Source organism: Ixodes scapularis, unplaced genomic scaffold (assembly GCF_016920785.2).
Source record: "Ixodes scapularis isolate PalLabHiFi unplaced genomic scaffold, ASM1692078v2 PGA_scaffold7__128_contigs__length_106722199, whole genome shotgun sequence".
NCBI classification, from domain to species: Eukaryota; Metazoa; Arthropoda; class Arachnida; order Ixodida; family Ixodidae; genus Ixodes; species Ixodes scapularis.
The window spans coordinates 54,077,170-54,211,025 of record NW_024609882.1 but is presented as its reverse complement, the minus strand read 5'-3'; the positions used below and the strand labels follow the sequence as shown (position 1 = coordinate 54,211,025).

The 133,856-nt window shown below is 47.2% G+C and overlaps 2 pseudogenes; both read right to left on the bottom strand.

Moving 5' to 3' along the window:
• Window positions 1-23,904: 23,904 nt before the first annotated feature.
• On the bottom strand, window positions 23,905-114,296 carry LOC115311775 (annotated as a pseudogene).
• Window positions 114,297-114,557: 261 nt separating this feature from the next.
• On the bottom strand, window positions 114,558-115,493 carry LOC120846652 (annotated as a pseudogene).
• Between the last annotated feature and the right edge of the window lie 18,363 nt (window positions 115,494-133,856).

Genomic DNA, 133,856 nt, shown 5'->3' with positions numbered 1-133,856 from the left:
GCTCTTGCCGAGGAGGAGCAGCTGAAGTGGTTCAAGCAGCTTGGCGCAGTGTGAGAGAAACGCCTGTAGAAGTTTAGGAGGCCGATGAATTGGCGAAGCTTGGTGGAGGATGTTGATCACGGGAAGTGTTGGATAGCGCTGACTTTGGCAGGTAGAGGTCGAATTCCTGAGCTATCAAGGCGGTGTGCCAGAAAGTTCAATTCGGGTACCCCGACCTCACACTTCGTGGCGTCGACGATGATGCCATGCTTGGCGAGCCGTTCAAAGAGGAGACAAAGGTGTGGGCTGGTGCTCTTCTGGAGATGGGCTTACAACTAGCAGATCGTCGACGTAGCAGAAGACAAAAAGCAAACCCCTTGTAACAGCGTCAATAAATCGCTGAAACGATTGTGCCGCATACTGAGTGAGGTCAAAAGGCATGCGCGAAAATTGAAGCAGGCCGAAAGGTGTTGTGGCGGCTGTCTTGGGGATGTCTTCTTTAGTCTCCGGAATTAGATGATAGGATTTAGTCAAATCATTCTTCGAGAAGATGGTAGCGCCTCGAAGGTTGACGTTGAAGTCTTGTATGTTCGAAAGCGGATACCGGTCTGGAACGGTGTTTCGGTTCAGAGCGCGGTAATCTCCGCATGGTCGCCAGTCCCCGGTCTTCTTGGAGACCATACGCAGCGGAGAGACCCAGCTACTGCAGGATGGTCCTACTATCCTGAATTTGAGCGTGTGGTCGAATTCCGCTCGAGCAATTTGGAGCTTTTCCGGTGCTAATCGTGGAGGCAGAAAACTGGTGGGCCTGTAGTTGGAATGAGATGTGCGACATCATGTGGAACAGGTCTCGCCCAGACTGGCGGTCGCATGATAGTAGGAAACTCACTCAGTGGTAATTGGAAGGTGCGTTGCACCTGAGTACAAATGGAGGCGAACACCGGAGTTTCGGTTGTGGCGATCCCTTTTTATCAAAAGCTTCATTATCGAGTCGAGTCGGCGTTTCCTCTTGACGTCGACGAGCAGCAAAGGGTGTTTAAAGAAATCGACGCCAAAGATCGCCCGACCGACGTCGGCCACCAGGAACACTCGTCGAAGGCCAAGGTTCAGCGAGAGAGAGCGTTCCGCGTACACGGGGATGGGTGAGCCGTTCAGAACCTGAAGAAAGCAGATGGGCCTACGTGAACGGTCCGCACGTGATGCAGGAATGGCGCTGACCTCGGCGCCCGCGTCCACGAGTAGGTGATTCCCAGTGGTTCTGTTGGTGACGTAGAAATGGCTGCCTTTTGTAGGACCTGGACCGCTCGACGCCTCTAGTGGTCCGTTTTCTGGCCTCGCTCAAGGACGCTCGCAGCGATGTGCGCCTAGACAGAAACGGCGGTGGTAGTAGCAGAGACGTGGTAAGCTGTATCTTTTAGAGCGGCGGATGTCTGTTCGGCGAGATGTCGAGCGCCGACGACGATATCGAGAACGATCGGGATCTTGACGTCTTATAGTGTAGAGAACTGCTTGTTCGAGACGTTGGCAGAGCTCGTGGACGTAGCCTTGGGATGTCTGCGGGATCCGGATGCCTTGCGCAGTGCTGGATGCGTCACCTGCCGACTGTGTTGTTGTGTCGGCAGCTATGATGACAGACGGGGCACAGACCTCCATGATCACGTGGGCCAACCCCGCGAGTCCCGCAAGATCGAGCGGTGCTGCTGCCGTAAGGACCATCAGAACGCTTGTAGGCAGCCGCTGAAGGAACAGCTCTCGGAGTAGAGTGGCGTCAATATCTCTGGCGCCTTTTCCGAGAAGTTGAATCATTCGACGCAATAACTGCAATGGGCGTCGTTCAACGAGTTCCTCGGCGGAGAGCAGCTGTTGGCAGCGGGAACTTTCATATGCTTCGATTCCTTGAAGCAGGGCTGACTTCAGCTGATCGTAGGGTGCTTAGGTAGATGGGCTGGACAGCACGTCGCAGACAGCGTCGGCCGCGGTGGGAGAGAGGGCCGAGACAACGTGAGATATTTGAATCCTTGGGTTTCGATTACAGCGAAAGGAAATTGAGACTCTGCCTGCATGAACCAGACCCGAGGGTTACTGTCCGTGTACAGCGGAAGCCGAACCGCAATAGCCTCTTGTGGAACTTGGGTCAAGTGCGGAGGTTGCCAATGATGCATGCTCGGGCACTTCTTCGGGTCACCACTTATGGGGAAGAAAGAACCAAGGCATCCGACCTGTTCAAATTCTCAAGCGTTCTCTGTCTCGAGGCGTGCGTAATGCGCGCACCCCGAGAAACTCGTCTTTTATTTATTTTGATTGTTCATTATGTTTAGATTCTGTGTCACCACAGGAGCGTTTTCATCATCATTCTTGATCCCAAGTACACATGGTTTTATCTTTTGATGTTCGCTTACAGTTTAGGTATGGGGATCTAGTCGGTACGCATCTGGTGTATACTTCGGCTTGAACAAAATACACGAACACACAAAGGAAAGAATGGGACACTCGTTCCGCTGTCTATCAATTAAGGTTTACTACTTTCTCTTCATCCCTGTTTACTGTGACCACTAATAGTGTTCACTTTTTTGTTGGCTGCTTAAAAATGGTTACCCCTCTTACTGGATTTATATGTGCGATGTTTGCCAAGTAGTGAGTTTACTTAAACATTAGCAAGCACATCAGAAAAAAAAAAGAAACTGTGCCAGTGCGTAGTTTTATTTCTCCTACATCATTTTAACAGCAATCCATCCAGCACAGTATGTTTTAAAATTCTGAGCTGCCATCGTCGAGGAACATCACAGAACACTTGGGTGGTGTGATTTTCCTCCAAGGCATTCCGCCTTGTCCCACTGCCTGCCGCGCAGTTAAATGAATGTGACTTAGGACTCTTATCCCACGCACCCTACTCGCTGGATTTGCACTATTGGACTTTAATCTATTCCCTGTGCTTAAACGAGACCTTTAAAGACAGCCACTCCAGCAAGGAAACCGTGATGGACGCTCCACGTGAGTGGTGTGAGGACCAAGAGAAATAGCTTTTTTCTTTGTGGGTGGGCACTACTAGGAGAAGTGCAGAACACCCAAATGAGGCTTTGCAGAGAAATTCTAACGGGCCACTTGCTTGAGACAGTCCCATCGCAAGTAGGCTGACTACTTTTTAAGCTTCCCTTGCAGACCGGTTGTGTACCATAATTTAACAACTTTCTAGAGTACTGTCCAACAGTTTTTCGTTACGCTTTATTTACATTTTTTGTTGGGTGAATTCGCACGCCTTATGTTGCACTGATAGTGCTCCTGAGGAAAACTCGCTTTTGTGCGTGCCTGAAATAAATGAATGGATTTGTAAAATTGTGTGCAAAAATGACGGCCAAACATATACCAAGGAGTTTTGTTGTCGGATCTGCTGCACAATAGTCGACCATGCTTATCATCTGATAATGTCTTGCCTCGGTTTCAGAAAAAGTAGGCATTCTATATTGCGACTGCACATGGCCCAGGGAAGATAGTGCGGCAAGAAGTGCCAGTACTCTCTAGTGGAAATTTGGGTTGATGAAACCTCGCAACTGGTTAGCATCACGATGTTTTGAAAAGAGAACAAACTGAGACGAGAGTACCTATTTGTATAGCTTTTGGAAAATAAAACCCCAATGGCAATGGTTAAAACTGTGCCCAACACGCAGTGCATCGTTTTGCAGGTGCATTTTGAAACCATGTTGCTGAAACAAAGTTCATACTAGCTGAGATTGGTCTCCCCTGGTCTCTAGGCTACCTATACACCACTGCCTGGTGCCAGTTGGGCCAGCTTTTCGTAGTCACAAAGATAGAGGGAGGTCAGGTAGGCAAAGCCAGCCTTCGCACTGTCTAGCACAGGCTCAAAGTCACTCGGGTGAACCTATCGGCGGCTTGTAGACACGTGCATACAATCCTTTGTAGATATCCTGAGGTAAGCAACGCTAGGACAAATCTGACACCTGCTGTCTGCATCATGCATGCAGTTAACGTAGTGGGCATGGAAGGATACCACATATTGCAGGGGCTAAGGTAAGCACAGCAAGGACAACCCATGGCATTAGCCAATTGATATACACGCGTGCCCATTCGTCGCTGCAGGTGAGGACGATGACAGCAAAAGGCCAGTCGGCTTGTGAAATATCTTCTTACTGCCCGCTTCCTTCGCTAAATTTGTAAAATAATCACTACAATTGGCATCCCCTTCTTCGTGCTCTGCTGTGGGTGGTACGAGTGCGTGCACGCTGCCCGCGGACATGGTTTAGCCCCTCAAATGCTCGCTCATTAAAAGCACTGGTCTAAGCAGCTGTGTTTACGCTTTAGTACCGTCTGCAGTATAGCACAAGAAAGCTGACAGAGACCATAGATATCTTTCGCTGAAGGCGTGACAATGCACTTCTCTATCCCGACTAGCTGGGTGGAGCGCGATTGATTATGGCAGAGGCGTGACAGTTCATATGCAAAGCACAATTCACACTTGTACTTGCGGTCCAGATCACCGCTTGCGCTTCGTTGGAGTCTCACATACGTACCTTAGTGGCGCTATTCCTGTTAAGGCCAGCAACGGGCGAAACATATACGCCCGTGAATAATGCTGCCCAGCGGCGAGTTGGACTTCCCGGTAGGGCTGACTACACAACACTGCAGCGGCGTCGTGCGAATGAGTGAATCAGCACTTGCATTGGGTGTTTTAGCGAAAGACAAACGAGCTGGGTTTATTTCCAGGCTGTAAACAACTCGGGAACGCTGGCTGCTGTCACGGGCCCTTAGGCCTAAACACACGCTTCCGTCCTGGCGTAGGTTAGCGCTACGACGGCATAAAACATGACGCGGCCGGAGCGTAGCTGCCCAGTCAGCATTGAGACCTGTGCGCGTATGTTATCTTCTTTCACATAAACGAAATCTTCCAACATCTAGCTCTGCACCGCTGCACTTTTTCGACTGGGCCGTCGAGTATTCCAAAATGGCAAGCCTCTGCTCAATGGCGATAGTGGGGGGGGGGGGGGGGGAGGGGGGCTGCACGCAGCTTAGAAGAGCCCATAGAGCAGAGTGTACCACGTGACTGCGTCAGCCACTCGCAGTATTCTTCCCTCCTCCCTTTTCTCCTCTCCCTCTTTTTCCCCTCTCCGCGTTGGACGTCCAGGGAAACCAAACACGCCCACTGGCGTCTCCTCCTCGTGGCATTACATGGCGTCTCAAGACGCACGCGCGCCCCAGCCTTTGCAGTGCTTTCTTTCTCCCATTTTCAACTGGTGAGACGATGATCTGGTAAGCTGTCCCAGAGTTTCTATCCCCACCGGAAACATGTATAACTTGCTCCTAAGCCTAACAATTTGACATATCCCGGCGCACACTAACAAATAAACTACTTTTTTTATGAGAAAGTGAGACTACTTTTTACGCTCATTCCTAGCATGTCTAAGAGGAACAGAAAAAAAGGGCAGCCACTTCCACATTTTGGAAACAATTACTTAATTCACAAAAATCGGTACCTGCTGTTATTCGCTTCCAAAACAAAGGCCATATTGAAGTAGATGTTTTGAGCCTTGTATTATGTCGTGGAAGGAAAGAACACTGAGAGAAAGCTGTATACAACATTCATAGATGGTGCCATGAAAAAAGTTGGACGTTGTTGCCCCACCAGTCTGACAAAACTCTCTCGGGCCCATTCTCACAGATAGCAGTGTATGTGCCGCTGTCCAGATGTTAGATGTCAAGAAATTAGGAATGTGTTACGGTATATTCGATTGTTATATTTTGAAATATAACTTTAGTAATTACTTTTTACGTCGGAGGAAGCAACTCTGTAATATATTTGTAATTTTACATTTTAGTAGCATAAGAAATATTTCATTTGAACATTTATAGCCTGTACTAGAGGCAAAAGGTGTATTTTTGTGTACTGTAAACGACTTATTTTTCGCGGGCTCAATATATAACATTTTAGGTAAAATCTGAAGTTTTGAAATTACTCGGGTGTTCTAATTTTTGCGACACAATGGGATCTTAATATAAATTACAATGTGTTTACATTTTACCAGTATTGTTCGCGGGCCTATTGTTATAGGCGATTTGCGAAATTCCGAAAATGAGACCCTCGCAAAAAATAAGTCGTTTACAGTATATGCGTAATTCGTGCCTTTTTGGGTGACAAAAGTGTTTTTACTTAAATTCTGGTGACTGGCAAGTGTCCGAAAATCATAAATGTTTGTAATTCTAGATCTTTGAGCTTATTTTGGAATAAAAACTGCATTACGAAGCGTGTGTGAACCACTGGTAAGATATATATTGCACATTCCTTTTACGATATGTTGAAATAGAATTGTATGCAGCTTTCGCAATCATAATACGTTGTTCAAAAATCTGGATAGCGGAATTAGTATAGCAAAAGTGGTACAGAAGCATATCGTAACATATCGTATTACGGGAGAAGTCGTAACGGGTTGGGATGTCGTAAGCATGGTGGATCCATTATGCTTACCTCACCCAACCCGTTATGAAAGGTATCATAATACGATATGTTACGATATGATTGTACGCCGCTGTTTCAATCATAAATACGTCACTCCGATTTTAAAACACGGTACCGGCAAATTTGTCTGCGCGAAATCTGCCCGAACGCAGTCTTACGTAAGTTACTCTTCAAAAGTAATTGGTTACTGTTACAGATAGCCTGTCAGAAATGTATTTAAGTTACATTTACAGTTAATTAAAAATGAAAGTTCCGCGTTACTGTCGCAGTTACTTCGTTATACTAACCTAATTACTTTCAAGATACTTCCATTTTATATTTTAACTATGAAGAATTTGGTGGCATCACAAAATGACTGCAATTCCTGTATATTTGAACTTTCAGAAAACTCTGATTTAACTTTCGAGTTATATAAATGAGCTGCTGTCCCATTCTTTTTAATCAAAGGGTTTTCCTGATTCAATACAAGATGGACTAAATAATAAATTATTTAGTTACTCAACGCAGCAGCAAAAGCTTGCCAAATTTATCATCACCTTCCTTTCCCCTTTTGATGGATATCACATCCCTTGCTAAAGAGGCACTAAGCGGGTGCTCTGAACGGCAGCTGCCGCATTCAAGCGTAAAAAATATTTCCTAATTGTGGGAAAGCAGTTGTGGCTGGAGAGTACTACTGTCAGATTTCTGCCTTCCATCGTTCAGTGTCCATGCCCAGCGGTAGTCTCCAAAAAGAAAAATCGAAACCCACCCCAAGGTGCTTGCGAAGTGTGGAGGAAAAGGATCTCCTGGCTGCGTAAACTTTTACAGTGTTTAAACGACCAGTGAAGTTATCGTCCCCATATTCGGCAACTTCAAAAAGCAGTTCATAGCCGTCCCACGGTAACACCTGCAGTTTTTCACTCATGACAACCTCTTGTTTGATGACGCTTAATTACCATCGAACTATTTTCCTTCTTTCTTTCGATATTTTCTATCCCTTCCTCTTTATCTTAAGACACCCCATTTCCATTTTTCTCAGCTAAAAGGAGAGGGGGATACTGACGAATAGACGGTTAATTACAATAGTATAGAGGAGAGCTGGAGTCTAAACCATTTGGAACTGAATAAAGTGGAAAATACCCGTTGTTTAACACAAGTTGACGAAAGGAGTGAACAAAGACAACGCAAAGTCTTCCAGGAATGCGTTCTCCTTTATTTTTTATTTCTTCTATGCAACGCAGAGCCAAAGATTAACCCCTAAATCACGAGCTCACTGCTCCTGGAAAAGGGCAAGTCGACCTGTTGACACATCGCCTGTGGCCCCGGTCGGCCAGTGCCTCCTCGCGGTGACTCACTATTCCAAAGAAAGCTATCCCGGCGACTGCTGCAAAACCTAGGACAGGCGCTCTCGTTCGGAATTAAACAATTCACCAATGTGTCTACACGTCGTGTGTTTCCGGGAGGTGGCTCTGTTGCTTGGCCGAACAGGTGCGGGAGTTCGGTGAGGGCGGAAGGGTGAAGACGGGGCAAGAGAGCCACGCAAAAAAAAAAAAAAAGTTGAAATAAAGCAAATGCTAAATACGCTTTTCCCGCGAGATGAAAAACGAAAAACAAAAGAAAAAAACGCCTCCCCTCTGCTCTGGCACCATACTCCGACGAAAAGCTTTTGAGTTCTTATTTTATATTGTCGCGTCTAAAGTGGGGCCCAACCTCCGCACATGATCAAACCCGCTCTAGTGCTCACAAATAGGGTAATGTTCTCGCGAAAATTTTATGTATCTCTGCAAATAGTTTTAGTCATCTAAAAATAATTATATAAGTTGTCGCTAAAGTTACTTTAAAAAGAAAGTATCGAGTTAGAGTTAAACGTTATCCGCAAAATGTTACGGTTACAGTATCGCGATACTACTCAAGACTGTCCGAACGAGACGCGCCCACGGTACTGTGAGTGCCCACGAGAAATCGATAACAATTTTCGTAGTCCACCGTCTCCTACGCCGGCTTCACGCCGAGGAGCTCGCTCGCCTCCACCGCGACGTCCTGCGTCGACTCTTCGTAGGTCTTCTCAGGAAAGCCTGTCTGCCCTGCATCACAAGGAAAACTAAGTGCGGCAATACCGGGAGGGGGTATTGCCGAGAATGAACGACGCAAAGACCATCAAAAAATGTTGGAAGGCCCCCTCTCAAGAAACGAGGGGCTTCGGAATTACGCTAACGTGCACGTGTACACTAACCTGAACATGGTCATTGATGGACAAGTCGTGACGGCGCTCAACGACGCCGGAGCAGACTATTCCGTTCTGAGTGGGAAGCTCTCACGCCGCCTTCGAAAAGCGATGCGACGAAGGATGGTGCACAAATTCGTATAGGCGAAAGACACCTATCCACGCTAATAGGTAGGTGCACAGCTCGCGTCACAATTCACGATGAGACGTGCCAAGTAATAATTTTTGCCATCGATGATAGTGGGATGAACGTTATTCTCGTGGTGAACTTTCTGTCTGAATACGACGCCGTCATTGAGCTGCGAGCAAACTAGTTTGACAATATTTGACAGTACTATTAGCCCTCACAGCGGGCACCATAATAGGGGTGAGCAACAAAAGTGAACATAAAATAGCCACGCAGAACATGGTGTAGAACATAACATTACCAGCGTACTCTACGGTTATATTATCAAAAACAATTAAAACACACTCACAAAAAAAAAAAATACACAAAGCACTGTGAGCAACAGATTTAGATACATAAATGTTACAATAACTTTTGCAGACCTCTCATAAAATCAAAAACGGTGTTGGCTGCAACAGTGCTTTCTGGCAGCGCATTCCACTCCTTTATCGTTCGGGGGAAATATAAATTTTAATACAAATTTTGGCGTAACGATATTTTTCAAGTGTTCGAGTGTGTTGATTTCGCGTAATTCTAGAGGTATGGTATCTTATCAATCTATCTTTGTCTAGCAGAAGTGTCCCGTTCAAAATCATGTAAAGCATTTTCAAACGTTTATTCTTCCGTCTCTCTTCTAGTAGATTGATTCCTGCCCTGGAATACAGTTCCGTGGGTGAATCTAGACTCCTATACTTCGAGAAAATAGAGCGCAACGCCAATCTCTGAATCTTCTCTAATTTTATTACTAACTTCTTTGTGTACGGGTCCAACACTTCACTGGCATATTCTATACTCGGTCTTATCATCATTTTAAAAGCTAACAGTTTAGTTTCCTGAGTGTCCATTTTAACGACCTTCTTAAGTTTACCTGTAGCTTTCTTAATTATATTAATAATGTGATTGTCCCATCGAAGATCGCTGGGTATTGTTACGTCAAAGTATTTGAATTCGTTTACTCTAGACAAAGGCTTTCCGTTTAAGTGGTAGTTATGCACCGCAGGAGTTTTCTTATGTGTCATTAACATAAAGACGGTCTTTTCCAGGTTTAAATACTTCTGCCAGGCTTTCACACCACTTGCTAATTTTTTCGTTAATAACTTTTCAACTCGATGGAATCGAGTTGAACGGTTGATGCAAGGAAACACCTATTAACGCAGGATGATCCCTAATCGACGTCAACCGCTCTCCGGGTCGTCGCCGTCCAAGTGAATTCGCCGCCGCGATCATGTGCTTTCACAGTTGAGATGGCCCCGCAGTTTAGTGCAAGTGGCAATTTGGTTCAGCGTTGTTTTAAGTCGTTTAAGTTTGCATCCGGACCATGCACTTTTAAAGATGGGTGTAATGCGGCGTCCATATTCTAAAAAAAAGCTCGTCTGCGTTGTTCTTGGAGATTCGAGTTTACTCTCATTCCTAGTGTAGAAGATAAGGATGTCAACATGACCTTGCAGAGTCAGTTTCGATCGAGCTCACTCTTGATCATTCTAGATGGAATCTTCCAGAATCCGAGTGCAGTAAATAAGGAGCCTAGAGTGGCCTTGAAGACTCGTTTTCATGACGACGAGGCACACCCTCTCTCTCGCAGTCTCGCTCCAGGCAGCTGTACCGCGGACGACACGACGTTCGCTACTGCTGTCTCGACGCTCATTCTTTATTTGGTTTGTGGCACAAGTTCTCCCCTTAAGCCTTTATTTTCAGTTTACATTCGTCGAGCCTCTTTCCATTCGCAACAATATCTTCCGACGGTTTAGAAAGCGTTGAGAGATCAGGGCATCCTGCAAATAGAACAAAAATGGTGTATAATATAAGTAGGCTACCGTGTTTTCTTTAAAATCTGGTGAACCCGGGAAATTAATCCCAATGCTGATTTCATAAAAATCGAAGAAAATATACAAAAAGCCCGAATCGGAGTAGCCTTTGATAACAAAAGCGCAAGCTTCACAGGTGGAGAACCTTATGTTATTGGGTTTCAAACGGGTCTTATATCTGCTGCAACATGCGCCCCGATAAACACCGAGTTTTTCTTTTTTTTTCCAGACACTGAAATTGACACTAACGAACACCGAATCTGTGCGGAAACAAAAACCTAGGGAAAAAAAATTAGACCCGAATTTAAAGAGTATTTAATCCCGAAAACACGTAACGATCCTCGTAAGCCGGTTGCAGAAGAATTCAGTCAATATTTTCTTACCTCTGAAGATTGTTAGGCTTCTAGGAACGTAGCACTTCGCTTTAACCGGATATAAAGTTTTTCACCCAGTTAATGGAATAGAGTATATAGCGAATGTCCGTCGTTATGACTCCGCGCGAGCAAACCTGTGAAATAGCGAAATATAAAATTAAGCGCGTGTCACACTGAGATTAACACCACATGTCAGAGGACGGATCGACATGTTAGAGGACGCCTCGAGCAAATTCCTACTCAAAATGGCCGGCCTCACTGTTTTACAACGCTCACATCTAACATTTGCGTGATCACGAATCTGTGTAGTTTAATGTCACGAAGAAATGACCGAATTACAGAACTAACAAAAAAGTGTTTCGTTACAAAAAAAAATGTTTGTGGCTATGATTGTTACGAATAGTTGTCCCGGCGTACTGATTCAAGCTTGACAGATACACTGCACAGACCATAATTCTTGCAGTTTGAAGTTTTCGTTCCATTTATTCGTATATATGGTGGCAGGCATGGGCGAAATGTCTTACTTGCAATAGACCTGACAGGTGTTTGTTTGAGAAGTGATCAGCATGACAAACATATTACGCTCACGTTGCGCTCATAAGGCACTTTGCGTACTCTAAATAATAATGAAACTTACTACGAGTTTTCTAATGATCCTATTCGCTGCTACGTCTATAGTACCATCTAATGCCCATTCATTACATTAATATAGACAGTGACTGCGCATTCCTGTACCCAAGCAGCACTCAGTATTGCCCCAATATTAATGTCGGATCGGAGAAATCGGGCCAACATCATTCTGATACTGCCGATATTGGCTCTGGATCGTAAAGATCGGGCCAGTATTACCATGATGTGGCCGATGTCGGCAGAACATCACTTGGGTCCGCCAACGCCACTCTAATATACAGTATCCAGCGCCATTTTCCGGTAATTTGTCGGGCCTGAACCGGCTATATCAGCCGGTATTAGGAGGTTTTAACCGGTTCTAAGACGATACCGAACCGTGGTCATCCGTGCCGGTCAATCGCTGCGGCCGCCGCTGTTGCCACGGGCCGCGACGAGGGCGCGCCGGGCAATCAGCGGCTGGAACTGGGTTTTTCCGTACAAACAAACAAAAAAAAAGAAACTCTTTTTGTAGTAAATTTTATTGGAGATTAGTACAAAACGGGAGGCGCGTGATGTTTTCTCAAATCTTTAGTTTACAAGTTTTGCGAAACTATTAATATTGTTTTTATACAATCATGTCTGAGCGGTGATTTCAAATAGCGCGTCCCGACCTAGGCGCATCCTAACTTCGGCTGTAATTCGCAGCGCGTCCGCTTGGGAGTCGGGAGTGGCACCCTTGAAGTAGAGTGCTTACATGTCTGTCTGTCTGAGGGTGAAGACATCCGTTGTTGCCCTGAATGTGCCAGCGCGTGACGCTTTCGCGCACTCGGTGCGTGACTTGGGCTTTAAAATGGCGTCTATGCATTAGCCAAAGCTACGCTCTCGAGCTGAGTGACACTCGATTGCGCGCGCTTCAAAATGCATAAAATAAAACGATGGGGCGGAAAAATGGTTGAGATGTCACCACTCAAGCAAAAGCGCGCGTGTGTATGAAGGCACTCTACATTGAAGCCCCTTCCACCGTATTTGTTTCGGAATCAAAATTGCCGATTAAAACCAAAATAGAAGTCACGTTCACTTCCTCGAGTGGCCGGCGCCGGAGAAATTGGGGAGTTGCGATCGCTATTAGCTTGGATCTCGAGTACGGATCGGTGCCACTTTATCAGAGCAGGCTCTATGGCAGTTTCCCAACTGATCGGCTAATTCTATAGTAACCTTGGCTTGGGCCAAGTCCACTGACAACGCAGCGGCCGCGGCCATGTTTACCGATATTCGCCCATCTCTGCCCAAAACTCAAATGATATCGCCGATGTTGGCCCAGTTTTTGAACGATCGGTAAGCGATATTGGCCCAACACTAGGCGGTGGTGAAAATCAGGAAACTGGGCCACTATTATGAGCAATATTCCCCCTACGCTGGCCCAGTGCCGGCGTTCTGCCAGGGTAATGGCCACTCCTTTTGAAAAAGACCGGTTCCAATTAAACACTAACGTCTATTTTAATTGTAATTTCCATCTCAACTTCTCGGAAAGCCACGCATCCTTTCTGTTTTTATATTTTTCAATGTAATGGAGATGCAATAAAAAAAGCAGATGATTTCTTTTTTTTTTTTAATTATATGAAGTATCAAAATATGATGATACAACGAATACGCCTTTCTTTTGCAATATACTTCCTTGTTTTTGTGAGAAAAGGTGCGTCTGAGAGGGCGAGGAACATCTTTGACGGACACGTAACTTGTAAATAAAACTTTGAAACTCGATATTATCGCGCTCACAGCCGGCGAAGCAGACAGCAGGCTCGTGGCCTAAAAATTATCGCGCTTGCCTTCCATGCAAAACAAAAAACAAAAAAAAACAACGTTCGATTCCTGGCCGTGGGTACAGGGTACACATGTTTGGTGACTCTGGAATGTGATGTTCTAGTAAATTCGAGAGCCGAGTTTGTGATTCGACGGCAGAATGTTCTACGCGCCTAACCTTCGACGCCTATTTTTCCAGAAGCCCGCGCGTGTATACAAAAGGGGCTCCTCGTGGGAAGCCGCAGTCAGTCTCGACCCAGTGTTCGATTGTGCTGTTACGCCAACTTCGACACATGCAACACTGGGTTGATATCGGCTGTGTGCTTTTGTTTTAGGTCCAACCAAGTTTGTGCCATTTTTAAGTCTCCTCAGTTATTCTTTGTTTTGTCACCTCGCCATTCGTGACATTTCGGTGGCGACGCGGTGGAACGCATGTCCCTGCAGCGTACCCCTCCGAGGGGCCGCAGTGCAAGTCCGACACCAACACAGAGAAGGCACTACCAAGACCCGATTATGTCGCCGCAACCAAAGGTTACCCCTATAACTTGGACTCTTGCCACTCAAGACCAAGCAGTCAACGAGGTCGACGAAGGACAACCAGGCGTTGCAGGCCCCGGCCGCAGCCGTCATCGTATACCTGCCCGTATCACCCGGACTTCGACGCCCTTCCACGGGGAGATCCATGAGGCAATTGATGATTGGTTGAAACGCTACGAGCGGATGACACGCATAACGGATGGACACCAGAGCAGTGCCTTCTGAACGTTTAATTCAATTTGGAGGCAACATCACGGATTTGGTTTGAAAACCACGAAGCATTAATGACCTCCTGGGAAGAACTGAAGGCTGAGCTCCGAGGTGCCTTCCCCAACCAACAGAGAAGAGAACGCGCCGAAGAGCTTCTTCAATCAAGCATCGAAGGCCCTAACGAGAGCGTCGTTAGCTCTGTGGAAGCTGTCATGGGACTCAGCAACAGCGCCGATTCCCAAAACTCCCAAGCAAAGAAGCTGAGAATCCTGATGCCTTGTGCGAGCCCCGCCTATTACAGCCAAAGGATTCGTAACGGAAGCCACAAACATCGAGCGTGCCCTGCAATCACGGGCCTCCCACCACCAGCGACTTCCCCGGCGTCACTGCCCTCTCGCCTCCCAGCTGCAACAGCCGGGATCTCCACGAGATCATTCGCTACGTCGTACCGGAAGAACTATGAAACCTCCTGCCTACTGACAACCTGCCGGCTGCGCTGTCGATTGTCGAATTGCCCACAAGGAAGTCCAGTGGGCATTCCCACCGAAGGCTCTTGCCAGCGTAGCAGCACCCGAGGAGCCCACTCTGACCTACGACACAGTAGCTCGGACGTCAATAACAATATTTAGGTTAGGCGCCGTTGCCGGGGCGTCGTTGCAATATGTGACGTCGGGAGAGTGAAAGCGCTCCGGCGTTCTTGGAGGCTCTTTACTTCAGTCGTCTTTGGCAACGCCACGTAGATGCTGTCCCGAGCTTAGTTTACGCGGCAACGTAGTGGAGGCTGGGTCTCTTGGCGGGTTTGTGGCGCTGGTGACGCTAAACGTGTGGGCGATGGTGACAGGGATTCATGGTGGAGAGTCTGAGCTGAGGATGGCGAACGTCGAAGGTACTCCTCAGTGTCTCGAGGGCACTCGCCATACCTTGGGTGCTGGTCCTTCGGGTGGAACCCACGCAGCCCCAGTTGTGGGTAGGGGCATCGACGGTAAATTCAATCGGCCACACAATAGTGACAGCAGATGGGTCGACTATCCGCTGTCCTCCACACGTCGGTTTTCCTTGGGACCGGTTGTTCTCGGCGATGGCACTGTTGTCGTTCGTCGCGGCGTGGGCGGTACGCCTGCGTTGGTGAGTCCTGTCGTGGGGTCACTAGGTAATTTTGAGCAGTTGGCGGTGGTCGCCGGGCCACTCCGGCGCAGCTTAGCATCAGTAGTTTCGAAACAGCGCCGACGAGAACCTCTGGCTGTAGCGCTTGCTGAACTTCCCTGGCAATGTCGGTGGTTGGGGGCAAAGCTGGGCTTGCGGCGTAAAGTAGAAGCTTCTTGATGTATTCCCGCACGACGTCCCAAATGATCTCACGGATGTCCGCGGTGTTTCAGCTGGAAAACGAAAGGGCGGTGACGCCTGGAAGTCGCTGGTATTGTCTGGCGCGTGCTAGCAGGGCACGTTCTATATGTGTCGCCTCCGTGAGAAATACTTGGACGGTCATCGGTGGGTTGCGTGCGACTTCACCAAAGATGTCGTCCTTCACGCCACTTATCGGAATACGCAGCTTCTTTTCTTTAGTGGCCTCAGGGTCGGCGCGGGAGCTCAGGCGAAGGATGTCTTCCAAAAAGCTGGTGACACTCTCATTGGGGCCCTGGGCCCTTGAGTGCAGCAGGTCTTCGGCCCTTTCTCTTCTGTGTTGACTGGCGAATGTACGCGGCAGCTCGTTCTTGCAAATGTCCCAAGAGGTCAACGAAGCTTCGTGGTTTTGGAACCAGCGCCTTGCGGTTCCTTCAAGTGAGAAATAGAGGTTTTGCAGGCGCTGATCGTTACTCCACCCGTTGTGCCTAGCAACGCGTTCATACTGGTTGATCCAGTCTTCGATATCATCGTAGATCTCGCCGAGGAAGGGAGTAGGTGTCCGCGGAGTGACGGGCGGGACGACGACGGGAAGGGTTGTCATTGTCGGGATTTTCTTTGGCTTCTGCGGCAAGGGTGCGAATTCCGGGAGTTGGCTTTCGGTATGGCGGCTTGCTCGGTCGTCAGCGTCTTCTGCGAAGGGTAGCCTTCCGGGGCTGAGCACCTCACTTGGCCGGGATGTCTATGGAGGGGTACGCTTCACGTGCATAGAATGGGACACCCCGCACCTTCACCAAAATATCACGAATGGCCATTGATGAGGCAATGAAAACTGAAGCAAACTATATGTTTAATGGGGCTAAGTTGCGTCCAAAACAAAATAGACAAAGGATAACGTCACAGGTGTCGATGGCGGCGAGACAGCAGGATCGAACGGGGCAGCGTGGCTGACTGCGTCTCGCCACGCAAAGCCCCTTATGTAGACGCGTTGGCTTCTGGAACAATCGGCGTAGAAAGTTCGGCGCGTAGAACATTAGGACGTAGATCAAGCAACAGGGTTCTCGAAGTTACCAGAACGTTAAACTCAAATAATAAATAAAAAAAAGGAAACTCCCAGGAATCGAAGCCTGGGCTTCCACACGAAAGGCAAGCGCGGTAATCACTCGGCGACGGACGGGCTCGCTCGTCGACGCGCGTGGGAATATCTCAAAAGACACGGTCAGAAAATTTTCCAAAGCAGTCATTCAAAGTGTAATATTCGAGACAATTTTCTTATAAAACACACGTAACGTAACAAACAACTAATTTTATTCAGAATAACTTATCTGCAGCGTACATTGTTTTTCAAAACTAATGGACATCTTCTTCCCAAGTTTTAAACTAGCGTACACAAAATCTTCACGTAAAAAAAAAAATAGCGTTTTCGCCATGCGTCAATCGGAAGCGTGGTCTCAGATCGGCGCAGGGGCCGTGGCGCCGACACTAAATTTTGTGCACGCAAATCTTTTGGGTACGTTATTATAAATCACCTAATAATATTACTTAGCTGACTTAGTACAAGCATGAACACACCGGCGGTGAGTGGAAATACGAGTGTCCACCTATTCGGGATACACAATTTTATGTGTGAAAAGTTTTGTTTGGGTTAACTTTTTGTATTTATTTACACTATAAATAAATAAATTACATATAAAATATTAATTGAAATATGCCGTAAAGGCGCCCCTTGCTGCTTTTTTAAAGTACCATCAACGACTTATTTTTCGGAGGCTCAATACTTCGCAATCAGGTCAAAGCTGAAGTTTTGGAACAATTCGCGGGTTCTAATTTTCTACACGCGGTGGCATGTCAATATAAATTCCAATATGTTTACATTTTACCATAATTGTTCATGGGACCTACTTTTCACTAATCGTAGGCGATTTGCGGAATTTGCGAAAATTGGGTCCTCGCGAAAATTAAGTCGTTTAGTGCAGATTTTTCAAAATCTTCACATATTGAAATTATTACCTGGAAAAAGTTGCTTAATGTGCAACGAAAATAGATTGAACCACGTACAAGAACGCAGCGGAGGGAGAGAGACGGGGGAACGGGGCAGTTTGTACAACACTTCCTAGAGTAGGTAGGCCTCAGCTCTCTTTCTGAATTGCTGAAATGGTTCATCGGGAGCACGGAAGAGAATGCAACGCGCGGTGGTTTAACATCATAGCAACGAGTTATTAATTATGCAAGCCTGTTAGTTTCTTTAACTGCCAACTGTGGGCAACATTTGTGTTAAGAAGTTGATGTTCTAAAACTCGTCAAATTTTTTTGCATGAAATATTTTATTCGAAATTGAACAACAAGGTACATTTATATCAAACTCTCGATCTGGAACGAGTTTACTTTGAGGCACGTAATTGTGAATGATGTATTTATCCTCAGAAGCTAGATTATTTATCAAGAATACTCGGCAAACATTATATGATAAAAAGATTTGTTAAAAACGGCATTGCACATCACATTACCACACTGTTGATGTAGTAAACACATGTAAAACGAATGCTTTTGAGCAAAAGACTGAACGGAGTATTGAAAAACATAAGTAGTGCTATGGTGTTCCTTTTGGTGCAGAGTTGTTATTTGTCGAAGGAGTTTATACGGGTTTTCAATTTATTCTATAGGAGACGTTGCCCTTTCTTGCAGCTAAAATTACCTGAAATCTTGTCATATATCTTCGAAGTCAAGGTTTGGAGAAAGACATATGACAACCATTTCAAGGTTGTCATATATCTTCCAATAAAAGTTTTTGAGCGTACACTGCAAAATCGGCAGGGTATATCTTTAGAGTCCTTCCTACAACTGCAACAGAGTATGAAGATTTCTGATTAGCCAGCAATGTAGTCATTAAAACTGGGCTGTAGATATTTTAATGTTTCAGATGTATTATTTTTGCTAGCTATACGCAAGTCGCATCACATCAATTTATTCTGTCTGGTAGCAATCCGTTTCACGAAGAGTCTAAACATTTCTCCTGGTACAAAACATAGTCCGGTGGCAACTTTTTTCATGTCAATCTGGGCAGCAATTCAACCTCAAACATCAATGCTCTTTTTGCATACAAGCAGTTCAGAAAGTTTCTTGTGAAGAGCTACTGTCATCGGGACTAAAAATTGAGTTAAAGTTTTTGTATATCTCACTTATTAATTCTGCGAATAAAACCCTGTGTATCCCTGCAGAACATTCCTTAAACATCACGTGCACGGCTGTGATGATATGGGCTGAACAAACGACGAGGAAGACAACGCAGATGAACGCTGTCAACACATGAATAACCAAAGATGAAGAAGACTGCAAGACCGTATCAGGGAATGAGAATAAGAAAAAAGAAGAGGAGGACAACACGAGGAGAGTGAACGTCACACACGCTCGAGGCGCTCGAAAAAGGCGGTTGGGCATCGGACCCCCGGCTCAACACCAGCGGTCCCGGCAGTCTAGGAAGATTCCGGACGGGCGCCAACAGGCCCGTGGGGACTTTGAACCTGCCCACCGTGGACCGCCGCCGTTAGCCAAGCTGCAGCCAGCAACTCTACGCCTGGTTCGACCCAGCCTGCCAGGCTCCCGAACCAATTTTACGACAACGAGGCGTCTTCTCGGCAATAACATCGTGTGAGCCGTAAGCGAAGTCGGCGGACTGAACTTTGTACATATTTTGATGACTCTCGTAACTTGTTTTCCTACTCTATCTGACTTTTATTTTTGATTTCTTACTCTGTAAATAACATCTTTCTTCTTACAACCACCGCTCCGGAATTCTGAGTTCCTTCCTTAACCATTCCCATCACAACGGCAAGTTGATTTCATAATGCAGCCCGAACATAAGAGTTGAAAGACAGCACAAACGTTTTGACTGAAATATAATACATATCCCGAAACCTGCACAATCCGGTGTCCATCTTCACAAACGTCGAGAAATCATTGTTGATGATTTGATCCACCCTAAGAACTACGTTGTACTATGTTCTCACAAAAAACGTTCACAGTAAAACCACTTATTTTATGGTACAGGTTGAGTTGTGTATCAATTTCAACAGGCGTCGAACTCATAAAAACTTCTAGCCGATTAGTATTTCGCCTGTAAGATCTATATTGGGATGGGCAAGAGTTGGTAGTTAATTACTTGACTGTCAGAGTTCCAGGCTTTCTTGTCCTTGATTTCCGTTCGCGTAAACACTCGTGTCCCTTAATTTCGGCAGAAATGTTTCTGGTAGATGTTAGTGTCGTAACACAGTACGTATTCAAGGATAAGCTCGGTTGTGTGACCGTCCTCGCATGTGTCGAAGTCAGATGTGTCGTCACTGGCAAGGAGTACCGCAGTGATATCTGCGACGACGTGCCTTTGGTTCGGCATCCGCAAGAGCTCTGACGGTTTCGAGAGTTCTGTCACACTGAGGCAGCTGTTTGCGACCGTAACAACCGCAAACAGGGTGGGTTGTACAAGCCGTCTGTTGAAAATTAAGGTTTAACCGATCTTTCCTAGCGCGCTTGCATGGGAGCGGGAAGGAGAAAAGAGGAAGTTGAAGTAAATCGTTCACCAGAGCTGGGTCGTCCTGTTCCTTTCCCCTACGAGCGCCCTGAAGGCGCAACATTTTGGTGCCGAAACCCGGGAGTTGAACAAAGTTGGACGCCGCATTGGTGAATATGGATCGACTAAAGAAGAAACGAGCGGTTCGACGCAGCCGGAACACCAAGCTCGTAAATGAGATACGAGCTGCGCTAGAGTCGGACCCTATGAACTCCAAGAGACCTGAAAGTTTGCGTGACAGACTGCTTGCTAGCAACGAAGACCTTCGGAAGGTCAATGAGGAGATAGAGCCCCTCATCGACGACAACGACTTGGAGGAGGACTACAACACCGTGGCTGACTTCGAGGACGAGGTCGCAAGGATTATCAGTGAGGTTCGAGCCCAGACGACACCGCAACCGCCACGCTCCGGAGGAAACAAAGGCAACAGCTCCTACTTGACTGGAATCAAGCTCCCGAAACTACAACTGCTGCAGTTCCAAGGTGAGCTTACAGAATGGCAACCATTTTGGGAGCAATTCGACGTCGCGGTACACCGCAACACAAGTCTTTCTGAGCCGGAGAAGTTCCAGTACTTGTGCTCACTTCTCGTTGGACCAGCAGCCAGCATGATTTCTGTACTACAAGCCACTGCGGCATGTTACCAAGATGCGGTAGAGATGCTGACTGAGCGGTTCGGTGATAAACAACGAATCGAACGCGAATATCTGGGAAGACTGCGTAGGCTACCAGCTGTGAAGTCTGAGCGTGACGTACAGGGATTACGGAAGGTCTACGATCACGTGCAAACAAACATCCGTGGCTTGCGTTCCCTGGGTATTTCGAGAGGGATACATACGCAACTATGCTGGTTGATATACTTCTGAACAGCTTGCCATCACACATCGTAGTGGAATACTACCGCATCAAGAGCTATATGCCACAACTGGCTCCTCGTACTCTCCCCGAACAGACTGCAGCCACTTCCAGTAGTGCGACGCGTTGTGAGACTATGGTTGATACATCGAGGAATACGGGAGAAGAGCTGGCTAAGCTGCTACAATTTCTACGGGTGGAAAAAAAGCTGTTAGGGCAATCGCGAATGTAGATTTTGATCATCCTACAGCCGATCTATTCAAGAAGTTTGACATTATTAGTATATATTCTCTCTATGACTACAGACTTTCCACTACTCTAAAAGTGGAAGAAATTAGAAATACTAGCTTTCTAGTGAGCCTTGGGCGCCTTTCCCAATATGTTCATCCTTATCCCACTCGTTCTGCGAGCTGTTGGGAGGTGGTCACTCCCAGAACGAACTACGGAACACAAATGCTCAGATACACTATTCCGAAATTATTAAATTTATTTCCCGAAAAAAACTTCGATTGGGAGAAATTATCTGTCAAGGATATTCGGACCCTTCTGTTTGATGTCGATCGTGTGCATAAATCCTTTTCTCCTGTTTTTTATTAGTTATGTCGCGATTGTATCACGTTTCTTTTTTCTTTCTTCAAAAGCTAGAAAGTGACAAAAGTTAACAATCCTGTGAATCAGCCTTAACAAAGTGTGTGATGACGAAGGTCTTTTCTGCTATTCTTTCTATAGCTTGTGCTCTGTATGTATTTTATACTGTGAGTATCACGCTGCTCTGCTGCTTGTAGGCGGTTGGGGACCTCGTCAAGCTGTTTTCTACAGCTTTTTGTCCCTGGTCGCCACCATAAAAATCTTATGGTGAAATAAACGATTATTATTATTATTATTATTATTATCCTCACGTGACGAGCGTCCATCGGCGAATCTTTCACCATGGGCTTCCAGACCTCGACAGGCTATCTCAATTCCTTCAACAATGGTGCTGCAAAACTCAAGTCATCTAGAGGACGCTTGTTTCTTCTGTAGAAAGGAGGATCATGCTGCCAGCACATGTTCTTCCGGGAGCTCCTTAGATGAGAAGAAAAGGCGCCTTGCACAGGACAGCCGATGTTTCCGATGCACGAAAAGAGGCCATCGCTCTAAAGATTGTCGCACCAAGGCTCGATGTACCACGTCCAGCGGGAGACATGCCGTCTGTATGTGCAACCCAGAGTGGCAGTCAAACTCAGCTCATCGGGGAGCTACGGCCAAGAGCGGAGAGGCCACCGACGTCTTAACGGCAGGTTCCACATCTTCACCTGGCGGCAACGGCGTTCTCCTGCAGACTTTCAGAGGCTGGATTGTGACTGACAAGAAACCTGCATACACCCGCGGCATCGTCGATGGTGGAAGCCAGAAAACATTCATCCGAGATGTGGCCACAAAGTTTCAACTGGACACTATAGGGCACCTCGACTTGAAATTTAACACTTTCGCAAGCACAGAAACAAACATTCCCAGCCAACACTTAAAGGTCGTGCGTCTCCATCTGCGAAGCCAGTACGCTACGGCGAGCCATATATTGGAGGCCGTGGTTGTCCCGTTCATATGTCAGGAGCTTGCAGAAACACCGGTCGACCACTCGTTCATACCAACCATCTCAGGCGAGCTCGCGGACGAGTTGATGTTCCCCTCAGTGAAATCAGAAGCTGGTATAAGCCTTCTGATAGGGGCTGACCAGATGTGGCGACTTCTCACGGGAGAGATTCGACGTGCTGAAATGGCCACCGAGCTGGTGACCATTTCAACTGTGCTAGGATGGACCTTCCAAGGGCCTACCAGCGCAGCGCAGGTGCTATCATGTTCTATGAATGCGGTTGTGTGCGCTCTCAGCGTTAGGGCTAGTCACGAAGATGATTCCATCGCTTTGCAAAAGTTTTGGGAACTAGACAGCCTTGGCATCGTGGACGAGCCAACGACGACAATGCAGGACCATAAAAACGTAATCGAACACTTCAACGAAAACGTCACGATGAAAGGAGGGCGCTATCAAGTCGCTCTCCCCTGGAAGGACCCCTCACCAGTCCTGGAAAACAACTATGATGTAGCCCACAAAAGACTACACAGCCTGATCAGACGACTGAAGTGGGATGGCACCGTTACAGAGTACGACGAGGCAATTAGACGCTATATGGTGGATGGGCATGCAGAAAGAGTGGAAGAGGACAGCCAGAACAGGGGACCCGTCTACTACATGCCTCATCGAGCAGTGGTTCGAGCGGACTCAGCGACAACGAAGCTTCGAGTCGTCTTCGACGCCTCAGCTCACGGACCAAACACTAGATCCCTGAACGACCACCTTGAGACGGGCTCGAAGATGAACACGAAACTCCTGCCAGTGCTGCTCCGGTTCCGAATGCAAAAAGTGGCGGTCACTGCCGACATACAGAAGGCCTTCCTGCAGATAGCCATCGCAAAAGCAGACAGGGATGCCCTTCGCTTCCTGTGGTTTTCCAGCGCACCTCGACCGCACGAGCCACTGCCTGTCATAGAGGAATGGCGAATGCCAAGGGTACCCTTTGGGACTACTGCGAGTCCATTTCTACTTGCAGCGACCCTACGCCATCACCTGGAATCTGCGAGAGACCAGAGGAAACCCATCACAGATACTCTACTTCGCTCGTTCTACGTTGATGACATGCTGACAGGAGCGACAAACGCGGAAGAAGCCGCGAATCTCGCAAGCGGTGCGAAAAGGCTCCTCCAAGAGGCTGGAATGGAGCTTCGCAAATGGAGCACAAATTGTCCTTACCTCCAGCAAACCTTTGATCAGCAAGAAGGCGGTAATGAGAGAGCGTGCAAAGACACGCCTATTCACTCACACGCAATAACTAAGGTTCTAGGTCTGGTCTGGGACAGAACGGCTGATTCTTTTACTTTCTCAGGTGTGCACTTGCTCAGTATACTCAACTCTAACCGAAATACGAAGCGCTCCGTGCTGCAAGCTTCTGCTCAAATTTTAGATCCTCTTGGATTCCTTGCCCCCTACGTCATCCGGGTGAAGATGCTGTTCCAGCGAATGTGGCAGCGAGGAGTAGGATGGGACGATGAGCTGCCAGATGACCTACGTGAAGAATGGACGGCGTGGTCCACCGAATTGAGAGATCTGGGGTTAGTCACAACACCGAGATGTCTCCTGCGAATGTTTGGGAAACTGAATTCTTTGCAACTACATATATTCACCGACGCCAGTCCTAGCGCATACGGGGCCTGTGCATACTTGCGCGTCGTGAACAGCACAGGAGATGTTATCGTGACTTTAATTATTGCGAAAGCCAGAGTTGCTCCTCTCAAGACGCTGTCCCTGCCGCGTCTCGAATTGATGGGAGCACTATTGGGAGCTCGACTTGATGTATTCTTGCGAACAAACGTATTTCACACTGGCATCGAAGTATGGCACTGGACGGGCTCCATGATAACGCTGGGTTGGATCAGGGGATCTTCGACAGATTGGAAACCATTCGTATGCAACCGCGTAACGGAAATCCAAACCAAGAGTCATCCCTCCAGCTGGCACCACTGTCCTGGTAGCATGAATCCGGCTGACTTGATGACTAGAAGAAAGACCGTGAGGCAGCTCAGTGTTCACGATGAATGGTGGTTCGGACCAGATTGGCTTAGGCGTGACCTGGAACACTGGCCTCCTGCGGCGTCTCCAGCCAATGGTCTGCCAAGCGAGATCGAAGCAGAAAGACGACATAAAGTGAATGTCTTGCTCAACGATGCAAGTGTACCTAACCCGCTTCTGACTTTGGAGAACTTTGGAAGCTACACGGGGATGCTGCGGGTCACGGCTTGGGTCCTGCGCTTCGTCCAAAATTGTCGACTACCGACAGAGTCAACGGAGCTCTCATTGTCGGCAGCGGAAATTCGAGACGCAGAGCACTTGTGGATCAAACATGCTCAGCATGAATGCTTTGATGCTGAGGTTCGTGCCCTCTCCCGAAGTGAAGAAATCTCGGCGAGATCAAAGATAAAGGATCTACAACCTTTCATTGACGAGACTTGCGTTATGCGGATCCGGGGTCGATTACAGCACGCCTTACTTCCAGAGGGTGCTAGGCATCCCATTATTCTACCGAGAGATCATCACCTGAGTGAGCTAGTAGCCGCCTCAGCCCATCAGCGCACCTTGCATGGAGGCGTTCAGGCGACGATGATGGAGTTATGTGAGAGGTTTTGGCTGCTCAGCGCCCGGAGAACGGTAAAGGCGGTGATCAGCCAGTGTCGAGTATGCCGACGCTTTTCTGCGCAGCCAGCCAGTGCACCAGTCGCACCGCTATCGCTGGACGGAGTCCACGAGGGTCACCCATTCCAAGTCGTAGGAGTCGATTTTGCGGGACCTTTGTTCGTCAAGACCGACGGTGACGACGTAAAGGCGTACATTGCCCTTTTCACTTGCGCAACCACTCGAGCTGTACACCTAGAGCTCGTCTCTTCCGTAGCCACGACACCCCGGCTTCTGGCCCTTCGACGCTTTGTGGCTCGTAGAGGAATACCGAGCACGATTTACAGTGATAATGCTCTTACGTTCAAAAGGGCTGCGAAAGACTTGAGGGCTGTGTGGGAAATGATGCGCAACCCAGTGTTGCAGGATTACTGCAGCTCTCAGCGAATCACGTGGAAGTTCATCGTGGAGAGAGCGGCATGGGGGGGGGGGGGGCTGGTAGGAGCGACTGGTGCGTTCGGTAAAGGTCTGCCTCCGAAAGGTTCTTGGACGGCAGAGCCTATCGCTCGAGGAGCTGACGAATATCTTGGTTGACGTTGAGGCTAAAGTAAGCTCGCGGCCCTTGATATACCTCCACGTAGATCCTGGCGAGCCGGGAGCCTTGACGCCAGCACATTTGCTCATCGGGAGAAGTCTGACCACTCTACCCGAGGTGGAACCGCCCCAGGCGTCATCTAAGGATACCCTTTCCCGCCGCTGGAAATATCGGCAGCGCCTCATGGACCAATTCTGGAAACGTTGGAAGCAAGAATATCTCCAAGAGCTTCGCTCAGCACATCTCGCCCGACCCGCTGACAACTGTACACCGAAAGTTGGGGACGCAGTTTTGCTGCACGATGACAACACCCCGCGTCACCTGTGGAGAACCGTCCGCGTCATCGAGGTCTTTCACGGTAGAGATGGCCACGTGCGATCCTGCGCATTCAGGTTACCCTCGCGTACATGCACATGAAGGCCCGTGCAGCTGCTCTACCCATTGGAGACCTGGTGATCAAATGAGCGGCTTGCTCATTTGGGGGGGGGGGGGGGGGGGGCAGTGTGTTGCGCCTTCAGGGCGCAACACACTCCCCCCCTCAAGGCGCAATGTTGCGCCTTGAGGGCGCTCGTAGGGGAAAGGAACAGGACGACCCAGCTCTGGTGAACGATTTACTTCAACTTCCTCTTTTCTCCTTCCCGCTCCCATGCCCGCGCGCTAGGAAAGATCGGTTAAACCTTAATTTTCAACACAATCCTTTGTCAAGTGCCATCACAAGATCATAGTGATTTTCCGGGACGAAAACTGATAATGCTTTCTCTGTTTTCAACGCGGCTCTGCATTTGTGGCACTTCAGCTTCTTCAGCGTGAGATGGACCGCAAATCCTACCACGTAGACCAAGTCAGGCAGGACATCTTTTACCTTCGTGAGCGCTTCTTCAGACACTACTACGTTGCGACGGGGCCGTGGAGAATCTGTGCGTTTGTAAAGATCTTCACATTGCTGGTTTCGTCACTGCCTCTTTTGGAAGCTGTAGCAATCTTCGGCATTGTGACTTGGAGGCGCAGTTTGTGTTCCGCTTCAAATGCCTGCCAAGTCGAGACCTGATATTGGGCACCAGCCAGTTTTCTGTATTTTGCAAAACCTGCTTCTAATCTGTCAGTCTGCATCTTCTCTAGGACGACGTAGGACAGCTCTTGTTTATCAAACCAGAATGTGGTAACCTCAAAGAGTGCCCGAGTTGTTTGATGGAGAGCACCATGGGTGTCACTTGTGAGCTTGCCGTCATCAAGACCCTTTCTTCTCCAGGCGTCCAGCGTCTGAGAACTTGTGCATGAACTCCACCTTCAGATTGTTCCCTAGTAGAACACTGGTTCTTAAAATGCGTCCCTTTTTGCGATTCGTTTTTATTTAGCCTTTAACATTTACAATCTTCCACCATTTGAGTGTAATTTCGACGAAAGTTGCTGTTTGCTCACTGTGTGGAAGGTCCAAATGGAATCCCACGAAACTAAGTGCATGAGGCAGGGACTCATGGAAGATCTATAGAGTAAGTCTCACATCCTATCGTTCGAGGCTCGATGGAATAAAAGCATTCCTTTAAACACTGTGGCCGTAGCGCAGGACCTGTTCGCAATTCAAGTTGCAACCCTCCCCGATGGTTTCAAAAGAAGCCTGCAGCATGAGCTCCCCTGTCGGCTTCTCAAACTCAAGAATGTAAAAGCAAAGGCGGTCATTCGTTTGCTTGAGCCGATTGTTTCAAATGCACTTGACGATGTGTGCACAGTGACTGACAAAGAACAGCGCCCGTCAGGGTCAAGGGGGGTGTGGATAGCAAACTTGAGGTTTCCCTAGGGGAGGGGAGGTCATAAAATAGGACATTACTTTTTTGTTGATGAAGCCATTGTCACCGACGACAGACATATCCCGGTAGCCAATCTTCTCCACCTGACTTATCACGTGTCTTAGGAACGTGCGTAGAAATTTAGAGTCCACTATATGCACGTAAACAATGTGGGCTACTTCCATAAACTTGCACGTGGGGTATTGAACCATGAATACCAGCGCGCTGTTGGCCGGATTGTAGAATTGAACGCCGCACCGGTGATACTTCCGCATTAAGGATCAGAAAAGTAATTGTGGGATGATATGCATCGAACAAGGTTAAACCCTTTCTTGATAACCAGCGATCGCTTTGGCACGCGCGGTATGTAAGTTGCCAATGACATAGCAGGCGCTTACGGCGTGCACTCTACAAGCCACCTCAAATAACACAATAAACACATTCTTAATTCCTCACGCAGCCTGGTTTAGTGTCAATCATTACATTCGCGACGAAGGAAAAGAAGCAGCGGAGTGCGGTGCGGCCGTGGGACTTTGTCGATTCGTGATTGAATCCGCGAGTTTGATTTTGAAAATGGTTCTTTTTGGGAAAATGTGGAACGCGTGGAATTATGTTGTGCAGCAAACAGACTGATAACCAACGCCGACAAGAGGACCCCATTGCTGAGTGCCTGTGGCCAAGAGATCTGTTCGTTGATATCAATGCTCGTCAAACTGCTTCTGCCTGCGAATGTGGATTAGCGGACCACCGTCGACGCCGCTAAGAACCACGTCAGACCACGTCAAACGCAGGCCATAACTGTGCGCAAGGTACGTCTTTTCCAAGCGAGAGCAACATCACAGAGAAACACTTGCGAGCTGCATTACGGAAGTTCCTAAATTGGCAAAAAATTATGGGTTCGCCGAAAACCATTTTTCACATATCATTATGCTGCACGACAAATAGCTTCTTGGAATGGCTCAAGTTGTAGTTCTCCAACGTCTACTTACAGAAAAATATTGACCGTTGAGGCTGCATATGAATTGGCAGTGACGAAAGAAACCACAGGAAAACAACGGAATTAAAGGAATAAAAAGAGGAGCGAAGAAGAAAGTAAAATAAACGTGACCACTCGATTCGGTTCGCCAAGGAAGAACAGAAGCCGGTTGAAAAAGGCAGATGACACGTGTTGCTGTCATCGCTGCCGGGGTTATCGTGACCCAGATTGGTGGAAGTTCTGGAACGCGATTAGCTTCGCTTGCTCAAGAAGGGGACACATAGCAAGATTGTGCAAGGCAAAGGGCAACATACAATCCATTCATCAAGTAGAACACTGTTCAACCGTTGAAGCGTTCTCTATGCATGACTATAATAAAGACGGTGCAAATACTTGGCGAAAACATGACAATGAAAGCTGACCCTGCTGCTGCACACTCGATCATTTGCGAAAAGAAATTCAAGAATTTGAAGGCGCATCAAAAAGTAGTTTTCGAAGCTCCGGACACGCAGCTAGTCACGAGGACCAGATAAGGCATCAAGGTATTAGGGAAAGCCATGTTGCCGGTCGGGGCAGAAGGGACGACTTTAATTTTACCATTGCTGGTAGTCGCGAACAAGGCAAGCAGAGTGATGGGCCCAGATTGATTTGCGGCACTGGAAATTCAAGTGATGGGCCTGCACGGAAGCGCCAACACCCAATAGATCAGTGTTCCCAGATTCCCAAACGTCTTCGGAGAGTTTTTTCAAGGAGCTTCAAAACCACCAAGTGGCATCGACCTGAAGGAAAGTGCACATCAAAGGTTTCTGAAATGGCGAAGCGTACCTTCTGCTTTCGAGGGTTACGCGTGTGCCGATCTGGGCACGCTGCAAGACCAAAGGTTCCTTGAACCCACAGAGTTGGCCGGGTTGGCCACTCCTATAGTCGGGGTGCGAAAGAAGAACGGAACCTAACGGGTTTTCGGGGATTATAGAAGTACAGTCAAGCAAGCTGTGAGGAAAAACGTTTATTCGTTGCCGACTTCAACCGAACTTTTCACTGGGCGGGTAAATGGTCGCGTGTTTGCCAAACTGGATTCCACACGAGCTTATGAACAGCTACTGCATGATGATGCGGCAGCTGAGCTAGCCACGATCAACGCAGTAAAGGGGCTCTACACGTTTTGGCGGTTGCCCTTCGGATAGTCCTGTTGCTTTAGGACTGTTCCAGAGAACCATGGACAGGGTGCTGGCTGGCGTCTCGCCGGTGGCAGTCTATTTACATGACTTCTTGATCGCTAGCGAGACGGCAGAAGACACACGACAAATTTCTCACTGAAGTCCTGACGCGGCTTCCGAAGGCAGCACTGCGTGAAAACACCCCTAATTGCGTGTTTTACTCCGACAGTTTGGGTCATCCGATCAACAGCCACGGCATCTACCACAGCCAGGCAAACGTATATTCTATACCCCAGGCGTCCGCGCCTACAAACACGAAAGAGTGGCAAGCATTGCTAGGTATAATAAATTTCTCTATTAGATTTTTAAACGAACGATCGGAGGTGGCGGTAGTTTTCCACAAGTTGCAAGATAACGGGTCAAGATGGGACTGGGCTCTAATGCATCATATGGCGTATAATCAAATTAAGTAGTTGTTGACTTCAGATTCTTTGTTGACTTGTTATCACATCAAGATAACCAGGGTCGAGAGCTACCTATTGCTTACGCCTCATGGACACTAAACAAAACAGAAATAAACTAGGCTCAAATTGATCGAGACGCGTTTTTTATAGTGTTTGGCGTTCGAAATTTTCATCAGTAGCTGTTTGGAAGACACATTTTCTTTAGTAACGCACCACAAACCGCTGCTGGGCAGTTTCCAACCCCAGAAATAAAGTTATATTGTGATCTCACTGCGAATGCTACGATGGACGCTAAATTTGTAAGCATACATGTACGTCCTGCAATACCGACCCACACGGGACCATGGGAATGCAGACTTTTTCAGCAGGCTGCCCCTGCAGGTAACCCCGGAAGAGACCGAGGAGCCTGGAGACGTGCTACTTCTAGAAGCAGTCCAGTTTCACCGGTGACCGCAGCGACGGTGGCGAAAGAGACCTTGGAAGACCCTCACCTGTCCTAAGTCATAAAGTGGGCACAAAAGGGTTGGCCACAAGACGTGCCAGCGGAGTTAAGGATCCACGAGGTGAGAAGCGGTGAACTTTCGATTCCGAGAGGTTGTTTGTTGTAGGCAATTAGAGTCATCCTGTCCGTGTCATTGATGAAGGAGGTGTTGCTTCTACTTCATGGAAACCACCCGAGAATAACGGCCATGAAGGCGGTCACACGACCATATATCTGGTGGTCAAAATTTGACGCGGACATTGAAGTGTTTGTAACGCACTGTAAAAAATGCCAACAGAATAGAGTGAGTGAACCCCAGTGCCTACACATTTTTGGATCAATCTCAATAGGTCTTGGAGCCGAATTCACATTGACTTCGCCAAGCCAGTAAGGGGAGTGTGTTTTCTAGTGGCCGTAGATGGATTTTCCAACTGGGCGTACGTTGAAGTAGGGCCGCCCATAAGCTCCTTTGTCGTTGCCGAAAAGTTGCGCAGACTGTTCGTGTCGTACGCAGCACCTGATCTCTTCGAATCAGATAATGGAACGGCTTTTGTAAGCCAAAAACCACACGAATGTTTAGAACTTAACGACATTCATAGTAAGTGTACCTCTCCCTGAGATCCAGCAGGTAACGGTAGGGTCGAACGCGTGGTTCATGAACTCAAGATGACACTTGTAAAACAGGAGGAGGGAACCGTGGCTTGCGAAGTGTCCGAGTTCTTGTTTAAAGAACATTTGACACCTCATGCTGTTGCATCGAAGAACCTGATGGAGCTGATGATCTGGCCCTAGCTACGCTCTCCACTAGACAGCCTTCAACCTAAAACTCACGTGGATGCCAGCTGTGCGTTCGGTGAACCAAAAAGAACGTTTGTGCGTGCGGATGTGTGAAATTTCTGCGCGGAGGTTAAGTGGTTAGGTGCCGGAGTCCCGCAACGCGTGGGACATGGGATGTACAAAGTGCAGTTCAAATGGTGTGACACATCGATAGTCGCGCAGACCACGTGCGCAAGGTATAGGTGACTACATCCCATGACACGAAGTCAGGGATGAGCAACTTCTTCAAGCTGCCAGCTACTACTAAACCAAGCTATCAAGAACAGTCTCCGTCAGGGCAGTCTCGACCAGCTGAGGCTCCACCAGAAGTCGCATCGCAGCCAAGTTCGCCACAGTTGCACTGTTCGAGCCGAGGAAGAAGACCTGTGCAGCGGTACGTCATTGACAACAGCTAAGGGCGACGAGATGTAATGATAGGCGTCTGACAAGATTAATCCCTTTCCTGATCACCGGCGATCGCTGTGTCACGCGCTTTATGTAAGCCGCCAATTACACAGTAGGCGGTCACGGCGTGCACGCTCTATAAGCTGCCGCGAATAACCCAATAGACTCATTTTTGAATTTGCACGCGGCCTATTTTAGGGTCAATCATTACAGTTTGATATGAACCTCCTCTACTGTCAGATTTACCAAGAGTTGCTTATCGCTAAGCTCAAAGATCTTTTTTTTTCATGTAGTTGAGGATTGTTGCCTTTTCTTGCTCTGCATGGGGGTTCATTTCGTTGATAGAACAGACTGACCTGATAGTCATCGGGAGTGGAAGGAAAACGTTTCCCTGCTGTGGACATATTTTTAAGAATGAGGAGATAAGGCGAAAAAAATATGCAACAGAAGATTATGAAGTCCACCGAGTAGCAACTCCGGTCTTCTTTCCGTGAGTGTAGCTCCAGCTGCTCCCAGACGAACTGGACAGCATACACTTTGTGCTCCTCTGGCAGCGGAAACAACAATCTGAGCAGCTCGTGAATGGTCTCAAAAATGTCCTCGCCTTTGTTTTAGTTAGTATTTTTGTTGCTTATGGCGCAATCTCATTTTTCAATGCCATTCAGGAGATCCATCACCGCCCTCTTGCTCTCCAGATCTGATGGAATGCATAAGTTTGATACTAGTCTTGTCGTTTTCACCACGTGAAAAGTATGGCTGGCGTCGGCATTTTCAATGGTGAAGTTTTTGATCCGTGGTACTGGGTTTTCAACAGTGCGCCCCAAAATAAGCCAACCATTCCTTTCAATAGCTCTCCAGACCGCATACTGCTTGCTTCTTATGTGGCCGGCAGGATACTTGGGATACTTGGGGTCGGCAGGATACTTATCTTGTCCTTCGTCACTGCAAACGGTTCAATGGGGTAGGCCATTAGGCTTCTACCGCTCATAAGTGGAGGCGCATCCTTCGAGCCTCTGGGGCTTCTCTTACGTGTAAGTGATCTGTAGAGAGGTAGACGGGGCACTTGGGAAACCTGCTTGGCAGCGCCTCAGGGGCGTAGGCCGAGATGCTTCAATAGAATCGTGACCTGGGACCCTGTAGCATCATCCGCGTAGGACGCCTCTCGGAGGATGTCACTCTCCGTCATGACGCTCCCCCACCTGGAACACAAATTTGCCTTCGCATTAGTGACAGAAATTTGTTAGTATTTTATATTTCGTTCCCGCTTTTCTGACAAAGTACAGATGTCCCGAGAATATATTCGCGCAGAAAGACGCGTGTCCAAATGTGTTCACATGTGTTCACAGCATATACAGAACTGGGGAAAATGTGCGGTTGCCCAGTCGTAGTAATGGAATTAAATGTTTAACAGGGAGCCATTTAAACGGCCACCTGGCACTCCACTCAACGTCTAATCACTCCGCGAGAGGATTTACACCTGCTCCGTATGAAATGGCTGTCAAAGTACCGATCGCATCTTGAGTTCTCGACATAAGCTGTTGAACGTTAGCCAAATGCAACTAACGGGTTTTGAGCATATTGAGCTGTTCCTTTAATGACGCCCGACATGATTCCAACCTATGAAAGTCATTCGAATATGCTCAGGCGACATGGAAAGTGACTGAAACTGTAGAAGAGGCAAGCCGAATCGATACAAGGAGGAGTTATTACCTTGCTGTCTTCAGAGAGAAGATTTTCCCGGGGGATGGCTCTTGTCCACGAATGCCGGAGGTCACCGTCTTGAGGAAACGTAAACACATAGATTTCTACGGTGTTTTTGTAGTTACCTCAAGCATTCCGTAGTGCAACATTTGTTGGGCTTGCCGATCCGCCGAACAAACAACTGCGAGCGTACGGTTTAAAAATGCCAGACAGACGGGGCAGAAAGAAACAGTGCGAACAGCTCCGACGGCTGCTCCCTAATTGAACAGCCACGCATGTGCAGCTGCCGGTTAGTGGCGCTCCGCGCCCCACCACCGCCACATTCGCAACGCAACCGCTGGGCTAACCAACGTGCCGACGGGTCGTTGGTATAGTCGACATCCACAGACGCCTGCCGCCCATGCCATGGCCCCAACCATCCGTCATCTTTGTATTCCGACTCGCAAACGCTATAGTATCCCTAGCCTATAAGGCGTTGGCTAGTTTCCCTCACCCTCTCCCCGAAATTCCGCTTATGCTGCAGCGTACTCTCCCTCCTCTGCATAATATTATTGGCTAGCTTCTGCAACACCCATAGAACGAAACCCGAGACAAAGTAAATTTGCCACAGAGAAGTTGTTTTACTCTCGCAGACGATCTATTTTACACAATCAACTTATAAGGCCCTCGTATGTATTGGTCTTCTAGCCGTCACTAATTCACTCAGTGAAAGGACCTTATGAGGTGCATGACAATTTGTCATCACATGTTTGTGGAGGAAGTAGACATTTTCTAGTATTTCTTCAGAGATTACAAAGCGTCAGTTTATGATAAATGTTTAACAAATTCTAATTTGGAAACTTTAGTTTGAACTCGTGTGTTCTGCTTTCGTCTCAAAGTACATAGAAATTGTTTAAATAAATTACAAATTAATTCAGGATAGAAACTTGGGCGTGTTGGTAAAGCACGATTGTTTAAAACGTAGAGCGAAACAGACGAAACGGAAGAAAGGAAACAAACAATCGCTGAACTTCAGTTCTAAGTTCCGCGATTGCTTGTCTCTTTCTTCCTTCCCGTCTGTTTCGCTCTACGTTTTAAATACAAATAAATACTTAAATAATATATTTCAAGTAGCGAACAAACTTTATAAACCTCTTGAAGTAGTTCTTTAAGTACAATATACTTACATTACATCCCAATACTGAAATAACAGTGAGAGCGCAGGTGAGCTGCATTCGAGGCGTTGTCTTCCTATCACTTTGCATTTCTCTTCCACGTTTTGATGCTTCATAGTTTTCTCGCCCCAGTCTCGGGTAATTTAAAGAAATGGCAATTCCCAATTCTGTTCGGTTCTCATTTACTCATGTCTCAATATAAGTTTTGTTTCTTTAAATAAATCTATTCCAGCGTCGAAGTTACCAAATTTGTAATCATCTTGTGCATTTCAGACGTCATAGTGTGCTCAAATATCAGGGAGTTGATCAACGCCGTGGATTTACATGTACATCTGCTTTAATATTTATTCCACCAAGTACCACAGTTTCATGGATATAAGCAGAATTGGCGGTGTGATTAAGCCCGACAAATAAAGCTATTTGAGTGTGGCGAGCAACTATAATTTTAACATTTTTTTCTTATGTAAAAACTTATTTGGAAAGCTTCTATTGTATTAAATTCCATAAAACATTTTGGCTTACCTCAAGTTCTTTTAAAAACGTGTCAACGTTTATGTTGTACTTCTTTTCCACGTCCTGTTTAAGAATCAAGTGCGGAAAAAAAGATGTCAAAGCCTCACCGCCGGCAAAAAAAGAAATCGCTATCAATTTTAAATGTTTCAGGGGTGCCCGTACCAGAATTCTCCTATAATGTGAATGGAGGACTAAATAACTTCGTGTAATGAACCAAGAAAGTTCAGCAGATGATGGTGCTGAAAACATTATTTTGCAAGAAGGTCCTCGATGAATCACTGGACACCAGGCGAATATATAAAAGAGTAAGATCAGCTCAGCAATACGTGACTTATTCTTGTTAAGTTTGAAGGTTCCCCAGTTCTCCCAATCTCACAGTCTTCTTCAGCACCAATTAGCGGTACCAGTTTGACGGTTAAATTGGTAAACTGTGCTGTTTTTAGCTTTTTCCAGCGTGAGACATTGGCGTTCTGTGGGCAGCTAGACTTCAGCGGTTTTAAGTAATATCGGCGTGTATTAGAGCGCAGGTCTTTGGCGCCCGCTTCTGTGTTTCGCTGCGTCGGCGTCGGCGTAACCTCGCTAAATTTAGCAGGGAAATCGATATCACGAGACCTCAACAACAATTCAAGTCCCCGCTAGATTTAGCGGAAAGGTTCAGTTTTTCCGCTAAATCTACTGGAGAAATTGAATTTGTTGATAGATGAGGTGACACCAAGTCATGTGACGTCATTTTCTCTGCTAAATTTAGCGGGAAAACTGAATTAGTGTTGAGGTCACGTAGCTTCAAATATTTAGCTAAATTTAGTGGGGAAACCGTAGGAGGAGGGTAGGGTAAGGAGGAGGACGACGGGAGGATATGAAGGAGGAGAATGGAAGGGTGCAGCGGAGGAGAAGGAAAGGAGGAGAAGAGGGAGGGGAAGAGAAGGGGAGGATGAAAGGCGGAGGGGAAAGAAGGAGGTGGGGAGAGGAGGAGTTTAAGAGGGAGGAGAGGGGGAGAAGGTACGAAGGGAGGAAAGAGGCATACCCTCTCCTCCCTACCCTTCTCTCCTCCCACTAAAGATAGAGAGAGAGAATAAACGTTTATTGGCGGTCCTTGCTAGTTCAGGACGTCATCTATAAACTCCCGGTATTTTGCTATATGCTTTACAAGCAAACTCTAGAGTTTGCTTGTAGAGCTCAAGAGCTCAATTAGAGCTCAAGAAGCGCGCTCTAATTTTGCGTCACAGATTTGCAAACGTATTTCATTTTTTCGCTATATAATATTCTAATTTTTTGTGGTTAGTACATTAAATAGCTTAACAATTCGTGCAAAATCAGTAATAAGATTGTCGCTCTTGCTTAGTTTAAAAAAAATGGTTGTCAGTAAGGGTATCGTTCCCTACGCCTTGGAGATATTACACTAGCATATGGTAAAACATATTTTAAACTAATTTTTATGTCAGTGTTTCAAATAAGCTGAATAAAAATATAAGAATTCGTAAATAAGAGGAGCTTTATAATCCTCGATTTCGAAACTGGTTACTGAACGTCAGGTAAGTTTATAATGAAATAAAATATTTCGCAAAGCATGTGAGTTTGGTTTTTGAAACATCGAACTACCACGAAACGTTGCACAAGATATTGAAAGGATGATAATGAACCTCCGAAAATACGGCAAAGTATTTAGGAACAGCGAGATCATGCAGTGCAAATAGCTAACTGCACAAAAGCGGTCTGTGTAAGAAAAAATGGATCGTTTAAATTTTTTTATATAGTACTATGCTTTTAGATTAATTAAAGAATCAAATTGTGAAACGCCATTCTTGCTTCTCGCCGGCATTAAGCGATTGTGCCAATCAATATCAAATTGCAAGTGCATCGTGATACTTCCTTGCCCTACAAAATGTATCTCTTGACTGATGTTATAAGGTGATCCTGAGACTCACCGGATAGAGTGTTGTCACGGCAACCAAATGTGTTTGCAGGCAATCAAATACTTTTGCTCGATACAACTGCGGGTTCTTGATATGAAAATGTCGTCAAGACGAAAGTGAAGAGAAGGTTGTCAAGAAACATTTCTAGCTTTTTGTATATTTGGCAAAACGTTCCCAAGTAGCCTTAAAAATGGCACTTAAGCCATTCAAAGGGGGACAACGTAAACGCTGCGTCATCTAACGGGTTCTTCAACATTAATAAATAAAAAAACAGCTTGGTCGTACTCTGCAGTATGTAGAATACATTTGCTTGGTAGAGTTCATCGCGCTCGTACATGTGAAGGGTGCATTGTGCTATGACTTTGGCTGATGTTAACTTCGGCCTAGTAGTTTTCTGAGAAACAGGGTAAGAATTAGCGAAGAGTTTGGAAGGGCACAATATAAGAGGTCCATAAAACAAGGCCTATACCTTGATTTAAACGACACATGTCAGACACTATGCTTAAAGGGAGTCATGATTGAAGGGTCACCCGCGGCGATGAACCTACTGCCTGCAGGATGTTTGTCCTTGGTAGCCTCTCCACGACGGGGTTCTATATCTTTCACGGTGCACCTATACTCCATTCACCCCTAAGCGGAAAGTACGCTGTTGGTTACCGGCTCTCAGTACCAACTGACTTCCTTAATAGGATACTGTGTCTTGGATTAATGAATAATGGTTCCACTTTGTGACAAAGACTATCACCCGCTTTGAGAACAAGTGAGTCCTGCCGCTTAGGCTTAGAAACTCTAATGGAGTACATCATGTGTATCGTTTCAATGTCTTAGACATTTGTTCAACCTCAAGGCTCAGACTTATATAAAACCGATATAAGTTCTTCTAGTTAAAGCAAGTAGACTGCCGAGCTGGTTAAGGATAGACATGGAAACACAAGAGCGAAGGGACAAAAAGGACGGGCAGACAAGAAATTCTGAAGACAGCTGAATATATTTTTTTTTAAACCACATCCTTCAGTATGCCTACAGCCACACAAGGTGAAACACGCTGTCTGAGGTCACACGATAGTGGCGGATAAGACAAAAGGTGGTCGCCATAATTGCGGAGCGGACGTATTTTCGACTGTAGTGGACTTGCGAAGCTAAGCACTTTTTTCATCGTATTTTTTATGTTTAAAGCATAAATGGTGTAGAAGCGGTATATTTAAATAGGGGAAGGGCTAAGGATTTCGGTTAGCTCAGATGGTTGTGTGGGCCATGGGAAGGTAGAGTAAGGTGAATATTTGTGTAGTGTTTTAGCAGACTCCTTTGTGATAGACGTGCGGAATTTTCAGTTGCTAGGCAAAGTGTAGAAGAGACAGGAAGGTCAAGGGGAACTTGAACTCTGTAGAATGCGGAGTGCAAGTGGCTGTGCTATTTAGAAGAAACTTATTTGGAGAGCTTAGCTGACGCAGAGAAAAATAGCTTATTTTTTCAACTCTGTGAGAAGATCGAGGAACGCCTTAGAAGATTGTAAGAGTGGAAGGCTAGATTTGAAGAGATATAGAGGGTTCTTAAAGAAGAGCCGCAGAAGCGGGTACTTCCCGAGATACAGGTCGGCGAGTTGGGGGATAGACGGGAAGCTGAAGCAATGTGGCTGGAGCTTACTAAGGACTGTAAAGGCAAGCTACAGCAAACTGGATACTGAGCTTAACAAGGAACAGAAGAAAATGAATGAGCATAAAAAGCAGCTGGAGAGGCTCAAGCAGGGGGGTGCGTAGATGGCAGGGCTAGAAGAGAGGAAAAGGGAGTTTGAGAATGGAGTGGAGCGTCTCTTCCGTGTACTTAAGGAATAGAAGGGAAAACCAAGGGAGGACAAACAAAGATGGACTAATATCAGGGTATTCTGAAGGTAGAGGTTGAGAAGAGTGTCGACCTAGAATCATTTTGAGATGACATGACGAGGGAGTCAACAGCGATGGCAGTGCCAGGGGTTTAAAGGGCTAGAAAGCAAGGAGCGAGAACTTCCAACTCGAAGGAGATCTCTTGGACCTATAGTGAGACAGCGAAAAGCAGAAGTAAACAGCTGAATTATAAGAGCCTAACCTGGTAGCGGTGGTAGATGGAAGGTGTAGCAGCGTAGTGACTAGGAGAGGAGGGTCAGCCATCGGCAGTTAGGAGTGTCCTGGTAATGGGAGTATCTAACACGGCAATGATTCTAGAAGTAGTACTAGGCAAGGTGAAAGAGGACTAAAGGTTTTGAGTAAAGGCCCAGCCAGGGAAGTACATGGTAGATGCCATTGAAAAGCGAAGGAAGTATTGTGGGGTGACATAAAGGGGGGAAAACCGACTGTTGATCCACGCAGAACTCAACGACGTCGTTCCAGAGCCTGGAAAAACAGATAGAGGCAGGACTCGGTAAACTAAGAGCGGTCAGTGAGAGGGTGCATGCGATAATATGCACTGGTTTATACGGCTCATTCCTTCCGTTTTACTCACTGTGGAATCTACTACAGTTTAGACACAGGTAGGAGAGTGAGAAAGGGCCTGGGTCGGCATGTTAGAGATTTTTTGGGGGGCCGACAGATCTCAGGGGAGACCTGTGCAGATTTAGCTGTACCATATGCACCAGTACCGTAGTTTAGGGAGCTCTGGGGTGTGAGTACCGCTCGAGCAGCAGGGAGAACAGTGGGAAGCCCCGTAGATTTCAGGAAAAAACGGCTCAATATAGGCGTGATAAACATGCAGATAGGTAGCAACAAAAATGAAGTGGGAGTGGAGTGCATGGTGAACAATTAGTGGGTGAAAATTTCATAGTAGCAGAAATTCACCTTAGAAATGAAGAGAAATCCCCGTACATACAAGTCTACTCCTGAGTGTGATGCAAGCGATTGTGGGGGGAGGGGGGGGGGGGCGTGAACGGAAAGGCGGAGGTCTAGACATGTTAGTTAAAGGAACAAGACTGAGAGAGAAAGGAGGAAAGCTTCAGATAATGCTTATTGCTGAAAGCTACTGTAACCGGTCATTGCTTACTTGAAAACAGAAAATTACTCAAGAAATACAGAACGGTTTACACGAAAATCGAAGGACATAAAAAAATTGGTCTGAATCTGAAAATAATTATTATATGATACATGGGTGGCCACTTCGAAGAACTTGACGGATTCGGAGATAAAACCAAAAATGTTGCAAGAAAATTTCTGTGAAGCCCTGGACCTAGTGCTAGTTAATGCAGAAGCAAAATGTGATGGCAAAATAAAATGGGAACGTAACTACTCACATTTAACAATAAACTACTACAGGGAGAAGGGGAGAGGAATAGTGGGGAATAGGCACGAAAATATATTAGGCGGATAATCGAAGTGGCTTTCTCTCAGGTTGAGCACTAGAGGACAGTAGATAGCACTGCCAGCAGCAGTGTAAATGAGGAGCAGAATTGTTTAACAATGGAGACAACAACAAGATAATATGATAAGCAGAATGTAAGGTTCCAGCGGGTAAAGCGACAGGCCCTTGCGACAGGCCCTTGCAACTTACCCATAGAACTCATTAAGAGATTAGGAAAAAAAAAACAAATTGACATTACGCATGCGAATAATCAAATAATTATGGGAACAGAGGTACCAAATGATAAGAAAGTAAGTGAAACGAGACAAATATATAAATTCAAAGGAAAAAAGACAACATTAAGTTATATCGCACAATAACGGTGACTTCAGCTTCATACAGACTAGCTATACAAATAGTGAAGAGAAGTATGGAGGCATGGGCAGAGTATATGCAAATTCTGGGTGAGCTTAAAACGGATTCTGAAGAGACAAAAACTGGAGGATAATTTATTTGTCACCAGACAATGTATATATATATATAACAATATTCAACCAACCTCCATTATGGTTAGCTTATTTAGAAATCAAAGGAGAGTACGATAATGTGAGCCAGGAAAACCTCTAAAGTCAGCTAAAGAGTACAACTTCTATCCTTATTGGTTTAGGTTTCTTCAGCAGGGCTACACAAACTATAATGTAGTTATGACATGCCAAGCCGAAGCTGCACAATCCACAGCAATAAAAAGGGCGCACTGGCAGGGTTGTGTTCTTTCAATTCTACTCCTCATGGTATCTAAGTGAAATAAAAAAAGGCAGTAAAGCAGAGCAACTTAGGTTTTGATATTATATAGAAGGAGGAACACATGTAGCACAAGTAATACCAGGACTGATGTATGCGGACGCCAATGTAGTTATGACAGATGACCCAGGAAACGTTACAACAAAAAGTAGCTGGAGTATGTGTAGAGAAAGGGGACACCTTGGGAATAAGTGTTAGTAGTGACAAGTCTGGGGTAATGGCGGTTAAGAACAAAAAGAGGGAACTGAGGACAAAACACATTGTAATAGGCCATGTAGAAAAATGGAATTATTTGGGTGTCTGGCTGACTGAGAGAATGAAATATTAGAGGAACATGAGCAGAATTTAATTCGAAAAGAAAATATAAATTCATCCATTATGAACCTGAAGGCACTATGAACTACAATAGATCTGAAGTGGTTGCAGACATATGAAAAGGAGTGATTGTTCCAGGACTGTTTTTTGGCATTGCAGTATTGAGCATGGAACCAGAGGTTCAATCAGGATAAAAATTTGACAAGGAAGCGTAGGCAGATTGGAACTGGGAGCACATATAGGCACACCAAATGAGGGTGTACAGGGGGACATGGTTTCGTCATCCTTTGAGAGCGAAGAGGCCATTAGTATATTGAAATTTGAGGAAGTGTTGTCCGAAATTGCTAATATGCGGTGGGCACAAAATATATTCAAGTATTGATACATGTAAACTTTAAACACGAAATGGAGGAATTGAACTCGAAAGCTTACATTTAAATACGTACACACAAGTGATGTTGTTGAGCAAACTACTTCGGTGGAATTGAGAGTGAAAGAGCAAGACAGAAAAATGTGGGTGGTAAAAATGGAGGAAAAATCAAATCTAACAATGTACAGGTAACAAAAACAGATGATAAAGCAAAATGTGTTTGACAATTCACTTTTGAAGTTTTTTACCGTTTGAGCCGAGAACGGGAGTTTCGATTTCGAAGGCTAATATGGCTAAATTTCAGGAGACTGGCACATTATGGGCTGCGTACCTTAATGAAAACGACACACTAGAGCACTTGCTTTTGAAGTGCACGGGGCCTCGCTCCGCCCACTCTGAAGGGGTAACAGATTTAACCGGGGCCCAGGGTTCCGCTGGCGACGATAGAAGGACATAAAAGAAAAGAACTACAGACACACAGAAGCCATTAGAACTGTGGAGTAAATTATCAAGGGAAAACTGAATGAGGCCTAACTAACTAGCACAGCAGACGACAGACGGGAAGAGAAAAATTGGGACTCCCTGCCATGTGGCAAAGTCTCTCCCCAGACACCAGTAGGTCCGATGCTGGGGTAACGCTGACAATGTTTGACCCGAGACAAATTGGAAAAAAGGCGAAGGTGGTGTTTCTTTTCTTTCTTTTTTTGCCCGATTTCCCAAAGGACATTTCAATTCCCGGAAGGATATCGCACTAAGTGTAATGATAGTTGGGAAGAAAATTTGCATAAAAGGGCGGGAAGAATCATAGGTTTGTGATTTGAGACTTACTCCAGGTGGCTTAAGCTTCCGTATATCCATTAACATGGATCCAACCATCCATGTGGACAAAAGAACGAAAGATCCCGGCGACCGACAAGAAGTCACAAGTTATAAGGACACAAGCAAACCCTGAAAGCCCCAACGCTCTCTCTATTGGCGAACAGTAACACAAAGCATCCAGGATAAGTACTTCCACCACACAATTTCCTCCCGGCCGACGGCCGACCTGAAGAAAATATTCCAAAGAAAAATAAAGAAGATACGGTAATAAAACAACAAAAACCTAAGTGTTAAAAAGATTTCTAATAATGTATGTAACAGCAACGTACATATTGCTAAAACATCCATTATTCCTGGAAATTATCAGTGACTTTTTTACGAGACATTTAAGACGTCTTTTTCCTTGCACATAACCTGAGTGTCTTGCCTCACAACACAATCAGTACACTTGGAGACGTGTTTAAACAACTCGGAAGCCTCGTTCCTATTTGGAACACCTATCTTGTACTCACACAGGGGGTCTTCAATGCCCCTAACAGTCTGGCCAGCATTTCGAAAACTGCAATCTACGGAGAGGTTGATAACCCTAAGACATATTTCCCACAGGGTGGGGGTTATCCGGGAACCTATGCAGACCTTACTTTTCTGAAAAAGCAACTTCCCTCAAAAGTTCGTCGCAGCGGACGTTAAATAAAGCCCCACAAGATTAAAAAACAAACCAAAAACAAACTATCCTTTCCCCCTCCCCCCCCCCCCCCCTACCGGGCAAGGGGTCCTTCGAAAGAAAAAAAAAAAGGAGGCGATCGCCTTGTCTACTCTTCAGTTAAACGCATAGACCGGAAGCATGTCGAACTTACCAGATTTGTCGGTTTCTGACGCAACCAAATCCGCACGATCCAGCTCATCCCTCATCTTTCGTACACAACCAAAAGCTCGACTCTACTACTTAAGAACTGTCTACCACCTTGCTCAGTCTCTTCACCAACTGCTATACAAACGCATAACGCTCAGCAGTAGAATAAACTTGTGCACAACTTCGTGAATATAAGATACAAAATCCACTCGCTGTGCAAAAAAACAAACGCATATAAGCGTCTTCTAAAGGGGTAGTTGACAATTCCCAAGAATTGTGGCTGTCCTTATTAAAACGTTCCTTAAAGGAATGTTTTAATAAGGACCTTATCGAACTTTATTAAAACGTTCCTTAAAGAGTAACTGCAAAAAAAAAAAAGTTTTTTTTAAACAGCTTAATTGAAACAAGCATGTCAAAAAACTATGTTTTCGCGAGGAAAAAATTTATTTTTTACAGCAATTTTTATTCCGTGAGACTGATTTTAGTTTGCTGCTATTTCGCCCGTTTTAAATCGCGCGCCACGAAGTTGAGATTCCGAGACGTTGAATCCTAATCGGCAGCTATACTTCTCATTGGCTAAGAGTTTGATTGACAGCTTAGATCTTCGTTGTTAAACCTTTGTTATATGTTGCAAATTCCTTTTGAGCGGCATATTTTTTTTTTTTTGTTTAAAGAATAACCGATGTGATGAGAGTTATAATTCTTTACAAAAAATTTACAAGACGGGCACTTCAGTTTGGATTCATACCATAACAAGCGAAAGCTTCGCCATTTTTTCATGGCCGCCGAAGTCTCCGCTACCGCCTGTCTCGCGTACGTCGACTAATCGTTTCGCCGAAGTGATCAGTGTTTCATGCTGACCCAGGTGCTTGAGTGAGACATCTTGAAGTGAAGTAGTGTGTGTTTAGCAGCTGTCGCAGGTGTTAGTGATTGGAAGCGATGAGGGGTTTTGGCTTTCATATCGCGGTTCTTTCGTTTTCCTCTTTGCTTGCTTAACGTGTTTTTTTTTTCTTTTTTGCGCTTGCAAATGCTGACTTTTTGGAGATGTCAGATGAGGAATCCCGACTGCGAGCCTTCAGCAGCCATGTCGCCCCGAAAGGAATGCCATTTGGCTGGAGGTAATTGAGCTTTCGCGTTGCGACAAACGTGTGTCCAGTTACGTTCTTGTCACATCGCTCCGGAGGCCGTCGAGATTCGCACCGGGTTCATCAAACATCCGCGACCAGACCCTGCTGTTACGTAAAAAACCCGGCACAGCCAGGTGATTACGTAATAGCTGTCCGCAGAAGCCCTTGGACGTTTGAATTCTGCGTCAGCCGACAGATATTTTTTTCTCGGCTTTCGAACCATCTTACGTAAATTGTTGGAATGAATATGTAATAGTAAATCTTGGCTTGTGATCGCGGCTTTGTAGATTATCGTATTTGTTTTGTTGTAGAGACGCTAACAACGGGCATAACACAGTCGATTGCATATTCCGCATACCTTACAAAAGCACTTCCCAAGTCACCTTTGAAAAAGCACGAAACACGGATTCCGCACCGTCCCTACTTCCCAGACTTTTACCTGCTTGAGAGCAGTGTGTACCTGCTAGTAGCTGTGTCTACTAAAACTTGAAACTAGGGGCAGTGCCAGAGAGAAAGGAGACTGTCGTATCCGCGTAGTGAGGAGACACTACAGCCCGAATACTCGTTGGTATATCTTACAGGACATCAGAGTCTGGCTTGCGCCATCAGTCGCTCGCAGTTCTATGAGTTCGCGTGCTCAAAGATCACGCGACCCTCGCAGGCAAAACGATCTTCTTCTGTTCATGCGCGAGCGGCGCCGCGCTAGACATCACACTCCTTCCCCCTCAGATGCCGTCGCCGTATCTTTGAGGAGGCCGTTTTTGACGTTGAGGCCTAGACAAACCCGTTGTTATAACCGCGTCTGGAACAGGAAGGATGTCCGATTGAGCGTTTGGGGTATCTTGCTCTTCGGTTGGTGCAGGTCCCTCAATGGTCGGCATGGTCCACTGTGCTGGCACAGCTTGTAGGCCATTATTAATATTTCGTGTTGCAGAGGATCCCGTGAGCAATTTTTCCGAAGAGTCTGTTATGGGCTCGGGAGCAGTGGGGTGGGCTCGGGAGCAGTGGGCTCGGGAGCAGTGGGCTCGGGAGCAGTGACGACGACATGGCTCTTATGCCGCGTTTCTGGATTTCGCAGGAAATCCTGGCGTTTTTCCTGCTCTGGTTTTTACCCCTGGCTTCTGCTTCGACCGGGATCTCGGTTCCGCTGATGTCATCGTCTGAGATCAGCAGCCACGTGTGCCTCTTCAGCAGCATCACCTTGGATCGGCCGTCTCGGATACTCCCAACCTTCAGCACAACGGCGTCAGCAAGAGCGACATCAGTTCCCGTCCCCTACTTAAACAGCATGCCACGCGAACACTACTCCAGTGGGCTCGGGTGCAGTGACGACGACATGGCTCTCATGCCGCTTTTCTGCATTTCGCAGGTGTGTAAACAATTTTCACTCTACGCTAAAAAATGCGACAATCGTTGCCTTCTTTTGCTCCCGAGCCCAGGAGAGCTGAGTAATATTGCTTGTGATTATTTTTCGATGGTGTTATTGTTGTTGCGCTCCGGCGACGTCGAGACGAATCCGGGCCCTCTTACTCGTTCAGAGGCTGCTCTTGAGGTTGAATCTCTACCTGATAAGCCCTCCGAGCAGATGTCTGTTATTTTTAACCTTCTGAAAGACCTTCAGGCCCGCTCTATTCATTCGGCAAAAAGTCAGGCTGAATCGGTCGCCGACGTAAAGTCAATAAAGGCTGGTCAGAAAAACATAGAAACTAAAATCGGTCACATCCAGCAAAGCTTGGATACCTTAGAAGAAAAAACAAAAAAACTTGATAGTTTAGATCAAGATTTGACCGGTGTGTTGGGTTCCGTGAAAGTCTTGACCACCCAGCATCACTCTTTACAGTCGCGGCTAGACGAACTGGAGGACAGGTCACGGCCCGACAACCTTATATTTCACGGAATTCCCGATTCTCGTGAATCATGGCAACAATCGGAGGAACAATTGCGGAAATTTCTTGCGGGAACTGTTGACACCCTTTCGGGCGGTGCAATTGAGCGTGCTCATCGTTTAGGGTTCTACTCGGCAAATAAATGTCGCCCCCTCGTAGTTAAATTTTCAAGCTACAAAATAAAAGACAGCATACTTTCCGCACGCTCCAACTTGAAAGAAAAGAACATCAATGTTAGCGAGGATTTCTCTCCTGCTACGCGTTACGTTCGGAAAAAAACTAATTAAGTTTGCTAAAAATCAGCCAGAAGCACCACCGTTTCAGCTTCGCTATAACAAACTTGTCATAAATGGGAGGCAGTACACGTATGATACTGCAACTGAAAGCGTGATACGACTTGCGTCAGATCATACCCCTGATAACCAACAGCCCAGTCTGCCGACAGATGGTCTGAGATAAGAAAACGCGAGGGGCAGTGGACGAATTTTATCTAATGTTTCGGTACTTTTTTCTAACATTCAAAGCGTTATTAACAAGCGTGATTCCTTAACTTCTGCAGTAAATAGCTGTAGTGCTGACGTAATAGTGCTAACTGAAACCTGGCTGCACTCTCAGTTCCGTGATCATGAAATTTTCCAAGACGCACATCGTTTTTCTGTTTATCGCTGTGACCGCATAACCCGTCAGGGAGGCGGTGTTCTTTTGGCGATATCTAAAGAATTTCCATATCAGTGTATATATGTCCCGAGTGACTTAGAGATTGTGTGGGCTATCATGGAAGTGGGCCACCAAAGAATTGTCATTGGTGTTTGCAGTCGCCCCCCCCCCCCCCCCCCCCCACTATTTCGTCTAGTTTTGTAAACGATCTACACGATGTAACCAACCTTGTCAGAACTCGCTATCCCACGTTACCTTTATTTTTGTTTGGTGATTTCAATATTCCAAATATAACATGGGATGGCGGGACACCCAGTATGGCCCCCTCTTCCACCTTAGCTAATGAATTTTTAGAAATGTGCTCTGTCTTTTTATTCACACAACTCGTGAAACAACCTACCAGAACAACCTCATATGTCGCAAACGTCCTAGATCTCATACTAACACTTCAGCCCGATCTTGTATCTGACATCAGTTATTTACCCGGCCTCAGCGATCATTCCCTGCTATCACTACACATAAACCTGTCGCGACCTAAAACCATTAAAAAAGTGAAAACTATTCGAAACTACAGGAATGCGAACTTTGAAGCCATTAATTCTGAATTATCCATGTTTCTTGATATTTTTTTGAAGGATTTTGATAAACGTAGCGTACAAAATAACTGGGATATGTTTGTAACCAAGGTTAATGCTCTAACGAATAAGTACATCCCTACTCGCACTATTATCTCTAAGAGTAACGCACCGTGGTTTAACGTTCGCATTAAACGTCTATCTAACAAAAAAAAAAAAAAAAACGACTGTTCAGGTCAGCTAAACTTTCTTAAAACGATGCGCGCTGGGCCGCATATCAGCTTGCTTCCGAGGAATACGTAACAGCGATAAGAGAAACTAAAGCAGAGTATCTTCAAAATACTTTGCCAGTCATGCTAACAACTGACACAAAAAAGTTTTGGCGCGTTATTAACCCAAAAGATAATAACGATATCACCCTCGTCAACAGTGATGGTAATGTCATTCCCTCTAATCAATGTGCCATCGTTCTTAATGATATATTTTCACGCAATTTTTCCGTAACTACAGACGTCCCATTGCCTAATATAAACTCATGTGATTACCTTGCAATGTTTCTTTTTATTAGTGATCCCAGTGGTGTTGAAAACGTAATTAGATAACTCAAACAATCTTCTGCCCCTGGTTGCGATTTAATTGACCCAAAATTTTTAAAAAGTACCAGTGTTTATTCTTCTATCATTTTATCGAAAGTTTTCCAACAGTCCCTTGACGATGGTTATCTCCCTGCTGAGTGGAAGGTGGGAGAGGTTGTTCCACTCCACAAATCAGGTAACAAGAATTCTCCCCTTAATTATCGACCCATCTCGCTCACATGCATCCCGTGTAAAATTTTTGAGCACATTCTGTTTTCTAACCTCGCTAACTTTCTTGAATCGAACTCATTTTTCACACCTTCGCAACACGGCTTCCGTAAAACTTATTCGTGCGAAACTCAATTGGTATCTTTCACTCATAAACTAAACGCCATTCTTGACCGATCACCACTTGCTGACTGCATATTTTTAGACTTTTCAAAAGCATTTGATAAGGTGTGTCATAAGCTTTTACTTCTTAAATTAAGTCAGCTTAATCTCTATTCCAAACTTCTTATATGGCTCGAATACTTCCTCATTAACCGTTCTCAGTTCGTTTCAGCTAACAGCCTCACATCTCCCCCAAGTGGCGTCCACTCCGGCGTGCCCCAAGGCTCTGTGCTTGGCCTTCTCCTTTTTCTTATCTACATTAATGACCTCTCTTCTTGTGTTTTTTCCCATATTCATTTGTTTGCAGATGACTGTGTAATTTTCCGGGAAATTTTATGTGATAACGATATAACCACTCTTCAATCTGATCTTAAAGCCATCTCTGTATGGTGCAAAACATGGTGCATGAAACTAAATATTAACAAATGTAAGCTTATGCGTGTCTCTAGAAAAAATATTAACTCGCCCGTCTACTCTCTTAATAATGTGCCTTTAGACGCCGTATCTTCTTATAAATACCTTGGTGTGCACATTTCATCGAACCTAAATTGGAGCGTTCACACCTTGTACGTCATTAATAACGCTAACCGCATGTTGGGTTATCTTCGACGTAACTTTGCTAAAGCACCTTCATCCCTAAAACTACTACTCTACAAGGTCCTCATTCGCTCTAAACTCGAATATTCCGTTTCAGTTTGGGATCCAAGCCACGAAAACTTGATATACTCACTTGAAATGGTTCAAAATAATTCTGTTCGTTTCATATTGTGTAACTATAATAGAACTGCAAGCATCAGTACAATGAAATCTAACCTTGATCTGCCATCCCTAACATCCCGCCGCAAAATCCCTCATCTTTGTCTCTTTCACAAACTGTTTCTTCATCCCTCCTTGCGCGCCGAACATATTTTACCCCCCCCCCCCCCCCCCCCCCAATACATCTCATCTAGATTAGATCATGTTCATAAAGTCGGGATTCCATCGTGTAGAACTAATGCTTTTTTCAGTAATTCTTTCCTCGCACATCAGTGGAGTGGAATGGCCTTCCCGCCCCGACAGCAACAATCAAAGATCCCCAGCAGTTCAAGAACGCCATAGCTAACATTGTATAAATAAGAGTCAATTTACTGCACTAATAACCACTGCATTTTTTAGCTTTATACTTATACATTGTACCCACTGCTCTCTCTACTGCCTTTGGCCCTGAGGGTATCTGAAATAAATAAATAAATAAATAGTGTTCCTTATGTGGTCTTCATGTCGCCGTACCGTACCTTGTTCTGTTTTGATGATCCATGAACGAGATCCCAGTCTTTTTAATACGGTTCCTCGGATCCACGATGGCTTTCCAGCAAAGTTTTTGATATACACTTCTCGGTTAGCCGAAATATTTCTTGGGGACGTAGTTGACTCCAACGTCTCCTCATCCCTCCCTCTGGCTTGCGGATGTAGTAGAGTGATTGCGGTTGACAACTCACGACCAAACATTAGCATAGCCGGAGTCTTTCCTGTCGTGAGACTAATCGTTGTATGCTGTTTCAGTAGAAATCGGGAAAGTCGGCACGATAAACTTCCTGTCTTGTCCTTAGACAACGCCTGTTTGGTTTCATACACCATCCTTTCCGCTTGACCATTGGTCGCCGGATGATACGGAGCACTTGTGACATGACGAATTCCGTTATCTTTAAAGAACTGTTCGGTCTCGTCTGACACTAATGACGTACCATTATCGCTAACAACCTTGCGTGGTACACCGAACGTTCCGAACAAGTTACGAAGTTCCTGAATCAGTGAGCTGGAGTTGATACTTTTCATTTGACGAACTTCCAGCCATTTACTGAAGGCGTCAACTGCTATCAGCAACATTTTACCTTCAATGGGACCAGCGAAGTCGATGTGCAGTGTATCCCATGGTCTCGATGGTCGTTGCCATTCCGGGGATGGTGCATTAGGTGGTGCTCGTTGGTGCTCTTGGCAAATGCTGCACGCCCTTGCCTTGGCTTTGATGTCTTTATCCACTTCAGGCCACCAAACGTAACCTCGGGCAGCTGCCTTCATTGTCACTATGCCTCGGTGTCCAGCGTGAAGCAAGTCGAGTACTTGAGCTCTTGCTGTACTAGGAATCACCACTCTTATACCTCGGGTCAAGCAACCGTTGAGCGTCGAAAGTTCGTTGGCGATACTTTTGTAGGCCCTGCACTCGTCCTTGTTTCACTCTCCTAGTCTGCCGTGCTGTATGGCCTGGTAGACGAGTGTTAGAACTTTGTCTTGTTCAGTGAGCGCTGCAATGCGTTCTGGACAGAGTTGTGGAATTGGCGAGTAGGCTAACATTAGCAGGTCGCCAGGTGGGCAGGGTTCGTCGACACGAGCAGGTAGAGGCAGCCTGCTCAGAGCGTCTGCGTTTTGGTGTGCCCGTCCCCGTCGGTATCTCAACTCGTAGTCATACGCACTTAGCTTGATGCACAATCGTGTCATACGCGGGGATAAGACTTGTGGTATCGGTTTTGTGTCTCCAAGTATGCCCAAAATGGGTCGGTGGTCCGTGTAGATGGTTACTTGTCGTGCAGCGATGTATTCGTGGTAGTGACTTACTGCATAGACGATAGCCAACCCTTCCTTATCAAGCTGAGAATAGTTTTTCTCCGCAGCCCCTAGTGTTCGTGACGCAAAAGCCACTGGAGCCTCACGTCCCAGAGCGTCTTTCTGCGCAAGTACTGCTCCCACGCCGTAAGGAGACGCGTCGCAGGAAAGGAGCAGGGGTTTGTTTTCATCATAGTGCGCAAGGACCGTGCATTTTTTACTAGTTCTTTGAGTTTTTGGAATGCTTGCCGGTGAATGTCTTTCCACAACCAAGGAACATTCTTCTCAAGGAGCTTGTACAGGACTGATGCGACTGCGGCTCTGTTCTCGAGGAAGCGGTCATAAAATGCGAGCAACCACAGAAAGGCTTGCAGCTCAGTTTTTCCTGTTGGCTCTGGAGCATCCATAATTGCTTGCACCTTGTCCGCAGTCGTGTGTACCCCTGAAGCTTCAATCCTGTGTCCTAAGAATGTAGCTTCGGTGACTGCGAACTTGCATTTTTCTTTTTTTAACTTCAGACCGGTGCTGTCTAGCTTCAATAGCACTTGTTCCAGGCGTTCAGCGTGTTGTTCCTTGGTCACTCCACTGATGAGAATATCATCAAGGTATACGCTTATTCCGTCGATGCCAGTGAGGGTCGTTTCCATCATCCGCTGAAAAATAGCGGGCGTTGCTGAGATCCCGAACGGAAGTCGCGCCACCCTGTACAGTCCTTTCATCGTGTTGATTGTCAGTACTGCTGCCGTCTCGTCCGTTACCTTTAGCTGCTGGTATGCTTGGCACAAGTCCAGCGTTGAGAAAACAGTTCCTCCTCTGTGGTTCGACAGCACTTCTCCTGTTGTGGGTAGCGGATAGCTGGTTTGTTTTGATGCGGCGTTTACCGTGCTCCGGTAGTCGCCACAAAGTCGGATGGCTCCGCTCTTTTTTCGGACGAGTACCAGCGGCGTAGCTCATGCAGAGTGTTGGACTGGCTCAATTATTCCCTGACTCTGCAGCTGTTGGAGCTCGTCTGCTACCGCTGACCGGAGCGCAAAAGGAACCGGCCGAGCTTTGCAAAATTTCGGTGAAGCTCCTTCCTCTAGCTCCAATTGTACTGGAGGTCCCGTGTATCCAGAGATGTCGTCCTTGAACACATTAGGATGTCGTCGAAGGACTTCCTCCACCTCTGGTGGTGTTTTCTCATGCTGCACCTGGTTGATTCCTTTCACTCGGATGTGAAGCGCGTCGAACCAATCCCTTCCCAAAAGGCTGCAGCCAGATCCTTTCATCACCAAAAGTGGCAGGAGGTAACCTTTTGACTTGCAGCGTACCCTTGCTTGAAGTGAGCCAAGAAGTTTTAGGCCTTCACCGCTCCAAGTGTAGAGTTCCAAGTCGTCTTTCGTGAGCTTGGGTGGATTTTTGGGCCAAGTTGAGCGAAATGTTTCTTCGCTGATCAACGAACATGCAGCGCCAGAGTCGACTTCGAACTGAAGTGGCTTACCCTGAATCTGAAGGGAAACATGGAACTTCGGAACGCCCCCTGGCGTGTGTAACTTGTTCAATTCGTAAAAGGAACATCTAGATGAGCACGTTGGCTGGCTCACCACTTCAGCCGCTACAACATTGTGGTTAGTTTTCTTGTCAGCTGGTTTGCCTTGCTGCTTTTTCTTCGCAATGCATGCTTTTTCGATGTGTCCAAGCTTTTTGCAGTAGCGACACTCTGTATTTTTGAATCGGCATCCCTGTGGGTCATGCTGACCTGTGCATCGGTAGCACTGTCGATTGCTGCGTGAAGCAGCGTCTTTAATTTCTGCCCCTGTCTTGTTGATCTGGAGGTCTTCCTTTTTCTTGATGCTTTGCTGTTGTTTCGAGGCACTCTCTGCTCGGATGGCGATATCAAAGGCGCTCGAGAACGTTAAATCTTTTTTTGCGAACAGGCGCTGCTGCAGAAGCTCGTTGCGGATGCCGCAGACAAACCTGTCACGCAACATCACGTCCAACGGCAGTTTGTTGTCCCGTTGTGGCGTTGCTGGTTGTCCAGCCGTAGCCGCTGCACCGGATGCCTGTTGCGAAGTTGGTTGCTGCGATGCCGATTGTGGCGCCGTCGTTGATGTAACACGCGTAGTTGCGGAAGCCAGGATGCCGAAATTACAGTCACCCGCCAGATGTTTGAGCGCCGCAACGTAGCTGTTGATCGACTTGTCCGGTAGTTGGTCTCGCCGTTGAAACTTGTACCGGCTATAGAGCTCTGACGGTCGAGGATCAAACTGAGCGCTGAGGATTGTTATGAGTTCGTCAAACTCAACGTCCCCGGGTCCTCTGGGTGCCACCAACGCTCGTACGATCTCGTAAGCTTCGGGACCGCAGAGCGTAAGTAGGAGTGCTCGCTTCTTGTCCATGGCGCTGATGCCATTCGCAACGAAGTAGAAACCGAGACGTTCAATCCACAAGGCCCATGACTTGCCTGAAAAGGCTTCCATTTTGCCTTGAGTAGACATGGCTCGTGGTCGGAGGTTCTAGGCGTCGTAGGCTCTTGAATTCTCGTCGCCAGTGTCGTATCCGCGTAGTAAGAGACACTACAGCCCGAATACTCGTTGGTAAATTTTACAGGACATCAGAGTCTGGCTTGCGCCATCAGTCGCTCGCAGTTCTATGAGTTCGCGTGCTCAAAGATCACAAGACCCTCACAGGCAAAAACGATCTTCTTCTGTTCATGCGCGAGTGGCGCCGCGCTAGACACCACAGAGACAAATTTCGGAAAGCTTGCTCGCCCTCCCCGATTTCTGAACTTTCAAGTGATTGTACCGTAATAAATCCACAACGTCTCTTTCCAAGATAACAAAAAAAAGCACTATGTTCACTACGTAAAAAATGTTCTCAGTTCATGCATCATTGGGCATGTAGGAAATCCTGCCCAAAATTTATCTACACCCCACGATGAGCGCAACACGTCGCTGTGCAAACTAGTGAGCTCTTGTCGGTCGCCGCAGTCTTTTGTTGTTCGTCCTTTGGGTCGTATCTGCTACGGTTGTGTGACCTCAGGCAGCGTTGTCTACTTATATGGTTGAGGGTCTATTAAAGGATGTGGTCTAAAACGTAAATCGTTAGCTCCGTTCGGAGTTTCGTGTCTGTCAATTTTTTTTCGTCCCTTCGCTCCAGGGTTGCCATGTCTAGGTCTTTATGTCGAGACATCTAGTTGATGCATTTATAAACACATACGTTGAGTAAAAAAAATTTGAAAAAAACGAAATTTCAAGATATCACCAACAGCAGCAACAGCTTGTTCAAATGCAACTGCCGTTTCGACGTAATCAAAGAATTACACTAGAAATTTGACCTTCTCTTGAAGGTTGTGACTGGGGCATCTGCCACGACACTGCCGGATATCGGACACGCTTTGTGCAATATATGATTGCGATAGATTCATAAAAGCCTGGATTTTAGATGATAATGCACTTAATGCAAAGGTGCAAGCGAGCTGGACAAGAATGAAAATAATAATCTCTGTACAAGGGGATGAATGCGACATGGGACAAACACAGATCTCCAAACACCGCTACGCGACTGGAGCGCGACCGAATATTTTCTTCTGCTCCTGGATTGGACCAGGGACCTTTCGATGTACAGTGTAGCGCTTTAACTAGGGAGCTAACCAGGAGTTACACGTCAGTAAAGCCAACGGGTTTTATAAACTGCCACAAGTCTAACAAAAGCAAGGATGAATGGACTACATTTTTAAGCTTATTTTGATAATCAAATTAATGCAAAGGTGCAAGAGAGCTGGACTAGAATGACGATCATAATCCCTGGAGAAGTCGAACAAGGGGACAAAGGACAAACGAATATCTCCAAACACAACTGGGCGACTGGTGCGCGACGGAAAAAGTCCGCGTGGTTCTAGTTCGATAAAAGGAGCAGGAGGATTTTTTTGTTCGTGTAGCAGGCGCCTACCTATGTTTAGAGAAAATATATCTTCTAGATTTCAGGTTTTCAGAATCAGTTACGATTAGATTCGCAGGCCTTCGGCCTTTCCAGCACAGCACAGCTCTCTTTATTTGAAACAAAGTATTGTTATTGTTATTATCAAGGCAGCAAACAGTTATGTTGTGTTTTTCGGCAGGATCTTTCATAAAAGTTATATTTAGCATCCTTTGAGATTGCAGTCAGAGATCGTCGAAAAAAACAAAACGAGATTCATAACAATGTATAAACATAAGACACAAAAATTGGAAGGAATCCTCGTCCAACCAGGACGTCTTTGCTAGTGGTGTGGAGAAAAAAAAACGTGTTCCTCAAGAGTCCCATTTTCAGCAATCGGACTGCATAGACATCGACAACAATGGACGTTTTAAGAAGCGATAAAGAGCAAGCAAGCGAACCACGCAAAGACTTCATCCACTTCATGAAAGTGCGGCATCAGTAATACAGGCTGCACCTAACCCTACGTTCTTATTTTTTCAGCTGAGAAAGCTGGCGAGGAAATAGGGATTCGAAGTACTTAAAGGGCAACTCCACTGCATTTTTACAATTTTTATGTTATTATCTATTTAGTCGAAGTCGACGACCCTGAATCACGAGATATAATTTGCTTTTCGGGAGTGTGTATAGTTTTGTAGATATCGCGAATCCAAGTATCGTTGCGCGTCGTCGGCATGACCTAGTTTTGGTCCGGCGCTCCCGAGCCGTCGCACCCACTATGTCGGCTCAGCCGCACGTGGAGTTTCAAAACAGAAGGTAAGCTCCACATTTTCTTTTTTACCGCTTCACTTTGTTAATATTCACCAAATGTAGTAAGTTTTAGTGTACATTTATAAATTTGCCAGCCAAAGAGCGAATCCGACTGCTGTAAATATGACGCGGTCAGTGCCGGCGCAGCGTGACTGTATTTGTTTCTTGCTCGCGGACCGAGAGAAAAAGGAATAATGGGAGATATAGGGACATATTTATCCATAAGCGGTCTAAGTTGCTAAGCTAAGGTGCCTTTATGTGCACGCTAGTTAGATCAGCCGCGACCTGCTGCGTCTGGCCGATCGTGCTGAAGCAGCCGGCGGACGGTACGCGAACAGCGACGGCACCGTATCGTTCTTCAAAGACGCGTATTTCGTGGAGAAACATGCAACAGTCAGCAGCCGCAGATACCGTGTGTAGGTGTCTGACGTAAAGTGCTGGGAGCAGAGCTTCGCGTTGGAGCTCGGAGTCGACGGTCTTCCGAAGTCTATCCGGCGAACGGCACCGACCCACACCTTGTGCCTCTTCCGGTCTCTTGGGAACTTGTGGAACCGCAGCTGCGGGTTGCGCACCGGGTTGTTGGTGCAACGCACAGCACTACATGTCGTGCTCGACATTGCCCAACGCGAGTCCGGCGAGTCTCTCCGGCTCCACGACGACGCGTGTGAGCGAGCAGCACCACTTCGCTCTCTTCCTCGCTGTCGCGGAAGCAATGCTGGAGTTAAATGAACTGCCTGGACGCTGATAAAAATAGGAGAACACAGAATAATGTGGTAGACACCTCTTGCCGTCAGCAGAACCGCAGAATGCCACGGGAAACGAAGCGTCCGCGGCGTCCGTACGAGAGCGTAGGACTAGACCTACGTCATTGCCCAGTGTTGCTTCACTAGCTCACCCGTTGCCAGCGTTGCTCACCCGCTTTCGGGCCGCTAACCGAGCCGGGTCAACATTTTTAATATTGGTTTTAATCGGTAACGCGGCGTCGGTTTGACGTGATATTTTGGGTATGGCCATATTTTGCCCCCCTAAAGCGATATCAGTCATTTCGATAGGGTCGACTTTTTGAGTGGAGTTGCCCTTTAAAGACAGGCCTTTTCAGCTCAGATTTGATTCTGGTGGTAGCTACTGACTGGTCATTGAAGAAAACGTAGAAACTCTGTCCACTTAATGGTGCAATGACACCCTTACATTTTTGTTTAATTCTCTGCCAGGCTTTTTAATAATGTGTCAATATTTTGCTACAATGTCACGTATATTTTTCATAAAGTAAAAAAGTGAAACTGCTCGAAAAAGAAATCGAAACTTGACCGGGGAAGAAGGAACTTAGAAGAGGAGATAGTTTCCGGAAGTCATGTGGCTACACCAAACCAAGGCACCCGATATACTTCTGTTTCCTTCGTTTCTCCGGCCGTGCGAAACTGGCGAACAACGCGCACGTCGCACGTCGCCCAAAATGACGTTATGCTCACCGTAGACAACGGCACTTCGAGCCCAACGATAAGTGTTCATAGAGCGATTAGATTTGCAGCGACTAGATCGGCATAGAGCTGAGGGTACCGTTATTGTGTGATATAACTTAATGTTGTCTTTGTTTCCTCTGCCTTTATACCGGACATTGAGGTACCGGATGATTCGGGGCGGGAGTTTCGGTACACGGTTGTTTCAATACACGGTCGTTTCGGTGGATGATCGTTTCGGTGCACGGTCATTTCGGTGTGCGGTCGCTTTGGTACGTGGTCATTTTGGTAAGTGGCCATTTCAGTAGGTGATTTCAGTTGAGGGCACCGCTGACCTTGACCCGCCCTGCTGACCTATATATCTCCCGGTGTACCACGCGTCCGGTTGTGGGAGTCATCTGGCACAAAAGCACACAAAAGCAGTTCTGCTTTCGTGCTTTTGTATGTGTTTACACTTGCATGTTCTGCTGAGACTTTCGCAGTAAAGAGTAAACCTTTTTCTGTTTTTCGGTTAATTTTTACTCCGTACTTGGGACGTTTTGTCTAGCCTCTGGTTATATAGAAGGGTTATATTTCCGGCCTGCCATTGCCTGTCTTCGCGAATTGGGGCAAGATTTTCGGTGATGGGTTTCTTTTAACCGAGCAAACGAGGAGGACTCAAGCTTTTAATTCCATGGGTTCGAATACGACAAGCAAAAAGAGAACGGGGACAAGGTATGTGCGGCCTTATATTGCCGCCCGCAGAGCCGAGAAAGCAACGCTTGGTCACGGTCTTCTAGAAGATTCCCGCTCATTCTCGCACCAGACGTAACTTTCCCTCTGCTTTGTTATTCTCAAAAGTGCCAGTTCATCTTCGCCCCGAGCGCGCGACGCTCGAGCCTTCTTTGCCGAACTTTCAAGATAGTGACGCACGATAGATAAGCAGCTACCCGCGACCTTGTCGAGTCACTCTCGCTAGCGCTCTGTATTGCCGCCGAACCGCCGCCCGCTTTTCTGCTGCCTCGACACTCTTTCGTTACTTATTTTTGGTTGCCAAAAGTTCGCCCATTAAACCTTGATTTTCAGTTCACTGTTCGGCTTTTCGTCACCTTCATTCGCTACAATATTTCATAAGAAATATAGGCTCTACAACTTGCATTTAATTGCCACCCAATTAAGCAGTATATCGGTATCTATAAGTAAAGGTTGGTACTCAAACACGAACTTTTCTATGTGGGCTTACACTTCCAAGTACCCCTTATTGGACAAAGTCGTCTCATGTAGCTTGCACAATGCAAACATCTAACTTTATTAAGACGCACGCAAAATGCAATGCAAAATTAGATGCTAACGAAATTTTTCATTTAAATGAAATTTTACGATCTTCCTGGATATGGCTCCTAAAAGCGGATACTGATGCATTGTGTGACGATCTTGCAGTGTAGTCGAAAGATCGAATGTAAGGCCCGAGAACACACCATTCACGGTACGTGGTCGAAATCGTGAACGACCTTACACGCGGGCCATCTCTGCTCGAACAAGCGGATAAATTTGCTTCCGCCGCAATCAAGGAAAGGTCTCGCCAGGTGAAAGAAAGTAACCAGTGCATCGTTGGCAATTCGGTGAAAGCAACATCTGCGGTGGTACGGTGCGACCTGCCTTCCCAAGCTACCATAAAAAGCAGCCTAATGTGAGTTGGAGCTGGTAATTATCCCCGATAATCAACTCATTATTCTTAGTTCTACATAAAGGTGAACGTTTTACACGATTCAAGTTTTCATGCATGTGTAGAGGACGTTTCCTCTACATCGCGTTTTAATTACATTACACACAGAACGTTTTATAACTGAAGAGCGAAATTATCCTAAGTCGGCGCGGTCGTGGGCTCGTGTCGGTGTAATAGCCTTCTTCTTTCCCGCTGCCTGGCCACTACACATGTCTGTGGAGTAAACTTGACGGATATAATAGGAAGCCAGACTGCTCATTTCCTGAATAAATATGCCACTCTTCTAGCCATGAAATATACCTCTCTCAATTCAACAGTAGTGGCAATACCTTATTACTCTACTGTTATTGATTTTATTTTCTAGGAGTCTTCGGGCCCACGAGACCCGGTCTCACCCGTTGCCCTCCCATTTGCAGGACGTCGTGATTCTAGCCGAATACACCGTGAACAAGGATGAAGCACCGTTCTTTCTTCAAGATTCCGATGCGACTTACGCAGAGCGCCTCATTGTGTTCTGTAGCCCAGACCTGCTGGCACTGCTAGGCTCTTCCGGCAGTGGTTTGCAGATGGAACTTTCAAAGTGGCACCTCCTCTCTTCTATCAGCTATTTGCAGTCCACTGCAAGGTTAACGGCGCGGTCATTCCTCCAGGAAGTGTGCCGCGGCTGATCGATCCACCGTCCTTTGGACTTCGAACAAGCAACTATTAACAGATTTAGGAGGGTGTTTCCATCTTGTCAAGCTCTTGGCTGCTTCTTCCATCTGTGCCAATGCGTGTACAGGAAGTTGCAGAGCGAGGGTCTTCAAGAGTCGCATCGGGTTGACGGCGCGTTTCACCTGATGTCATGCATGATCTCCGCAATTGCTCTCGTACCCGAAGGGGACGTTTTTGATGCCTTCGAGGAGTAATCCAGGGTGCCAGGGTTTCCTCCGGAGTTCCCTCCGGTCCAGGACTGCTTCGAGGGCAATTTCCTGGGCGACTGACCGCACGAGACCAAAGGGATCCAAGGTTTCCAGCCTCTATTTGGAACCAGCATGCTGCCGTGCTCCGTGATGATGCCAAAACACTGAACTCTCTGGAAGCGTTGCAGTGTGGGTTTCAGACCCACATTCAATGTCACCAGAGAAGCCTGTGGAAGTTCCTGGGCATCTCGCAGAAAGAAGACTCCCTGAACCTGCGCCTCCTCGGCCGTGTCATCATGGGAGTTGTAGAGAAATAGGCGAAAAAAAAAGGACTCCAATTCTTGGCTTCGAATGCTCGCGACGCGCTATGCAAGAGCGGGCATCATCGGCTATCTGAAAGGTGTAGCTTATAACGTTTCGTTTTAGCATACTGTACCATTTTAGAGATGTTTGTGTCATCAAAACTGTGTGCCTCCGTTGGCTTTTATTTATTTCTCAGCGTCATTGATAATGTTCTTTAATCTCGGATAAAACGTAAACACGGCTACTACTTTCTAAAATATTTAGAGTCTCTGCTTGTAACATATGTGTATGACTGACGATAGAACTTACAAATACTCGAGTTCTCACATTTGCAGGCAACTTGCCTGTTTCCTTCCAACACAGCATCCAGTGTCTATATCCGAAATTGCGTAAACAATTTTCGATATTATATATTTGTAAAAATGGATAAATTCTTTAGAGTGTGATCTTAAATGTGAGTGGATGAACTATTTCAAGCAGCACTCTTTAAATTAGAAAAAAAAGAGCCTTCGGACGCTCTGACAACCAAAATTCTCCATTGCACTGTTCGCCGAAAGTTTCGGTACCGAAACGTCCGGTACCTAAACAACCACGTACCAAAATGTCCGGGACCGAAGCGACCGTGTCCCAAACCGTCCGGTACCGAAACATCCTAGACCCCGAATAACCACATCCTCACGACGTCAAAACCCTACAGAAATATTTCTGGATCATTGCTTTCTATAGATATGTCATTGTGCAATGTGGCGAGATAACGAAACCTTAAACCAACTGCTTCGCAAAACACACACGGAAAAAAAAAAAGAGAAAGAAGTGGTGCTGAGGACAAGAGCAAGAAACCGCATTCACATGACTTTCGAGCGCTGTGACCAAAAACGCGTGTCAATATCTGCCCGACTTCAACTGCAGGCTTCTGTTGGCCAGGTGAGAGAACAGTCACCTGATGCCTACGGTATTGCGTGAACTTACAAACTCAGACTTTAAAAAAGCGACGAATTGTTGGCATAGGTCAAATGTGCAACCGTCTATCTTTCGGTGTTCGTGGAGAATAACATAGAGGACGAAAACAGGACGGCACGCTCCATTTCCACGAGTCTATCTTTCTTTCTTGTTTTTTTCCTTTGCCGAGTTTTTTAATTTATACTTTTTCATTTGATGGCGTGTATAACAGGACTCTCGGTACAAATATATTGCGGCACAGATGTATATATACATACATTCATACATGCATACATACATACATACATGTATAGACCGACAAGCTGTTTACAAAAAACCCCGTGTTTGCGCATAGCAGTTGTGGGCACTGCGCGTGCGCAGAAACCAAAACCGCGTGAGGCGTCTGCGCATGGGCAGTGCCGTACACGGCGCCACCGTAGCTGCGTGACGTCAGGGCCCCGTTTCGGTGTATGGATGCATACATACATATATTCATACATAAGGGAGATTGTTATGCCGCTGTTAAAATATTCAATCTTGATGCGAGATCGGGCTTGCCGGGGTATGCGGCCTGTAGCGACAAGAAGTCTCTAAATATAACAGAACTAGGAACAGTGATCCGGCCAGAAAGCTCACATGATCTCCTCCATGCCATCGGAGGACAGGTGTTCCGTCTCCCAAAACATGACGTTCGCAAAATGTATTGATATTTCGCATAGCTTTTGGAGACCTGATCACAAAATGATATAGCACTTATCCATACTTCGAACACAGATTTCTGAAAGATTGATAGTACGTCATAGTATTTAAAGCGCTCGACATTTCGGGACACGCACATTCATATTGAACCATGGTTAAAAGCGCTAAAAAAAGACATACACAAGATAGAAGAAAAACACGGGCGCTGTTTGTCATCAATGTTTTTTTTTTGTCTTCTATCTTGTGTACGTCTTTTTTAGCACTTTTAATCATGGTTCAATACAGTCAACACCAACTAGCCCAACAACAAGTTCTTTTACAGCACATTCATATGTCCCGAAGAACCATTTTAGAAAACCACGTTAGGTATAAGTAAATGAGAGCATCGGCATGCTGTTAGCATGAAGTATATAGAAAAGAAATTACTTACATTAGCGAAATCAGACAGCATGGCATAGCAGAGCCGGTATACTGCGCAAATTCGGTCAGCCTCCTGTTTGAATTTTTTTTTTTTTATGAGGAAGGATGGAAGGAGGAGAAAGACGTGGTCAAGTGTTTCTTTATATCCTTTCTGTAGCATCGAGTCAATAGCTATTTTATTTTTTCAACTAACGATACTGTTGAAGTTACGCGAAATGTTGAGCCATACTTCGTCTCATCATACGTCCAGATGCAGCCGTCATTACCGGCTAATGGGAACAGTTTTGCAGCTTCAAATACGTAAGTCAGAGGGACTTTTTTAGTTATGACTGCTTCATTGATAATAAAACACGTAAAATCATGATGAACAGCATGATGATGCAGTTTTTATTCTGCCTGATCGGTCCTATCAGCTCATAGCGTCGGCCGCGGTCTGGGCTTATTGTGAAACAAAGTATAGAACATCCAGTGCCCTGATTGATGCAGACTATTTTCAAGTACTGTTCACTCCTCCCACGTCGCCATGTATGCTGAAGTTTTGATTCCTAAGGTAAAATATGAAACGTTTACACTCGAACGGCATCCGTCTTTCTGCATGCAGTGTTGCAAGCTCACGAACGCTAGTTGCGCATGCGTTTGCCTTGTAGAAGTGCGCATCGCGAATCAATCACAGCGGTTTCATTTGGAACTTCTACGAAAATGGTGCGCAGTAGTTTTTGTTTTCGGAATAACCGGTCTTTCTGACGCTCACGTCGTTTGATCATGAAGTCGAACAGGTTATTATTCAGGCTGTGTGGAAGTCCGGTTCAGCCATGCATGAGCAATATAGGTTTGGTTACCGGACCCAGCAAGCCTGAGCCTTTTCCCAGACAACACACACTATCCAAAGCATACACGCCGAATATAGGAATGCCCTTCTCGGAAAACTGTCATTCCTAGCATGTTCTTGGGACGTCCAGGTATAATCGGGTTCATGTACCCGCAGCATTACTTATTGAGTTTGCACGTAGAATATTAATTTTCAATTAGTTTTCGTAATCCACAAATCCAGAATCGGAACCTAAATATTTGTCTTATATAAAATATTACCGTTCTATATTGGTTTTTATATGGTTTATAACTTCCGCAATGCGTCACCATACCGTCCAAGAGATGGCACAGGTAGTCTTGGTTTACAGAGACCAGGAGAATGAGTCAAGTGCGCTCGAGGACGGAACTAAAAAAGTGTATTACATCCGCATTCAATACGATTGCAGACGACATGCGGGTGGGTGCCTTCGGAGGTTATGTAGCGAAGGCTGCAGAAGTGCCTCGAAGTTGGGGGAGATGTCAACTGAAGAACGTAGCCAACCATTTTGTACACATGACTAGCGCTCTTCACAACCGCGAGAATTGCAGGATCTTTTTGAGAGGCTCTCCTGAGGGACAATAATTGTTTTTTTTTAATCTTGTGTGCGTTTTGCTACATCCCTTGTATCAAAATTTCGGCCCAAGAAGTGTCCAAAGAGGCGCATTTGACAATCTTCTCACAAACCATGCCACGAACATTTCGGCAGCGGTCTCGATAGGCGTAATTGAACAGCGAGGGAAGGCAGGTCACTGCTAGAGGAACTACGTCACAAGAAAATCGCAATCGTTATGTATCTGCGTTTTTTTTTATCTCGGTTACTTCAAGATTTGCTACCTTTGTCTGCATTTATGTTTAGGCCAAAACACCTTGAAAAAGAGTATGTTCATTTTAATAGACCACAGTGGTCGGGGGCAGCCTCAATCTTTTTTAAAGCTAGGAGGAACAAGGAGGTAGCGCTATCGAGCAATAGTCGTGGCAATCACGCCCCGCCACTCGACTAAGTCGTCTGTGTTGACAAACTCCGTTGACCCTGGCTAGCTTTTTGTCCCTATTTGTTTCAAAAAGGTTGCTACCCCTTGGAATTTTTAAGAGCTGAATCCCACCTGTGCAATACACCTTTGAAGAAAAGCGTAAAGGGCATGTTCAGGCTCCAATTTGCAAGGCCCAGTTTAGATCGGGCCTCGGCAGTTCACCTTTCCTATATAAAGAGTGGCTCAAATGTCGAGGCTCGATCTGAAGTGAGCCATAAAGATATGCGCCTTCAAGTAGCGGTCTAAAATTTTCGTCAAAAGTGCATTGCACGGAGAGGCTTCTCCTTGTAAAATTAACCCGCGAACCTCCCTTCCTGTAAAAGATGGGGCCAAAACACTTGCAATGGTCGACAGCAGAAGGCGATGCAAACGACCGAGTTGAGTGGCGGGGCTCGTCTGGCAACATATATGGCACTATTCGTGTAGCCGACCAGAAAAGAAAATCCTTGGGCAGCAACTGCGGCGTTGTCATGCAACCGACGTCTAGTTTATTGCTTTCACTTTAAATTTTGCCATATATGTCCGCATTTATTTCTAAACCAAAGGTAGTTTGCCAAAAAATATGGTTAATTTAAATAAGCCACGGTGGTCGCGCGCAGTCTACATATTTATGAAGATCAAGGAGAAACAAGGAGGCAGCGCCATCTAATATTACGTGCGCCCAACGCCGCCGACATTCGACACGAACGTCTGTGTTGCCGCCCGCCGTCGGCCCTGACAAGCGTTTTAGCCCTATTATTTTACCCGAATAGAGTTGCGCTCTGTAATGTTAGGAGGTAAAACACACGTGTGAATTAAACTTTTTACAAAAAGTTTATATCCCTTTGTGCATGCGCCGAGTTTTACGCCCCATTTTTGTTCAGGTCCCGGTTCGCTTGAGTAATAATTAAACGAAAAAAACAATGGTGCGAGAAGCTCTCACAGGTATTTTTTTCCTGCCTATTATCTAACCACAAGCACAAATACGCTTAAACATTAAACAATCCAATATTTAACTGGTTATATTATTCTTTTTTTTTTGTTAGCGTTTATAGCCCCCAGTCGGTAGCAAAGACGTGCGTTTAGCATGGCGTTACGTGCATAAAAAATGTAATTGTTGGAAGCCGTGGTGCGGAAAAAATGAGTGGGTAGTTATGTTTAGTGATCACATCTTCTGATCTCAAACACCCCTCCTTGGGAATTATGTAATCATAGAGACGCTCGAAAAAAAAACAAAAAAAAAAAACAGTGCTGGGATGCCGCGACAGCCGCATCGATGGCTCTGAGAGGAAGTGCCGGCCTACAGATCCTCAGTTGCCGGGTTCGAATTCCGGTCAAGGTGCCCGCCACCTGAAGGAGGCTTATAAAAAGAGGGGCGCCATACAACAGAGACTTCGGCTGCAAGGCGATGGAACTGCAGGCGGCCGAAACTAATGCCCAGTATTTTGCTAGAATGTACCCAATACCCTCTGTTGGTTTGGTAAATTAACTTCCCAGTTTTACATTCACGCGAGATATCAACTAGCCAGCAAGCACCGCGTTGACAAACTGCCCGCCTCGAATGGCTCAGTTGAATACGAGAAAACCTACGAAGGAAGTCAGGAGGCATTGAAACAAAACACAAGAACGAAGAAACTGGCTAGGTGTAGATTTTGAAAAGCGCGGAAAAGATCCACACCATAAACAACGTCCAGAGATCCGAGCAAATGGGTGCCCTGGAATTTAGCGCCTTTGTACTGGTCTCATCGTGACTTTACGCTGAATCTACAGCTATCACAGTCGAACGGACAAGCGCTGACTCTTCGCGGATTTTGTTTACAACGGTAGCCATTTATGGACCATTATGCCAACCGATAGGTGGTGTGTGATGCTCGTAGTAGTGTGTGATCCTCGTAACGATCGACATGATAACATAGTGGGCTTTCCGGGCAACTGTAGTAGAGAGATTAGCGCGTTCCCATGGGGGGGGGGGGGGGGGAGTGCTGCATGTCTGTCGTCATTGCGCTGAAATGCGACGCAAGCAACGGGTGGTGGCGTGAGCTTCACGTGACCGGGAGAATTATTACTATGGGCCTGGCGGCTAGCGATCGGAAATTTTATATCAATTTGGAAGGTGAACACCGAAAAAGCTCGCCAGGGTTAACGTGACAGGGAAAATTCTGAGTTCTCCACTGGACCAAATTTTCACAGAACAAGATGTAAAGTTGGGCGAATGGGTTGTAGATCTTATTGAATGGTTTAAACACCACAAAAAGACGAAGGACCACTAAAATAACACACAGATACAGTACTGACTTACAACTGCATTTTTACTTCTGCGCCATTCAGCAATTAAACTTGAAACCAGATAAGCATACAGGCAATCGACCCGATGACACGTCATCTTCCCATCAAGTCGATACGCGGCTACACGTATTCGCCCGCCTTTCTGATACATATTATCTCATCACTAACCATGGCAAGTGAGGGAACACTTATGCAGATGCCCGCGTCTTGGTTGGCAATAGAGAAAGGTTCGTCAATCTCCCGAGCATGCTTAGTTCTATGTCGGACAAAACTCTTCATTTCATTAAACATTGAAGAGAATAGACATCTGTCACAGTGGACCGCTAAGTTACCAGACGGGGTGGAGCGTAATGACAGAGAACCCTTACGCTCATGGAATCCTTCATTAAAGTGTTTAGAAGGCCTGCTAGTACTGAGGCAAGACAAAAACCATCACTAAGACCCGTTCTTGGCGTATATGCACAAGGTATCCCACGGTGTCAAGAAGGCTTCAAGTAGGTACAACCTGCCAGTTGTGTTTTCGGCTCCAGCTAAGTTGGGGCGGCTGTGTGCAGCCGTGGATCGAGGTGGTCTCGCGGGTACACAATGTCAAGTTAAGCACCGCAACCCGTTTGTCGCCTGCGCGTGTGGGGTGGTGTACCTTATTCCGTTGTCCTGTGGAAAAGTGTACATTGAGCACAACGGTAACGTGTGTTAATGACGGGCCGAGGGAACATTCTCTGTCCTTACGCTCCTCCCTGTCTGGTAACTTAACGGTCCTCTGTGACAGATGTGCATGCTCTTCAATGTTTAATAAAATTAAGATTTTAGCCCGACATAAAACTAAGCATGCTCGGGAGATTGATGAAGTTTTGTTCTATTGCCAACCATGACGCGGGCCTGTGCATGAATGTTCCGTCACTTGCCCTGGTTAGTGATGAAATAAATTGTATCGAAAATTCGGGTAAATACGTGTAGCCTCGTGTCGGCTTGATGGGAAGATGACGTGTTATCGGGTCGAGTGCTTGTATGTTTATTTGGTTTTAAGTTTACTTGCTGAATGGCGCAGAAGTAAAAATTCGGTTCTAAGTCAGCACTTTGACTGTGTACTTTATTTTACTGGTCCTTCGTCTTTTTGCGCTGTTTTAACCCATTTAATAGTTACACAGAACCTCATTCTCGAAATTTCGCGAGTTGAAAACTATCGCAAAATGTGTTGACGCGAATATTTCAGCCCAATCTAACGAATACACAGCACATGGCCCTTAATCTCGATATACTGTAACGAAGGAACAGCCAAGAAAACAAAGACTAACTGGGGGAAACTGGAACGTTTAATGGGGCGATCTTGTGCCCCCCAAAAAAATTAGGAAACAAGGGCGTCGCGGACGTCGAGGCCAGCGTAACAGCAGAGTCGAACACTGGGGCAAGTCTGGCTGCAGACCGCCAAGCGGAGCCCTTTCTACACGCGCTGGCTTTTGGAACAATCGATTTGGAAGGTTCGGCGACTAGAACATTCGAACCCCAAATAAGCAACAGAGTTCTTGAATTCACCTGAACATTAAACTGCAAGAATAAATAAAAGGACGCGTAACTCCCGGGAATCGAACCCTGGTTTTTCGCGTGTGAGGCAAGCACGATAACAGTTAGGCCACGGCCGCACTGCCTCCTGCACGCGCGGCATTAATCCCCCTTTAAAAAGCCCATCGCCCGATGCCATACAAAACTAAACAAAGCATAAAAGAAGAACTGCAAACTAAGCAGTCATTTGAAACACGAAGTCCACAGTCCAATCGAGCGTAGTATGGCTTCGAGCGCACGAAATGGACTACTTCAGGTAGTGGTGGACGGCGTGATGATGTTCTCGTTCCGTCGGGCATCACCTCGTAGTTCAGCTCCCCGATGTGACGATGTACCTTCTATGGTACAAAGCACCGTTTCAGCAGTTTCTCACAGAGGCCGCGGCGACGGATGGGCGTCCACACCCACATCCTGTCTCCGGACTGGAAGTGGATGTTCCTGCGACGAAGGTTGTAGCGGCCCGCATTGACGCGTTGCTGGTCTTGAATCAGGAGTCGGGCGAGCTGGCCGACTTCTTCGGCCCCTTGAGGAACAACCTGGGCGTCGTCGCTCTCATTTTCAGCTCGCTCATGGGGCAGCATCGCGTCTAGCATGGCTGTTACCTCCCGACCATATACCAGCTGGAAACGTGTGAATTCATTGGTTTCTTGAACCGCCCTATTGTAGGAAAACGTGACGTAGGGCAACACCTCGTCCCATGTCTTGTGCTCTAAGTCGAAGTACATAGAGATCATGTCGGCGATTGTCTTGTTGAGTCGCCCCGTCAGCCCGTTGGTCTGCGGGTGGTAAGCAGTGGTACGACGATGGCTGGTGTGACTGAGCCGGAGGATTGCTTGGGTGAGCTGTGCCATGAACGATGATCCGCGATTTGTAATCAGAAATTCGGGAGCGCAATGCCGGAGTACGATGGACTCGATGAAAAACTTGGCGACTTCAACAGCTGTCCCTGAAGGAAGAGCTTCCGTTTCTGCGCACGGCGTGAGATAATCAGTGGCAACAATTATCGAACGGTTTCCTGGGGTAGACGCCGGAAAAGGACCAAGTTGATCCATTCCGATCTGCTGAAATGGTGCACTTGGCGGAGGAATCGGCTGCGGGAGACCTGCCGGCTTTGTCGGCGGTTTCTTGCGTCGCTTGCACTCCTGGCATGATCGAGTGTAGAGGTGGACGGCTTCGGGGAGCTTGGGCCAGTAATACTTTTCACGAATACGGGCCAGCGTCTGGCTGTAACCAAGGTGTCCAGACGTCTGGTCGTCGTGACATGCTTGAAAGATCTCCTCTCGAAGGCCAGTCGGGATTACCAGCAGCCACGGCGAGTAGTCCCCGAAGTTCTCTTTGTAAAGTACACCCTGTCGAATGGCAAAAGTCGGCAGGGCTCGTGAGAAAACATGTGGTACGGTACTTCCCTATCCTTCCAGGTTCTCGATTAAGGCACGAACCTCCGGATCGTCTCGTTGACGTCGTGCCATGTCGTCGGTGTTCACAGCTCCTAGGAAGCACTCGTCGTCATCGTCGTCGCTGCTGCCGGAAGTTGTTTCGTCATGGGCCCTGGAGAGGCAGTCAGCGTCGCTGTGCTTGCGTCCTGACTTGTAAACCACTGTCATGGTGAACTCTTATAGTCGGAGGCTCCATCGAGCGAGGCGTCCTGCCGGGTGCTTGAGGTTCGCAAGCCAGCAGAGCGAGTGATGGTTCGTGACTACGTGGAAGGAGCTCCCATCCAGGTACGGGCGGAACTTCCTGATGGCCCAGAAGACCGCAAGACATTCTTTTTCAGTCGTGGAGTAATTTATCTGCGATTCGAAGAGCGTCCAACTTGCGTAGGCGATAACTCGCTCGGTGCCTACTTGCACTTGAACTAGTACCGCTCCAAGTCCTGCATTACTAGCGTCCATGTGAATTTTGGTTTCCGTATCCTGATCAAAGTGTCCAAGAAGAGGAAGAGTCTGGAGTTTTTGCTTCAACTCGTCGAATACCTCTTGCTGCTCGTCGGCCCATTCGAACTTCTCGGCGTCCTTCGTGAGGTTTGTGAGCGGTGCGTAAATCCTTGCGAAATCCCGAACAAAGCGTCGATAGTAGGTACAAAGTTCAAGGAATCTTTGCACAGGTTTCTTGTCTGTCGGTGTTGGAAATGCCGCGACGGCGCGAATTTTTTCGGGGTCTGGGCGGACGCCTTCGTTACTAACCACGTGGCCTAGGATCTTCAGTTCGTCATAGGCGAACCGGCACTTTGACGGCTTGAGGGTGAGTCCGGTGGTCTTCATGGCTTAAAGAGCAGAGCGTAGTCGTCGCAAGTGCTCCTCGAAGTCAGTTGAAAATACTACGACGTCGTAAAGGTAGATGAGACAGCTCTTCCACTCCAGCCCTGCCAGTACTGTGTCCATGGCACGCTGGAAAGTTGCTGGTGCCGTGCATAGTCCAAAGGGCATCTCCTTGAACTCGTACAGTCAATCCGGCGTGACGAAGGCTATCTTTTCTAGGTCCCGTTCGTCGACTTCGATCTGCCAGTAGCCGCTTTTCAGGTCCATCAATGAGAAACATTACAAGTGGCACAGCCGGTCTAGAGTGTTGTCGATGCGGGGGACTGGGTAGACGTCTTTCTTCGCCACCACATTCCGCTGCCGGTAGTTCACGCGGAACCTAAGCGTTCCGTCTTTCTTAGCCATCACGACTGGAGTGGCCCACGTACTGCTTCCGTGGCCCGCGTCGTGTTCAATAACGATAGGGTGCTTCGCTACAGCAGTTTGGCGCACCTTCGACGACGACGCAAAGCAGTCGCGGTATTCGGCGAGGAGGATAATCAGCTGCTGTCATTTCGGGTCCGGAAGCTTAGGGTCCATGTCAAGCTGCGCTGGCGACGTACTGTCTTGGCTGTACCTTTCGCAAGGTGTTGCGTTTCAGTTCGGAAGTTCGTCACGAGGACCACGGTCCGCCCATTCTGAGGATCAGCTATGCCTCCTGCGACGCCTATTTCTCTCCCGAAGGGCAGTTGGAGGCTTCCCTCGAGAACTTCGCCGCAGAAAGCTTCATCGATCCCGGCGAGTACGAAAGCACTCGACCGCGGTGGTAAGTTTACGTGGTTTGCGAGGACTCGGACCGTGGATAGCGTCGCTCTTCGTTCCTCCGGTAGCGGAGCAGGTTTTCGTAGTGTCAGCCGGTTTGTTCCGAGGTCGATGACGGCGCCATACTCGCAGAGAAACTCAATTCCGAGGATAACGTCCCTCGCACAGTCTTGCAGAACAACGAACTTGAGAGGGCACGTCTCACCGTGGATTTCGACTCGAGCAGTGCACCTTCCGACAGGCGTAATAAGGTGTCCTTCAGCAGCTCGTAGCTGCGGCCCCTCCCAGGGCGTCGTCACCTTTCCAAGGTGGCGAGAGAGCCTCCTACTCAAGTCTGAGTAGTCTGCTTCGGTGTCCACGAGCGCCTATGCGTCGTGGCCGTCAATTTTAATGTTTAGGTTGTTGAACACCACTGCAGGGGCGTCGTTGTAATGCGTGGCTTCGGGAAAGTGGGAGCGCTCTGGCATTCTTGGAGGCACTTTACTTTGGTTGTCTTCGGCAACCCCACCTCCAGGCGTTGCCGCACTTAGTTTTCCCGGCGACGCAGGGGGGGGGGGGGGCAAGCTCTGTTGGCGGGGGTCCTGGAGTTGGGGACGCTGAATGTCGTGGCGATGGTGAGCGATATTCACGGCGGAGAGACGGTGCTGAAGAGGGCCAGCGTCGGAGGTAGTCGTCGATATTGCGAGGGCGTTCGCCGTACCTCGCGCGTGGGTCGTTCGGGTGGAAATCATGCAGCCCAAGTCAACGGTAGGGGCAGCCGCGGTAGACGTGGTAGCAATGCGGGCGTCGGTCGGCCGTTCGCGACACGTCGGTCTTCCTCAGCGAGAGTCGCTCCCGGCGGACGTCTTGGATTTGTCCTTCCTGGCATCGAGGATACTGCGGCATCGGAGGGTCTCGTCGGGGCGGCGCCGTGGCCTGGCGGTTAGCTTGCGGCGGTCGTCGGGCGATGGCGGCGTAGCTCAAGGTCGGTTCCTCTGGCGTCGTCGTGTCGATCCGAACCTTAGATTAGAAGGCCCGGTGAACTTCCTCTCGGACGACCTCGGCGAGCGACAGTGAGGACGGGCGATCCGCAGCAGGATGTATCTTGAGGAGATCTTCCTGGACGACTTCACGGACGATCTCCCGAAGACTGTCGACACCGCTAGTAGTGAGGTCCAGAAGGGAAGCAGCGATAGTTGAAACAGCAGGCGCGCCGGCGATTCGGTGGTAGTGGCTTTTTCGGGCTGCCAGGCGGGCTCGATATTGGTGGCTTCGGTTACAAAACCATTGACAGTGGTTGGGGGATTGCGTACCAACCGTCCGAAAATTTCACCTTTCACCCCACGCATGAGAGCGCGAAGTTTCTTCTTCTCGGTGGCCCCGCATCGGCCCGAGTACTTACAAGCAGGACAGCTTCGACAAATCTTATCACGCTTTCGTTGGGGCTCTGCACCCTTGTTCGAAGGGGGTCTTCCTCTCGCTGCCGACGGTGGTAGTTGATGAACGTCCACTTCAGTTCAGCGGCGCATAGCTCCCACGAAATAAAGGGGGCTTCGTTGTTCTCAAACCAGCGCCTCGCGGTGCCTTCAAGCGCGAAGTAGAGGTTCTGGAGGCGGTGCTCATCCGTCCATCCGTTGTGGCGGGCTACAGGTTCATAATGATGTAGTCTTTGTGAGCTTCACCGCGAAAGGGCGTTGTAGTCCGATTAGTGACGGGCAGGATGACGACGGGTAAGGTCGTCATCGTCGCGGTCTGCTTCTTTGATTTCTGCGGCAGGAATCCAAGCTCCGGGGTAGGCATTGGTTACGGCGACTTGACCGGGCCTTGGTCTGGTCTTCTGCGAAAGGTAGCTCCCAGAGACTGAGCACGGCACTTGGCCGGCGTGTTTTCGGAGGGGTACGGTCCACGGGCATAAAATGCAAATACCCCGCACCTCCACCGAAATGCCACGAAGGGACAGCCAAGGAAACAAAGAATAGATGGAGGATACTAAAACGTTTAATGGGGCGAACTTGTGCCCAGATATAAAAAGGAAACAGAAGATAACAGAAGAGCGTCGCGGGCGTCGAGGCCGCCGTAACAGCAGAGTCGAACGCTGGGGCGAGACTGACTGCAGATCGCCACGCGGAGCCCCTTACGTACACGCGTTGGCTTCTGGAACAATTGACCTGGAAGGCTTGGCGACTAGAACATTCGTACCCCGAACAAGCCACAGAGTTTTCGAATTCACCAGAACATTAAACTGCAAGAATAAATAAAAGGACGCGTAATTCCCGGGAATCGAACCCTGGCTCTTTGCTTGGGAGGCAAGCACGATAACCGTTAGGCCACGGCCATACCGCCTCCTGCGCGCGCGGCAATATTCTGCATACGAAATATTTGAGAATTTAACAATTCGCCTAATTCGCGATATGTCGAGATCGGTAAAATAAAGTCATTGGCGGTGTATATAAAAAGCGGGCTGCAGCAAAGTCCTTCAGTATATAGGCACCGAAGCATGGTTGCCCATCCGAAGGGGAAAAAGTCTCAAATCTATAACGAGCCTTGGTGGTGTAGAAAACAGCACAACTGCCTACACCACCTCCATTGAAATGTATCGCAATGAGACAAAACGTTTGTTTTTATTTTTTATTATCTCATTTTTTTTCGTCCAGGAGTATTGTTTCGTGACAAGACGCAAGAGCAAAGAAAGAAAAGACCTTCAGTTTTTTTGCAAATAACCTAGAAGTGTCTGTCTCCACGTTGACTCCCCGGCGCCGAATTTTTTTCATTTTTTTTTTTATATTTGTCTTGTATCCAACTGGCTTTTCCTTATAAATGTCACAGTCTCCGCCATGAATGCTATAATTATGGTTTCATTTTTTCAGAGTTTATTTTTTCGAATTTGGTTGTATCTTGCTTTTCTGGGTTAACGTTTTCTTACAGATTCGCTGTTCTTTTGTGTAAATTTGTTATGACTTAAACCAACTAACACAAAAACACCGAATGCATGAAAAAAAAAAAACTAAACATAAAAAATACACCCGAATTCGAGAAAGAGTATCAACTATGAAAACACGGATCCCTAGTTATAATTCACCTCGTGGTGCCACCCGGATACAGAATTGGCTTCATGTTCGGTAGACGGCGCTCTCAGTTCGGATGGTGCCATAGGCAGGATAACCCTTAATCTTGCCTGAATTGGGTGGTGCTTTTAGCTTGGGTGGTGCCAAGGGAAGGGTTTTGTATGGAAGCCGGTTAGGTCAAACCACTCTTTTTCTGACGCTGCGTGGACTTCCCTTCAGCACCACCCGGATACAATCACTACAACAGAGCAAGTGCGTTTTCACGCCCGTTCCTCTCATCCTCGTTCTGCGCACCCTTTATGCACCACCTGTTTCTGCTCCTCTCTTTCTTGCTTTTTCACACGTTTCTGCACCGGGCACTTTCACACACCACCTGCTTCCGATTCTCCCATTCCCGCGTTCTGGATTTTTAGCTCAGTCAGCACGGCACTTGGCTTCCACGCCGGCAAACGGTGTTTGATTCCTTTTTTTTTTAATCGTCTAGATTTTTTGCAATGACCGACCGGCACGTGTCGTGCTTATGAGGCTCTTAAGGATGGTTGGCCCTGTTGTCCAACGCGCTCTCCACAAGCAACCCCGAGTTTGCCCATACCAGTGTTCAAAATTGCGCGTGCTCAAAAACCAGATTCACGTGAGGTGAAGCGTCGGCGCATGCGTCGTGAAAACAGCAGCGCCACTGCAGCACGCATGTTAGTGCGTATAATGCTGCCGTTTTGATAGAGGGAAGCCTCACACTTCATCAGACATGGTGACTCTCCGATGCACAACTGACCGCCTCACGAGATCGCGGTTTAAGGTCCAACAGAGCTCACAAATAAACATTAATTGCACCAGCTGTTAAGAACAAGCCCGATTATCCCATTACCGAAATCATAATTTTTTTTAATGAGTTAATTACAAGTTTTGAAATCTAGGCATCTGTTCCGGACAGGGCTACATTGCATGCAGACTAAGTGTTTGGTGATCGGTTGTTTATTGTTGCGCTGAAAACACTACATTCGTATTCAAAGCACGCAATACACGTAAAGTTTTAGACTGAAAATCTTCAGTTTATTTTAACCCAAGAAATAGTGTACAATCCGGACATGTGTCAAGTCGTTTACTTCTTTGCGGTGAATTTTTTTATCAGTATTGCTCGAAGAAAACCAAGCGATATCTCGCTCAGGTATAGACTTAATTAAGCGAAGTTCCTGACGGTGTGCAATGCATTTCACTCTCGGAACTACATTCTCCATAAAAAGGAACACATCAAGTTCTTAAGGCACGCGCAGTCCACCAACCTGAATGATAGAGGGTTTGACGTTGAGCTTGATAATGACATCCTTGCAAGAGGCAAAGATTCTAGTTACAAGCCTCCCTGCCTTGGCTGTGTCTACCGGGTCTGCAAAAAAAAAATTATACTTTTGAAAAGCAATCAACGTTGGTTTCATATATGAAGAGAGGAAAGAACACATGGGAAATTTCTAGAAGTGTATTTTATTAGGTGTTTCTAGCTTTTTACTTTCTGCGGCGATTGTTTTAGGTAAGGTACCAATGTGCTCTACACTTTGATATCATCGCAATGTGCCTTAAATGAGCTAAAGCGTTGTTCCGGCGACTTGCTTACTTGACTGCACACTTTTAGCACTTATTTTCCCAAAATACCCCACTTTTATTTGAGAAATGGGTATTGTATCGAACACATTCCATTTCGAAGGGTGTAAAACGGGATTCGAAAGAGTGTGGAAGGGGCTGAAGGGAGGGAGCCGGACGCCACTTTTAAGGGAGTTCGGCGCATCGACACCAGCTCTAGCCAGGTTCTTTGTGCGACGGTACCGAGTAATTCTAGCCTCTACTAATGCCCTTTTTCTTAGAGGAACATTCCTTGAATGTAGATATGTTACGCACCACGCGATATATTAACGGGCAAAAATACAGCTACGTGCAATATTCGTAAAACCGAAGGACCTGTGAATGTGCGCGATTAAATTATCAAACATATGAGGCGGTGTAGCTGACACAAGGGTAATACCTCCTTTCTCGTTCATGATCCATTACGTCCTTTTTTACTGTTTATGGCGCTTGTCTTTAAACCAGCATCCTAAGGGTAAGAGTGTAACACCTTTAGGATGCAGGCCTTGGTAGAAGTTGATTTACACATTAAAAGCGTAAAATATTCCAGAGTGCGTCTTTGCTGCCAAAGGTGTATGTACATACGGTTTTCATCAGGAGCGTGGTTAACCGCAGAGACATACCGCTGTCAATATTGGTACGAGCATGTTTCAGTTACTTCTATTTCAACACACCTACGTTGTACCACACCTGAATGAAAATTTCGTTTCGTGGTAAATGGAACATGATAAAAATATATAAGTCGAATAATAAAATCCAAGTAGCTATGGAGTGTTTGCTTTTAATTCGACAAAAGGCGTAAGACGTTATTTTAATTTGTAATATTGACATTCCTTGCCAATTAGCATCCCGTACGTCTGTTTGCCAATGATTGTGTTTTTGTATAGGATCATTACGAGTGAGCAAGATGCACAACAATTATAGCGTGACCCGATACGTGTTAAAACTGGTATTGTAAATGAAAGATGAATTTGAATCCTATATGTGTCAAGGTAAGTCCTTCTAGGGGTAAGAAGAAAATGTGTACAGAATAGGGAGTTTGAATATTGACTTCATCAAGAAAATCTAGAGACAACGTTATGGTGACACGTTGTCGAAAGACCTTTCATGAAACGCTCAATCGACAATATAGATTTAAGGGTTGGCAGGAAATTTAACTTTAAACTGTTCCGGTACAAACTTAAAGAAAAAGACACAATTGACAGGTATTACGCGAATCCTAAGATAAGCATGCGTTGTATCCGTATTCCCTGCGCAGGAATATTAAATTTAAAAACAAAAATATATAGAAAATCTTTACTTGGGCCGCGAGGTCTGTTCTCGGGTGGTACAGAGAAAATTGTACTGACAACAAAAAATAACTGAGAATCGCTCTGAGCTCGACGAAGCAAATAATGAATATTTTTTATTATCAAGATTAAGTGCCTTGCCGGTATTACCAAAAGCACTTACTTAAAAACAAAACCTGCTATAATTACAGTCGGACTGGTGATCGTTTTAAAATAAAAGAATACCGTGCCAGATCAAACAGGTATGCAAATATTGTTTTGTCAAAAACACCTAACAAGAGAAACAGCTGTGCTCTGCCACCGAAATATCTTTTTCGCATTTGTAACCCCGTTTTAGTAACGCCTTCGGGCAATGGGGGTATCTTCCGTGTAGAAATAAACAATCTGATGATTATTAATGTGACCATCTTAATCCCAGATTTAGGAGAAACAGATATGAAAGAAACTTGGGGCAATCCTTTTTCTGTAGAAGCGGTTTGGTAAAGTATGAACTAACAGAATCAACCACAAAAAAAAAGGTTCGATGCGTTACGTTTTTACTTAACTTACTCATGGGTGGTCCTCCACACCACCTCATTGTCTGGTGTACTGAACTTGCACATCCCGCCTCTAAAAGTGCTAGCACGATCAAAAATATCAGCGCTGCCATTGTAGCGACCGGGATCAAGTGCGAGAATATCGGTCGCTGATAGCGAGCACGTTGTAAAGACTATTGTGGCAGCTGCGACCAACCTCAGTTCATTTCAAAGATCGAAGTCAAGGGCCGTCGGAGGATTTAGATGTGAAGTCATTAGTGTCATGCCTCCAACCGTGGCATCAATGTATTTTATGAGCCGCACCAGGCACGACCTGTTATAATAGAATAGATGTTGGAGCTTCGGCCTTGTCGCAAGATAATTAATTTTCGTTCTGTGCACACACGGCCGAAATCAACACTTCGGCAGCTTCGAAATGCAAGCTGAACGCAGTCTCGCCAAAAAAAAAAAAAAAACAGGAATTGAAGGATCTTGTGTGTCAGAGTCGACTGCTTTTTTTCGTCACCCCATAGAATCAGCCCCCATATTCTTTCGCCGAAAAAAACAAACGAATACTCGGAAGTGCGATTTCCTACGTTATTACGGAGTTATAAAAAAATTAATGAATACAATTGTATTTTCTTACATGTGCACAAAACAAATACCCCTGTAAAATTGGAAATGTAGTGTCAGTTTTATCGCATGGCCTTTGGGCGATTTACCAGTCATCTCGCGCCACTCTTGGCGTAGCGTATTCCTCGCGCGATGGATCCAGAGCTGATTCGCCGATAACGCAGATGTCATACGATGAAACTGGAATTACCTTTCCGATACTAAAGGAGCGTCAGAGTGTTCTAACACAATGGTGTACCGAAATTAGATGTGCCGGGCTTGCGTGTAATACGTTAAAAATTGTTGCAGAAATCATTGCGCGGAAAATCGTGAAACTTCGAACGCATTTTACATCATCTTGTACTGCGTAAACCTTTGTTTACTTAACTCCTTAGAATCTACCGTAGGAAGGAAGGTCTAGGAACACTTTTGGACTGCGTCCATAAGGTTTTTCGGCGCCATTAGAACTGATTAACACAATTCAGTAATATAAATATCTACTTCCTGCGAGTAGGTCTTTCGCAACCAACCAACGACTTCTGATGCAACGTTATCGCAATTCAAAAGCTGCCGTATTATTAGACCCATAAGTGTATGTAAACATAGTAATGCCCTTGTTATTGTATATTCAGAAGCTAATATGTCACGTCCCATTCGTTAGGAGCATTACTTTAACTATGCATAATTGGAGTAGATGAACGACAGATTCGAGCATCCTGCTTCAATCACTAACTTGACTACCGGCACAAAACTGCGGAAGGTTCGCTAAGAAGTTTATATTAATTTCAAATAAAGTCATTGTTCGTAACTCATTGCTTTTTTTTTGTAACCGGGTGCTTGTTTCCATGTTGCAAACGAAAACGTGTACTATTTTGTATAAGTCAAAGGACAAGAACAAGTGCTTCCTGTCTGTAGCATAGACGAACGATCTTCTTTATTTAGTCATCTCATCAAAGACTCCGTTCTTTCACACATTATGATACCCGTGAAACCTTTAAACTCATCCAAACGGATAAGCAAATGTAGTACTGTAAAACATGTTTGACTGGGATATACAGAATAGGAGGCCCGAATCCTTGGGGGCCTCCACACAGCGTGTGTAGTTGCACTGCTCAAGGGCGCTGCAAAGCCCTGAGCGTCTTGGGGCCCCCAAAATATCGGGGCCATTCATTCAACCTTTTTTGTACAAGGATAAATCCTGCCTACAAACTTAAAGAGAAATGATTACGCTTCATGCGCCAGAGACATAAGGGCGACTCTCCCGAAAGAGCGAGTCACCTCTGTTTTTATGCACATCGTAAGTTCACAAAGGCTTTGCCCCAGAACACGTAATTACTGCTGACGAAAACAAAACAAAAAAGCTTTAACTTGGCAGGAAAGCAAACGTTGATGAAACACAGGCCTGAACGGGCGGGGTTCAAGCCCAATATTTTCGCGATGCAGCTGCTTGCGTAGTCAACGGAGCCAACCACATAATTAGGCAATTCGTTACTATAGGGGCGTTATTTTCAATCTTAATGTCCTAGCGTGAAATAAAAAAAGACAACAGCGTTTGTTGCCGCCAGTCCCAGTTGTGGGAACTTTACAGTTGGCTCTCGAAAGTCCTCTTGGACATCTTGCCTTGTTTCCAAGTGAAGATGTGTCGAAAGCCTGATGCATTGCAATGCGCGCTTCTTGCGTATAACGGAAAAGCTCGCTACTTTATTAGAAGCGCGAAGCTTTGTTGTTACAGTCGAAGTTTGATGTTAGAATCGCAAAGCTGTAACATTTGTCCTACAAGTAATCAAACGTGGAATGCGATCAATGTAAGTAAATCTAAACAAATTTCATTCAGGAAACATCGCCAAGCGGTAGTGCATGAAAATAGCAAGAAATTTTACTTACCCATGACAATATATTGATAAATTATGTTTTTATCTTGAATTTTTATTGGGTCTGAGCTTATATTCACGCGCGGTCGTAGCCAAGCGGGCCACGCGCTAAGGTCACACGCAGGTGGCTGGGGTTCGATTCCCGGCACTGCATGACTTTTTATCCTTGCTTTTGTAAGTAGATGACACAAGGAAGTTAGAGAATCGTCTATACTTCGTCTCACACTAAGGTGAACGTAAGGTCAAAGCTACAAACTGCCATGTCCAATCACGAGCCGGTTAAAAACCAGGCAGTGTATCGCCCCGATGTGCGTACCAGTGTGCAAGACTCGCAGGCACGCACCACGGAAAGACACGTGGTTGCTAACTGGCCCTTGATTGGACCTGGCAGCCTGTAGCTTTGCCTTTTAGTTTATCGAAGGGTGAGACGTGGTGTAAGTTGTTTATTTTCAAAATGTAAAGTTCAAGAAGGATCGTGACAGATTTTTCCAGGGTCCCAGAGAGGGCTTAAAAGAAACTGCACCACGCCGGGTAGTCTTTTCGCATGCGATCGATTTGGTACTGCCGTTACTCCGCCATCGACGCCCGTTATCGTCCGATCAGTCTTATCATATTGGGGCACATGTTTGCATTTTTGAAACATTCAGTTTACTTCAGTTTTCGCCGCCTCATCAAGTGTCATTCGTGACAATATTGAGTTATGGTTTAAGCGTCGGCGAATAAGAGGATGAAGCTTTTGGATATATTGCCAGCGTAAAAAAAATACATTGGGGGATGGCTTTCATAACAAAATAGATGTTCAATTAAAGCAAGAAAATGTAGACGCACGTATGCCTTGCCCAACATTTGTTGACGCTGTCCAAAACGCATGTAGCATGGTTCGGCCGAACCACAGACCAGTCTTCTTCAGCGAGATGTCAGGTAAAGAAACGGTAGCGACGCTCCAGAGCGACAGCGACAGCAGTCAAGATGATAGTCTAAAATATAACATGGTTTCGAAGAACAAAAACAAACGCTGGCTTCAGCTATTTATTCTTTTCTTCTTAGTTGCTTTAAGAAATTTGAAGAAGCAACATCACAATAAATTCCGCATCAAAATACGCATTCAGCCCATGACGTGCCCTGATATGTTGTAACAAAAAAAAAAAAAACATTTTCATGTATGTATCACAAGAATCTGACGCACGAAAACGGTGATGGAGTTGGAGGAAACTTCGAACTTTCAAAAACTTTGGGATACTGCAGCACAAATACCAGCAGTATAACCTCCAAAAGATGAGAAGAGTTTAATATCTTTTGAGCAACATGCAATCTATTTGCATATCTTTCTTTATTATTTTATTTGACAATACTATTAGTCCTTACATTGGGGACCGTAATAGGGGTGAGCAACAAAAGTAAACATAAAATAGTTACGCAGAACATGGTGTACAACATAACATTACCAGCGTACTTTATGGTTATATTATCAAACACAACGCAAACACACTCAAAAAAGAAATAAACAAAGCACTGTGAGCAACAGATTTAGATACATAATTTTTACCATAACTTCTGCAGACCTCTCATAAATTCAGAAACGCTGTTGGCTGCAACAGTGCTTTGTGGCAGCGCATTCCACTCCTTTATCGTTCGAGGGAAATATGAATTTTTAAAGCAGTTTTCGGCGTAACGATATTCTTCAAGTGTTCTAGTTTGTTTGTTTCGAGTAATTCTAGAGGTATGGTGTCTTATCAATCTATCTTCGTCGAGCAGAAGTGTCCCGTTTAAAATTAAGTAAAGCATTTTCAAGCGTTTATTCCTCCGCCTTTCTTCCAGTAGACTTATTCCTGCCCTGGAATACAGTTCCGTTGGTGAATCTAGCCTCCTAGACTTTGAAAAAATAAAGCGCAACGCCAATTTCTGAATCCTCTCTAATTTTATTACTAACTTCTTTGTGTACGGGTCCCACACTTCACTAGCATATTCTAAATTTGGTCTTATCATCATTTTAAAAGCTAGCAGTTTAGTTTCCGGAGTGGCCACCTTTAACGACCTTCTTAATGACCAAAGCTTACCTGTAGCTTTCTTAATTATACTATTAATGTGATTGTCCCGTCGAAGATCGCTAGTTATTGTTATCCCTAAGTATCTAAATTCGTTTACTCTAGACAAACTCTTTCCGTTTAAGCGGTAGTTATACACCGCGGGAGTTTTCTTATGTGTCATTGACATGCAAACGGTCTTTTCCAGGTTTAAAGACATCTGCCAGATTTCACACAACTTGCTAATTTTTTGTAAACAACCGTTCAACTCGATGGAATCACTGTCATCCTTTATATAATTATATAAATTGCAATCATCAGCGAAGAACCTTGCTTTTACAGTAATGTCACGAAGAACGTCATTTATAAAAATTACAAATAACAAGGGTCCGAGGACAGATCCCTGTGGGACTCCCGAGTGCACTTCTCGTAGCATCGAATCATGCCCATCAATACTAACAAACTGCTTTCTAAGAGTCAAGAACGCTTCGATCCACCGCAGGAGTTTGGGATTCTTTAGCAAAGGCTCTAGCTTAACGAGCAGCTTATTAAGATTCACTTTGTCAAAGGTCTTCTGGAAATCTAAAAATATTATCTCGACCTGGCCTCTATTGTCAAGAGTTGAAGAAAAATCATGAATGAGTTCCGTTAATTGAGTAGTGGTAGATAAACCTTTTCTAAACCCGTGTTGCTTGCTATCAAGTTCATGATAAACATCTAAAAACGTTCTTATATGCTTTGAAATGGCGTGTTCTAGCAATTTAGAACAACTAGATGTTAACGAAGTGGGTCTATAGTTTGTAACTGAGCTTGGGGGGGGGGGCGTTACCTTTCTTATGTACAGGTATTGTTTTGGCGATTTCCCAGTCATCTTGAACAGTTCCATCTGACAACGATCTGTTGAAGACGAGGCTAAGATACTTCGAACACCATTCACTGTAACGATATAAGAATTCGTTAAGAATATTATCAGGACCAGCAGCTTTTTTTAAATCGATACCAAGTAGCAAAGAAAAAATACCTTCTTCTGATATTTCTACGTCATTCATTGGGGAAACATTAAAAAAAAAAAAAAACTCCGGCAGGACATGATTATCAGTAGAAAAAATGCTGACGAAATATTCATTAACACAATTTGCGATTTGTTTCTTGTTTTTAATAGCCCTATCTCCTACTATCTCTTTAGTAACTCCTTTTTTACTTGATGTTAGTTGTCGCCAAAACCTCCTTGGTGAATATTTTATGGAGTTTTGCATTTTAACATTAAAGAAGGAGAATTTCGATGCCTTTATTTTTGCTTTAAGTTCCGTTACTTAGCGTCCGTAATTTAGCCTGTAGCAAACCATTACTTTTCCCACGCGCTTTCGTTCTACACCTGGTTAAGAGTCTTTTGTAATGGATTATATCCCTTGTAATCCAAGTACTATTTGGATTCCGCTTCTTAACGCGCATTGGAACGAACTTATGAATGTGTTCTAGTACAGTCCTTTTAAAATTAAGCCATAGCTCGCTCACTCCGATCAGGGGGTTCCTAGAAAGGTTCTCAAATGTATCGAGTTAAAGCCTAGTTGATCAATAATTGATTCGTCATCAACTTCCTTAAAGCTTCGGTATGAAGATATTTTTCTTTTCTTAAGTGTAGCTTCCAACGATATTTCGAAGTGAACCATTTTGTGATCAGAAATTCCCGGGTGAGTCTTACAATCGTATATGCGACGGGAGAGTGTCTCACTGACAAATATTAAATCTATTAGAGATCGTGATTCCCCCTGAACCCTAGTATGCTCTTTGACAACCCGTGTCAAGTTGTGCGAGAAAGCCAAATCCAGAAATTCTTCGGAACACGACACTTCACTGTCCCCAGTTCCTAATGTAGCCCAGTCCATCCCACCGAGGTTGAAGTCTCCCATCAAAATAACTTTCTTTAAACTTACTTTTAACATAAAAATAAACTCATTTAACTCCCTAAAATATCCAAGAGGCATTTGTGGAGGGCGATGCACTACACCTACTATTAATTCACTGTTTTTTAACTTGATCCTACACCACACATTTTCAATACCTGGAGCACCTTTTATTTCAGAAGCGATCAGGGACGATTGAACTATTAGGGCCACACCTCCTCCTCTACTTCCTCTGTCCTTTCGAAAAATATTATAACCAGGGGGAACTATCTCATTGTCTAGCACTGATGAATCAAGCCAGGTTTCGGTGATAGCCACTATACTGGGGTCATGATCCATTGAGATGTGTTCGAGTTGAAGCGATTTATTTACAATACTTCGGGCACTAAGGTTGATCAGTAGAAGGTTTTTTGTTTCTTGTGAATTAGGTTCACGTAATTGTTCAGGATGCGGTACATTGGGCGGTACATTGGCTGCAAAAATTTCAACTCTCTGGTCAGTATCCGAGTCCCATCCGTACATTACTCCATTGATATTTAGCTTGTCGTACGATAAGAGCACATTGTCTCCATTTCGTTTATTTGCAGCTGCACTCTCCCATAGCTTTCCTCTGATAACTCTTACATTTTTTGAAAAGTCCTCATTAATAAAAATACGAGTCCCTTTAAGCTTATTGGCATTCCTAAGTACGTTTTGTTTTTCGTTATTACTTCCAAAGCTTAAGATGACTGGCCTCGGCGTTGTGCTAGGTAGCCTTCCAAGACGGTGAATCCTTTCGACAGACGTCACATCAACACTCAGTTTTGTTTTGAAAACATCTTCAGCTACTTTTTGTCTCAAGTCCAACTCCGTTTCCTTTTCGGATTCTGCCACTCCATGGATTACCAAGTTGTTTCTTCTACTTCTGTTTTCTAAGTCATCGATTTTTTCTTGTAGCTTTAATATGGTTGCTTCCAAGTTTGCCACCTTTCTTTGTGTAACATCAAGCGTCATGACAAGATCAGTTATCTTTGAAGTGGACGCTTCAATCGCTTCTAGTCTTTTATCAAAACTTTTTTTGGCTTGCGACTATAGATGATAAATAAACCGTCATCTGTTTCTGGCATTCCAGTATCTGCTGCATTGTGTCTGTGTTTGGGCCAGGATTTTGTTCGACATCCCCGCACCTTATCAGCGCAAGTGCCCCCCCCCCCCCCCCCCCCCCAACAATAATCGGCAATGGCAGCGAAAAACAGTTTCACACGCCTTTTGCAAGGCAACAGCAGTAGATAACGATCGTCTGAGCGATACGAGCAGTCACAAAAACTCTCACCTACCTGCACGCAAGAAAAGAGCCATCTGTAAGACATGTCGCTTCTGCTGTCACCTTGCCCACTGGCCATCAGTCCGTTGGGCTGTTCCTTTATAGTCTCGAAGGCTGACGTGGATGTGCCTCCGCGGTAGATGATTGGACGATCACGCACGTGGTCGAAGACCACGTCTTTGTGCAGATTTCGATGAGGTGTCGTCGGTATATGGATGACTGGCAGCTTTCCGAGCACGTAGTTTTGAAGAATGGTGGTTCCGTGTCGATGTCCGTACGCGCCTTCAGTCCATTTTCGTGATGAACTTTATTTCGGCTGAAAACTGAGCGCTTCCTCATATTTTTACATTACGCAATCTTCTGTAGTGACTATATTCAAAGAGGTAATCGTTAATTCCTCTACCTTCAGGAAAGCGCGCAATTTTTTGGTATCCTACTCTTCGCCTCTTCAAAAGCAAAAAAAAAGTGAAGGGACAAAAAAAAAAAGGCGAGGAGATACCTGCTACATCAACTCGCGCGCACTTTGTTAGTTATTTAATTTTTGTATGTTAGAAATAAACATTTTTACTTTGGCAGTTCCTCTAACATTGTTTTCAGCGAAAGTACATTTCTTTATACCAGTGTGCTTCCCCTCTCGTGTGGGCGAGCAAGCTGACGAGTAACGATCTTTAGCTAAACAAGACATAAAAAGTTTAAAAAAGTTTCGAGTCGAGGTGTTATGCGACGTGAAGATAGTCTTTCAGCACTTGAAGAATGCCAGATCTTGCCTTTTATGGGTGCAGTTGACAGTGTGATTCCGGTAAAGCTTACCATCTACACTGACTATGAACACTACGCCATTCCCTTTTATAGTCGTCGTTTTGAAGGTACGGTTTTTTATAATCTAATATATAAATAAAGTCACCAGTATCTATTTTTTTCTTAGTAAAGTCAATGCTTGGCAGGAATTTTTGTAAAAAGTAAACGATCACAGTAACTATTTGCGACAGCCAATAAAACAACCCGCTCCGACGCGGCTCATATCAGTTATATGTACGCTTCCCCGCAAGGCACGTTGTAGACTGGCACGCGGAATGCCTGTTTTTCAGTTGTAGTATTTGTTTTGGTTTTTGCGCTGTTCTTGTGTGGCGGCAGTGGTCGTCGTGAATTCAGCCCGGTAAAGTGAGTATTTACTCAGCGGCTGGAATAGATATTTCAGGAGACAGAGCAATAGCTTTCAGACATTCATGAATGCGGTTGAAGCCACGATTTGAGACAAATGTACCCAGTTAACTACAACTTGGTACCTTCGAAAACAAACACAATCTGCTGATGACATGCGTAAATAAGTAAATATATCCTACTCAGTTATGCATTAGTGGCGGAAGAAAACAAAAAATACATTGGTCGGTTGCTTTGCCGAGCTGCTCTGTCGAATCCATAAAGTGTCGTCAATGACGCGGAGCACTCGGTGTTACGAAGTGTTCACTGTCGAAGGTCAATTCGTTATTTTTATGGTTAGCCTTGTACGTTAGGAGCTCATGCCTTTGAATCGACAAGAGGACCATAAAATGCACGTTAGAAATTGAATCGCGGCTAGAGGTCTATCCTACAATACGGTCAACAATGTACTTCAAATAAATAGAACCAACATGGTTTTGCTCCAAGAAAAGCGCTCAAGTGCGTGAGGTAGTTAAAACAAACGTGGTCTTTAGCAGTGGTCTTTTATACGGGGAGTGTCATGGGACGAAAGTCCGCCGGCGCTTCCAAGCAGAGTTAAAGCGACGGATCGTCTGCTATTCGACGGATGCTCTCGTCACCGAAAGTTCGTTCGTCGGCTGCAGTTGGCGTTGTGACCGCTTGCGCCATCTATTAACTCGGGCGCAAAACGGCGCCCTATTGCTTAAAGGCCGGTGGCTTCGCCGCGCTTCCAGATGAGTGAAGACGTTTTCTTTTTTTACTTTTTCCTTAGGTAATATCGCTTTTTGCACATTAAAAAAAAAAAAAATGCACGACGTGTGGGAAGCGCTGCGCAAATTCGTAGCGCGATAGCTTCATAAATCGATTTTTGCGGTCGATTTAAAGAGCCTGGCCGCTGTTTGAAACCCACCGTAAGTCACAATTTCTAATCGGTAACCTACAAAGCTACAGTCACTGAAGTGACAAGGTAACTTCATTGAGATAGCTTTCGACGTCCTCTTGGCTGCATCACGGGACCCTGCGAGTCTTCGAAAAGTTCACGGTGGTCACAGAAATTAGAAAGATCACGAACAGGAGAAACCTCAACAACACTTTAGTCAGTGGCAGGCTTAGAGTAAAGGGCGAGTGAAACAAAGGTTGGAGAAGAGGAAGAACACGGAATGAAATAGAGGAGAAGGGGTTAAGCCGTCCCCAGTCCAGCGTCCAGTCTGCTTCCTACTCTCCATCCTTCGTTTCCGTCGCCTTTTGATTATAACAAGGACTTTCAGCGAACAATTCGAATAAGTTTTTGAAAGATACCGAAACTACACATGCTTTTGCCCGAATGTTGAAGTGCACTTAGCATATTTCACTGCAAGCCAGTAGAGAACTGCAGCTCCAAGCTACCTCTTTAACCTTGAGGTGCGTCAAAAATTGCATGCCCAAGATAATTACAGAGCCAAAAATCGACTCCCTTATCATGCTCACCAGTTACCATGGAGTCCAGCTTTCTCCATTCGTATCCGTTCGTTCGACGATGGCGTGGTAGACTTGTGTGCTGTGGGAAAGGGAGGAGGCGACCTACTTTTTGCGGTTCCCAAATGAGTGTTCGTAGGTACACACTATAACTTTGAACACCCATGTTCGTGTCGAAAGGGTGTATTATCATGCTCACACTCTTCGTACAGAATTTTTACATGCTTTTCGAACATTCAAGGGTGTACGAAAAGTCCTACACACTTCGCATATCCTTTTTACTCCTTGCTGGAATCTAAATCGTGTTAAAAGGGTATTGCGGTGGTACACTTATGATCTCGAAGTCAACAAAATTGAAAACCACTAAATTGCAAACATACGCTCCCACAGCAGAAGTCAAGAGGCTGTCCGCTGAATTTGACAAATTTCCTGAAGTTGAAGTAAACACAATTTGCAGCTCACATCCAATCCAAGCTAACGCTCAAGTTATGTTTAAGCCAGATGAATGCGTGCGTGCGTGGTGAACGCGTGCGTGCGTTTCAAGCCAGGTGAATGCATGCGTAAAAATTGTCAAACCGAACATGGTTACCGACAGGGCAAATACAGGCTAGAAAAAGTTAAGGACATCTAAGTAAAACAGCCGATGACGTTGGAGCTGATCAATTTTAGAATCATTTGAAGATATCTCTAGGGGGCCAGCCTTCTTTCTGCCCACACCAGTATCGAAGGCTGATAGGATATTGATTCAGACTAAGCCTTCTCCACCTGACCTTGTAATTTTATAATTAATGTGTTAGAAAATGGAAGACACATTTTATTGGCATAGCCACACACTTTAAGAGAGTTTTGAAATATTAGTTGCTATACTCACACTCTATGTTTAGCGACCAGGGTCGCCTGCCTGTGGAGGGTGCAGATGCAAGCAGCCACGAAGCTCGCCAACAGTGGCTATGTGCAGAGACACGAAAGATGGCGCCTGACGAAGGTCAAATTGATCTCGGAATGGATTGGACCGTCTGTAAACGTCTACATGCGCTGACATCGATTTGCATAGAGACTGCACAGGATGGCTATCCCTACCTGATGGATGCTAGGAGGGTACGCATTCCGCAATGCTCAGTGATCTCTTGAATAAGTGCTAAATCGCACTTCCCCGCTCTGCCATTGCGGCATCCGGACAGCCATCTTAGGACACGGAAAATCGACCTTTTGGAGCATTCCGGAGGCTGGGTGGCAGCATGCTAAAGACACGTGTCCTGCTCGTTCGTTGTCATTCGCCGAAGAGATTTTTTAAAACTTGTGTAAATGGTGAAAATTGCTTTTGAGAACACGTGAAAAATTTTACGAAAACGCAGCACCTCAGGAAAAAGACAAACCATGTCGAACGTAAGTCTTGCCGGTCATGCGGAATGAGCAAAGCTTCCTTGGGACGCCGAAGTGCTGCGTTTCTATGCCCTCGCACGCTTGAATACTTATCAAGAATCGACACCGTGGCAAAGTTTTCAAGGTGTGTCGCGCTTAGTCGTCTTCTCAATCGCCCAACTGTTGCAGCGAGTTCCTACAAAGAGAACAAAATCTGTGGTTGCTATAATATAGATTAACCAAGGCCATTTTTCAAATTTACTCGAATGGATCGCATGACAAAAAAAAATAGAGCAACGCTGTGGAGGACGGTAGGCCTACCCTCTTCCGTCGCCACTGGATCAAGCTCGTTTCTGGACCGCGAGTGCCGCAACTGGCAAATTCAGTCGTAAGAGTGAAGTAAAACGCTGCTCCAGGGCACATTCGTCCTCACGCATGTTGCATTTGCGAAACAAATTCACACGGCGTCGATACGTGATCAATATTCTAGCGTGCGAAGAAAGAGCCGCGGCACTTCCGCGTGTCAAGAAAGCTTTGATCACGTCGCGAGATCGGCGAGACTTGCGTTTCACGAGTTGCGCAATGTTTTTGAGGTGCTGTGCTTTCTTAAAAAATGTCCGCGTGTTCTCCAAGGGAATTCTCACCGTTTACACGGGGTTTTAACAAACTTCTGTGAATGACAACGAACGTGCAGAACACGTGCCTTCAGCACGCTGCGGCCCAGCCTCCGCAACACTTCAAAAAGGTAAATTTTCCGTGCCCATGATGGCCGTCCGGTGGCCGCACCTGTGCTTTGGCGAGCAAGCAGTGACCGCGATCCAGCAAATTTTCATAGAGATCAGTGGTATTGCTTGCATGGCGCATGATTCTCTCACCATACAATGCACCTAGTATTTTTTTGGCCCCTAGCCATGAAATCTTTCTCAGTTTGCCGACTGATCTCACCGGGGGCCCGATTGTGTTCATCGAGATTTCAAACGGCATGCATTGAGGAAGCTAAAATTCCGCTATCAGACACGTCACCTGCTAATATGAGCGAAAAATTACGAGTTTGTTTGCTACTACTTTCCATTCTCCGACAGAAACAAAACAAAACAAAAACACAAAAAACACACTGACAAGTCATCTGCGAACAAAGCCAAGATTAGACAAACGGTTGCTACACTCTAAAAACTGTCACGCTGAACCTCACGCTAACCGATAGTTTTAAGCTTGGAACCGACGTCAATACGAAGGGAATGACGTTTTAAGCACCATGTGATCGAGCATAAGGGTTTGTTTTCTGCATCCAAGCGTTACAACAGTCCGAGGAATCCCGCTCAGCCTTTTTTTCGGACGTGATCGAGAGCGTTAGCGTGACGACCGCAAAACACACGCTTAGATTATCGGAGAACCTCGCGCGCCTCCATTCATCGTCACGCTAGTATATATCCAAATGGGTTGCCCCCCTGGAAATGCCCCTGCGCGTGCTTTTTTGTTGATTTTTTGTTGATGTGAGCTTTACTTTTTTTTTTTCTGGAAGCAGAGAGGGCGCATGTGTTCCCGTTGCCCCTGGCTCGCTCAGTCAGTTCCCAACACGCTTTGTTAGTGGCTGGGGCTGGTGGCTGGACCAGCTTGACTGACTGCGACTTGCGAGATTTAGCGGGAGACGGTGCGTGGAGTTCGGGCACAGTGTGCATATTTACTGCACTTGACGTGCGTGGAGTGCCGCGGGTTCGCTGCAACCATTGCGAGTGCGAGTGCCCCGAATTCATGCGGAAGGCGGATCTGAATGCCAGCCAGGAAAGGGCTTCCCATTTGGCTGATGCCTTTTCCTACCAAAAAATCCGGTATAACTTTTCACTATCCGAATTATGGAACCGGAAATTTGTTTCTGGAAACCCTAATTCCGCATTGCAGACAAACGAATAATTTCTGAAAACCCAAATTTCAAATAGAGTCCAGATATTGTCCAGATACATTTCCGGTTCCATAATCCGGAGAGCGAAAAGTTATACCGGATTTTTCGGTAGGGTTATGGCAGCCATTCACCAGCTATTCATGGACGACTGCAATATTTGGGTAAGAACCCTGTTTTCGTTTGTCCCCCTTTACTGTCTTAATCCGCTGTTGTTTTTCCTTCTTTGGTTCTGAAAGCGCAAGCATCAAGTAGCAGAATCTCCATCATGTTACTTTTCTCGAGGCGGTGGGCTTTTCAGCATAGCTGCTGCATCTAGGAAACAGTCTTTGCTGCCTGTGATTGAGCGCGGGATTGAAACAAATGTTGTTTGTTCGAAAAGGTGAAGGAATGAACCGTGCATGTTGGGGCGTAGTTGAAGTAGTCGGGCGAGTTTGTTCTCGGCTATAGAAACTACAGTACATAGGTGAGCTTGTTATTTCAAGTGTTGCATTGCTGTCGCAAGAAAATTTCAAAAGCATATTTTGCCTGAAGTCCCGCATTTGCGTCTGTCTCCCGTGTTGAAAGTTTACGGTTCGGAACCGACGAGCACCCAGAATAGGGAGTTTTCGTAGACCGCGTTTCCCCCTCCGCTGAGCCCTCCGCAGCCCGATTCGATACCCGGAACTCTACAGTCAAGGCCATCGGCCCGCATGCGCAGTAGCGGCTTCTCCGTTGCGGAGGCTTTAGCGGAGGGGAAAACGCGGTCTACGAAAACTCCCTAATATGGGTGAAGGAGAGAATGGCTAGGTGGCAATGTTGCAAGGAAAAAAGGGTGGCAGCAGGAAAGAGGGGAAAGGGTACACAACGTTGCATTGTAGGAGGAAAAGGGTCGCAGCGGTGAAGGAGACGCAAAGAATCAGAGTAACATCAGAGGCAACCGCATGAATCTTCGCATGTTCCGGTGCTTGAAGGCATAATTCATTTTAGTATTGATCGGCCTCAACCCAATCGTTTCTTTGAGATAAAGCTTTGCAAAAATACCGAGTTTGCTTGAGCGGCGTCGCCGTCGGCGTAACCGTAACGCGTCGGTGTAACGCTTTTTCGTGCCAACAATAGAGCGAGCTGATTGGTCAATCGCCCAAGTGCCATTCGATGAAACTGACAACTAAAATGCCGGTTACACAAGGGTCTTTGCTTCGTGTGCATATAATAATGTGAAAATACCCCCGAATTGAATACCCTCTTTTATAACACTCTAGTTTCGAAAACAATCAAACTTCTATGTATTTTTTTCTGTAAAAAAATGTGGGGCTGACTCCAGTTGGTGATGAGAAATAGCTCCCAAATCTGACACGCAAGATCTTTCTATTTTTGTCTTCGTTGGCGGTTCTACGTTCATCTCGCAATTTCTATATCGCAAGGTGTATCTTTCCTTCTTATGTGTACAGAGAAAAAAATTATCCTGCGACAAGGTCGAAGCACGAACAGATACTCTATTATAACAGGCCGTATCTCGCGCGACCCCTTCGATACATCAAGGTAACGAATGGAGGCATGGCACTAATGACTTGAACACACCTCAATCCTGCGACTTCCCTTAATATGGCACTTTCAAATAAAGTAAAGCTGGTTGCAGCTGCCACAATAGTCTTTACTACGTGCTCGCTATCAGCTACTGGTATTCTCACACTTAATCCCGGTCGCTACGATGGCAGTACTGATATTTTTGATCGTGCTAGCACTTTTAGAGGTGGGATGTGCAAGTTCAGTAGACCAAACAATGAGGTGGTGTGGAGGACCACCCCTGAGTAAGTGCTGTAAAAACTTAATATCTTATAGCTTTTTTTTTTTTTTTTTAGGATGATTAGTGTTAGTTTGTACCTTACTAAGCTGCTTCTTGAGGAATCGTATTCCTCTCAAGGTACGTTTTAATTGTTCCTCTTACCCCGGGATTGAGATGATCACAAAAATAATTCTCGGGGTGTTTGTTTCTATTCAGAACTTTTCCCGCTTTGCCGGAAGATGTTACTGAAAGGAGTTACGAACGAAAGAAAATTCCGGTTGCAGAGCATATTTGCTCCTCCGACATCTTGTTCCATTGTGAGATGTTTTTCGACAAAACAGAATTGGCGGAAAAGTTCGTTCTGGCATGGCGTTTTCTTATTTTAAAACAATGATTGGTTTTACTAAAGATATAGCGCGTTTTCTTCAGTAAGTAGTTTTATCAATACGCAGCCAGCCATTAATTAATATGAGATAAAAATAAGTTTTAATTTGCTCCGTCGCACTGAGAGCAATTCCCAATTGTTCTTAACGGTAAGGCTGTCCTTTCCTCTGTATCGTACGAAAAGAAACCACGCGGCTCTTTTGGGTTTGTTTTTTAATGAGAGATTTCTGTGGAGGTTCTCATACAAAACAAGCATATCATAGATTTTAGTCTAATACATGTATGATATGCCGTTTTCTTTATGTTGGTTGCGGAACATTTTAAAGTTCAATGTCCTCCCAGCCTTTAAAACTGCATTGTCTGCTTGAGCGTTTCATAGGAGGCCGTTCGACAGCGTAAGAACCGTATAATTGTACGTACATTATGTTTTGACGAAGTCGCTATTTAAGCTGTATTCAGTGTATATTTTCTTTGTAATCCTTGTAAAACTTGCATGGACATGCCTATCATTCATAGTCATTTTTCATTTAAAACACCACTTTTAAGACGCAATTGTTCAACACAAAATCACAATCATCGGTAAACAGACCTGTATAAAATAGAATAAAATAGAACATATTTTTGACGTTCCTAGCCGAATGCTATTCAGCTAGCAACGACACAGAGATAAATTACGATAAAGTAGGGCGCTTTTTGTCGATCTAAAAGCAAACACTCCGTAGCTACTTCGATATTATTATCCCGCTTGTATATTTTTATCCAGTTTTATTTACCACGAAATTAAATTTTCATTCAGCTATAGAAAAAGTAGATATGTTAATATAGATACGTGTGGCAGAGGCTCGTACCAATATTCACCGTGATAAACACGCCTCTGCAGTTCAGCACTCATGATGATAACCGCAAGTACACCTTTGACATCAACGACGCACACTAGGAAGTTTTACTTATGTTGGTGCAACACCAACACCTAAGGATGCTGGTGAACGCCAAAAAATTATGCTCGCGATCTTAGCAAAATTCTAGTGATGTTATCTCCGAGCCGCAATTATACAAACAGCAAAAACACACAAATGATCACGCACGAGAAAGGAGGCATGACCCTGATGACTGCTCCATCGCCCAACACGTTCATCAGACACCTTCACGTGTGCACCGCCTCAACCTTTACGACGATTGCACGTTTGTATCGTCTTCCACGTCAATATTTCGCGCAATCCATAACATATCTACTTTCAAAGAATATTTCTCTAAGTGAAAAGCATTAGTGTATACTATAAGTATTCCGTATTGTCACTCAAAGAACTTGCGTAACGCTGGTGTCAGTGCCGCGGACGCTCTTACTAACGATATCCGTCTCTCTGACTTAAGCGTTTACACATTTTTTTATAATCCCTTCTTACACTGTTCAAAATGTAAGGTGTTCAATGCAACCTTTTTGTGCAATCAAAATGGTGTACCTTGTCAAAATAAGAGTGCCGTTTGGATGTAGTCAAGGGTACAAGTCACTCGAAGAGCGTTTTGGCACTTTTAAGGCTGTAAATTTTCTTAGTGTGCAGTGTTTCATTTCTTTACTTACCTCCTTTCATATTATGAAAGTACCAATGTGTAGATCACGTTGGCAGCTTACATAACAAAACCGCTACAGAAAGTAAGGAGATAAAAGATCTACTAAATTTACGCTCAAAACATTTCTCACGTGCCGTTTCTTTCCTCGAAGTTTAAAACCACCCTCGATAGCTTACTTGGAGTATCACTTTATTGCAGACCCACTAGACACCGCCAAGGCAGGCAGGCTTATAACAAGAACTTTTGTCTCTTGCAAGGATGTCATTATCAAGCTCAACATCAAACCCTCCATCATTCAGGTTTGTCGACACCACGTGCGTTAAGAACTTTATTCGTTTATTTTTATACAGCTCTGTAAGTGAAATGTATCTCACACCGGCAGGCCTTTTTTTTTTAATTATGTATATAACGGAGCGAGATATCGCTTGGTTTTCCTCGAGCGATACAGATAAGCAAACCAACTGCAAACAAATAAACGTCTAGATACATATGCCTGGATAATACAACGTTTGTAATTTAAAAATAAAACTGACGGTTATTTGTTTAAATCTTGTCGTGTAATGTGTGTCTTCGACGAATAATATAGTATGTTTCAGCGGAACAAGAAACAACTCATCGGCAAACACTCAGTTTTAACGCAATGTAGCACTGTCCCGAACATATGCTTGGTTTCAGTAGTTGTCGTTAACTTATTCAATTTTTTTTCATTTTATTAATCTGGAAATGGGACCTGTTCTCGGTAGCTGACAAAAAAGTTCTTTTTTTTTGGGGGGGGGGGGGGGGGGGGGACTTTGTCGAATGTAAGACTACGATCTCGTGAGGCAGCCCCCGGTGCATCGAAAAGTCGCAATGTGTGATGTAGTGTGAGGCACACCTGTTTTAAAACGGCAGCATTATAGGCACTAACACTCGGCTCGGACGTCACGACCCATGCGGTGGCGCTTCTGTCGACAGAGCGCATACGCATGCATGCACTGTGTCGCTTCACCCCTCGCAATACTGTTCCTTTCGAACACGCAATGCCGACAACTGGTATAGCCTAACGCGGGATTGTTTGTTAACAAACGCGTTGGCCTATAGGGCCATACAGCATTAGGAGTCGCCTAAGCACGAAATGTGCCGGTCGGTAATTGCGTAACCGCTAAGCGATCTTGAAAAAAAAAACTGATCGAACCCCCGCTGCCGGCGGGGAAACCAAGCGCTCTGCTGACTCAGCTAAGGATCGAGCGCGCAGAAATGGAAGAATCAGAAGCAGGTGGTGTGAAAAAGCGCGCGGTGCAGATAGGTGTGGAAAAAGCAGAAAAGAGAGGAGCAGAAACAGGTGGTTTATAAAGGGTACGCAGAACGAGGATAAGAGGAAAGGGCGTGAAAACGCACTTGCTCTGTTTTGGTGATTGAGAAAATTCAGCGCAAAGGTTTTGTATCCGGGTGGTGCTAAAGGGAACTGCACGCAACACCAGACAGAAAGAATGGTATGAGCTAATCTGTTTCCATTCAAAAATCTTCCCTAGGCACCACCAAAAGTAAGAGTACCACCCACTCCGGGCACTGAAAGACTAAGGATCATCCTGCCCTTGGAACCATCCGAACTGAGAACACAATCCACCCTATAAAGCTGACCGAACATGCAGCCTATTTGGATTCCGTGCAGCATCGCGAGGTGAATTATAGCATTCTCAGGGGAGGCGTCAGTGACGCCACGTTGCGTGTATAAGGAAAAGCGACGTGGATACGACGCAATTATAATGAGAAAAAGAAATAAATGGCGTGCCTATCAGCCGCACAATTTTGCGTCGGGTCGTCGACGTGGAGACACACTTCTAACTTAGTATGCAGGAAGGCGAAAGGCCTATTTTTTGTGTCCGTGTGTTGTTTTGCTAAAGAATACTTTTGCAAAAAAGAAAAGGCGATAATACATAAACAGGAATTATTCGCATTATTGGTACACCTTACAAAGCAGGTGGTGGAGGTAGTTGTGTTGTTTTGTACTCCACCTTTGCTCCTTTTAGTTTTTGAGAACTTTTTCTTCCGGATTGCAAGCATGCTTCGGTGGAAATATACTGAACCGCGTTACTGCAGCCCGCTTTTAACACCCACTGTAAATGTCTCTCTTTTTTTTTATTTCTCAGATATTCAGCATGCAAAATATTTCGTGATTAAGATTGGTATGCTATATATTCGTTACCATTGGCCTAAATATTTCCGTCAATTACCTTTTGCTATAGTTCCCCACTCGTGAAATTTGGGAAAATGACGATTTGTGGAACATTTAGTACCGCGGAGGGCTCAGTTCCCCTCCCTGAACCATGTGAAAGATGTCTCCGTTATCCGCCAGCCGCATGGTAAGAATTGTCCGGGTCACGTAAGGCGCGAGCCAGCATCAGTCGCCTGCGTCGCATTTCAGCGCGACGACGTCAGACCAGCAGCACTCCCGTCCCTCCACGGTGACGCGCTGCTCTCTCTACCACAGTTCCCTAGACAGCCCACCAAGTTACAATGTCGATCGTTAAGAGGATCACACACCACCAATCGGCTTGCGTAGGGGTTCATAGATGGCTGCCATTGTAAACAAACTCGACGAACAGTCTGCGCTTGTCGCTTCGGCTGTGATAGCTGTAGATTCAACGCAAAGCCACGATGAAACCAGTACAAAGACGCTGAATTCCAGGGCATCGATTGCCCGGAACTCCGGACGTTGTTTGCGGAGTGGTCTATGTATTTAGCGCTTTTCAAATTGAGCACCTCGCCTTTTTCTTGTGACTTCTGTTACGATTCAATCAGCTCATGACTTCCTTCGTTTTCTTTCTCGTATTCAACTCAGCCATTCGAGGGGGTAGTTTACGAGCGCGTAGCATGATGGTTAGATGATCTCTCGTGTAAATGTAAATCTCGGCATTTTACTTGCCAGACCAGCAGAGTACATCTAGTACACTCCTGCAAAATACTGAGGATTAGTTTCGGTCACCTGGAGTTCGTTTGCCGCGCGGCCGAACTCTCGGTTGTATGGCGCCCCTCCTCTTATAAGGCTCCGTCAGGTGGGTCGCGCAATAAAAGGAAATCGAGCCCCGCAACTGGGCGGCACTTTCTCTTCGTGCCGTCGAAATGCCTGATGTCAAATGGTAGTACTTCTTTTTTTTTTCGAGCGCCTTTATGATTATTTAATTTCCAAAGTGTAGTGTTAGCGATGAGGAGCCGTGATACGTGAACAAAACTAATATTGATTTTGTGTTATCCTCATTTCAAGAGCACGGGTTCCGATAATTAGATTTTTTATGCACGAAATGCCGAGTTAAACGCCCTTCTTTTCTACTGAGTGGTAACTATATACGCTTCTATGTTTAGCGCGGAAAATGTACAGGCTGCCACTGTCATAGGTAGAATTAGTGAACGGTGTTAACCCAGGCAACAGAAGTACACCCAAGTGATATCCCTGCGAAATCCCATAAAGATAGTGTAATTTCCGATTGATGCGTGCAAATATACGCCGGATATTCTGGGTACATTGTCAAGATATACATTCATTGAAAATAACTGCAGAATATTCTGAGGAAATGCCAGTAAATCCTATCAATGATTATCAGGTCTCTTTTTTTAATATGGTAGGTATATTTCAACTGAAATTTTAACCGGGAGGGGAGGCGCTTGGGAAAAGCAAGCAAGGCTAAAAAGAAGAAAAAACACAATGAGACATCTTACAACAATTTACCTATTTAAAGAGAATAATATAACCATTAAGATATCGGACTGTTCTGGTGTTTAATCATGCTTGTGTTCTTCTTTACAAAAAACACTCGGGTAAATTAACGTGGTACAGTTTTTTGCACCCTTGAATTTTGATTGAAAATTATCGAATTTTGTTTATTTCAAGCATAAAATGCCAAGATCCGAACGAAAATCGGCCTTAAAAATCGGCGCATGCACGTAGCCATCTGAACGCTTCGTCAAAGGTGTATATTACAGGCGTGTTTTACCATCTTCCTTCGCCGTCTTATCTTTTACATTAGTGTTTCTCAAAGGGGGGGGGGGGGGGGGGGGGGGTCCGCGAAGCCCTGCCTCATCAGTCAAGCCCGGCAATAAATTTGTCTTTTCCCACGTCGAGAAGAAATATTTCAGTTTTCGGGCGAGTTTTCTCGTGTGTATGTCAATAAGAGAGGTTGACGTCACATTAGCCGTCAGTTATATCCATTTGTTAAATCATTATTATATTTAACCTATAACTTTCTTATCCCCTCACCACGAAGGGGGTCCTCCATCGTCTCCACCGATCCACAAGGGGTCCGCGAAACATCGATGGTTGAGAACCACTGCTTAACATAAACAATCTGCGCCTCGTAATTTTACAAGGCAAAACCTAGCTGTGGAATACACCTTTCACGAAAAGTTTATGGCGAATTCCACTGGTCGTTCTGGAGCGCGCCTGGATCGACTTTTCTGGAGCGAGCCTATTTCACTGGGCGATCGGGATCGAGACCGACGTGTTTCACTGGTCGTTTTGGATTAGCTTCCGCTCCAGATCTCGATCTGGATCCGAAAAAAGTCGCTCCCACGATTTCGGCGGATTCAACCGGAAGCCAGCCGGGCCAGCCCTCGGCGCACACACGTGACTTCCTTTCTCGTGGGGCATCTCGCTTGATCTCGCCCATCTCGCCTCAGAAGAAGAAGAAGCACGTCGCGGGCTGGCCTCCTAGATTGTCTCGAGATCAGAAGAATTCGTAATGGCCGCTTGCTTAGCCCTTGGCTCGACAGCCGGTTCGCTTTCCAGGAGGGAGAAGAGAAGGTAGTTGGCGCGCTACGGGCATTCTGGCAATCTTTGCTAGAAGCGCCTGAGCCATTCCTGCCGCTCGTGCGTCGAACACGTGTTAGCGCCGCGATTGCAAAAGCGTCTTCGAAACGACCGCGGCGGCCGCGGAAAGGAGATTCCCGGGCCATTCAATGAAGTGAAGGCATCCGCCCACCCCGGGGCAGTGGTCATGTTCTATTGGGGATCCGTAGACGGCGCGACCCCGTTCGGATCGTGCGCTCCAGTCCGGATCTGGTCAACTGATCCCGGCGCGCTCCAAAACGCCCAGTGGAATTCGCCATTAGACTACTACTGGAAGGGGCCTATCGTTGCGTCTAATTTAGGTCGAGCCCCGGCATTTCAGCGACATTTTATATATGGTAGCTGAAATGCCGAGGCCTATTCTAAACTGGGCAATAGATATCGGCGCCTGCACGTGCAATCTAAGCTTTTCTTCAAAAGTGTATTTCAGAGGTTGGTTTTACCTCGTAAAATTACAAACCGTAGCTCCCTTTTTGGGAAACAAAGTAGAGCAAAAAAGCTCGCCAGGGTCAACTGTTGATGGCAACTCAGACGACTGAGGCGTTCGCCACGCCTATTGCTAGATGGCGTTATCGGTTTGTTCCACCTAGTGTTCGTCTAGAGGATCCCTACGGAAGCCAGAGTTGCGTGTTCATCCCCATGGCGCCGTCTTTCCTGCACGGCATGCTGATCCTGCTCCTCACGTGACTGAATTCGGCGAATAGCGGCGCCGCGCGTTCGAGGCGCGCGGCGCGCTCAGAAGCAGGGCAACGTACTGTGTGGGCGCGTAGAACGCCTACTGTTTTGCACGGCATTTGACCCGGATGCTCACGTGATCGGATCTCGGCGAATAGCGGCTCGGCGGCACGTGGAAAACCGACGCGGAACGCTGGCTCCCGTAGGTTCCAGCTAAAGCTCCTCCATCCTGGGAAAAGTAGCGCTATTCACTGTTGCGGAAATGCTAGAGACACGTGCCGCGCGCCAGTTCTGGGAAGAACATGGCGTATAAAATCTAGCTCAGTGCTGCCCGCTATGTCGCCATGATCTTCCGAATGGCTGCACCTTACACGTGCCTCGTGGATCGACGCACTTGGCGCTACTTTTAAAACACGAAGGGGTTTTAAATCCACCTTTATTTAAAAGAAAAAATATATATATTTTCTATATTATATATACCGGGTGTTTTTGCGAAGACTTTCAAAAATCCTAAACATTAGGGCGTTAAAAAAAAAAAGAAACTGTCTTCAGGAACAAGCTACCAGACACGGCAGACGTCAGGAATTGGCAAAACTACACTAATTACCCAGCTAATTAATTAAAATTTCTTAATGAAATTTTTAATTAGTGGAAATAGACATATGGTTCCAATTAAAAAGGTGCTGAGCGTTACCGAAAACAACTAAATCAGTCATTTTCAGAAAGACTTTGAGCGCCTGAGAAGAGTAGTACCCCACTGAAGTTACCACTCGTGGAGCAGGTACAAGGCTGGGGCTAGATAAGAGGCGGAAAAATCGCGCGGGCGCCTTCCCGCAACCGCTAGCCTTGTACCTGCTCCACGAGGGGTGACTTTAGTGCACTACTACTCTTCTCACGCGCTCAAAGTCATTCTGAAAATGACTGATTTAGTGGTTTTCGATAACTCTCAACAACTTCCTAATTGGAACCATATGTCTATTTCCACTAATTAAAAAGTTAATTAACACATTTTAATTAATTATTAGGTTAATTAGTATGTTTTTGGCAATTCCTGACGTCCGCCGTGTCTGGTAGTTTGTTCCCGAAGACAGTTTCTTTTTTTTTTTTTACGCCCTAATGTTTAGGTTTTTTGAAAGTCTTCGCGAAAACACCCGGTATATATATATATATATATATATATATATATATATATATTGAGGCAGTCCCCAACGACCGGGGTCCAATAAAATGCATATAATGTTTTTCTAAAGTACCTTTGGTCTAAGCATAAATTCAGAAAAAAAAAAGAAGAAAACACGGGTGCATAGCGATGGCGCTCTTGCTGCCGACGGATTTCCTCTGCCAGTTGTCTGCTTTCTTTAGCTGGTCGGGTACAGCTTCCGACGCTGCTGCCGAGACTCTCTAGCACGGTTGGTGAGGAAACTGCCACAATGCGTCCTTTTGGACAATACTTGGTCTGCACTTTTGAGACATGGGAGGTTACGAAAGCGCTCTCTAGATAAACAGCAATCAATCTCCCCGAGAGGAGTCTCAATAAAAGCTCGCCATTCTCGCGGTTGTCAGGGGCGCTGGTCACTTGTACAAAATGGTTAGCTATTCTCTTCAGTTGACATGTCCGACTTAAACTTTGAGGCACTACTGCAGCCTTCGCTCATAATCTCTGGAGGTTGCCTTCCGCATGTCGTCTGTGATCTCATCGGAAGCGGATATAATACGCTCTTTTAGTTCCGTCTTCGAGCGCAAATGCCTCATTCTCCTGGTTTCTGCAAACCAAAGGGCTACCTGTGCCATCTCTTGGAGGGTAAGGTGACGTATTGTCGGAGTTGCAAACCATATATAAACTAATTAAAAAAGTGAACATTTTATAAAAGACAATTATTGAGGTTCCGATTCGGTATTGTCGAAATGCGAAGACGAATTGAAAATTCATATTCTACACGCAAACTCATTACGATATGCCGCGGGTACATAAACCGGAATGTACCTACTTGGGTGTCTTAAGGGTATAATAGGAATGGCAATTTCCCGCGAGGGACATTGGTAGATTCGAAGTGTATCTATGGGATAATATGTGTTGTCTGGGAAAAGTTTCAAGCTTGTTGGGTCCGGTAACCAAACCGATCTTCATCATGCATGGCTGAACCGGACCCCCACTGAGCCTCAAAATGGGCCAGTTTGACTCCACGATCCCTCGGCATGAGCGCCAGAAGGATCGGTTATTATGATGATAACTTCTCCCCACCGTTTACGAAGAAATGTCAAAGCAAACCGTGCTGACCGATTCGCGATTCGCATTTTTGAAAAAGACACGCATGCGCAACTAGCGTTCGTGAGCTTGCAACGTGCGCGTACAGAAGGGCGGATGCCTTCCCAGTGCAAATGTTTCTTATTTTACCTTATGGCCTAAAACTTCAACGTGCTAACTTGGCGGCGTGGGAGGAGCGAGCAGTAGTTTAAAACGGTTTGCTTTGATCACTGCATAGGACGTTTTATACGTCGTTTATTATTAAGTCCAGACTCAGCCGACGTTATCAGCTGATGGGACCCATCAGACAGAATCGAAATGCGCACCATCATGGAGTTCATCATGTTTTTGTTCGTATTTTATTATCAATGAAGGAATCGCAAGTAAAAAAGACCCAGGGACTTAAGCATTTGAATCTTCATATTTGGTCCAATTAGCCCGTAGTGACGGCTACGTCTGGACTTAAGATGAAACGAAGTGTAGCTTAAAGCTACCCGTAAGTTCGACGATTGCGTCAGTTAAAGAAATAGAATATGTATTGAGTCGGTTCTATAGAAAGGATACAAAGAAGAACTCGGACACCGTCTTCCTCCCCCTCCATTCTTCCTCATAAAAAAAAAAAAATCAAACAGGAGGCTGACCGGATCTGCGCAGTAGCCCGTCTCTGCCATGCCATGCTGTCTGATTTCGCTAATGTAAGTTATTTCGTTTCCACATAATTCATGCCAACGGCACTCAGATGCTCTCATTTAAATGCACTTAACGTTGTTTTCTGAAATCGTTCTTCAGGACATATGAATGCGCGTGCCCCGGAGGGGTTAGCACCTCACAAGACCCCTGAAAAGTCAACTATTTTTTTTAACAGTCTGGTGCAAACACGCGTGTCGAGAAATAAACCTTACGCGAAAGAACATCTTTTTAGAGTAATATTAGCGACGAAAGATTTACTTCAAATTCTGCGCGAAAAGTTCGAGACGTCGCGGGTTATTCCGGAATCACCATCTCGATGGTTCGCTCTTTCCACCTCAACGTGAAGGCAAATCCGGTCCACCTCTTCTCCACCCGCCCGAAATGCCGAGAGAGAAAACAACTCGGGCCGTCCATATTACTCTAAAAAAATTTTCTTCGCCTAATTATTTTTTTGACAAGCGTGTTCTGAAAGGACTGTTAAAACGTTTTTTTAGGATCCTTTTAAATACTGTGACATACCATCTATTTTCCAAAAGTCTGTGTCCAAAGTGTGAATAAGTGCGATATTATTGTGTGATCAAGTTTATGAAGGCTTTGCAAGATATAAATACATTCTTTGAACACAATGTTTAGGAGACGGACCGCCCGCTCTTCCGATGGCATGGAGGAGCTCATGTGAGCTGTTTGGACGGCCTAGTGATCCTAGTTCTGGTGTCTTTAAGTATTTCTTGCTGGTAAAGTTCACATACCCCGGCAAGCCCGATCTCGTATCATGGTTTAATATTTTTACACCGGCATAACAATCCAACTTGTGTGTGTGTGTGTGTATTTATGTATGTGCGTATGTATGTATGTATGTATGTATGTATGTATGTATACATGCATGTATGTATGCATGTATGTATTATGTATGCATGTAAGTATTGTGTATATATACGTATATTGCGATGAAATGAAAAACTGTAAATGAAAAAAAGCAAGAAAGAGACGGTTCCACATGTGATCGATGTTCACAATCCGTCGCTTTTTCAGAGTGAAAGTTAATGAGTTCACGTAACACTGTTGGCATCAAGACACAGTTTTCACCACCCTCCAAAAGAAGCCAACAGTTCAACTAGGCAGATTTCGACAGGCGTTTTCAGTCAGAGCCCTCAAAAGTCACATGAAAGTGGTTTCTTGATGTTGTCCTCAACACCACTTCTTTCTTTTTTGTGTGTTTGTGTGGGTGTGTGTTTTGCGAAGCAGATGGTGAAAAGGCTTCGTTATTTCGGCTCATTGCCGAATGACATATATATATATATATATATATATATATATATATATATATATATATATATATAAAAAGCATTCACCCAGATTAAAGTCTTAAAATGTAGCTCCAAACAAAGCTTTAAAGGGAAGCCGACATTGGCTAAACTTTGGAAAAATGGCTACTCTAGTACTTTCATAGAGCGCATCGCCCGACGCCAAAGTCTCGCCAGACAACACCAGATGCCAGTAGACGAAAGACAGCCCCGTCGAGTCACGCACATCAGCGTTCCCTATGTAAAGGGAACCCGCGAAGCGCTCGCACAAGTACTGGAAAAAAAAAGGTTTTCTGGAGACCCACAAGCCCACGTCCACACTGGGAAGGTCCATGCCAGGACCAAAAGATCGTCTAACAAAAGAAAGAGCACAGGGCGTTGTGTACATCATTCAATGCCCAGAGTGACCCGAAACCTACATCGGCGAGACGAAAAACTTTACTGAGCGAATCCGCCAATGCAAGAACGACGTGCGGATGTTCAACAGTGAGCGAAACGCGATCGCCAAACATTACGATACCCTAGAACATCGCAGTGACTTCATGTACGCGCATAGAGCCCAAGTTCCCAGGAAGCCTTTTTTTGGAATCGTCGCAAATCCAGCCATGCGTCAGAAAACCTAAACAATCCATTGGCGCATTGCCCCCTGTGTATGCATATGGCCTCCGTGACCTGACTAGAAAGCTGACGAGTTGAATTTCTCCATAACAAAAAAGAGTAGTTTACATTTTTTTTTTATTTCCAATTTTCGCGTTGTTTCTATTTCGTTTTCTTGTTCTTTTTTGAAGACGAAGGGGTTAGAGCTGCTGCTGTTCCGGGTACTCTTAGTTACCCTCGATGAAGAAACCAAGTTGTTTTCGAAACGTCGGGTCTCCTTAAAGTTTAGGTTGCAACTACATTTTAAGACTTTAATTCTCACCCAACACCACAGACTTCTGCCGAATATGTTTACTTTCAAATGACCCAGATATATCTCTGTAGGCTTTTCACGTCGTGCTTCATGATTTTTAACGAAAACATGACTACATCATCCATGTATGCCATCGCGAACTCATTTTCACATCATGAAAAACGACATGCATTAAACGCTGAAAGCTGGAGGTCGAGTAAGTTGATCCAAAGGGAAGGCAAGTGAATTCAACCAGTCTTTTGTAGCAAATGCATGCAGTATTTTGCACGTCTGTCGAATGAACTTCAATTGAAACTTCCCCGGCTGCATTCAAGGGTCGTAAAAACAGTCGCATTTCCAAAAGCACACCTCACTGGGAAATACTTGGAAATGGGCAACTTACTTTGACTGATACTGCGTCTAGGCGCCAGAAGTCAGCACAAAGTAGGGCTGTGCAGTCCTTCTTTAGAGCGATGACCATCGGCGAAGCCCATATGCTTTTTGACTCAAGTACGACGCCTGTGCCGATCATTTCCTCGAGCGCCGGACAGAGGTACCCGTTTTCGGCCACTTATGGGTCTCGCACAGCACGTCCGGGGGTGCACATCTTTTGTTTTCGTTCGGTACTGTAGGATATTGGTTTTCCCAGGTCTTTCGTCAACACTGGCAAGAATGGCTGTAACAGGTGCTGAGGATCCTGATTCTGAGAGCTACTATTGTCACATTTATCTACAGCCTCATTGACGTTTTCTAGGATATAATTAACTTTCCAAGAAAGAGCACAGGGTGTGGTCTACATCATTCCATGCGTTACACCATATCGCGTCCTCGCGTATGCAATCCTCTTCTGCGATAATTGGCGTAAGCTCAGTTTCCATCCCAAACCCATAATCATTTTCACCTAATATTAATCTAACTTGTGTGGCTACAGTGAAATCTCGAGCAAGGATCAAAGGCAATGGTAGTCAAGGAACACAGCGCTGTCTTCGCTTCGTGATGTAGATATTTTAATGAAACGGCCCCGCCAGCGGATAGTATCCGGTGGTCGCGGTGCAAAAACCACTGCCTCGCCTCCCTCGCAAGATGCAGGGATGTGGGGAGCACGTGTTTTGCGCATCTCGGTCACTGCAGAGCAGGGTCGCTAAACCCGTGGAACAACACATTCTTTGCTTTTTGACGTAGCAGGGAGAGTGACCGAACGAACGCAGCGAAGTTTCCTCCTCCCTGCGAGCGCTCAACTTCGCAACTTTTTGACCTTGGAGGGACGAAAAATCCCTTGCTAACCCTACGCGGTGCACGAGAGCACAAGAGAGCGCGGGGAGGCGAGCGTTCACGCCGTTCGCTGTTTGTTGTCTTTGGGCTCCGTAGCGTCGCTGGGCCAAAATTCGATCCCGTCATGCCTCGCTCAGACGAGGAGCGAGAGCAGACGATGGGAGTGCGTCTGGTACGATGAGGCATTTGCACAGCGGAACCCAAAGAAAAAGTAGATTTTCTGCCTGAAATCGCGTCCCTCGGGCCACAAACTCAAGCGCGGGCTTGAATTGTAAGCGTCTGATATTTCACGAAGGGAGGAATTGACGACCCGTGCTTCATTTGCAAAATTTGAGTCGCCATGTTGTCGTACGAACGCTGAAACCTAAAGGTGTGTACTGAAAGGCTCAGGACAAACACAGAGGCCGCAAGATGTCACATCATCCGTGTGCGGATGAAAGAGGAACATTAGCCGACAAAGCTCCCACAGCAGCAACCTGTCACCCATTCACTCAGCGCCCGGGGAAGCCAAACATAGAGACGTTGCCCGAGGCCTGAGCAAAATCATATTCGACCGTCAGCTATCTTGCCCCGCCGTATTTTGTTTGAGAAAACTCTCATTCTCAACGCTCTCACCAGGGAAATAAAAAGTATTACGAAACGTAATGCTAGGTATCCAACGAACTAGACTTAAGCCGTATACTTTCAATGGTTCAATCATAATACTATGCTTAAAACGAAGCAAGATCTTGCGCGTACATTGTCAACAGTTTTCTTAGTGTATGCTGTTTTGCAGTCAGCTGGTTTCGGAAACTTACGCTGTCTGTAAATATCTCTAGCAGCCGAGTTGCTTAATTGGATGTCATCGCGAATATAAGTTACACGTTGCAGCAACCATTGCTCATTGATAAACGATGACAGCGACTGTACTCTCGCATTCCCCTCCATCACGTCGAACAAAAATACGCTACTTTCGGTTTAAGGTCGGTACTTATCTACATCTAAGACGACAGCATCAGTCTGCACTTGATGCATTTGGCAAGTTCGTTCGGGGCCGGTTCTCTGTGCAGCACTCCGCGGGTACAATGCATTAGAACTCTCGCAGTGCTAGTCTGGATCGGGTATCGGGATCCCGTCGCTGGCATCACCGGCGGCCGTCGCTTGACAACAGGCAATACACCCAAGTCTAAAGGAGAAACACGCAAAAGTAGGAGGCTTTTGCACGGTGCTCGAGGGCGAGTATTTATGACGTGCTGCGATCATTATATGGGTTGCTTGAAGATCAACTAGGCATGCGTCGTACGTTCAAACCTCTATCTAAAACGAAAATGGGCCGGGGCGCCATTGATTTTACGGACGTCGCTTCCTTCGTTTGCTAAATAAATGACACGTTCAGCGACTGAACGGCACGCTCCGAGTTTCAGTTTGTCACAGAAGCCTTCACAGCAGTTCAAAGAAAAAGCTTTCACCAGAAGTACTATGTACAGACGGTTAAAACGATCCGAATGTCCCCCAGTAAAGGCCTTCTAACTTATAGTTTCCTGAGCTCTGATGCCTCCGAAATCACGGACGACTCTACAATAACTCTCGGTACCCCTTCCGTCATTAAACACATAAAAGTTAACGCCGAACAAAGTCGCTCTCGACCCTCAACCACGCAACATTTATTTAGAAAAGACTGGTATTCTAACGCGTTTAATATTCTTGCCCATAATATTAACTGTTTTTTTTTTGCGGAAAACACGATAGAAGTTTAATGGTGGAGAAACCTACTAACATAATAAAATTTAGTTTTCCCCTTTCTCCTGTAGCAAGCATTAGCTCGTGTCAAGTGATGACTGCCGGTGGTGCCGCTCGACCCCAGCAATACAGGCCTCGATCCGCGATTCAGCTTACCAAGAGATCATAGGTGCCAGTGCTATTAGACATAAATCGTTTCTTTGCATGCAATTTTCGCGATGACAATGTAAACAGCACCACACTGCCAATTCTTGAGCAAAGCCTGTTGTCTGCAGCGTCCGCAGCTTGACTCGGAGATACCAAAGCGCCACCACGCGGGACAGGTTCGATGAGAGTCTGAGTGGTTTCAATTTCATTATCGAGTTCGTCTCCTTAGCGGCGCAGGCATGTAAACTTTTTTCAGACCATATTTTCAGTGAAATTTGAGTGGAAAATGCGACATGAGTCTCGTCCACGCACCCAGCTACGCCGGCAAGCATGCCGTCGGCTCGGGCGAGGCCCTCCTTGGTGGAGGCGTTGCTTTCGGCATGGAAGCTAATCCAACGACTTCCGAGGCACTCGACAATGGCAGCCGCAACAACTCTGACAGCCCGGCTTACAGCCATCTGGGAGACTAACAGGTGCTAGTCAGTCGCCACCATGCCTTGAAAGCTACCGGTTCCGAAGAACCGGAGCGCGCAGCGAACTTGCTGTTCCACGGTCTTCGTAGACGCGATTGTCCGCCGCCTCCAGAGTCCGGGCGCCGAACGAAGATCTGCGCAGAGCCAACGCACAAAGGCCTTCGATGGCCGGTACTGTCGCCGAAAGTCGTTGTCGGAGAGTTGAAAGGCGTCCCCGCGTCCTGGTGGTCTCGGTAGCAACGCCGACGCTGGCGTAAGATAAGCTTGGCCGCAGCGTACAGCACCGCCGTGTTGACAAAGTTTAACTTTGCTTCGATCTGAAGCAAAGAATTCGGGCTCAAATCACGGATTTCGCAAAGTTCTGAAACATCACGATGACGTCAGCGACAACAAAGACAAACGAGGTTTCGAATTACTTTTTTTTTGTACAGAAACTTTGGAAAGATTTGGAGCTTTACAAGGTCGACTAGGGACACTCTACAAAGCCTTAAGTTTAGCTTGGCGTAGGGATGTAGAAACCAGTGTTGCGGCCCGGAATGGGGTGGGAATGGAATGGCGGCAACGTTGAGGGAAATGGTATGTGAATGAAATTAGATGCCTTTTGGCCGGAATGGAATGGGCAAAGTTCTTTACAAATATTTTCGATATATTATCTTTTTTTTACGTTCAGCTGTACCGCGCCAGTCAGCGAGTCAGTTGTTCAGAAATAAAATGAGCCGGAAACGGCAAACCCGCGTGAAGCCCTAGCACAATTATACGGAAAAAATGCACTACAAAAAGCAAGCTTCAAAGCAAAGAAAAAAAAGGGGGGGGGGGGGCGACGGTGGCGCCTCTCACCAGCGAAGTTCAACGCGTATCCCAATGCGTCTGCGCCTGTAATATTGCACGGCTCAAGGGTACGTCATCAGTCGACGTGAACGTGACCCGCTGCTCTGGTGATATTGTAACGATCGTAAGTGTAGGACACTGAGTGACCAGGGGTTAGGGATACGAAACTTTCCGCTGGCGGAACGACGGTCCGGTTACCGGCCTGACTCCGGAGTCCCGACTGCCTCGTCCCAGCGGCGAAACTCGCCGAACCACTTCCCTCCTCCCTCCGGCCCGGGGACCTCGTCGCATGCACGGTGCACGCGTTCTGGAACCGGCGGGCCCGCAAGGCCGGAGCGAGTCGAGCCCGTCTCCGCTGTGACGACGACCGGTTTTAGGGAAGGGGAGCAGAACAAGCGGCCCGCCGCGTACCACCATCGGCAACTCATTTATTCTCACGCTACAAATTCCTCCCTGTTCATCTGAAGAGGTCCCAATCTCAGCATTAACACCCGCGACACACACCAAGAATTTCACGCACATAAATTATAGACCAAAGAAAAACGCAAGCGCAGCATCTGGACACACAAGCACTTCATGCCAGAAGAAACAAGCGGCAACGGAGGACTTAGTGCCCACATAATTTTCACACCTGACCCTTCCTTTGTTCAAGTCTTGCACTGCGTCGGAGTCCATGATCTGCCGGGTTTGCGGTCACTGTACTAGCACTTTCACTTTGAGCTCTCGACGGTTCCGGAGTGTTCGGTATGTCCACGGCATCAAAGAACTCGTCCTCTGAACTCTCATCAGTAGCTTGGTCAAGCCCCGCCGAGGCATCCTCCCCAATCTCGCCGTCCCCGTCGGGGTCTTCCGGACGGTTGTAGTACGGTTTTAGCCGTGCCACGTTCACGATGTCCTTCCGGCGCCCGGTGCGGACGACGACTTCCCAGGTGTTCGCTGCGGTCTGTCGCAGCAGTCTGAAGGGTCCATGGAAAGGGTGCAGGAACTTCGTGGTCCGACTGCGTTTGCGGATGGGCGTCCGAATGTAGACCAGGTCTCCTGTGCGAAAAGTGGCCTTCCTTCTGTTGACGTCATACGTCTGCTTGTTCTTCTGCTGTGCTTCCAGCTCACGAGTGAAAACAAGCTCTCTGGCTCTTTGCCACTTCTACAGCACCACTTGGTTGCCCGGGGCCCGCACCTCGTCGGACTGTACTCCCAGTGCCGCATGAAGGGTAGCGTTGCCTCTCGTCCGTGCAAAAGGAAGAAGGGCGTGAACTTCGTCGTGTCATGCACAGAGGTGTTGTAGGCAAAGGTCGCGTATGGCAGAAAACGGTCCCAGTCCCGATGATCAGCCGACACGTACATGCTTATCATGTGCGAGAGAGTGCGGTTAAATCTCTCGCACAACCCATTCGTCTGCGGGTGGTTGGCAGTGGTCCGGTGGTGATTTGTGGCAGTCAATCGGAAGAGCTCTTCTATCATATCCGCAACGAAGTGCCTTCCCCTGTCGCTCATCAGGCTTAGGGGAGCTCCGTGTCGAAGCACGACGCGCTCCAAAAAGTGTTTTACGGCGCTTGCCGCTGTCGCATCGGGAGTTGCGACCGCCTCCGCCCATTTGGTATGGTAGTCCGTGATGACGAGAATGTAGCGATTGCCATCAGTCGTCCTGGTAAGAGGCCCCAGGAAGTCCATTCCAACCTGCTGAAATGGCTTGGGGCTGGGCGGTATCGGCTGTAGCTTTCCTGCAGTCATCAAGGGTGGCGTCTTCTTCATCTGAGAATCAGGGCATGACCGCACAAGGCTGCGCACGGCTCGAAACATCCTCGGCCAGTAATTCCTCTGGCGCACTCTCTCAGGTCCTCTTGACTCGCAAATGCCCGCTGGTCAAATCATCGTGGCATGATAACAAGACTTCTTTACGTAGCTGGCGGGGGATAGCCAAGGCTGACCGGAACTTCTCAAACCCTCTTGCCCAGCGATACAGTGCTCCATCGAGAAGGTGAAAGGCCCGGGCAACGCGCTTCGTTTTCGCTGCGACGGGTGCCTCCGGCTCTTCGAGGTGGTCGATGAGCGCCTTGAAAAAGCCATCCTCTCTTTGCATTTTTGGCACGTCGATTTCTCGCAAGGCCAGCAGCGGGTACTCGCTCTCATCGTCGTTGGTCTGCTGCTCTACTGGTAGTCGTGAGGGAGCGTCGGCGTTCATGTTCTTTCTGCCCGGGCGGTGCGTCAGGGTTGCGTTGTATTCCTGCAGCAAAATACTCCACCGGACGAGTCTTCCGTTAGGATTTTTGCATTCATTAGCCACGTCAGGCTAGACTGATCCGTGATAATCGTAAAATGGCTTCCGAATATATACGGCCTAAACTGTCGGCACGCGTACAGAACCGCGAGGCACTCCTGTTCCACTGTCGAGTAGTTCTGCTCCGCTCGATTGAGATGTCGACTCACGTACGCCACCACCCTCTCCTGGCCGTCCTACCTCTGAACGAGGACCGCGCCGATCCCATACCCACAGGCGTCGGTGTGAACCTCAGTGGGCAAGTCTGGATCGAAGTGACAAAATGGGAGCCGTGGTAAAGCACCTCTTCAGAGCCTTGAATGCCCGATCGCAGTCATCACCCCAGTGGAAAGTGACCTGCTTTCGCGTGAGGTTGGTGAGGGGTCTAGCATAGTTTGCGAAGTCACTAATGAATCGCCTGTAGTAATTGCAGAGGCCGAGAAAACTCTGTACGTCGCGCCTTGACCTCAGCACTCGAAAGTAACTCACAGCTCTCAGCTTCTCGGGATCAGTCGAACAGTCACTCCGTTGATCACATGTCCGAGGTATCGAATCTCCTCGGCACCAAATGTGCACTTGGAGGGCTGTAGGCGCAAGTTGGCCTCGTGGAGGGCTCCGAAAACGCCCCGAAGATCACACAGGTGCTGCTCGATCGTCCTGGAGTAGACCACGATATCGTCCAGATATGTGAGGCACACCCTCCACAGCATTGTCGACAGGACTTTGTTTATCATGCGTTGGAAGGTGGCCGGTGTATTGCAGAGCCCGAATGGGACTACATTGAACTCGTACAAGCCTGAACTGCACGAAAACGCCGTCTTCTCCTTGTCCTTTTCATCGATGGCGACCTGCCAATATCCGCTGGCCAAGTCAAGCGTCGTGAAGTACCTTGCTACCTGCGGGGCGTTGACAATGTCGTCGATCCTTGGCAATGGGTGAACATCTTTCTTGGTGAGCTCATTCACTGTCGAAAATCCACGCAAAACCTCCAGGTATCATTCCGCTTTTTGACGAGTACCACTGGCGATGACCAAGGGCTGGACGAGTCGCGAATCACGCCGTTCCCGAGCATCTCGTAGACTTGCTCCCGGATCACAGTTCGCTCATACGGTGAGTGCCGGTATGGGTTCTGTCGAAGTGGGGTCGCGCTGCCTCTCTCGATGCCATGAGTCACGACATGAGTCCTTCCAGGCGGAGAATCAGGCGATGTGAAAAGATGACTGTACTCACTCACAAGATTCTGAAGGCGTTCTCTTTCGCTTGGCTCCAAGGTCTCTCCGAAGGACACGCCTTCCCTGGCTCCAGGTGTCTCCGAGGTCAGTGGAGCGGCGACGCCCAGCTGAACATCGGCGATAGGGATCGCGTTTCCCATTTTCGTGCCTTTAGCAATAAAAAGCTCAGAACCGCCAGGATTGGCCACTCGCACGCATCCGATACCTCCGGAGAGTTCGGTGATGGTACGAGCAATCACTGGACGCTGTTTAGAGTGATTGCCAGCCGCAGGTTCAATTATGGCCAGTCCGTTCATGTCAGCTTTCACCAACACCACGGCCTCGGAGCGTGGCGGCATGCAAACCTCTTCGCAGCAGTATACGGGCGCGTCTCCTGTAGTGGTAGATTCGTGACCGGTAAGCCCGAACTTTTGTCCCAGCAAATAAACGCACTTGTCAGGGAAATCCAGTACCACGCCCGCATTGCGACAAAATGGCAGGCCGCATAGCACGTCGTAGTCAAAACCTTCGATTACGAGGAAACGCTCCCAAAGCTTGTTGACCCCGATTGTTATCTCAGGTTCAACTTCGCCTCGCGCACTATAACTGCGCCGCTGATCACCCTCGCACTTATGCCCGAGGGGTCGCACTTCAAAGGGGCCTTGATCGTGTTGAGAAATCTTCCCGAAATCACATTAACTGCCGATCCCGTGTCGAGGATGAGAGACGTCTTCTCACCACGCACTGTTGCCGGCAGCATAGCCAGGTGGCTCTTTGCGAACGTCGCGAGAAGTGGCTCACCCTTTGCTTCCCCGGGAGGCGGCCTTAGTCCCGGCCGGGTCCGTTTTCTGACTGAACGTCGCGTCTTGGGCAGCTCCTCTGAATATGTCCCACTCTTCCGCGTGTAAAGCAGATAGGCTTCCTTTGGCGGCGCGTGTCGTGCGCGCGGGGAATGTGGACCTTCTGGCATTGTACTCGGTGAGCGGTTTAAGCACTTCGGTTAGAGTTTTGAAGAAGCTGCCTACCTCCGATTGCAGTTGTGGCGACGACATAACCTCAGGTGGTGGCGCAGACGGCTGTTGGTAGAAGCCCGTGGGGTCATCCCTTGTGGCGTTGCTCCTTGGGGGTCCGAGAAAGTTTGGCTGGCTCGTACCTCCTGACTCGCGTGTTGCGACGGCCGAGTGTTAAATCCCGGCAGTGGATGTGGCGGCATAGCCCACATATTATGTTTGGCCATCTCAATCGCTTGGGTCAGACGCTGGAGTGTGTCGAGGAAGTCGGCTGTGGTCTGCGGGTTGGCCAGAACAACTCGTTTCAGCATTTCTGGCCTGAGGCCGCGCGTCAGCTGTTGGAGCTTTTCCTCCCCTGTCATGGCCTCGTTGACTCGAGCGCGGAGCTGAAGTACATCGTAGAAGTACTGTTCCGATAGCTCCGACGGCAGCTGAAACCGCTGGCTGAGCCGCAGATGGGCCCACTACCGCATGCTGCGGTTCCCAAAGGTCTCCTTGAGCGCTGCCTTCCACGCTTCCCAGGTAGTTGGTGCGTTGGTCCCTCGCAGTGTCGTGGAGTACCATTTTCGGGCATTTCCATCAAGAGCAACGCACAGGTACTGCTTACGGCACGTTCCGTCCCAACCGTTGAAATCCCCTGCCCGCTCGCAGAACAGCAGCCAGTCGCTGACGTCATCTTCCGGATTGCCTTGAAACACCGGTGGCGTAAACATAGACCTGAACGCCCCGGTGTTCCGGCACCTGGGGTCTGGTTCGTGGCCATCGCCGCCGTGTTGATGATCCTCCCGCTCCGCAGAACCCGGGAGTCGGCCGCTCCTTCTAGGCCGTCCGTGGTGTCGATGGTGTCGACTGAAGGCGCCCCACCAGCTTTGAAACCGCTGTTATATCGTAGAGTCTGGACCTACCCCGCACCTCCACCGCTTGTAACGATCGTAAGTGTAGGACATTGAGTTACCAGGGGTTAGGGATACAAAACTTTCCGCTGGCGGAACGACGGTCCGGTTACCGGCCTGACTCCCGAGTCCCTACTGCCTCGTCCCAGCGGCAAAACTCGCCAAACCAATTCCCTCCTCCCTCCGGCCCGGGGACCTCGTCGCATGCACGTTGCACGTGGTCAGGAACCGGCGGGCCCCCAAGGCCGGAGCGAGTCGAGCCCGTCTCCGCTGTGACGACGACCGGTTTTAGGGAAGAGCAGAACAAGCGGCCCGCCACGTACCACCATCGGCAACTCATTTATTCTCACGCTACAATATAATGCCCAGGAAGGAGGCCAAATGTGGCCTTGCTGTGCGGACCCAGACTTCGTACACCTGTGACACGTCTCGAGCGCGCTCATTCTCGGAGAGCTCGCACCTGTGCCAGCTATCTCAGGTCGCAATCCACGAGGTCTTTTTTTGAATGATGCCAGGCGAAACTTAAGGACGGCCATTCATGCGTTCGAGGCGGAGGGTCGGCAGGTAGCACCGTCAAAACAGGGATGCCACCGTATTGATTTTTCAACCGTAGCAGAAGATAAAACATGTGCTTCAGGATGCTTCAAATGGTCCACTTTTCTCAAAAATTTCAAATGCAACTGCCTACATGGTCTTCAACGAGGTCACCCACAACGAAAGTACGTATTGTCCTTTCATACAGCCAGTGGCGTCACAAGGGGGGTGCGGGGGGGCGGGTGGGCGGAGCGCCTCGGGTGCAGAGCTGCGGGGGGTGTCGCGACGGGCCATGAGAGGAAGGGGGGGGGGGGGTGTTGCGGCGGGTGATGAGCAGGGGAAGGGGGGTGTCGCCCGGGCCGTCAGCCCGGGTGCCGCTGACCCTAGTGACGCCACTGCATACAGCCGCGTGAGTAAAATTTCATGTTCAAGGCATGACCTACAGGTACAAGAATACTAGTTCATCCCACCATGACGTCATGTGATCAGTGCTGACAGGGGCGCCCTTATTGGACAGGAGCGTGCTGACATTTTAATGGGATTTAGCGTGACATGGAATATATTTAGATGTAGAAGTCTTTTCGCATCACTGGTCAGACAGACAGGATGCCAGGGAAGGGACTGCGGTCAATCCCTGATGAAAAGTTTTTGAACCCATTGAAGACTCTTCGTCCTGAATCACAACCTTCAAGGCCAAGCCTGCAGGAAAGTAATTTCGGGACAAAAAAAAAAAAAAAAAACTTCCCCTTCAAACTTAATGCCTCATCTCAGTTGGCGTCTCAAAGAAATTTGAAAAATGTATTGCATTATCAGTATTTCTCTTTCTGGCCTCCCTAAAATGTATTGCTGTATTTGATTTTCCAAAGACTATTTGACTCTTTTTAAAATGTATTTCCGATATGTATCGCGATACACGTTTACAGATATATCTGAGACTTGAGTATCAGTATTTAAGCAACTATTGTCATCTTTCCCAGTATTTGTATCTCCAAATACATTTTTTTAATATTTCTGCCCAACCGTGCAACGCAATGCAGCTGTCAATTGACACTTTTTAGGGTTTAGGAATTAGAGGAATGGAATGGGAACGATTCAGCCATTCCAGGATTGGGAATGGGCCCAGTGTCCCCATTCCTAGGAGTTGAAAGCAATGAATTTATTGAAAACTCTAATTGCCCAAAATGGAATTGGAATGGAATGGGGGTGCCCGCTCAGCAACACTGGTAGAAACTAACGGCCGCTACGTCATCGGCGCAGCCGTTCAATCAACGCGCTCCCGCGCGCCTTGATAACTTTGCTGCATTCTGACGATCTCGAAGAAATGAGCGTTCTAATGATTGACACCTCGCTCGACACGACGTCAGCGTCGCGAGATTCCGAGGAACGCGTTCCGCAAACTTCGGACCAAACTTTGTGTTCGACGCACAGATGTGCGCTCCTATAGGAAAACGATACCACGAGACGCGTTCAAACTGATCGTTTTTTTATGAACGCCGTAAAATGCCTTCCCTGCAATACATCTTTCTAAAAAGAGTTGATTTAGAGGTTTTAATGGCACTTCGCAAGTTTTTTAATTGGAAGCATATGCCTATTTCAAATAATTATAATGTCAATTAAGGGATTATACACTTAATTAGTCGACTCATCGTTACAATTAGCCCCTTATACTATGCCGCCTGGCAGTATAAAGCACCTGCACAAAACGCGAAAGGATAGATTTCACGTTTTTTTTTCAATCAAACCTGAAAGTCTTAATAACACACCCTGTGTAATCTTACATTGTTCTAATATGTTCTTATGACGTTCTTTGAGGCTCTTATATATTCTTGTTTAACGATGTTCGTTTATTGGATTAAGAAATTTCTTAAGCATATATGGTTTTTCACTAGGGAGTGGGATCATCATTAGTCACTCCGTAAGCGTGTGGTCGCCTTGTTTCTGACTTCGTCTAATGCGCCATTTGGCGTATCCGGTGCTTCGGCAAATGTTGAATTCCAACGTACAGAGTTTTCTGTTAGTGTTGTGCTAACTCGTAGGTATGCGGACGTTGTTTCTTTGCTCACTTTGGATTCGGTTTTTAGAGATCTTGTGAAGCGCCCGGTTCTCGCAGCGGCTTCTGTGTTATCCTTTTCAGTGAAAGAGACCCATTGCGGTCGTCTACAGTTTTAAGGTATCCGTCTTTTTTTTGTTGTTGTTGTTTTTGTTTTGTTTGAAATGGTCTCTGCTTGGGAAGGGAAACTCTAAATCTCTTTTTGTCTAGGTTCAGTTTTTATTCGAGAATTGTAATGCAGGATGTGGTCAAGTTTGTGCTATTTAATTCGCTGAAATCGTCCTGTGTACACCGTCTGCTAGCTGGGTTGAGAAAACAGCTGTGTAGATTGTCCTTAGCTGGTTATGGAAGTCATTTTGTATCTTCCATTATCCTTGGGTTGGTAAAGTGCTGTGATGTCGGAAGACCTGATGGAATAGATAAGAGAGAGGTTTGCGTCTTCCATATTTCCATGACGTGTCTGATAACCTGAAGGCCTTGGCAGGGAAGTTCGGTATCACTGTAGTTGTAAACGCGGATTTCGTCTGGACAAATTAGCTCCTATTTTAGCGTAAACAAGTGGCAGTAGTAACAATCATAGGGAGCCTTCTGAGAATTCTGATCTTGGCGTAGTTTACAAAATTCCGGTGAAGTGTGGTTCTTGCTGTGTTGGCCAGAGTGCAAGAACCACGCTTCACGGGAATTCACGTAAAGCGCTTCACACAGTTGGCCAGCCCGAATGTGTGAGCACAAGAGAGGTGCTAAAATAGCAACGAGGCTTCCGAGTTGGCCAAACACTTGTCCGAGTTCGTCGATTGTTGTGTTTTGTTACAAGAAAATGAGATTCTGACGTCGAGAAGAGAGAGTGATTACTATGTGACCTAAGAAACAGCCAGCTTACTAGTGGATGCCCTTACCTGGCAGCGCGAAGCATTTGTTGATATCAAGACACTGGAAGTTCACAGGAGGACACAGCCCCGCAAAACGGTCAAAATAGGAAAAGCCATAAAGCAACAAGAGTCGAAAAAAGCCCCTTTCCACCAAGATGTGCCCGACAACTCGAGATCCTGCTTTCTACCTGCGTGCGCACACCCTGACACCGTCTCAGGCTTTGCCGGGCTCGACGGTGGCTAGCTGTGCAGAGAAGAGGCGCAAGGAACGACGTCAGGTTTCGGTGCGAAAGCTCAAGTTCAAAACGTTTTTAGGGGCTAAGCTCCTTAGGGTCTAGCCTTGTCCATCCGTCCGGCGTCCGTGCTCACATCGATTGCCATCCCATCTGTCTGTCATAAATCAAACGTTGCATGTAGCCGCTCAACGTCTATACAGGAGAGGGCGCTGCGGTCAAATGCGTATATAATCGTGTTAAACTTTGCATGCATTGGCTCAACGTTTATACACGAAAGGGCGCTGTGCTCAAATGCTCAAATGCGTATATAACCACGTTCCATACCACACATTCTCTTTCTGACATGGACCGTTGACTTAAGCGGCGGAGATGCGTTCCCATGGCTTCTAGCGGATCCAAGCTGATCCGCTAGAAGAACCACTGGCTCCGCATTTCGCAGACCATAAAGCAGTAATAATGAAGTCGAAGCCCAACCCGGAACTCAGCACCACCTATGAGCAATAAAAAAAAATCAACACACTGAGCGCTACCTATGAACAATAAAATCAGTATCATCAGCACCACCAGAGCTTCGCACCAATGAACATCATTCACCACGTGGAGATGTGGTCATTTTTTATTTCTCTGGAAGGAGGCCCGGGAATGTGCATCAGCAGTTTGTATGCAGCGCCCGGCCTGTACACAATAGCGTAATCGCATTGGTGTAGCGTAAGTACCCAACGAGCTAGGTGACCGGCGGGGTTCTGAACTCTCTTCAGCCATGACAAAGCTAAATGATTACATTGAATTTGGAATGTTGTGTCATCGAAATACATGCCGAATCGCTTTTAATGCATACACCATGGCTAAGCATTCTCTTTCTAGAACACTCTAGTTACGCTGTGCGGAAATGAAGGTCTGACTTGCGAAAGCAACCGGCCAATGTATATCGTCATGTCCCTGCAGAAGAACAGCTCCGACGCCATAATCCCTCGCAGTTGCCTGCAAAACGAATGGCTGGTTTATGTCGCGAATTGGCACGCTAGCGTTTTCTTTCACTGCCTTTGATAAGGCTATGAATCGGTTTTGTCGATGTTCGCTCGAACACAATTTGACGCCCTTGCGAAGAAGGTGATTAAACGGCTGAGAGATCTCGGAGCCATATGGAATGGAATTCTTATAAAATGCAATCATTCCGAGATATTGTCACGAATGACAATTGATGAGGCGATGACAACTGAAGAAACTAAACACCTAATGGGGAAAACTTGTGCCCCAAACAAAACAAAAAAAGGACACAAAAGAGAACAGTACACCGTCGCGGGCGTCGATGGCGGCGTAACAGCTGGACCGTACGCTGGGCGAGACTGGCTCCGCATCGGCACGCGGAGACCCTTATGTAGGCGCGTGGAATTCTGGAACAATCGGTGTAGAAGGTTCGGCGCGGAGAACATTCGGACCTCGATCAAGCAACAGGATGCTCAAATTTAACAAAACACGAAATTGCAAGAAAAAAATTAAAGACTCTTCGCTCGCAGGAATTGAACCCTTACTCTTCGCGTGGAGGCAAACACTATAACCGTTAGGACACGGCCGCGTTGCCTACTTCGCCAGCTGCGCGGGCGGCATTACTCCCCCCTTTAAAAAGTACATCGCCCCGATGCACCACAAAAGAAAGCAATTAAAAAGAACTGCAAACAAAATAGTCATTTAGAACACATAAGGCGCATAGTCCCATCGAGCGTAGGACGGCTTCAGGCGCACGACGTGGACGACTTCAGGTTGATGTGGGAGGCGTGATGATGATCTTGTTCCGTCGGGCCAAGGTATAGAGGCGGCTTTGGTCGGGCATCACCTCGTAGTTCAGCTCCCCGAGGCGACGAAGTACCTTGTATGGTCCAAAGTACCGTTTCAGTAGTTTGTCAGTGAGGCCGCGACGACGGATGGGCGGCCTGTCTCCGGGCTGGAAGTGGACGTCCCTGCGACGTAGGTTGTAGCGGCCCGCTTCGGCGCGTTACTGGTCTTCAGTCAGGTGTCGGGCGAGATGGCGGACTTCTTCAGCCCGTTGAGCAACCAGCTTGGCGTCGTCGCTCTCATTGTCAGATGGCTCATAAGACAGCATGGCGTCCAGCATGGTCCTTACCTTCGGACCATGTACCAGCTGGAAAGGTATGAATCCAGTGGTCTCTTGAACCGCCGCATTGTAGGCGAACGTGACGTAGGGCAACACCTCGTCCCACGTCATGTGCTCTATGCGACGTACATAGAGATGATGTCGGCGATTGTCTTGTTGAGTCGCTCCGTCAGCCCGTTGGTCAGCGGGTGGTACGCAGTGATACGACGATGGCTAGTGTGGCTGAGCCGGAGGATTTCTTGGGTCATCTGTGCCATGAACACGGTGTAAGATACACTATTTAGGTAAAGACACGGCGAAGCTGAACGCGCGGCGCGAGGAATCAGATAGTGTTCGTTCGACTGGCATCCGAATGGCTGCATCATTCCGCTGCCACCGTGCCCGCGGCTGACAATGTCGCCGGCGGCCAAATGCCAAACTGTGTGAGAGCGAAAAACATTATCTCGTTGCCATGATACGCCGGTACACCGTGGTCTTTCTGCACGTGCAACTCGCTGGAGCTCTGCGCGTGTTGTACATGAGGCGGCACGAGCCGTCTTGTACGTGCCCACGGGTCGGCGAGTCACCTGCCGGCGCCGCTTCAAACCATAGTGAGACAGAGAAAGAGAGGGAGTGAAGAGGGAACTTTATCGGGCACGTCGCGAGGAGCGCACTGTCCTCACCTGAAGAGTATTATCTTACACCGTGGCCATGAACGATAATCCGCGATCTGTAACTACTACTACTAAGCGTTGTTATGTTAGAAGAGAATAAAAGGGGGGAGCAGAGGGCCAATCGTGGATGCGCACCGGGCGCGTTCGTCACTGGCTCTCAAAGGGAAAGGGGGTGTGAGAGAAAAGTTGGGGGGGAGGGTGGGGGTGGTGGGGGAGGGAGATAGAGATAGAGATATTTTATAGTAGGGAAGAGAGTGGGCTAAGCCGGAGGAGCGCGACGGTATGAACTTAGCTATATCGGGTATCGAATCGAGACCGCGATCTGTAATCAGGACTTCGCGAGCGCCATGCTGGAGGACATTGGACTCGATGGAGAACTTGGCGACTTCTACAGCAGTCCTTGAAGGAAGGGCTTTCGTTTCGGCGAACCGCGTCAGTTAATCTTTGGCGACGATTATCCAGCGGTTTCCCGACGTTGACGGCGGAAAAGGGCCAGGTAGATGCATTCCGATCCGCTGGAACGGTGCGCTCGGGGGAGAAATCGGCTGCAGGAGACCTGCCGGCTCCGTCGGCGGCTTCTTACGTCGCTGGCACTCGTGGCACGATCGGGTGTAGAGGTGGACGGCTTTGTGAGGCTTTGGCCAGTAATACTTTTCACGAATACGGGGAAGCGTTCGGGTGTAACCGAGGTGTGCGGACGTCGGGTCGTCGTGACATGCTTGAAAAATCTCCTCCCGAAGGCCGGTCGGGATTACCAGCAACAACAGTGTGTTGTTGTCCCCTAATTTCTCTGTGCAGAGTACACCTTGTCGAATTGCGAAGGTCGGCAGTACTCGTGAGTAGACACGTGGCACGGTACTCCCGCCTCCTTCCAGGTGTTGGATGAATGCGCGTAGCTTAGGATCACCCCGTTGACGTCGTGCCATGTCGTCGGTGTTGACTGCTCCTAGAAAGCACTCGTCGTCATCGTCGTCGCTGCAACCGAAAGGTGTTTCAAGGTTCAAGGTTCAAGGTGTTTAATGGCACAACTTCCACACAGCCGAGTTCCTGAGGCAGCCAAAAGGCAGAAGCCCGTACAGCCAAGTGCTGGCTGCCTCCTCGGCTGTGTGTTAACAGGTGAAATGGTGATGATGAATATACAAATGAAAGGGAGGAAGAAATGATAGGTACACAGAGTTACTGAGCTCGGAGACCACGCGACACAGTCCTGCTGAAGTCGCGGAGTTCGTCCCCAGTCCCCGGCAGGGTTGGGCGCGTGCGCTCAGGTAAGGACAGGTACGTGCTCACCGCGGCGGGGAACAGCGAAGCTTCGTGTCGCCGGGTGCGGGCGCGGAGAGGGATACGGCAGCCTGTCCGGCTAGAGATACGGGGAACTGATGCTAGGTAGGAGCCGGCCAACGGCCAGCGGCAACAGCAACGAGTCGGACATGCGCCACTGTTCGTCGGTGGCTCAGGCGGTGCCAGCCAAGAGACCGCAGGCGTTCATCGTAGTCAGAGGAATGGTCGTGGCGGGCCAAGGTTCGAGTCGCGCGGCGCTGCACACTTTCTAGGCGCTCAGTGAGGTGTATCTGATGAGAGCTCCATATTGAAGAACAGTACTCCAGTCGAGGAAGTACCAGAGCCGTGTACAGTGTTTTCAGGGTCTCCCGTCCAAAACGCCGTGAAAATCGAGACGCGAATCCCAGTACCCTGCGAGACCTGCTCACCACCTTAGCCACATGGCAGCTGAAATCGAGTGAGGGCGTGAATGATACACCCAAGATGTTGAGCTCCTGTACAGGTGGGAGAAGGAGCCCTCCAAGCGTGTAGTGTGGAGTCTGGACCTTCCTGGCCGAACTGAACCGCATCACGGCACACTTGTCGTGGCTGACACGGAGGTGGTTAGTGGCAGACCAGACAGCCGACTTGTCCAGGTGAGCTTGCATGGCGGCAAGATCATCGGGGGAGCGTATGCACATCGCCAAAGTAGTTTTGTCGGCGTATTGGATGGTGAGGAGCCTGTCGGACTGCGGAATGTCACGAACATACACACTGAAGAGTGTTGGGCCAAGGACGGACCCTTGAGGGACACCCGAGGGGGCTGAAAGGGTATGCGATACAGCACCCTTGTGCCTTACACGAAAACTGCGATCAGCGAGGAAGGCATCAATCCAATGCAACAAGCTGCCTCCTACCCCGCAATCCGACAACTTCCTACTAAGGCAGTCGTGGTCCAGCGTGTCAAAAGCGCTGCTGTAGTCCAGTTGGACCACGTCGGTGGGAAGGAGGCCGTCCATGTTGTCACTAACGTAGTGAGACACAGTTGCTAGGGCGGTCTCACAAGAGTGAGAACGTCGGAACCCATGCTGGGATGGTGGAAGGAGCTGGAGGCGCTCCAAGTGGTTGAGAAGATGCCTGTTGATGATTCGCTCCAGGGTGCGGCACAGGATAGATGTGATGGAAACTGGACGGTAACTGGATGGGTCGCTCGGTGACTTGCCCATACCCTTAAAGACAGGAGTGACCAGGGCCTGTCGCCAACAATCGGGCAGGACAGAGTTGTCCAAAAGAGATTGGTAGATAGCCAGAAGGGATGGAAGAACGTAGGGCTGGATCATCTTGAGGAAGGTGGGACGGATACCGTCGGGACCAGTAGAAGAGGAAGGTTTGATGCAGCGGAGGGCCTCCTCGAGGTCTGAGGAAGTGAGAGAGAGAGATGAGAGGGTATCAGGGTTGGACGACAAGTTAATGTCCGCGTCATGGCGGGAAGGTAGGGAAGGGGTAGAAACAGGTGTGAACGCTGAAGCGAACTGGCTACCAAACATGTCGGCAATCTCCCCGGGTGAGAAGACTATCCTGCCATTGAACGTGAAAATCGGCTCCTGTCGCGTAGTCTGTGACTGGCTGACGTAGGACCAGAACACCTTTGGTTCCTTCCGCGCTCGGAAAGCAATCGTGTTAGCAAATGCAGTCACAGCAGCGTTTAGGTCGGCCTTCAGGGAGCGCTGGAGTGCCTTTGCTCGCGAAAGTGTCTCAGCGCACTGCAGGCGGGCCGCACGCTTGAAGAGTGCCCGCTTCTTCTGAGCAGAGCGGATATGTTCTTTTGTGATCCACGGGGCTCGAGAGCGTCCCCGGCGAGAAACAACACAGGGTACGCACTCCTTCTGGATCGCACACACATAGTCGCACCAAAGGTCCATGTTCTCCAGGCAGTCGTCGCCCATAGTCGTCATGCACCATGGGGTGAGATGAGACAACCTAGCCATGTGCTCTCTATCAGTCCGGTGAAACTTCCATACTGCGCGAGCGAAGTGGCCCTTGCGGAGAAGCGCCATGGCGTATGCGAGTTCGATGGCCAGGTGGTCACTTCCGGAGAGGCCAGGGTAAACATCGCAGGAAAGGCTTTGAGTTGGATGGGACACGAATACAAGATCGAGGAAACTGGAGGATGGGATATAGGTGGGGGAGCGGCAGATCTGGGAAAGCCCCAGTGTCGACACCAGGCCCAGAAGAGTGTCGTCAGCCGCATCAGAAGGGATGGGAGTATCAGTACGCCACCAGTCGATATGGCTGTTGAAGTCATCGAACAGCAGTACTTCGCGATAAGGCTTCGCCAGCGCTTTGGTCAGCGATACGTCGAGGAGGTCATAAGCAGTAGCCCTGGTGGACGGCGGGCAATAAGCTAGAACTAGGAGGAAGCTGCCTTTTGGGTGGCGGAGTTCAACAAAGACGGCCTCCAACTCCGGGTGCTCCAGGTCATACCTCCTGACTGCCGGGAGGCTGGACGGCACGGCAATGAGCACACCACCACCGTGGGATGGACGGTCACGACGATGGACGTTAAAGGAGGCCTGGCCGAAGAGCTCGGCGTCACAAACGCCAGCGTCCAGCCACGTTTCCGTAAGGAGAATGACAGTGCTGCCGGAGAGGGCTGAGGAGGCGAGCTTGAGGTCTGACAACTTATTCTTCACACTCCGGTAGTTAGTGTACCAGAAGGTGACAGTCTTGTTGAACGGATTGCTCGGCTTGGGGGACGGTGATGTGTCAGGGACGCCCGGCGCGGAGGGAGATGAAGAGTCAGGGGCAGCCGGCACCTCGAGGAAGTCGTCTGCGAGCGGTGGCAGCGAGCAGACTAGGCAAAACCATGGGTCGCCACCTTTACCTAGCTTGCGGTATTCTCCTAGTGACATATAAACGCAACCCCGATGAAACCAACCATCGCACGAGTCGCAGCAGATGGCCGCTTGTTTGTCTCGCACTCGCTTCGTGCAGCTCGCACAGGAAGGATGCTGCGGCCCAGGGTTTGTTGCGATGTCGCCGGCCAGCAGAAGAACACAGACGGTGCGAAGGTCGAGGCGGTGTCCCGTGATGCCGGACAGAGACAGTCGGCGGTGCGGCTGGGAGATGCGCCGGTGTTCCGTCGCCGTTGTCGAGCTAGGCCTAGTAGGTGTAAATGGACCGACGGCCGCCCATGCGGAAAAGCTCGGGGGAAAGGGGCTGGCGACGTACACTGAGATCTGCTGCTTGGCATGATGGTCGAGAGCTAAAGAGTTGTCAAGTCGGAGCTTACAAAGCGCTACGAAGATACAGCATAGCCGGAGCAGCGCAAACATGCGACTACCCGCCATGGAGCCCAGGCGACAAGACGATGGAGCCCAGGCGACACGACGATGGCGACACAACGATGGCGACACGACGATGGGTTTCGACGGGGGCTCTGGACAGGCGCTCGGCGTCGCGGTGCTTACGGCCTCACGTTTAGACCACAGTCATGTTGAACTCTTGTAGTCGGAGACTCCATCGAGGGAGGCGTCCTGACGGCTCCTTGAGGTTCGGAAGCTAGCAAAGCGAGTGGTGGTCCATTACCACGCGGAACGGGCTCCCGTACAAGTACGGACGAAACTTCGTGGTTGCCCAGACGACCGCAAGGTATTCTTTCTCAGTCGTGGAGTAATGTTTCTCCGCCTTGGACAGTGTCCGACTTGCGTAGGCGATGACTCGCTCGGTGCCTTTTTGCACTTGGACTAGTACTGCACCCAGTCCCGCGTTACTTGCGTCTGTGTGAATCTCGGTTTCCGCATTCTGATTGAAATGTCCAACCACAAGAGGAGTCTGGAGTCGTCGTTTCAGGTCGTTGAATGCCTGCTGCTCCTCCTTGGCCCATTCGAACTTCTCGGCGTCCTTCGACAGGTTCGTGAGCAGTGCGGAAATTTTAGCAAAATCCTGAACGAAGTGTCGATAGTATTCGAAAAGTCCAAAGAATCTTCTCACGGTCTTCTTATATGCCGGCGCTGGAAATGACGCGACGGCGCGAATCTTCTCGAGGTCTGGGCGGACGCATTTGTAACTAACCACGTGGCCTAGGAAATTCAGTTCGTCATAGGCGAACATGCACTTTGACGGCTTGAGTGTGAGTCCGGCGGTCTGAATGGCTTGGACAGCAGCTCGAAGTCGTCGCAAATGAGCCGTTGTAATGCGGGCGCCGTTGTAATGCGGGCGCCGTTGTAATGCGTGGTGTCAGGAGAGTGGGAGCGCTCCGGCGTTCTTGGAAGGTCTTTACTGTGGTCGTCTTTGGCAACGACACCTACAAACGTTGTCGCACTTAGTTTTCCCGACGACGCAGGGGAGACAGGCTGTCTCGGCGGGGTCGTGGCGCTGGAGACGCTGAACGTTATGGCGATGGCGAGCGGCCTTCACGGAGGAGAGACGACACTGGGGAGGGCGAGCGTCGGAGGTCTCCTCGATGTCGCGAGGGCGTTCCTCGTACCTTGGGCGCGGGTCGCTCGGGTGGAACCCGCGCAGCCTCAGTTGTCTGTAGCGGCATCGACGGTAAATGTTGCCGGCTTCACTGCAGTGATAGCACAACGGGCGTCGATCGGCCATCTTACACACGTCGGTCTTTCGCGGTGCTGTTTGTGCTGGTGGGCGTGCGCCCGATCTTCCTGCGTCGGGAAAACTGCGGTGCTGGAGTTTCGCGTCGGTGTAGCGCCTTATACCGGTGAGCAGGGGGCGGTGGTCGTCGGGTAGCTGCGGCGTAGCTCAGCGTCGGTGGTTCGGGAGCGGCAATGACAAGAACTTGTGGGTGCAGCGCCTGCTGAACTTCTTCCCGGACAATCTCGGCGATTGAGGGCGAATTCGGGTTTGCGGCAGCAGGAAGAATCTGAAAGTCGAGAGGCCAGCGAAGCCGGGAAGTCGCTGGCAATGGGAGGCCTGTGCTTGAAGGCCACGTTCGTTGTTTGTGGCTTCCTTAACGAAATCTTCGACGGTGGCTAGGGGGTTGCGGACAGGGACACCGAAGATGTCATCCTTTAAGCCTGGCATCAGGATCCGAAGCTTCTTTTCGTCGGTGGCTTGAGGGTCGGCGCGGGCAACAAGGCGCAGAACATGTTCAACAAAACTGGTGATCGTCTCGCTTGCGCCCTGGGTACTCATTCGGAGAAGGTCCTCGGCCCTCTCCCGTCGATATTGGTTGGTGAAAGTCCGTCTCAGAGCATCCTTGCAGGCGGTCCACGAGGTCAGAGAAGTTTCGAGACTCTTGAACTAATGCCTGGCCGTTCCTTCGAGCGTGAATTAAAGACTATGTAGGCGCTGTTCTTCCGTCCATTGGTTGTGCTGGGCCACTCGCTCGTACTGCAGTAGCCAGTCCTCGACGTCTTCATAAGGCTCGCCATGGAAGGACACAGGCGTACGGGCAGCTACGAGTAGGACAACGACGGGTAAAGTGGTCATCCTCGCGGTCTTCTTCTGCTTCTGTGGCAGGGGTCCCAGTTCCGGGGATTGGCCTCTGGTACGGCGGCTTGCTCGGGCGACGGAGTCTTCTGCGAGGGGTAGCCTTCCGGGGCTGAGCACCTCACTTGGCCGAGATGCCTTCGGAGGTGTACGTTTAACGGGCATATAAATCTATACTTCGCACCTCTACCAGAATGTCACGAATGACAATTGAGAAGGCGATGATAACTGAAGAAACTAAACGCTTACTGGGGCAAACGTGTGACCAAAAAAAGAAAGAAACTAAAAATAACATTACAGCGTCGCGGGCGTCGATGGCGGAGTAACAGCAGGATCGCACGCTGGGGCGAGACTCACTCCGCATCGGCACGCGGAGCCCCTTATGTACGGGCGTGGAATTCTAGAACAATCGGCGTAGAAGGTTCGGCGCGGAGAACATTCGGGCCTCGAACAAGCAACAGGATTCTCGAATTTACCAGAACACGAAATTGCAAGACTAAATAAAAGGCTCTTCGCTCGCAGAAATCAAACCCTTACTCTTCGCGTGGGGGGGCAAACACGATAACCCTTAGGCCACGGCCGCGCTTTTTTTTTTCTTTATTGGTTAGGCCACGGCCGCGCTGCGTACTTCGCCAGCTGTGCGCGTGGCAATATTGCTGCAAACTTTTTTCCGTCATAGGGGCACAGGTACTCGTTAGTGCACGCAATTCTACTTTGTTGGGACGGGGCGTGCCGCTATCGATAACAGCTCTGATGAGGTTAATTTCCCCGGGGTAATTAATGGGCCCTTGTTCTGCGTACGATCAAGCATGATAATCAAGTGTTCGAGATGTCTCTCGAATTTAGGCGAGAAAACAGCAACGTGATCCATGTATGCCATCGCGAATGTGTTCTTTGTGTTTCCAAGTACAACGTCCATCAAACGCTGAGAGGTCGCTGGCAAGTTGGACAAACCAAATGGCAGGCAGCAAAACGCGTACATCCCTCTGTGACAAATGAAAGCGGTTTTCTGCACGTCTAACCAATGCACCTTGATCTGAAGGAATCCCCGGCTGCAATCCAACGTGGTGAACACCGTGGCGTTACCGAGCGTCCATTTTAGAGAAAACACTGGGAAAAGGATAAAGGCCCGTTCACACTCTTGCAACCGAGTACGACCGAGAGAGACCAGACCGGTTTTTAAGCCTCTTGTGATCTCTTAGGACCAGCTCCGCGCTGCAGCGCATCCGGTCCTATGAAGTCGCAAAGGCTTAAAACCGGTCTGGTCTCTCTCGGTCTTACTCGGTCCAAAGAGTGTGAACGGCGCTTTACTGTCCCGTACTGATACTTCGTTAAGCCGTCTGTAATCAACGCAAAGCCTGGCAGCTTCATTTTTTTTTTTTTTTGGAGCGAGACCGACAGGAAATGCCCAACGGCTTTTTGACTCACCTACCGCACAGGTATCAAGCACTTCTTGAATGGCAGCGCCCAGGAGTTCCTTTTTGTGCACGCTGATGGGGCGTGGATTGCACCTCCAAGGCGGTGCGTTGCAGGTTTCAACGCAACGCAGAGGGATGTCCGTCTTTCTTGGTAGCTCTGTGAACAGCGAAAGAAACGGCCGCAGTTCAACTTTCAGCAGTCTCTGTTGGAGGTCATTGCTCGGACGCTTGTGCAGAGTCTCGGAGATTTCGGATGGTAGCGCATCTGCAGGTGTTGTGAACTGGGCTGGGAGGGTTTGGCTAGTAATGCTGTTCTCTCGTCTGATGAACAGAGTCATGCATGTCCGTCCGGTCGCCCAGACGATAGCCGCCGCCAGGAATGTCGCACGTCATGTTTTCGACAGTAATAAAATCTCTACCCAAGATCATAGGTACGGCGAGACCTGGCAGATAAAGAAAGCGCTGACACTGTTCCTTCTCATTAAATTAATTTTAGCCTTATGGCTCCGCCCGCCGATTTTGTTGGATCAGGCGCTAGCTGCGGATGTGTGTCTTACGAAAAAAGTATTATTATTATTTTTTGTTGTGCATAGTTCATTACCTGCGTCTCTTACGAGCGAGATACAAGCCCCGGTATCCAAAATCTCGGCAAAAGGAAAACCGAACCAAGTGATCGCCATGCGTGGCTCGAATATTTTGGTATCAGGCTGAATGCTACATACAGATAGAACATGTGATGCTGCGTGCGTGATTCTGGTTGTGATAGTGGCCATCCGCCGCTCTGTAGTGGGTTTCATTGGCACCGGCCGTATGATTTCCCTTGTGGGTTGCCAGGTGGCCACGCGACTTTTCGCGGCCTATAGATGCGCAAGGGTTGACCGGATATTCACAATCCCTCCACTTACTTCCAGCCCTTCCACTATTTATTTCGTTCTGTCTCGGGTTTGTATTTGGGCAATCTCTTTGGAAGTGGCCGCGCTGTTGTGGCATTGGTCCGAATACCTGTTTGAGACGCCAGTACCAGCGCTGTTTTCGGACATCCTCCAGTGCCCTTGCATTATAGCATAACTGGAGCGCCTCTGGCTACATTGATTGGGCATGAAGCCTCCTGTTCTGAAAGCGTTGACGTTTCGTTTAGACCAAAACAAACAAAAATACTTTCCTTAAAAAACGACTGCTTTGATTGGGTATTCTGTGCCCTCCCCGTGGAGGCCTTGGCGCCTGGATTGCCTCGGGGCCCTGTGAAACACATGCGGATTCAAGACAGGTTTCAGCCAAAGGCGGTGGAAGATCGCTCCTCTAAGCGACGAAGATTTCCTTTGTGCTGCAGGCATGCCGGGCTAGCTTTTTAATGGTCTCAAAGCTGCGGTCACGGAGCTACACGTGGTAGTTTGGTGAAATCGTCTCAGGACCCAAGCTATAATATCCCACTAGAAGGTATTAGGTTGCGCCCTTCGTTTAAGTTCCTGCAATGCGCGAACATATTTAACCAGGCTTTTCGTGCGGATGTTGAGTTCGGGACTCGAGTTCTCTCAAGATTTGTAACTCGTAAACAGGTGGCAGAAGTTCTGCTCGGAATCGCCGCTCGAATTCCTTCAGGCACGTGAATTTGGGCTGCAGCCATAACCAGCACGCAGCGCCAGACTGTAGAACGAGTGGGAGTATTCGGCTTATTACGAGGGAATTCGTGGTGCCTGAGGCGGCTTGGTAGACATCGAGCTCACCCAGGAACTCGACGATTGACTTGACGTCATTGTAGCCAGTCTAGACCGACACCGTTAGCTGGGACGGAGCTCCGGCTCACGTGACTGCTGCCCGGCGAGGCGCTGTGTGATCGCACTATAAAAGACTGCCACCTTCAAGAACAATTTGGTTGAGCACCAGCCGAGCCTGCTACCGGATTCACGCATGGTTTACGTTCCTCGCCATCTTACATCTCCAACCGTAGTTTCGGTGGCATGGCGGAATAAACAAAAACTCCAAGCAGACAAAAAAAAAAAAAAAAAAGTGTGCGGCAACAGACGGTAACTCGAGTCGAAAAAGAAAAACATGTCCCCGAATCGTTAAATGCGTGACTAAGCAACACGTTGAATTTTCGATTAAACGAGAAGTCGCGATTTCACAAATACACGCAACACCTGACACGGTTCACTACTACAAAAAAACAAAAAAACACTGTGGTTAAAAAAAAATCTACCGGGGAAAGAAACCAAGGCCGGAGTCGCTCCGACAAAAGGGCAGCAAAGGAACGTTGGGAGCCAAGTGGCAGGGTTGCCTTGCTACATACCCATTCTGGAGGAACAACTCGAAGCGGGGACTTCTAAAAGAATAAACTACATTTATTAGTAAAACAGGAAGGGTTTTTAAGTAGTCATATTCAACGATGTCATAGGGGCCACCTACACGCTTTTGTGCTCTGGGTCCGCCTCCCCCGTTACGTGGGCGTGTCCCCTTTCTATAGACTCTTTTGCCTATTCTTTATGTGCTGTTGTGTGCTTCGGACTTTGCGTTAATTTGGACAGCCGGTAGCGGCCCCTGGGCGAGGGGGGGGACGCCCCCCGCATCCAGGGGCCGCTTTGGTAATGACATCTACCGTGTACTTATCTGGATGGACCTCGATTCGCACCCTTTTGTCATATTATACCTTGGTTAGCACTCCCTCTACTATCTTTGGCACGTTAGAGACTCCCACTACAAGGACTCTTCTAAATACTGGCGGCTGGCCTTCCGCTCCAGGGCGCTACGCTACTACCCCCTCCATTTACCTCCGGTACCAGGTTAGGCTCCATCTATCAATCTGTTTCCTTCTTCTTTTCGCTGCTTCACTATTGGCCCGAGAAATCTGCTTCGAATTGGAACTTCTCGCTCCCTGCTTTCTAGCACTTTGCACCTCTAGCACTACCCTCGCTGTCGACTCTCGCTTCATCTCACCTTACAACGCTTCTAGGTCGACCCCCTACTCGATCTCTACTCCGAGAATACCGTGCGCGTCTGCCATCATTGTTTGTTCTTCGTCGCTCTTACCCTTGTCTTCCTTAAGTACACGAATGAGACGCTCCACTTTATCCTGAAACTCACCTTTCCTCTCATCCAGCCCTGCCTGAAATCCTTCATCTGCTTCTCAAGTTAGGTCCTTTTCTTCCGTTTCTCGTCAATGTGAGCCTTCATTGGCTCTAGCTTGCCTTTAAAGTCCCTAGTAAGCTCCAGCCACATCGATTCACGCTCCCCCCTCTTCGTCAACTCCCTGACTTGCGTCTCGAGAGGGACCCGCTTCTCCCTCTCTTCCTTACTTCAACGAAATTCGAAATATACCCGTCGTGTTCACAAATAGGTTGAATATGATCCACAATATCCGTAAATGACAATCGCACGTTTGTTTTTCAGCCTGGTGGATGTATTTTTCGTTATAAGCGGCTCACTCTTCCAAGCGCTCGGAGAACAGCGAGCGGAGACCGCGTAACATCCAACGCCATCGTAAAGTAGTTCGTCTCGGAACGAGCAAAGCTACGGCGAGGCTGACGTCAAAAGGATGGCCTAGTCGTTCCAGCTACCTAAGCGGCTGCTTTTGTACGAATTTCGAGTGACGGGTTAATCTTCTATAAGCTTGTAGAGGGACTATTCGCGACTCCAACTAACTATAGGTGGCGCCACTCATTTTCCAAGATGGCGGGTTTAGTGAGGGTCAGAGATGCGTGCCGCTGTTGAGCCTGTCTATTGCGCTGGCTTCACTGAGCGACATAAATTATTTCTGGTAGTACGAGGAAGCTAATGCTTTATGAGCGCAGTCCACCTCTTTAACCTGAAAAAAAGAAAGGTGTTTAGCGTATTATTTACGG